The following is a 137,826-nucleotide window of genomic DNA, read 5'->3' on the forward strand; positions in this document are numbered from 1 at the left end:
CACGCCGGGCCGCCTGCCGCGGCATGCCTTCTCCAGGCCGGATACCAACCTGGAGAGATCGGGTGTTTGAAGAAGAGCTGCCCCGACACGATATCAAAGTCGTCCCAGAAGGGGAGGCACCCGCAGACCATTTCGTACAGCAGCACGCCCAGGGACCAGATGGTCGCCGAACGGCCCTGGTAGCAGCCGAGGGCGATCCACTCGGGCGGGCTGTACGCGCGTGTTCCTAGGGGAGAAAGGCGGCGCTGTCCAGGCGCAGGCCGCTGCCTTGCAGAGCCTGGCGCCAGCCTCCTGGCTGAGGGCAGGGGCTGCGCCGCCAGCCCCGACCTCCCCCTGGGGCCACCCCACGTCCCCCAAGCGACTGGCCAAAGCCAAGAAACCCTTCTGCAAGGCAAAGAAGGCCAGCGGAGCAGCCCACCCCCTTGCGGGCCGGGCCAGCCGAGGGGCTGGGGCCCGGCTTTTGCAGCGTGCCCCCCCCCCTCCGCCCCGTCGGCAGGGCCGGCAGCCGGCTCCTGGGGCACAGCATCTGCCCCGTGCCAAAGACCCAGGAGGGAATGGGGCCGTGCGGTGCCCGGCACCGGGAGCGGGGCTCGGGCTGCGGGCTCACCGGCAAATCGTGTGAAGGCCCGCTCCTGGAGGAAGGTGCCGCAACCGAAGTCGATGAGCTTCAGGTCGCCGCTCTCTGGGTCCACGAGGAGGTTCTCCGGCTTGATGTCGCGGTGCAGGACGCCGCAGGCGGTGCAGTGCCGCACGGCCTCCAGCACCTGGCGGAAAAGCCAGCGCGCCATCTCCTCGCACAGGAACTCCTGCTCCCGCAGGAACTGCAGGAGATCCTGCGATGGCTCCGGACGCTCCATCACCAGCAGGAAGCTGTGAGGCAGCTCAAACCAGTCGAGGAGCTGGATGATGCAGCAGCAGCCAGAGCCCACCTTCTCCATCAGCACGATCTCCATTGGAACAAGCCTGCCGTCGGGCTGTGAGGAGGAGACAATGTCTCCAGCAGGCCGGATGCTGCCCTGCACAGGGCTGCGCTGACCCTGCCTGGGATGCCCCAGTGCCCCCCACCCCGGGCAGCCTCCCTGGTGCTTGGCTTCCTGCTGAGCCCCAGGGGATGCTGGGGAGGTGCCCGCTGGCCGGCCCCACCACCGGTCTCTGGCACGCCCAGGCCCACCGTGCCCCGGACCGCACGCTGAGCCCACGCCTGCTCCCCCGCGCCATCCCCCGCCTGCCTGTGTCGGGGCCCCGGGCTCATCCCTGCCCACCCCGCCCCGTCCCACTGGCCCCGCTCACGCACCAGCACATCCCACTGCAGGACGCTCTCCCGGGCCACGTGTTTGATGGCCACCTGCAAAGCATCGAGAGAGGGGGCCTGAGCTCAAGCCCTGGCCCTCCCCAGCTCTGCCCCTGCTCCCACGCCCGGCCGTCACGGCCACTCACCCGGCTGCCATCCGAGAGGCAGATGCCCGAGAAAACGGTGCCGAAGCCGCCGCTCCCCAGCGGCGGGCCCAGCTGGTACAGATCCTGCAGCCGCTTCTTTTGGCCTGCGTCCAAGAGAGAGCCGTCAGCCTTGCGCCCAGGGCCCCCCACAAACACCCGCGAGTCAGGCGGGCCGGCACCACCGCGGGTCACCTCGCTCTCACCTGCTTCATGCTGCGCACCGGGCAGTGGCACGGCTGGGGCAGAGCAGTGCGCAGAGGCGGCTGCAGGAGCCGCCGTGCAGCGGGGCAGGCTGGCACCGTCGCGGTCCCCGGCGGCGTGGGCGGCACTCTGCTGCCCAGGGCGGCTGGGGCTACAGCCCGAGGCTTTGCACAGGGCCGTCCCAGGAGCAGCTGCAAAGCAGACAAGGGTTTTTGAAGCCTCTGAAGCCTTTGGCATCAGGGGCCGTGGCCTGGCCGGGGGATGCCCCTCAAGAGCCACGCGGGAGCCTCAGACAGCTCCCAGGCAAATCTCACCTGCTCTTAGAGAGGCCTTGGTGGTGGTCGAGGGCTGTCCTGGGGAAGCTTCCTGGAGATGGAGGAACCCCCTTGGTGTGTCGAGGGTCGTCTCCACCACCAGGCTCGGGCTGTTGCCGGCTGCCCCGACCGGCACAGCGTCCCGGCTGCTGTGGGCCGGCAACTCTTGCCTCCAGGAGGCTTGCTGCTCGGCCAGCTGCTCCTGGGAAGGCTCCCCTGGCTCGGACTGGGCTCCCATCAGGACTGCTGGGCTTTCCCTGGCCACGTCAGCGGTCAGGGTTGGGCCCGTGTTGCTGGTGCCCGTCAGTCCAAGGGAGCTTGGAGACCTGTCCACTGGCTCTGCACCTTCCGCAGGCTGACAGGTCTCCCTGAGCCTCTGCGAGGGATGGAGGCTGTCAGAGAGAGCAGAGGCTCCTGGCTGGGAGATGGAGGGTCTCTGACAGCCTGAGGTCCCTGCGTGCGTGGAGGGTGTCCGCTGGTGTGCCACCCTTGCAGGGCTGGAGGCTCTGCCAGGGATGGAGAGAAGCCTCTGGAAGGGATGGAGGCTTCCTGAGGAGCCGAAGGAGCCACAGCAGGGCAGGTGGCCTCGCTTCACCAGCTCCGCCAGCTCCTTCCACAATGCCTGCCACATCCCAGAGTAGAGCGGCGCACGGGTCCCCCTGCGACCCCAGAGCTGCCGCATGAGAACCTGCAGCTCCTGGGCCACTGCCACCAAGGGGCCGCAGCTGCAGGGGCTGCCCGGGGGGCTCGCGGGAGCACATGGCCGCTTGCGGGGGGTCGGCCGAGGCCTGCGCGACCCGGGAGCCGCAGGGGCTCCCAGCTTCCTCCGTGAGCCTCTGGGCCGGACCCCGGGGCGCTTGCTCCTCTTTGCTGTCCGGGACCGAGGCCTACGTGGTTGCCAGTGGGCAACGGCCCAGCAGGCAGCCACAGCGGCCAGCAGCAGGACAAGTGCAATCATCAGCACGTCACCGTCACCCATGGCTCCGGCACGTCCCATCGCGACTGCACTGGCAGCTGCGGGGGCCGGCCCCTCTTATATAGCGCCGGCGCGGTGATGTCACAGTGCTGGGGCCAGGACATCACAGCCCTGCCTCACGCCCCCTTTGTGCCGTCACAGCCCCGCCCACCGCAGGGATCAGCAGAACCGGCTCATGGCTGAAGATGCACGTGGTGGCCGGAGAAAGGCGGCGAGTAAGAAGCCTGCAAGTAAGAAGGGCAGCTCAGCCCGTTGCAAGGAGTCCCTCCCTGGAGCAAGCGGCACATCAGGAGGAGTGCTGGTGCCAGCAGCGTCAAGGCCACGGCTCGCAGGACGCTGCAGCATCCCCAAGTGGAAACACCCGCCGCTCTGTGCCTGAGCACATCCTCCAGAGACAGAGGGAGCTGAAGTTCCTCTTTCTCTGGGCAGCTCTCCTGCGCTGGCTGTCGAGGCCACAAAGAGTTTCTTCTTAGCAGCTCACTGACTTCTGCAGTGCCTCTGCTCTAAATAAACCAGCATTTGCCAAGGGGCGCACATGGCGCCCCCACCGCTGTGGTTTTGACTGCGATAAGGTTTCTTTCTTCCCACGAGCTGGCACGTGTTGCGCGTGTCGGATGGGAATGCTGTGGATCAGACAGGGGTGGTTTGCTTTCTGCTGAGCAGGGCTTGCCCTCTTCAAGGACTTTGCAGTGTCCCTCGCTACAATGCAATGGTTTCCAGCGGGAAGGCGATGCTTAGGAGAGGCCGCCTGGAACAGAGGCCGGCCAGTGTTCAAGGAATCAAGGAGGTGTTTACTAAAAGGCCTTCAAAGGATCCACCTTGGGCACTACAAGGGTGCGGCCGTGGCTCTACCCTAGATGGACGCAAGATGGACGACCGGTCACAGGTTTTCTCACTCTCATGAATTTGGGTCCGTTTTCAGTATTGGGGTGAATTGTCCAATTTCAGCTTTAGGTTCTGAAGTTCCTTCCTGCCACATTGCTTTCTTCAGTTGGCCCTTGTTTACGCTTTTGGGCCTGAAGCTGCAACGACGTCCTTGCTTGTCAGGCTGGAAAAGGACTGAATGTTTTGTCTAACCAAACTGTGAAGAGAACTTCATCCGAAGTTCAGAGTTACACACGAAGGCACTAAAGAGTGAGCAGCGCAGATGGAGCCCAGCACCTTGAAAACCATTTTCCCCGGGGGAACTTGCAGCCTGAAGTCTGCTCTCCTGGTGCCCCGCGCTGAGGTTTGGCTGGCCCTTTTCCTCCGGTCAGAGGGGTGAAGCTCGATGCTTCGGTTGTCGCTGTGGCCGGGACGGCCGCCGAAGCCCACTTGGCCCAGGGCACGTGGGGCTCAGGCGGCGGCCTGGCTCTAGGGGGGGCTGAGCTGGTGAGTGCTGGGCTCTGGGGGGCCGCCCCCTTCCTGTCAGGAGGCTCCCCGGGGAGGAGGAGGAGGAAGGGTCTGCCACGAGGCCCCTGGCCCCTGGCATTTGCCTGCTGGCCATTGGAGGGAAAGAAAGAGGAAGAGTTCAGCAGGGCCCAAGGGGAATTGACGTTTGGGTGCTTCTGGTCCTTCTCCCAGCTTTGGGAGCAGAGCAAGGTGTGGGCCCCTGCCACCCGCTGGCCCTTGGGATGCACACAGAGCCCTGCCTTGTCTCACTTCGGGAGTCACCAAGCAGCCCCATGCCCTTGAAAGGAGAGCTGTTGTTTCAGTGTTGCCTTTCTTGGCCCCTTCAAGCCCCTCCTCCCATGTAGGAGGGCCTGTGCTGGAAGACACAAAGTTACTGTGCCGAAGGAAAGGCTGGAAAGCTTGAAGAAAGAAGGCTGAAGGGAGCACCGGGACTCCCCCTTTTCCCATGAGCTCCCTTCAGCTGAAGCTGCTGACAAGGACCAGACTGGACAGCCCGCAGTGGGTTGGTGGGTGTTTTATTGTTTGGCTCCTGCGTGGGACGTGGTCGCTGGGTGCTGCAGAGGCTCCGGCAAGGCATCAGAAACGCCCGCCCCGCACCCAAGGGTGCCTGAAGATCTGCTCCAGGTGCGGCCTGTCCGCGGGGTGCTTGGACAAACACCAGCGGATCAGATGTTTGCACTCTGGGGAGAGAAGCCAGAAAGCGCCGGTCAGCGGCAGAAGGGCCCTGCCCGGCTGCCCCCGGCACCCGCGGGACCCGACCCGCTCTGCCCCGTGCGGGAGAGCGGCACGGCGGGACAACGCCGCCTCCTTGGGCCACGCGTGCCGTGCCGACCCCGTCGGCACGGGCCGCCTCCTGCGGCCGGCCCTGCGGGGCGCGTGGACGTCGCGCCCAGCTGCGCGGGGGCCACGCCGGGCCGCCTGCCGCGGCATGCCTTCTCCAGGCCGGATACCAACCTGGAGAGATCGGGTGTTTGAAGAAGAGCTGCCCCGACACGATATCAAAGTCGTCCCAGAAGGGGAGGCACCCGCAGACCATTTCGTACAGCAGCACGCCCAGGGACCAGATGGTCGCCGAACGGCCCTGGTAGCAGCCGAGGGCGATCCACTCGGGCGGGCTGTACGCGCGTGTTCCTAGGGGAGAAAGGCGGCGCTGTCCAGGCGCAGGCCGCTGCCTTGCAGAGCCTGGCGCCAGCCTCCTGGCTGAGGGCAGGGGCTGCGCCGCCAGCCCCGACCTCCCCCTGGGGCCACCCCACGTCCCCCAAGCGACTGGCCAAAGCCAAGAAACCCTTCTGCAAGGCAAAGAAGGCCAGCGGAGCAGCCCACCCCCTTGCGGGCCGGGCCAGCCGAGGGGCTGGGGCCCGGCTTTTGCAGCGTGCCCCCCCCCCTCCGCCCCGTCGGCAGGGCCGGCAGCCGGCTCCTGGGGCACAGCATCTGCCCCGTGCCAAAGACCCAGGAGGGAATGGGGCCGTGCGGTGCCCGGCACCGGGAGCGGGGCTCGGGCTGCGGGCTCACCGGCAAATCGTGTGAAGGCCCGCTCCTGGAGGAAGGTGCCGCAACCGAAGTCGATGAGCTTCAGGTCGCCGCTCTCTGGGTCCACGAGGAGGTTCTCCGGCTTGATGTCGCGGTGCAGGACGCCGCAGGCGGTGCAGTGCCGCACGGCCTCCAGCACCTGGCGGAAAAGCCAGCGCGCCATCTCCTCGCACAGGAACTCCTGCTCCCGCAGGAACTGCAGGAGATCCTGCGATGGCTCCGGACGCTCCATCACCAGCAGGAAGCTGTGAGGCAGCTCAAACCAGTCGAGGAGCTGGATGATGCAGCAGCAGCCAGAGCCCACCTTCTCCATCAGCACGATCTCCATTGGAACAAGCCTGCCGTCGGGCTGTGAGGAGGAGACAATGTCTCCAGCAGGCCGGATGCTGCCCTGCACAGGGCTGCGCTGACCCTGCCTGGGATGCCCCAGTGCCCCCCACCCCGGGCAGCCTCCCTGGTGCTTGGCTTCCTGCCGAGCCCCAGGGGATGCTGGGGAGGTGCCCGCTGGCCGGCCCCACCACCGGTCTCTGGCACGCCCAGGCCCACCGTGCCCCGGACCGCACGCTGAGCCCACGCCTGCTCCCCCGCGCCATCCCCCGCCTGCCTGTGTCGGGGCCCCGGGCTCATCCCTGCCCACCCCGCCCCGTCCCACTGGCCCCGCTCACGCACCAGCACATCCCACTGCAGGACGCTCTCCCGGGCCACGTGTTTGATGGCCACCTGCAAAGCATCGAGAGAGGGGGCCTGAGCTCAAGCCCTGGCCCTCCCCAGCTCTGCCCCTGCTCCCACGCCCGGCCGTCACGGCCACTCACCCGGCTGCCATCCGAGAGGCAGATGCCCGAGAAAACGGTGCCGAAGCCGCCGCTCCCCAGCGGCGGGCCCAGCTGGTACAGATCCTGCAGCCGCTTCTTTTGGCCTGCGTCCAAGAGAGAGCCGTCAGCCTTGCGCCCAGGGCCCCCCACAAACACCCGCGAGTCAGGCGGGCCGGCACCACCGCGGGTCACCTCGCTCTCACCTGCTTCATGCTGCGCACCGGGCAGTGGCACGGCTGGGGCAGAGCAGTGCGCAGAGGCGGCTGCAGGAGCCGCCGTGCAGCGGGGCAGGCTGGCACCGTCGCGGTCCCCGGCGGCGTGGGCGGCACTCTGCTGCCCAGGGCGGCTGGGGCTACAGCCCGAGGCTTTGCACAGGGCCGTCCCAGGAGCAGCTGCAAAGCAGACAAGGGTTTTTGAAGCCTCTGAAGCCTTTGGCATCAGGGGCCGTGGCCTGGCCGGGGGATGCCCCTCAAGAGCCACGCGGGAGCCTCAGACAGCTCCCAGGCAAATCTCACCTGCTCTTAGAGAGGCCTTGGTGGTGGTCGAGGGCTGTCCTGGGGAAGCTTCCTGGAGATGGAGGAACCCCCTTGGTGTGTCGAGGGTCGTCTCCACCACCAGGCTCGGGCTGTTGCCGGCTGCCCCGACCGGCACAGCGTCCCGGCTGCTGTGGGCCGGCAACTCTTGCCTCCAGGAGGCTTGCTGCTCGGCCAGCTGCTCCTGGGAAGGCTCCCCTGGCTCGGACTGGGCTCCCATCAGGACTGCTGGGCTTTCCCTGGCCACGTCAGCGGTCAGGGTTGGGCCCGTGTTGCTGGTGCCCGTCAGTCCAAGGGAGCTTGGAGACCTGTCCACTGGCTCTGCACCTTCCGCAGGCTGACAGGTCTCCCTGAGCCTCTGCGAGGGATGGAGGCTGTCAGAGAGAGCAGAGGCTCCTGGCTGGGAGATGGAGGGTCTCTGACAGCCTGAGGTCCCTGCGTGCGTGGAGGGTGTCCGCTGGTGTGCCACCCTTGCAGGGCTGGAGGCTCTGCCAGGGATGGAGAGAAGCCTCTGGAAGGGATGGAGGCTTCCTGAGGAGCCGAAGGAGCCACAGCAGGGCAGGTGGCCTCGCTTCACCAGCTCCGCCAGCTCCTTCCACAATGCCTGCCACATCCCAGAGTAGAGCGGCGCACGGGTCCCCCTGCGACCCCAGAGCTGCCGCATGAGAACCTGCAGCTCCTGGGCCACTGCCACCAAGGGGCCGCAGCTGCAGGGGCTGCCCGGGGGGCTCGCGGGAGCACATGGCCGCTTGCGGGGGGTCGGCCGAGGCCTGCGCGACCCGGGAGCCGCAGGGGCTCCCAGCTTCCTCCGTGAGCCTCTGGGCCGGACCCCGGGGCGCTTGCTCCTCTTTGCTGTCCGGGACCGAGGCCTACGTGGTTGCCAGTGGGCAACGGCCCAGCAGGCAGCCACAGCGGCCAGCAGCAGGACAAGTGCAATCATCAGCACGTCACCGTCACCCATGGCTCCGGCACGTCCCATCGCGACTGCACTGGCAGCTGCGGGGGCCGGCCCCTCTTATATAGCGCCGGCGCGGTGATGTCACAGTGCTGGGGCCAGGACATCACAGCCCTGCCTCACGCCCCCTTTGTGCCGTCACAGCCCCGCCCACCGCAGGGATCAGCAGAACCGGCTCATGGCTGAAGATGCACGTGGTGGCCGGAGAAAGGCGGCGAGTAAGAAGCCTGCAAGTAAGAAGGGCAGCTCAGCCCGTTGCAAGGAGTCCCTCCCTGGAGCAAGCGGCACATCAGGAGGAGTGCTGGTGCCAGCAGCGTCAAGGCCACGGCTCGCAGGACGCTGCAGCATCCCCAAGTGGAAACACCCGCCGCTCTGTGCCTGAGCACATCCTCCAGAGACAGAGGGAGCTGAAGTTCCTCTTTCTCTGGGCAGCTCTCCTGCGCTGGCTGTCGAGGCCACAAAGAGTTTCTTCTTAGCAGCTCACTGACTTCTGCAGTGCCTCTGCTCTAAATAAACCAGCATTTGCCAAGGGGCGCACATGGCGCCCCCACCGCTGTGGTTTTGACTGCGATAAGGTTTCTTTCTTCCCACGAGCTGGCACGTGTTGCGCGTGTCGGATGGGAATGCTGTGGATCAGACAGGGGTGGTTTGCTTTCTGCTGAGCAGGGCTTGCCCTCTTCAAGGACTTTGCAGTGTCCCTCGCTACAATGCAATGGTTTCCAGCGGGAAGGCGATGCTTAGGAGAGGCCGCCTGGAACAGAGGCCGGCCAGTGTTCAAGGAATCAAGGAGGTGTTTACTAAAAGGCCTTCAAAGGATCCACCTTGGGCACTACAAGGGTGCGGCCGTGGCTCTACCCTAGATGGACGCAAGATGGACGACCGGTCACAGGTTTTCTCACTCTCATGAATTTGGGTCCGTTTTCAGTATTGGGGTGAATTGTCCAATTTCAGCTTTAGGTTCTGAAGTTCCTTCCTGCCACATTGCTTTCTTCAGTTGGCCCTTGTTTACGCTTTTGGGCCTGAAGCTGCAACGACGTCCTTGCTTGTCAGGCTGGAAAAGGACTGAATGTTTTGTCTAACCAAACTGTGAAGAGAACTTCATCCGAAGTTCAGAGTTACACACGAAGGCACTAAAGAGTGAGCAGCGCAGATGGAGCCCAGCACCTTGAAAACCATTTTCCCCGGGGGAACTTGCAGCCTGAAGTCTGCTCTCCTGGTGCCCCGCGCTGAGGTTTGGCTGGCCCTTTTCCTCCGGTCAGAGGGGTGAAGCTCGATGCTTCGGTTGTCGCTGTGGCCGGGACGGCCGCCGAAGCCCACTTGGCCCAGGGCACGTGGGGCTCAGGCGGCGGCCTGGCTCTAGGGGGGGCTGAGCTGGTGAGTGCTGGGCTCTGGGGGGCCGCCCCCTTCCTGTCAGGAGGCTCCCCGGGGAGGAGGAGGAGGAAGGGTCTGCCACGAGGCCCCTGGCCCCTGGCATTTGCCTGCTGGCCATTGGAGGGAAAGAAAGAGGAAGAGTTCAGCAGGGCCCAAGGGGAATTGACGTTTGGGTGCTTCTGGTCCTTCTCCCAGCTTTGGGAGCAGAGCAAGGTGTGGGCCCCTGCCACCCGCTGGCCCTTGGGATGCACACAGAGCCCTGCCTTGTCTCACTTCGGGAGTCACCAAGCAGCCCCATGCCCTTGAAAGGAGAGCTGTTGTTTCAGTGTTGCCTTTCTTGGCCCCTTCAAGCCCCTCCTCCCATGTAGGAGGGCCTGTGCTGGAAGACACAAAGTTACTGTGCCGAAGGAAAGGCTGGAAAGCTTGAAGAAAGAAGGCTGAAGGGAGCACCGGGACTCCCCCTTTTCCCATGAGCTCCCTTCAGCTGAAGCTGCTGACAAGGACCAGACTGGACAGCCCGCAGTGGGTTGGTGGGTGTTTTATTGTTTGGCTCCTGCGTGGGACGTGGTCGCTGGGTGCTGCAGAGGCTCCGGCAAGGCATCAGAAACGCCCGCCCCGCACCCAAGGGTGCCTGAAGATCTGCTCCAGGTGCGGCCTGTCCGCGGGGTGCTTGGACAAACACCAGCGGATCAGATGTTTGCACTCTGGGGAGAGAAGCCAGAAAGCGCCGGTCAGCGGCAGAAGGGCCCTGCCCGGCTGCCCCCGGCACCCGCGGGACCCGACCCGCTCTGCCCCGTGCGGGAGAGCGGCACGGCGGGACAACGCCGCCTCCTTGGGCCACGCGTGCCGTGCCGACCCCGTCGGCACGGGCCGCCTCCTGCGGCCGGCCCTGCGGGGCGCGTGGACGTCGCGCCCAGCTGCGCGGGGGCCACGCCGGGCCGCCTGCCGCGGCATGCCTTCTCCAGGCCGGATACCAACCTGGAGAGATCGGGTGTTTGAAGAAGAGCTGCCCCGACACGATATCAAAGTCGTCCCAGAAGGGGAGGCACCCGCAGACCATTTCGTACAGCAGCACGCCCAGGGACCAGATGGTCGCCGAACGGCCCTGGTAGCAGCCGAGGGCGATCCACTCGGGCGGGCTGTACGCGCGTGTTCCTAGGGGAGAAAGGCGGCGCTGTCCAGGCGCAGGCCGCTGCCTTGCAGAGCCTGGCGCCAGCCTCCTGGCTGAGGGCAGGGGCTGCGCCGCCAGCCCCGACCTCCCCCTGGGGCCACCCCACGTCCCCCAAGCGACTGGCCAAAGCCAAGAAACCCTTCTGCAAGGCAAAGAAGGCCAGCGGAGCAGCCCACCCCCTTGCGGGCCGGGCCAGCCGAGGGGCTGGGGCCCGGCTTTTGCAGCGTGCCCCCCCCCCTCCGCCCCGTCGGCAGGGCCGGCAGCCGGCTCCTGGGGCACAGCATCTGCCCCGTGCCAAAGACCCAGGAGGGAATGGGGCCGTGCGGTGCCCGGCACCGGGAGCGGGGCTCGGGCTGCGGGCTCACCGGCAAATCGTGTGAAGGCCCGCTCCTGGAGGAAGGTGCCGCAACCGAAGTCGATGAGCTTCAGGTCGCCGCTCTCTGGGTCCACGAGGAGGTTCTCCGGCTTGATGTCGCGGTGCAGGACGCCGCAGGCGGTGCAGTGCCGCACGGCCTCCAGCACCTGGCGGAAAAGCCAGCGCGCCATCTCCTCGCACAGGAACTCCTGCTCCCGCAGGAACTGCAGGAGATCCTGCGATGGCTCCGGACGCTCCATCACCAGCAGGAAGCTGTGAGGCAGCTCAAACCAGTCGAGGAGCTGGATGATGCAGCAGCAGCCAGAGCCCACCTTCTCCATCAGCACGATCTCCATTGGAACAAGCCTGCCGTCGGGCTGTGAGGAGGAGACAATGTCTCCAGCAGGCCGGATGCTGCCCTGCACAGGGCTGCGCTGACCCTGCCTGGGATGCCCCAGTGCCCCCCACCCCGGGCAGCCTCCCTGGTGCTTGGCTTCCTGCCGAGCCCCAGGGGATGCTGGGGAGGTGCCCGCTGGCCGGCCCCACCACCGGTCTCTGGCACGCCCAGGCCCACCGTGCCCCGGACCGCACGCTGAGCCCACGCCTGCTCCCCCGCGCCATCCCCCGCCTGCCTGTGTCGGGGCCCCGGGCTCATCCCTGCCCACCCCGCCCCGTCCCACTGGCCCCGCTCACGCACCAGCACATCCCACTGCAGGACGCTCTCCCGGGCCACGTGTTTGATGGCCACCTGCAAAGCATCGAGAGAGGGGGCCTGAGCTCAAGCCCTGGCCCTCCCCAGCTCTGCCCCTGCTCCCACGCCCGGCCGTCACGGCCACTCACCCGGCTGCCATCCGAGAGGCAGATGCCCGAGAAAACGGTGCCGAAGCCGCCGCTCCCCAGCGGCGGGCCCAGCTGGTACAGATCCTGCAGCCGCTTCTTTTGGCCTGCGTCCAAGAGAGAGCCGTCAGCCTTGCGCCCAGGGCCCCCCACAAACACCCGCGAGTCAGGCGGGCCGGCACCACCGCGGGTCACCTCGCTCTCACCTGCTTCATGCTGCGCACCGGGCAGTGGCACGGCTGGGGCAGAGCAGTGCGCAGAGGCGGCTGCAGGAGCCGCCGTGCAGCGGGGCAGGCTGGCACCGTCGCGGTCCCCGGCGGCGTGGGCGGCACTCTGCTGCCCAGGGCGGCTGGGGCTACAGCCCGAGGCTTTGCACAGGGCCGTCCCAGGAGCAGCTGCAAAGCAGACAAGGGTTTTTGAAGCCTCTGAAGCCTTTGGCATCAGGGGCCGTGGCCTGGCCGGGGGATGCCCCTCAAGAGCCACGCGGGAGCCTCAGACAGCTCCCAGGCAAATCTCACCTGCTCTTAGAGAGGCCTTGGTGGTGGTCGAGGGCTGTCCTGGGGAAGCTTCCTGGAGATGGAGGAACCCCCTTGGTGTGTCGAGGGTCGTCTCCACCACCAGGCTCGGGCTGTTGCCGGCTGCCCCGACCGGCACAGCGTCCCGGCTGCTGTGGGCCGGCAACTCTTGCCTCCAGGAGGCTTGCTGCTCGGCCAGCTGCTCCTGGGAAGGCTCCCCTGGCTCGGACTGGGCTCCCATCAGGACTGCTGGGCTTTCCCTGGCCACGTCAGCGGTCAGGGTTGGGCCCGTGTTGCTGATGCCCGTCAGTCCAAGGGAGCTTGGAGACCTGTCCACTGGCTCTGCACCTTCCGCAGGCTGACAGGTCTCCCTGAGCCTCTGCGAGGGATGGAGGCTGTCAGAGAGAGCAGAGGCTCCTGGCTGGGAGATGGAGGGTCTCTGACAGCCTGAGGTCCCTGCGTGCGTGGAGGGTGTCCGCTGGTGTGCCACCCTTGCAGGGCTGGAGGCTCTGCCAGGGATGGAGAGAAGCCTCTGGAAGGGATGGAGGCTTCCTGAGGAGCCGAAGGAGCCACAGCAGGGCAGGTGGCCTCGCTTCACCAGCTCCGCCAGCTCCTTCCACAATGCCTGCCACATCCCAGAGTAGAGCGGCGCACGGGTCCCCCTGCGACCCCAGAGCTGCCGCATGAGAACCTGCAGCTCCTGGGCCACTGCCACCAAGGGGCCGCAGCTGCAGGGGCTGCCCGGGGGGCTCGCGGGAGCACATGGCCGCTTGCGGGGGGTCGGCCGAGGCCTGCGCGACCCGGGAGCCGCAGGGGCTCCCAGCTTCCTCCGTGAGCCTCTGGGCCGGACCCCGGGGCGCTTGCTCCTCTTTGCTGTCCGGGACCGAGGCCTACGTGGTTGCCAGTGGGCAACGGCCCAGCAGGCAGCCACAGCGGCCAGCAGCAGGACAAGTGCAATCATCAGCACGTCACCGTCACCCATGGCTCCGGCACGTCCCATCGCGACTGCACTGGCAGCTGCGGGGGCCGGCCCCTCTTATATAGCGCCGGCGCGGTGATGTCACAGTGCTGGGGCCAGGACATCACAGCCCTGCCTCACGCCCCCTTTGTGCCGTCACAGCCCCGCCCACCGCAGGGATCAGCAGAACCGGCTCATGGCTGAAGATGCACGTGGTGGCCGGAGAAAGGCGGCGAGTAAGAAGCCTGCAAGTAAGAAGGGCAGCTCAGCCCGTTGCAAGGAGTCCCTCCCTGGAGCAAGCGGCACATCAGGAGGAGTGCTGGTGCCAGCAGCGTCAAGGCCACGGCTCGCAGGACGCTGCAGCATCCCCAAGTGGAAACACCCGCCGCTCTGTGCCTGAGCACATCCTCCAGAGACAGAGGGAGCTGAAGTTCCTCTTTCTCTGGGCAGCTCTCCTGCGCTGGCTGTCGAGGCCACAAAGAGTTTCTTCTTAGCAGCTCACTGACTTCTGCAGTGCCTCTGCTCTAAATAAACCAGCATTTGCCAAGGGGCGCACATGGCGCCCCCACCGCTGTGGTTTTGACTGCGATAAGGTTTCTTTCTTCCCACGAGCTGGCACGTGTTGCGCGTGTCGGATGGGAATGCTGTGGATCAGACAGGGGTGGTTTGCTTTCTGCTGAGCAGGGCTTGCCCTCTTCAAGGACTTTGCAGTGTCCCTCGCTACAATGCAATGGTTTCCAGCGGGAAGGCGATGCTTAGGAGAGGCCGCCTGGAACAGAGGCCGGCCAGTGTTCAAGGAATCAAGGAGGTGTTTACTAAAAGGCCTTCAAAGGATCCACCTTGGGCACTACAAGGGTGCGGCCGTGGCTCTACCCTAGATGGACGCAAGATGGACGACCGGTCACAGGTTTTCTCACTCTCATGAATTTGGGTCCGTTTTCAGTATTGGGGTGAATTGTCCAATTTCAGCTTTAGGTTCTGAAGTTCCTTCCTGCCACATTGCTTTCTTCAGTTGGCCCTTGTTTACGCTTTTGGGCCTGAAGCTGCAACGACGTCCTTGCTTGTCAGGCTGGAAAAGGACTGAATGTTTTGTCTAACCAAACTGTGAAGAGAACTTCATCCGAAGTTCAGAGTTACACACGAAGGCACTAAAGAGTGAGCAGCGCAGATGGAGCCCAGCACCTTGAAAACCATTTTCCCCGGGGGAACTTGCAGCCTGAAGTCTGCTCTCCTGGTGCCCCGCGCTGAGGTTTGGCTGGCCCTTTTCCTCCGGTCAGAGGGGTGAAGCTCGATGCTTCGGTTGTCGCTGTGGCCGGGACGGCCGCCGAAGCCCACTTGGCCCAGGGCACGTGGGGCTCAGGCGGCGGCCTGGCTCTAGGGGGGGCTGAGCTGGTGAGTGCTGGGCTCTGGGGGGCCGCCCCCTTCCTGTCAGGAGGCTCCCCGGGGAGGAGGAGGAGGAAGGGTCTGCCACGAGGCCCCTGGCCCCTGGCATTTGCCTGCTGGCCATTGGAGGGAAAGAAAGAGGAAGAGTTCAGCAGGGCCCAAGGGGAATTGACGTTTGGGTGCTTCTGGTCCTTCTCCCAGCTTTGGGAGCAGAGCAAGGTGTGGGCCCCTGCCACCCGCTGGCCCTTGGGATGCACACAGAGCCCTGCCTTGTCTCACTTCGGGAGTCACCAAGCAGCCCCATGCCCTTGAAAGGAGAGCTGTTGTTTCAGTGTTGCCTTTCTTGGCCCCTTCAAGCCCCTCCTCCCATGTAGGAGGGCCTGTGCTGGAAGACACAAAGTTACTGTGCCGAAGGAAAGGCTGGAAAGCTTGAAGAAAGAAGGCTGAAGGGAGCACCGGGACTCCCCCTTTTCCCATGAGCTCCCTTCAGCTGAAGCTGCTGACAAGGACCAGACTGGACAGCCCGCAGTGGGTTGGTGGGTGTTTTATTGTTTGGCTCCTGCGTGGGACGTGGTCGCTGGGTGCTGCAGAGGCTCCGGCAAGGCATCAGAAACGCCCGCCCCGCACCCAAGGGTGCCTGAAGATCTGCTCCAGGTGCGGCCTGTCCGCGGGGTGCTTGGACAAACACCAGCGGATCAGATGTTTGCACTCTGGGGAGAGAAGCCAGAAAGCGCCGGTCAGCGGCAGAAGGGCCCTGCCCGGCTGCCCCCGGCACCCGCGGGACCCGACCCGCTCTGCCCCGTGCGGGAGAGCGGCACGGCGGGACAACGCCGCCTCCTTGGGCCACGCGTGCCGCGCCGACCCCGTCGGCACGGGCCGCCTCCTGCGGCCGGCCCTGCGGGGCGCGTGGACGTCGCGCCCAGCTGCGCGAGGGCCACGCTGGGCCGCCTGCCGCGGCCTGCCTTCTCCAGGCCGGATACCAACCTGGAGAGATCGGGTGTTTGAAGAAGAGCTGCCCCGACACGATATCAAAGTCGTCCCAGAAGGGGAGGCACCCGCAGACCATTTCGTACAGCAGCACGCCCAGGGACCAGATGGTCGCCGAACGGCCCTGGTAGCAGCCGAGGGCGATCCACTCGGGCGGGCTGTACGCTCGTGTTCCTAGGGGAGAAAGGCGGCGCTGTCCAGGCGCAGGCCGCTGCCTTGCAGAGCCTGGCGCCAGCCTCCTGACTGAGGGCAGGGGCTGCGCCGCCAGCCCCGACCTCCCCCTGGGGCCACCCCACGTCCCCCAAGCGACTGGCCAAAGCCAAGAAACCCTTCTGCAAGGCAAAGAAGGCCAGCGGAGCAGCCCACCCCCTTGCGGGCCGGGCCAGCCGAGGGGCTGGGGCCCGGCTTTTGCAGCGTGCCCCACCCCCCCCCGCCCCGTCGGCAGGGCCGGCAGCCGGCTCCTGGGGCACTGCATCTGCCCCGTGCCAAAGACCCAGGAGGGAATGGGGCCGTGCGGTGCCCGGCACCGGGAGCGGGGCTCGGGCTGCGGGCTCACCGGCAAATCGTGTGAAGGCCCGCTCCTGGAGGAAGGTGCCGCAACCGAAGTCGATGAGCTTCAGGTCGCCGCTCTCTGGGTCCACGAGGAGGTTCTCCGGCTTGATGTCGCGGTGCAGGACGCCGCAGGCGGTGCAGTGCCGCACGGCCTCCAGCACCTGGCAGAAAAGCCAGCGCGCCATCTCCTCGCACAGGAACTCCTGCTCCCGCAGGAACTGCAGGAGATCCTGCGATGGCTCCGGACGCTCCATCACCAGCAGGAAGCTGTGAGGCAGCTCAAACCAGTCGAGGAGCTGGATGATGCAGCAGCAGCCAGAGCCCACCTTCTCCATCAGCACGATCTCCATTGGAACAAGCCTGCCGTCGGGCTGTGAGGAGGAGACAATGTCTCCAGCAGGCCGGATGCTGCCCTGCACAGGGCTGCGCTGACCCTGCCTGGGATGCCCCAGGGCCCCCCACCCCGGGCAGCCTCCCTGGTGCTTGGGCTTCCTGCCGAGCCCCAGGGGATGCTGGGGAGGTGCCCGCTGGCCGGCCCCACCACCGGTCTCTGGCACGCCCAGGCCCACCGTGCCCCGGACCGCACGCTGAGCCCACGCCCGCTCCCCCGCGCCATCCCCCGCCTGCCTGTGTCGGGGCTCCGGGCTCCCCCCTGCCCACCCCGCCCCGTCCCACTGGCCCCGCTCACGCACCAGCACATCCCACTGCAGGACGCTCTCCCGGGCCACGTGTTTGATGGCCACCTGCAAAGCATCGAGAGAGGGGGCCTGAGCTCAAGCCCTGGCCCTCCCCAGCTCTGCCCCTGCTCCCACGCCCGGCCGTCACGGCCACTCACCCGGCTGCCATCCGAGAGGCAGATGCCCGAGAAAACGGTGCCGAAGCCGCCGCTCCCCAGCGGCGGGCCCAGCTGGTACAGATCCTGCAGCCGCTTCTTTTGGCCTGCGTCCAAGAGAGAGCCGTCAGCCTTGCGCCCAGGGCCCCCCACAAACACCCGCGAGTCAGGCGGGCCGGCACCACCGCGGGCCACCTCGCTCTCACCTGCTTCATGCTGCGCACCGGGCAGTGGCACGGCTGGGGCAGAGCAGTGCGCAGAGGCGGCTGCAGGAGCCGCCGTGCAGCGGGGCAGGCTGGCACCGTCGCGGTCCCCGGCGGCGTGGGCGGCACTCTGCTGCCCAGGGCGGCTGGGGCTACAGCCCGAGGCTTTGCACAGGGCCGTCCCAGGAGCAGCTGCAAAGCAGACAAGGGTTTTTGAAGCCTCTGAAGCCTTTGGCATCAGGGGCCGTGGCCTGGCCGGGGGATGCCCCTCAAGAGCCACGCGGGAGCCTCAGACAGCTCCCAGGCAAATCTCACCTGCTCTTAGAGAGGCCTTGGTGGTGGTCGAGGGCTGTCCTGGGGCAGCTTCCTGGAGATGGAGGAACCCCCTTGGTGTGTCGAGGGTCGTCTCCACCACCAGGCTCGGGCTGTTGCCGGCTGCCCCGACCGGCACAGCGTCCCGGCTGCTGTGGGCCGGCAACTCTTGCCTCCAGGACGCTTGCTGCTCGGCCACCTGCTCCTGGGAAGGCTCCCCTGGCTCGGACTGGGCTCCCATCAGGACTCCTGGGCTTTCCCTGGCCACGTCAGCGGTCAGGGTTGGGCCCGTGTTGCTGATGCCCGTCAGTCCAAGGGAGCTTGGAGACCTGTCCACTGGCTCTGCACCTTCCGCAGGCTGACAGGTCTCCCTGAGCCTCTGCGAGGGATGGAGGCTGTCAGAGAGAGCAGAGGCTCCTGGCTGGGAGATGGAGGGTCTCTGACAGCCTGAGGTCCCTGCGTGCGTGGAGGGTGTCCGCTGGTGTGCCACCCTTGCAGGGCTGGAGGCTCTGCCAGGGATGGAGAGAAGCCTCTGGAAGGGATGGAGGCTTCCTGAGGAGCCGAAGGAGCCACAGCAGGGCAGGTGGCCTCGCTTCACCAGCTCCGCCAGCTCCTTCCACAATGCCTGCCACATCCCAGAGTAGAGCGGCGCACGGGTCCCCCTGCGACCCCAGAGCTGCCGCATGAGAACCTGCAGCTCCTGGGCCACTGCCACCAAGGGGCCGCAGCTGCAGGGGCTGCCCGGGGGGCTCGCGGGAGCACATGGCCGCTTGCGGGGGGTCGGCCGAGGCCTGCGGGACCCGGGAGCCGCAGGGGCTCCCAGCTTCCTCCGTGAGCCTCTGGGCCGGACCCCGGGGCGCTTGCTCCTCTTTGCTGTCCGGGACCGAGGCCTACGTGGTTGCCAGTGGGCAACGGCCCAGCAGGCAGCCACAGCGGCCAGCAGCAGGACAAGTGCAATCATCAGCACGTCACCGTCACCCATGGCTCCGGCACGTCCCATCGCGACTGCACTGGCAGCTGCGGGGGCCGGCCCCTCTTATATAGCGCCGGCGCGGTGATGTCACAGTGCTGGGGCCAGGACATCACAGCCCTGCCTCACACCCCCTTTGTGCCGTCACAGCCCCGCCCACCGCAGGGATCAGCAGAACCGGCTCATGGCTGAAGATGCACGTGGTGGCCGGAGAAAGGCGGCGAGTAAGAAGCCTGCAAGTAAGAAGGGCAGCTCAGCCCGTTGCAAGGAGTCCCTCCCTGGAGCAAGCGGCACATCAGGAGGAGTGCTGGTGCCAGCAGCGTCAAGGCCACGGCTCGCAGGACGCTGCAGCATCCCCAAGTGGAAACACCCGCCGCTCTGTGCCTGAGCACATCCTCCAGAGACAGAGGGAGCTGAAGTTCCTCTTTCTCTGGGCAGCTCTCCTGCGCTGGCTGTCGAGGCCACAAAGAGTTTCTTCTTAGCAGCTCACTGACTTCTGCAGTGCCTCTGCTCTAAATAAACCAGCATTTGCCAAGGGGCGCACATGGCGCCCCCACCGCTGTGGTTTTGACTGCGATAAGGTTTCTTTCTTCCCACGAGCTGGCACGTGTTGCGCGTGTCGGATGGGAATGCTGTGGATCAGACAGGGGTGGTTTGCTTTCTGCTGAGCAGGGCTTGCCCTCTTCAAGGACTTTGCAGTGTCCCTCGCTACAATGCAATGGTTTCCAGCGGGAAGGCGATGCTTAGGAGAGGCCGCCTGGAACAGAGGCCGGCCAGTGTTCAAGGAATCAAGGAGGTGTTTACTAAAAGGCCTTCAAAGGATCCACCTTGGGCACTACAAGGGTGCGGCCGTGGCTCTACCCTAGATGGACGCAAGATGGACGACCGGTCACAGGTTTTCTCACTCTCATGAATTTGGGTCCGTTTTCAGTATTGGGGTGAATTGTCCAATTTCAGCTTTAGGTTCTGAAGTTCCTTCCTGCCACATTGCTTTCTTCAGTTGGCCCTTGTTTACGCTTTTGGGCCTGAAGCTGCAACGACGTCCTTGCTTGTCAGGCTGGAAAAGGACTGAATGTTTTGTCTAACCAAACTGTGAAGAGAACTTCATCCGAAGTTCAGAGTTACACACGAAGGCACTAAAGAGTGAGCAGCGCAGATGGAGCCCAGCACCTTGAAAACCATTTTCCCCGGGGGAACTTGCAGCCTGAAGTCTGCTCTCCTGGTGCCCCGCGCTGAGGTTTGGCTGGCCCTTTTCCTCCGGTCAGAGGGGTGAAGCTCGATGCTTCGGTTGTCGCTGTGGCCGGGACGGCCGCCGAAGCCCACTTGGCCCAGGGCACGTGGGGCTCAGGCGGCGGCCTGGCTCTAGGGGGGGCTGAGCTGGTGAGTGCTGGGCTCTGGGGGGCCGCCCCCTTCCTGTCAGGAGGCTCCCCGGGGAGGAGGAGGAGGAAGGGTCTGCCACGAGGCCCCTGGCCCCTGGCATTTGCCTGCTGGCCATTGGAGGGAAAGAAAGAGGAAGAGTTCAGCAGGGCCCAAGGGGAATTGACGTTTGGGTGCTTCTGGTCCTTCTCCCAGCTTTGGGAGCAGAGCAAGGTGTGGGCCCCTGCCACCCGCTGGCCCTTGGGATGCACACAGAGCCCTGCCTTGTCTCACTTCGGGAGTCACCAAGCAGCCCCATGCCCTTGAAAGGAGAGCTGTTGTTTCAGTGTTGCCTTTCTTGGCCCCTTCAAGCCCCTCCTCCCATGTAGGAGGGCCTGTGCTGGAAGACACAAAGTTACTGTGCCGAAGGAAAGGCTGGAAAGCTTGAAGAAAGAAGGCTGAAGGGAGCACCGGGACTCCCCCTTTTCCCATGAGCTCCCTTCAGCTGAAGCTGCTGACAAGGACCAGACTGGACAGCCCGCAGTGGGTTGGTGGGTGTTTTATTGTTTGGCTCCTGCGTGGGACGTGGTCGCTGGGTGCTGCAGAGGCTCCGGCAAGGCATCAGAAACGCCCGCCCCGCACCCAAGGGTGCCTGAAGATCTGCTCCAGGTGCGGCCTGTCCGCGGGGTGCTTGGACAAACACCAGCGGATCAGATGTTTGCACTCTGGGGAGAGAAGCCAGAAAGCGCCGGTCAGCGGCAGAAGGGCCCTGCCCGGCTGCCCCCGGCACCCGCGGGACCCGACCCGCTCTGCCCCGTGCGGGAGAGCGGCACGGCGGGACAACGCCGCCTCCTTGGGCCACGCGTGCCGCGCCGACCCCGTCGGCACGGGCCGCCTCCTGCGGCCGGCCCTGCGGGGCGCGTGGACGTCGCGCCCAGCTGCGCGAGGGCCACGCTGGGCCGCCTGCCGCGGCCTGCCTTCTCCAGGCCGGATACCAACCTGGAGAGATCGGGTGTTTGAAGAAGAGCTGCCCCGACACGATATCAAAGTCGTCCCAGAAGGGGAGGCACCCGCAGACCATTTCGTACAGCAGCACGCCCAGGGACCAGATGGTCGCCGAACGGCCCTGGTAGCAGCCGAGGGCGATCCACTCGGGCGGGCTGTACGCTCGTGTTCCTAGGGGAGAAAGGCGGCGCTGTCCAGGCGCAGGCCGCTGCCTTGCAGAGCCTGGCGCCAGCCTCCTGACTGAGGGCAGGGGCTGTGCCGCCAGCCCCGACCTCCCCCTGGGGCCACCCCACGTCCCCCAAGCGACTGGCCAAAGCCAAGAAACCCTTCTGCAAGGCAAAGAAGGCCAGCGGAGCAGCCCACCCCCTTGCGGGCCAGGCCAGCCGAGGGGCTGGGGCCTGGCTTTTGCAGCGTGCCCCCCCCCCCCCCCCCGCCCCGTCGGCAGGGCCGGCAGCCGGCTCCTGGGGCACAGCATCTGCCCCGTGCCAAAGACCCAGGAGGGAATGGGGCCGTGCGGTGCCCGGCACCGGGAGCGGGGCTCGGGCTGCGGGCTCACCGGCAAATCGTGTGAAGGCCCGCTCCTGGAGGAAGGTGCCGCAACCGAAGTCGATGAGCTTCAGGTCGCCGCTCTCTGGGTCCACGAGGAGGTTCTCCGGCTTGATGTCGCGGTGCAGGACGCCGCAGGCGGTGCAGTGCCGCACGGCCTCCAGCACCTGGCAGAAAAGCCAGCGCGCCATCTCCTCGCACAGGAACTCCTGCTCCCGCAGGAACTGCAGGAGATCCTGCGATGGCTCCGGACGCTCCATCACCAGCAGGAAGCTGTGAGGCAGCTCAAACCAGTCGAGGAGCTGGATGATGCAGCAGCAGCCAGAGCCCACCTTCTCCATCAGCACGATCTCCATTGGAACAAGCCTGCCGTCGGGCTGTGAGGAGGAGACAATGTCTCCAGCAGGCCGGATGCTGCCCTGCACAGGGCTGCGCTGACCCTGCCTGGGATGCCCCAGGGCCCCCCACCCCGGGCAGCCTCCCTGGTGCTTGGGCTTCCTGCCGAGCCCCAGGGGATGCTGGGGAGGTGCCCGCTGGCCGGCCCCACCACCGGTCTCTGGCACGCCCAGGCCCACCGTGCCCCGGACCGCACGCTGAGCCCACGCCCGCTCCCCCGCGCCATCCCCCGCCTGCCTGTGTCGGGGCTCCGGGCTCCCCCCTGCCCACCCCGCCCCGTCCCACTGGCCCCGCTCACGCACCAGCACATCCCACTGCAGGACGCTCTCCCGGGCCACGTGTTTGATGGCCACCTGCAAAGCATCGAGAGAGGGGGCCTGAGCTCAAGCCCTGGCCCTCCCCAGCTCTGCCCCTGCTCCCACGCCCGGCCGTCACGGCCACTCACCTGGCTGCCATCCGAGAGGCAGATGCCCGAGAAAACGGTGCCGAAGCCGCCGCTCCCCAGCGGCGGGCCCAGCTGGTACAGATCCTGCAGCCGCTTCTTTTGGCCTGCGTCCAAGAGAGAGCCGTCAGCCTTGCGCCCAGGGCCCCCCACAAACACCCGCGAGTCAGGCGGGCCGGCACCACCGCGGGCCACCTCGCTCTCACCTGCTTCATGCTGCGCACCGGGCAGTGGCACGGCTGGGGCAGAGCAGTGCGCAGAGGCGGCTGCAGGAGCCGCCGTGCAGCGGGGCAGGCTGGCACCGTCGCGGTCCCCGGCGGCGTGGGCGGCACTCTGCTGCCCAGGGCGGCTGGGGCTACAGCCCGAGGCTTTGCACAGGGCCGTCCCAGGAGCAGCTGCAAAGCAGACAAGGGTTTTTGAAGCCTCTGAAGCCTTTGGCATCAGGGGCCGTGGCCTGGCCGGGGGATGCCCCTCAAGAGCCACGCGGGAGCCTCAGACAGCTCCCAGGCAAATCTCACCTGCTCTTAGAGAGGCCTTGGTGGTGGTCGAGGGCTGTCCTGGGGCAGCTTCCTGGAGATGGAGGAACCCCCTTGGTGTGTCGAGGGTCGTCTCCACCACCAGGCTCGGGCTGTTGCCGGCTGCCCCGACCGGCACAGCGTCCCGGCTGCTGTGGGCCGGCAACTCTTGCCTCCAGGAGGCTTGCTGCTCGGCCAGCTGCTCCTGGGAAGGCTCCCCTGGCTCGGACTGGGCTCCCATCAGGACTGCTGGGCTTTCCCTGGCCACGTCAGCGGTCAGGGTTGGGCCCGTGTTGCTGGTGCCCGTCAGTCCAAGGGAGCTTGGAGACCTGTCCACTGGCTCTGCACCTTCCGCAGGCTGACAGGTCTCCCTGAGCCTCTGCGAGGGATGGAGGCTGTCAGAGAGAGCAGAGGCTCCTGGCTGGGAGATGGAGGGTCTCTGACAGCCTGAGGTCCCTGCGTGCGTGGAGGGTGTCCGCTGGTGTGCCACCCTTGCAGGGCTGGAGGCTCTGCCAGGGATGGAGAGAAGCCTCTGGAAGGGATGGAGGCTTCCTGAGGAGCCGAAGGAGCCACAGCAGGGCAGGTGGCCTCGCTTCACCAGCTCCGCCAGCTCCTTCCACAATGCCTGCCACATCCCAGAGTAGAGCGGCGCACGGGTCCCCCTGCGACCCCAGAGCTGCCGCATGAGAACCTGCAGCTCCTGGGCCACTGCCACCAAGGGGCCGCAGCTGCAGGGGCTGCCCGGGGGGCTCGCGGGAGCACATGGCCGCTTGCGGGGGGTCGGCCGAGGCCTGCGGGACCCGGGAGCCGCAGGGGCTCCCAGCTTCCTCCGTGAGCCTCTGGGCCGGACCCCGGGGCGCTTGCTCCTCTTTGCTGTCCGGGACCGAGGCCTACGTGGTTGCCAGTGGGCAACGGCCCAGCAGGCAGCCACAGCGGCCAGCAGCAGGACAAGTGCAATCATCAGCACGTCACCGTCACCCATGGCTCCGGCACGTCCCATCGCGACTGCACTGGCAGCTGCGGGGGCCGGCCCCTCTTATATAGCGCCGGCGCGGTGATGTCACAGTGCTGGGGCCAGGACATCACAGCCCTGCCTCACACCCCCTTTGTGCCGTCACAGCCCCGCCCGCCGCAGGGATCAGCAGAACCGGCTCATGGCTGAAGATGCACGTGGTGGCCGGAGAAAGGCGGCGAGTAAGAAGCCTGCAAGTAAGAAGGGCAGCTCAGCCCGTTGCAAGGAGTCCCTCCCTGGAGCAAGCGGCACATCAGGAGGAGTGCTGGTGCCAGCAGCGTCAAGGCCACGGCTCGCAGGACGCTGCAGCATCCCCAAGTGGAAACACCCGCCGCTCTGTGCCTGAGCACATCCTCCAGAGACAGAGGGAGCTGAAGTTCCTCTTTCTCTGGGCAGCTCTCCTGCGCTGGCTGTCGAGGCCACAAAGAGTTTCTTCTTAGCAGCTCACTGACTTCTGCAGTGCCTCTGCTCTAAATAAACCAGCATTTGCCAAGGGGCGCACATGGCGCCCCCACCGCTGTGGTTTTGACTGCGATAAGGTTTCTTTCTTCCCACGAGCTGGCACGTGTTGCGCGTGTCGGATGGGAATGCTGTGGATCAGACAGGGGTGGTTTGCTTTCTGCTGAGCAGGGCTTGCCCTCTTCAAGGACTTTGCAGTGTCCCTCGCTACAATGCAATGGTTTCCAGCGGGAAGGCGATGCTTAGGAGAGGCCGCCTGGAACAGAGGCCGGCCAGTGTTCAAGGAATCAAGGAGGTGTTTACTAAAAGGCCTTCAAAGGATCCACCTAGGGCACTACAAGGGTGCGGCCGTGGCTCTACCCTAGATGGACGCAAGATGGACGACCGGTCACAGGTTTTCTCACTCTCATGAATTTGGGTCCGTTTTCAGTATTGGGGTGAATTGTCCAATTTCAGCTTTAGGTTCTGAAGTTCCTTCCTGCCACATTGCTTTCTTCAGTTGGCCCTTGTTTACGCTTTTGGGCCTGAAGCTGCAACGACGTCCTTGCTTGTCAGGCTGGAAAAGGACTGAATGTTTTGTCTAACCAAACTGTGAAGAGAACTTCATCCGAAGTTCAGAGTTACACACGAAGGCACTAAAGAGTGAGCAGCGCAGATGGAGCCCAGCACCTTGAAAACCATTTTCCCCGGGGGAACTTGCAGCCTGAAGTCTGCTCTCCTGGTGCCCCGCGCTGAGGTTTGGCTGGCCCTTTTCCTCCGGTCAGAGGGGTGAAGCTCGATGCTTCGGTTGTCGCTGTGGCCGGGACGGCCGCCGAAGCCCACTTGGCCCAGGGCACGTGGGGCTCAGGCGGCGGCCTGGCTCTAGGGGGGGCTGAGCTGGTGAGTGCTGGGCTCTGGGGGGCCGCCCCCTTCCTGTCAGGAGGCTCCCCGGGGAGGAGGAGGAAGGGTCTGCCACGAGGCCCCTGGCCCCTGGCATTTGCCTGCTGGCCATTGGAGGGAAAGAAAGAGGAAGAGTTCAGCAGGGCCCAAGGGGAATTGACGTTTGGGTGCTTCTGGTCCTTCTCCCAGCTTTGGGAGCAGAGCAAGGTGTGGGCCCCTGCCACCCGCTGGCCCTTGGGATGCACACAGAGCCCTGCCTTGTCTCACTTCGGGAGTCACCAAGCAGCCCCATGCCCTTGAAAGGAGAGCTGTTGTTTCAGTGTTGCCTTTCTTGGCCCCTTCAAGCCCCTCCTCCCATGTAGGAGGGCCTGTGCTGGAAGACACAAAGTTACTGTGCCGAAGGAAAGGCTGGAAAGCTTGAAGAAAGAAGGCTGAAGGGAGCACCGGGACTCCCCCTTTTCCCATGAGCTCCCTTCAGCTGAAGCTGCTGACAAGGACCAGACTGGACAGCCCGCAGTGGGTTGGTGGGTGTTTTATTGTTTGGCTCCTGCGTGGGACGTGGTCGCTGGGTGCTGCAGAGGCTCCGGCAAGGCATCAGAAACGCCCGCCCCGCACCCAAGGGTGCCTGAAGATCTGCTCCAGGTGCGGCCTGTCCGCGGGGTGCTTGGACAAACACCAGCGGATCAGATGTTTGCACTCTGGGGAGAGAAGCCAGAAAGCGCCGGTCAGCGGCAGAAGGGCCCTGCCCGGCTGCCCCCGGCACCCGCGGGACCCGACCCGCTCTGCCCCGTGCGGGAGAGCGGCACGGCGGGACAACGCCGCCTCCTTGGGCCACGCGTGCCGCGCCGACCCCGTCGGCACGGGCCGCCTCCTGCGGCCGGCCCTGCGGGGCGCGTGGACGTCGCGCCCAGCTGCGCGAGGGCCACGCTGGGCCGCCTGCCGCGGCCTGCCTTCTCCAGGCCGGATACCAACCTGGAGAGATCGGGTGTTTGAAGAAGAGCTGCCCCGACACGATATCAAAGTCGTCCCAGAAGGGGAGGCACCCGCAGACCATTTCGTACAGCAGCACGCCCAGGGACCAGATGGTCGCCGAACGGCCCTGGTAGCAGCCGAGGGCGATCCACTCGGGCGGGCTGTACGCTCGTGTTCCTAGGGGAGAAAGGCGGCGCTGTCCAGGCGCAGGCCGCTGCCTTGCAGAGCCTGGCGCCAGCCTCCTGACTGAGGGCAGGGGCTGTGCCGCCAGCCCCGACCTCCCCCTGGGGCCACCCCACGTCCCCCAAGCGACTGGCCAAAGCCAAGAAACCCTTCTGCAAGGCAAAGAAGGCCAGCGGAGCAGCCCACCCCCTTGCGGGCCAGGCCAGCCGAGGGGCTGGGGCCTGGCTTTTGCAGCGTGCCCCCCCCCCCCCCCCCGCCCCGTCGGCAGGGCCGGCAGCCGGCTCCTGGGGCACAGCATCTGCCCCGTGCCAAAGACCCAGGAGGGAATGGGGCCGTGCGGTGCCCGGCACCGGGAGCGGGGCTCGGGCTGAGGGCTCACCGGCAAATCGTGTGAAGGCCCGCTCCTGGAGGAAGGTGCCGCAACCGAAGTCGATGAGCTTCAGGTCGCCACTCTCTGGGTCCACGAGGAGGTTCTCCGGCTTGATGTCGCGGTGCAGGACGCCGCAGGCGGTGCAGTGCCGCACGGCCTCCAGCACCTGGCAGAAAAGCCAGCGCGCCATCTCCTCGCACAGGAACTCCTGCTCCCGCAGGAACTGCAGGAGATCCTGCGATGGCTCCGGACGCTCCATCACCAGCAGGAAGCTGTGAGGCAGCTCAAACCAGTCGAGGAGCTGGATGATGCAGCAGCAGCCAGAGCCCACCTTCTCCATCAGCACGATCTCCATTGGAACAAGCCTGCCGTCGGGCTGTGAGGAGGAGACAATGTCTCCAGCAGGCCGGATGCTGCCCTGCACAGGGCTGCGCTGACCCTGCCTGGGATGCCCCAGGGCCCCCCACCCCGGGCAGCCTCCCTGGTGCTTGGGCTTCCTGCCGAGCCCCAGGGGATGCTGGGGAGGTGCCCGCTGGCCGGCCCCACCACCGGTCTCTGGCACGCCCAGGCCCACCGTGCCCCGGACCGCACGCTGAGCCCACGCCCGCTCCCCCGCGCCATCCCCCGCCTGCCTGTGTCGGGGCTCCGGGCTCCCCCCTGCCCACCCCGCCCCGTCCCACTGGCCCCGCTCACGCACCAACACATCCCACTGCAGGACGCTCTCCCGGGCCACGTGTTTGATGGCCACCTGCAAAGCATCGAGAGAGGGGGCCTGAGCTCAAGCCCTGGCCCTCCCCAGCTCTGCCCCTGCTCCCACGCCCGGCCGTCACGGCCACTCACCTGGCTGCCATCCGAGAGGCAGATGCCCGAGAAAACGGTGCCGAAGCCGCCGCTCCCCAGCGGCGGGCCCAGCTGGTAGAGATCCTGCAGCCGCTTCTTTTGGCCTGCGTCCAAGAGAGAGCCGTCAGCCTTGCGCCCAGGGCCCCCCACAAACACCCGCGAGTCAGGCGGGCCGGCACCACCGCGGGCCACCTCGCTCTCACCTGCTTCATGCTGCGCACCGGGCAGTGGCACGGCTGGGGCAGAGCAGTGCGCAGAGGCGGCTGCAGGAGCCGCCGTGCAGCGGGGCAGGCCAGCACCGTCGCGGTCCCCGGCGGCGTGGGCGGCACTCTGCTGCCCAGGGCGGCTGGGGCTACAGCCCGAGGCTTTGCACAGGGCCGTCCCAGGAGCAGCTGCAAAGCAGACAAGGGTTTTTGAAGCCTCTGAAGCCTTTGGCATCAGGGGCCGTGGCCTGGCCGGGGGATGCCCCTCAAGAGCCACGCGGGAGCCTCAGACAGCTCCCAGGCAAATCTCACCTGCTCTTAGAGAGGCCTTGGTGGTGGTCGAGGGCTGTCCTGGGGCAGCTTCCTGGAGATGGAGGAACCCCCTTGGTGTGTCGAGGGTCGTCTCCACCACCAGGCTCGGGCTGTTGCCGGCTGCCCCGACCGGCACAGCGTCCCGGCTGCTGTGGGCCGGCAACTCTTGCCTCCAGGACGCTTGCTGCTCGGCCACCTGCTCCTGGGAAGGCTCCCCTGGCTCGGACTGGGCTCCCATCAGGACTGCTGGGCTTTCCCTGGCCACGTCAGCGGTCAGGGTTGGGCCCGTGTTGCTGATGCCCGTCAGTCCAAGGGAGCTTGGAGACCTGTCCACTGGCTCTGCACCTTCCGCAGGCTGACAGGTCTCCCTGAGCCTCTGCGAGGGATGGAGGCTGTCAGAGAGAGCAGAGGCTCCTGGCTGGGAGATGGAGGGTCTCTGACAGCCTGAGGTCCCTGCGTGCGTGGAGGGTGTCCGCTGGTGTGCCACCCTTGCAGGGCTGGAGGCTCTGCCAGGGATGGAGAGAAGCCTCTGGAAGGGATGGAGGCTTCCTGAGGAGCCGAAGGAGCCACAGCAGGGCAGGTGGCCTCGCTTCACCAGCTCCGCCAGCTCCTTCCACAATGCCTGCCACATCCCAGAGTAGAGCGGCGCACGGGTCCCCCTGCGACCCCAGAGCTGCCGCATGAGAACCTGCAGCTCCTGGGCCACTGCCACCAAGGGGCCGCAGCTGCAGGGGCTGCCCGGGGGGCTCGCGGGAGCACATGGCCGCTTGCGGGGGGTCGGCCGAGGCCTGCGCGACCCGGGAGCCGCAGGGGCTCCTAGCTTCCTCCGTGAGCCTCTGGGCCGGACCCCGGGGCGCTTGCTCCTCTTTGCTGTCCGGGACCGAGGCCTACGTGGTTGCCAGTGGGCAACGGCCCAGCAGGCAGCCACAGCGGCCAGCAGCAGGACAAGTGCAATCATCAGCACGTCACCGTCACCCATGGCTCCGGCACGTCCCATCGCGACTGCACTGGCAGCTGCGGGGGCCGGCCCCTCTTATATAGCGCCGGCGTGGTGATGTCACAGTGCTGGGGCCAGGACATCACAGCCCTGCCTCACGCCCCCTTTGTGCCGTCACAGCCCCGCCCGCCGCAGGGATCAGCAGAACCGGCTCATGGCTGAAGATGCACGTGGTGGCCGGAGAAAGGCGGCGAGTAAGAAGCCTGCAAGTAAGAAGGGCAGCTCAGCCCGTTGCAAGGAGTCCCTCCCTGGAGCAAGCGGCACATCAGGAGGAGTGCTGGTGCCAGCAGCGTCAAGGCCACGGCTCGCAGGACGCTGCAGCATCCCCAACTGGAAACACCCGCCGCTCTGTGCCTGAGCACATCCTCCAGAGACAGAGGGAGCTGAAGTTCCTCTTTCTCTGGGCAGCTCTCCTGCGCTGGCTGTCGAGGCCACAAAGAGTTTCTTCTTAGCAGCTCACTGACTTCTGCAGTGCCTCTGCTCTAAATAAACCAGCATTTGCCAAGGGGCGCACATGGCGCCCCCACCGCTGTGGTTTTGACTGCGATAAGGTTTCTTTCTTCCCACGAGCTGGCACGTGTTGCGCGTGTCGGATGGGAATGCTGTGGATCAGACAGGGGTGGTTTGCTTTCTGCTGAGCAGGGCTTGCCCTCTTCAAGGACTTTGCAGTGTCCCTCGCTACAATGCAATGGTTTCCAGCGGGAAGGCGATGCTTAGGAGAGGCCGTCTGGAACTGAGGCCGGCCAGTGTTCAAGGAATCAAGGAGGTGTTTACTAAAAGGCCTTCAAAGGATCCACCTAGGGCACTACAAGGGTGCGGCCGTGGCTCTACCCTAGATGGACGCAAGATGGACGACCGGTCACAGGTTTTCTCACTCTCATGAATTTGGGTCCGTTTTCAGTATTGGGGTGAATTGTCCAATTTCAGCTTTAGGTTCTGAAGTTCCTTCCTGCCACATTGCTTTCTTCAGTTGGCCCTTGTTTACGCTTTTGGGCCTGAAGCTGCAACGACGTCCTTGCTTGTCAGGCTGGAAAAGGACTGAATGTTTTGTCTAACCAAACTGTGAAGAGAACTTCATCCGAAGTTCAGAGTTACACACGAAGGCACTAAAGAGTGAGCAGCGCAGATGGAGCCCAGCACCTTGAAAACCATTTTCCCCGGGGGAACTTGCAGCCTGAAGTCTGCTCTCCTGGTGCCCCGCGCTGAGGTTTGGCTGGCCCTTTTCCTCCGGTCAGAGGGGTGAAGCTCGATGCTTCGGTTGTCGCTGTGGCCGGGACGGCCGCCGAAGCCCACTTGGCCCAGGGCACGTGGGGCTCAGGCGGCGGCCTGGCTCTAGGGGGGGCTGAGCTGGTGAGTGCTGGGCTCTGGGGGGCCGCCCCCTTCCTGTCAGGAGGCTCCCCGGGGAGGAGGAGGAGGAAGGGTCTGCCACGAGGCCCCTGGCCCCTGGCATTTGCCTGCTGGCCATTGGAGGGAAAGAAAGAGGAAGAGTTCAGCAGGGCCCAAGGGGAATTGACGTTTGGGTGCTTCTGGTCCTTCTCCCAGCTTTGGGAGCAGAGCAAGGTGTGGGCCCCTGCCACCCGCTGGCCCTTGGGATGCACACAGAGCCCTGCCTTGTCTCACTTCGGGAGTCACCAAGCAGCCCCATGCCCTTGAAAGGAGAGCTGTTGTTTCAGTGTTGCCTTTCTTGGCCCCTTCAAGCCCCTCCTCCCATGTAGGAGGGCCTGTGCTGGAAGACACAAAGTTACTGTGCCGAAGGAAAGGCTGGAAAGCTTGAAGAAAGAAGGCTGAAGGGAGCACCGGGACTCCCCCTTTTCCCATGAGCTCCCTTCAGCTGAAGCTGCTGACAAGGACCAGACTGGACAGCCCGCAGTGGGTTGGTGGGTGTTTTATTGTTTGGCTCCTGCGTGGGACGTGGTCGCTGGGTGCTGCAGAGGCTCCGGCAAGGCATCAGAAACGCCCGCCCCGCACCCAAGGGTGCCTGAAGATCTGCTCCAGGTGCGGCCTGTCCGCGGGGTGCTTGGACAAACACCAGCGGATCAGATGTTTGCACTCTGGGGAGAGAAGCCAGAAAGCGCCGGTCAGCGGCAGAAGGGCCCTGCCCGGCTGCCCCCGGCACCCGCGGGACCCGACCCGCTCTGCCCCGTGCGGGAGAGCGGCACGGCGGGACAACGCCACCTCCTTGGGCCACGCGTGCCGCGCCGACCCCGTCGGCACGGGCCGCCTCCTGCAGCCGGCCCTGCGGGGCGCGTGGACGTCGCGCCCAGCTGCGCGAGGGCCACGCTGGGCCGCCTGCCGCGGCCTGCCTTTTCGAGGCCGGATACCAACCTGGAGAGATCGGGTGTTTGAAGAAGAGCTGCCCCGACACGATATCAAAGTCGTCCCAGAAGGGGAGGCACCCGCAGACCATTTCGTACAGCAGCACGCCCAGGGACCAGATGGTCGCCGAACGGCCCTGGTAGCAGCCGAGGGCGATCCACTCGGGCGGGCTGTACGCTCGTGTTCCTAGGGGAGAAAGGCGGCGCTGTCCAGGCGCAGGCCGCTGCCTTGCAGAGCCTGGCGCCAGCCTCCTGACTGAGGGCAGGGGCTGTGCCGCCAGCCCCGACCTCCCCCTGGGGCCACCCCACGTCCCCCAAGCGACTGGCCAAAGCCAAGAAACCCTTCTGCAAGGCAAAGAAGGCCAGCGGAGCAGCCCACCCCCTTGCGGGCCGGGCCAGCCGAGGGGCTGGGGCCTGGCTTTTGCAGCGTGCCCCCCCCCCCCCCCGCCCCGTCGGCAGGGCCGGCAGCCGGCTCCTGGGGCACAGCATCTGCCCCGTGCCAAAGACCCAGGAGGGAATGGGGCCGTGCGGTGCCCGGCACCGGGAGCGGGGCTCGGGCTGCGGGCTCACCGGCAAATCGTGTGAAAGCCCGCTCCTGGAGGAAGGTGCCGCAACCGAAGTCGATGAGCTTCAGGTCGCCGCTCTCTGGGTCCACGAGGAGGTTCTCCGGCTTGATGTCGCGGTGCAGGACGCCGCAGGCGGTGCAGTGCCGCACGGCCTCCAGCACCTGGCAGAAAAGCCAGCGCGCCATCTCCTCGCACAGGAACTCCTGCTCCCGCAGGAACTGCAGGAGATCCTGCGATGGCTCCGGACGCTCCATCACCAGCAGGAAGCTGTGAGGCAGCTCAAACCAGTCGAGGAGCTGGATGATGCAGCAGCAGCCAGAGCCCACCTTCTCCATCAGCACGATCTCCATTGGAACAAGCCTGCCGTCGGGCTGTGAGGAGGAGACAATGTCTCCAGCAGGCCGGATGCTGCCCTGCACAGGGCTGCGCTGACCCTGCCTGGGATGCCCCAGGGCCCCCCACCCCGGGCAGCCTCCCTGGTGCTTGGGCTTCCTGCCGAGCCCCAGGGGATGCTGGGGAGGTGCCCGCTGGCCGGCCCCACCACCGGTCTCTGGCACGCCCAGGCCCACCGTGCCCCGGACCGCACGCTGAGCCCACGCCCGCTCCCCCGCGCCATCCCCCGCCTGCCTGTGTCGGGGCTCCGGGCTCCCCCCTGCCCACCCCGCCCCGTCCCACTGGCCCCGCTCACGCACCAACACATCCCACTGCAGGACGCTCTCCCGGGCCACGTGTTTGATGGCCACCTGCAAAGCATCGAGAGAGGGGGCCTGAGCTCAAGCCCTGGCCCTCCCCAGCTCTGCCCCTGCTCCCACGCCCGGCCGTCACGGCCACTCACCCGGCTGCCATCCGAGAGGCAGATGCCCGAGAAAACGGTGCCGAAGCCGCCGCTCCCCAGCGGCGGGCCCAGCTGGTAGAGATCCTGCAGCCGCTTCTTTTGGCCTGCGTCCAAGAGAGAGCCGTCAGCCTTGCGCCCAGGGCCCCCCACAAACACCCGCGAGTCAGGCGGGCCGGCACCACCGCGGGCCACCTCGCTCTCACCTGCTTCATGCTGCGCACCGGGCAGTGGCACGGCTGGGGCAGAGCAGTGCGCAGAGGCGGCTGCAGGAGCCGCCGTGCAGCGGGGCAGGCTGGCACCGTCGCGGTCCCCGGCGGCGTGGGCGGCACTCTGCTGCCCAGGGCGGCTGGGGCTACAGCCCGAGGCTTTGCACAGGGCCGTCCCAGGAGCAGCTGCAAAGCAGACAAGGGTTTTTGAAGCCTCTGAAGCCTTTGGCATCAGGGGCCGTGGCCTGGCCGGGGGATGCCCCTCAAGAGCCACGCGGGAGCCTCAGACAGCTCCCAGGCAAATCTCACCTGCTCTTAGAGAGGCCTTGGTGGTGGTCGAGGGCTGTCCTGGGGCAGCTTCCTGGAGATGGAGGAACCCCCTTGGTGTGTCGAGGGTCGTCTCCACCACCAGGCTCGGGCTGTTGCCGGCTGCCCCGACCGGCACAGCGTCCCGGCTGCTGTGGGCCGGCAACTCTTGCCTCCAGGACGCTTGCTGCTCGGCCAGCTGCTCCTGGGAAGGCTCCCCTGGCTCGGACTGGGCTCCCATCAGGACTCCTGGGCTTTCCCTGGCCACGTCAGCGGTCAGGGTTGGGCCCGTGTTGCTGATGCCCGTCAGTCCAAGGGAGCTTGGAGACCTGTCCACTGGCTCTGCACCTTCCGCAGGCTGACAGGTCTCCCTGAGCCTCTGCGAGGGATGGAGGCTGTCAGAGAGAGCAGAGGCTCCTGGCTGGGAGATGGAGGGTCTCTGACAGCCTGAGGTCCCTGCGTGCGTGGAGGGTGTCCGCTGGTGTGCCACCCTTGCAGGGCTGGAGGCTCTGCCAGGGATGGAGAGAAGCCTCTGGAAGGGATGGAGGCTTCCTGAGGAGCCGAAGGAGCCACAGCAGGGCAGGTGGCCTCGCTTCACCAGCTCCGCCAGCTCCTTCCACAATGCCTGCCACATCCCAGAGTAGAGCGGCGCACGGGTCCCCCTGCGACCCCAGAGCTGCCGCATGAGAACCTGCAGCTCCTGGGCCACTGCCACCAAGGGGCCGCAGCTGCAGGGGCTGCCCGGGGGGCTCGCGGGAGCACATGGCCGCTTGCGGGGGGTCGGCCGAGGCCTGCGGGACCCGGGAGCCGCAGGGGCTCCCAGCTTCCTCCGTGAGCCTCTGGGCCGGATCCCGGGGCGCTTGCTCCTCTTTGCTGTCCGGGACCGAGGCCTACGTGGTTGCCAGTGGGCAACAGCCCAGCAGGCAGCCACAGCGGCCAGCAGCAGGACAAGTGCAATCATCAGCACGTCACCGTCACCCATGGCTCCGGCACGTCCCATCGCGACTGCACTGGCAGCTGCGGGGGCCGGCCCCTCTTATATAGCGCCGGCGTGGTGATGTCACAGTGCTGGGGCCAGGACATCACAGCCCTGCCTCACGCCCCCTTTGTGCCGTCACAGCCCCGCCCACCGCAGGGATCAGCAGAACCGGCTCATGGCTGAAGATGCACGTGGTGGCCGGAGAAAGGCGGCGAGTAAGAAGCCTGCAAGTAAGAAGGGCAGCTCAGCCCGTTGCAAGGAGTCCCTCCCTGGAGCAAGCGGCACATCAGGAGGAGTGCTGGTGCCAGCAGCGTCAAGGCCACGGCTCGCAGGACGCTGCAGCATCCCCAAGTGGAAACACCCGCCGCTCTGTGCCTGAGCACATCCTCCAGAGACAGAGGGAGCTGAAGTTCCTCTTTCTCTGGGCAGCTCTCCTGCGCTGGCTGTCGAGGCCACAAAGAGTTTCTTCTTAGCAGCTCACTGACTTCTGCAGTGCCTCTGCTCTAAATAAACCAGCATTTGCCAAGGGGCGCACATGGCGCCCCCACCGCTGTGGTTTTGACTGCGATAAGGTTTCTTTCTTCCCACGAGCTGGCACGTGTTGCGCGTGTCGGATGGGAATGCTGTGGATCAGACAGGGGTGGTTTGCTTTCTGCTGAGCAGGGCTTGCCCTCTTCAAGGACTTTGCAGTGTCCCTCGCTACAATGCAATGGTTTCCAGCGGGAAGGCGATGCTTAGGAGAGGCCGCCTGGAACAGAGGCCGGCCAGTGTTCAAGGAATCAAGGAGGTGTTTACTAAAAGGCCTTCAAAGGATCCACCTAGGGCACTACAAGGGTGCGGCCGTGGCTCTACCCTAGATGGACGCAAGATGGACGACCGGTCACAGGTTTTCTCACTCTCATGAATTTGGGTCCGTTTTCAGTATTGGGGTGAATTGTCCAATTTCAGCTTTAGGTTCTGAAGTTCCTTCCTGCCACATTGCTTTCTTCAGTTGGCCCTTGTTTACGCTTTTGGGCCTGAAGCTGCAACGACGTCCTTGCTTGTCAGGCTGGAAAAGGACTGAATGTTTTGTCTAACCAAACTGTGAAGAGAACTTCATCCGAAGTTCAGAGTTACACACGAAGGCAATAAAGAGTGAGCAGCGCAGATGGAGCCCAGCACCTTGAAAACCATTTTCCCCGGGGGAACTTGCAGCCTGAAGTCTGCTCTCCTGGTGCCCCGCGCTGAGGTTTGGCTGGCCCTTTTCCTCCGGTCAGAGGGGTGAAGCTCGATGCTTCGGTTGTCGCTGTGGCCGGGACGGCCGCCGAAGCCCACTTGGCCCAGGGCACGTGGGGCTCAGGCGGCGGCCTGGCTCTAGGGGGGGCTGAGCTGGTGAGTGCTGGGCTCTGGGGGGCCGCCCCCTTCCTGTCAGGAGGCTCCCCGGGGAGGAGGAGGAAGGGTCTGCCACGAGGCCCCTGGCCCCTGGCATTTGCCTGCTGGCCATTGGAGGGAAAGAAAGAGGAAGAGTTCAGCAGGGCCCAAGGGGAATTGACGTTTGGGTGCTTCTGGTCCTTCTCCCAGCTTTGGGAGCAGAGCAAGGTGTGGGCCCCTGCCACCCGCTGGCCCTTGGGATGCACACAGAGCCCTGCCTTGTCTCACTTCGGGAGTCACCAAGCAGCCCCATGCCCTTGAAAGGAGAGCTGTTGTTTCAGTGTTGCCTTTCTTGGCCCCTTCAAGCCCCTCCTCCCATGTAGGAGGGCCTGTGCTGGAAGACACAAAGTTACTGTGCCGAAGGAAAGGCTGGAAAGCTTGAAGAAAGAAGGCTGAAGGGAGCACCGGGACTCCCCCTTTTCCCATGAGCTCCCTTCAGCTGAAGCTGCTGACAAGGACCAGACTGGACAGCCCGCAGTGGGTTGGTGGGTGTTTTATTGTTTGGCTCCTGCGTGGGACGTGGTCGCTGGGTGCTGCAGAGGCTCCGGCAAGGCATCAGAAACGCCCGCCCCGCACCCAAGGGTGCCTGAAGATCTGCTCCAGGTGCGGCCTGTCCGCGGGGTGCTTGGACAAACACCAGCGGATCAGATGTTTGCACTCTGGGGAGAGAAGCCAGAAAGCGCCGGTCAGCGGCAGAAGGGCCCTGCCCGGCTGCCCCCGGCACCCGCGGGACCCGACCCGCTCTGCCCCGTGCGGGAGAGCGGCACGGCGGGACAACGCCACCTCCTTGGGCCACGCGTGCCGCGCCGACCCCGTCGGCACGGGCCGCCTCCTGCAGCCGGCCCTGCGGGGCGCGTGGACGTCGCGCCCAGCTGCGCGAGGGCCACGCTGGGCCGCCTGCCGCGGCCTGCCTTTTCGAGGCCGGATACCAACCTGGAGAGATCGGGTGTTTGAAGAAGAGCTGCCCCGACACGATATCAAAGTCGTCCCAGAAGGGGAGGCACCCGCAGACCATTTCGTACAGCAGCACGCCCAGGGACCAGATGGTCGCCGAACGGCCCTGGTAGCAGCCGAGGGCGATCCACTCGGGCGGGCTGTACGCTCGTGTTCCTAGGGGAGAAAGGCGGCGCTGTCCAGGCGCAGGCCGCTGCCTTGCAGAGCCTGGCGCCAGCCTCCTGACTGAGGGCAGGGGCTGTGCCGCCAGCCCCGACCTCCCCCTGGGGCCACCCCACGTCCCCCAAGCGACTGGCCAAAGCCAAGAAACCCTTCTGCAAGGCAAAGAAGGCCAGCGGAGCAGCACACCCCCTTGCGGGCCGGGCCAGCCGAGGGGCTGGGGCCTGGCTTTTGCAGCGTGCCCCCCCCCCCCCCCGCCCCGTCGGCAGGGCCGGCAGCCGGCTCCTGGGGCACAGCATCTGCCCCGTGCCAAAGACCCAGGAGGGAATGGGGCCGTGCGGTGCCCGGCACCGGGAGCGGGGCTCGGGCTGCGGGCTCACCGGCAAATCGTGTGAAGGCCCGCTCCTGGAGGAAGGTGCCGCAACCGAAGTCGATGAGCTTCAGGTCGCCGCTCTCTGGGTCCACGAGGAGGTTCTCCGGCTTGATGTCGCGGTGCAGGACGCCGCAGGCGGTGCAGTGCCGCACGGCCTCCAGCACCTGGCAGAAAAGCCAGCGCGCCATCTCCTCGCACAGGAACTCCTGCTCCCGCAGGAACTGCAGGAGATCCTGCGATGGCTCCGGACGCTCCATCACCAGCAGGAAGCTGTGAGGCAGCTCAAACCAGTCGAGGAGCTGGATGATGCAGCAGCAGCCAGAGCCCACCTTCTCCATCAGCACGATCTCCATTGGAACAAGCCTGCCGTCGGGCTGTGAGGAGGAGACAATGTCTCCAGCAGGCCGGATGCTGCCCTGCACAGGGCTGCGCTGACCCTGCCTGGGATGCCCCAGGGCCCCCCACCCCGGGCAGCCTCCCTGGTGCTTGGGCTTCCTGCCGAGCCCCAGGGCATGCTGGGGAGGTGCCCGCTGGCCGGCCCCACCACCGGTCTCTGGCACGCCCAGGCCCACCGTGCCCCGGACCGCACGCTGAGCCCACGCCCGCTCCCCCGCGCCATCCCCCGCCTGCCTGTGTCGGGGCTCCGGGCTCCCCCCTGCCCACCCCGCCCCGTCCCACTGGCCCCGCTCACGCACCAACACATCCCACTGCAGGACGCTCTCCCGGGCCACGTGTTTGATGGCCACCTGCAAAGCATCGAGAGAGGGGGCCTGAGCTCAAGCCCTGGCCCTCCCCAGCTCTGCCCCTGCTCCCACGCCCGGCCGTCACGGCCACTCACCCGGCTGCCATCCGAGAGGCAGATGCCCGAGAAAACGGTGCCGAAGCCGCCGCTCCCCAGCGGCGGGCCCAGCTGGTAGAGATCCTGCAGCCGCTTCTTTTGGCCTGCGTCCAAGAGAGAGCCGTCAGCCTTGCGCCCAGGGCCCCCCACAAACACCCGCGAGTCAGGCGGGCCGGCACCACCGCGGGCCACCTCGCTCTCACCTGCTTCATGCTGCGCACCGGGCAGTGGCACGGCTGGGGCAGAGCAGTGCGCAGAGGCGGCTGCAGGAGCCGCCGTGCAGCGGGGCAGGCCGGCACCGTCGCGGTCCCCGGCGGCGTGGGCGGCACTCTGCTGCCCAGGGCGGCTGGGGCTACAGCCCGAGGCTTTGCACAGGGCCGTCCCAGGAGCAGCTGCAAAGCAGACAAGGGTTTTTGAAGCCTCTGAAGCCTTTGGCATCAGGGGCCGTGGCCTGGCCGGGGGATGCCCCTCAAGAGCCACGCGGGAGCCTCAGACAGCTCCCAGGCAAATCTCACCTGCTCTTAGAGAGGCCTTGGTGGTGGTCGAGGGCTGTCCTGGGGCAGCTTCCTGGAGATGGAGGAACCCCCTTGGTGTGTCGAGGGTCGTCTCCACCACCAGGCTCGGGCTGTTGCCGGCTGCCCCGACCGGCACAGCGTCCCGGCTGCTGTGGGCCGGCAACTCTTGCCTCCAGGACGCTTGCTGCTCGGCCAGCTGCTCCTGGGAAGGCTCCCCTGGCTCGGACTGGGCTCCCATCAGGACTCCTGGGCTTTCCCTGGCCACGTCAGCGGTCAGGGTTGGGCCCGTGTTGCTGATGCCCGTCAGTCCAAGGGAGCTTGGAGACCTGTCCACTGGCTCTGCACCTTCCGCAGGCTGACAGGTCTCCCTGAGCCTCTGCGAGGGATGGAGGCTGTCAGAGAGAGCAGAGGCTCCTGGCTGGGAGATGGAGGGTCTCTGACAGCCTGAGGTCCCTGCGTGCGTGGAGGGTGTCCGCTGGTGTGCCACCCTTGCAGGGCTGGAGGCTCTGCCAGGGATGGAGAGAAGCCTCTGGAAGGGATGGAGGCTTCCTGAGGAGCCGAAGGAGCCACAGCAGGGCAGGTGGCCTCGCTTCACCAGCTCCGCCAGCTCCTTCCACAATGCCTGCCACATCCCAGAGTAGAGCGGCGCACGGGTCCCCCTGCGACCCCAGAGCTGCCGCATGAGAACCTGCAGCTCCTGGGCCACTGCCACCAAGGGGCCGCAGCTGCAGGGGCTGCCCGGGGGGCTCGCGGGAGCACATGGCCGCTTGCGGGGGGTCGGCCGAGGCCTGCGCGACCCGGGAGCCGCAGGGGCTCCCAGCTTCCTCCGTGAGCCTCTGGGCCGGACCCCGGGGCGCTTGCTCCTCTTTGCTGTCCGGGACCGAGGCCTACGTGGTTGCCAGTGGGCAACGGCCCAGCAGGCAGCCACAGCGGCCAGCAGCAGGACAAGTGCAATCATCAGCACGTCACCGTCACCCATGGCTCCGGCACGTCCCATCGCGACTGCACTGGCAGCTGCGGGGGCCGGCCCCTCTTATATAGCGCCGGCGCGGTGATGTCACAGTGCTGGGGCCAGGACATCACAGCCCTGCCTCACGCCCCCTTTGTGCCGTCACAGCCCCGCCCGCCGCAGGGATCAGCAGAACCGGCTCATGGCTGAAGATGCACGTGGTGGCCGGAGAAAGGCGGCGAGTAAGAAGCCTGCAAGTAAGAAGGGCAGCTCAGCCCGTTGCAAGGAGTCCCTCCCTGGAGCAAGCGGCACATCAGGAGGAGTGCTGGTGCCAGCAGCGTCAAGGCCACGGCTCGCAGGACGCTGCAGCATCCCCAAGTGGAAACACCCGCCGCTCTGTGCCTGAGCACATCCTCCAGAGACAGAGGGAGCTGAAGTTCCTCTTTCTCTGGGCAGCTCTCCTGCGCTGGCTGTCGAGGCCACAAAGAGTTTCTTCTTAGCAGCTCACTGACTTCTGCAGTGCCTCTGCTCTAAATAAACCAGCATTTGCCAAGGGGCGCACATGGCGCCCCCACCGCTGTGGTTTTGACTGCGATAAGGTTTCTTTCTTCCCACGAGCTGGCACGTGTTGCGCGTGTCGGATGGGAATGCTGTGGATCAGACAGGGGTGGTTTGCTTTCTGCTGAGCAGGGCTTGCCCTCTTCAAGGACTTTGCAGTGTCCCTCGCTACAATGCAATGGTTTCCAGCGGGAAGGCGATGCTTAGGAGAGGCCGCCTGGAACAGAGGCCGGCCAGTGTTCAAGGAATCAAGGAGGTGTTTACTAAAAGGCCTTCAAAGGATCCACCTAGGGCACTACAAGGGTGCGGCCGTGGCTCTACCCTAGATGGACGCAAGATGGACGACCGGTCACAGGTTTTCTCACTCTCATGAATTTGGGTCCGTTTTCAGTATTGGGGTGAATTGTCCAATTTCAGCTTTAGGTTCTGAAGTTCCTTCCTGCCACATTGCTTTCTTCAGTTGGCCCTTGTTTACGCTTTTGGGCCTGAAGCTGCAACGACGTCCTTGCTTGTCAGGCTGGAAAAGGACTGAATGTTTTGTCTAACCAAACTGTGAAGAGAACTTCATCCGAAGTTCAGAGTTACACACGAAGGCACTAAAGAGTGAGCAGCGCAGATGGAGCCCAGCACCTTGAAAACCATTTTCCCCGGGGGAACTTGCAGCCTGAAGTCTGCTCTCCTGGTGCCCCGCGCTGAGGTTTGGCTGGCCCTTTTCCTCCGGTCAGAGGGGTGAAGCTCGATGCTTCGGTTGTCGCTGTGGCCGGGACGGCCGCCGAAGCCCACTTGGCCCAGGGCACGTGGGGCTCAGGCGGCGGCCTGGCTCTAGGGGGGGCTGAGCTGGTGAGTGCTGGGCTCTGGGGGGCCGCCCCCTTCCTGTCAGGAGGCTCCCCGGGGAGGAGGAGGAGGAAGGGTCTGCCACGAGGCCCCTGGCCCCTGGCATTTGCCTGCTGGCCATTGGAGGGAAAGAAAGAGGAAGAGTTCAGCAGGGCCCAAGGGGAATTGACGTTTGGGTGCTTCTGGTCCTTCTCCCAGCTTTGGGAGCAGAGCAAGGTGTGGGCCCCTGCCACCCGCTGGCCCTTGGGATGCACACAGAGCCCTGCCTTGTCTCACTTCGGGAGTCACCAAGCAGCCCCATGCCCTTGAAAGGAGAGCTGTTGTTTCAGTGTTGCCTTTCTTGGCCCCTTCAAGCCCCTCCTCCCATGTAGGAGGGCCTGTGCTGGAAGACACAAAGTTACTGTGCCGAAGGAAAGGCTGGAAAGCTTGAAGAAAGAAGGCTGAAGGGAGCACCGGGACTCCCCCTTTTCCCATGAGCTCCCTTCAGCTGAAGCTGCTGACAAGGACCAGACTGGACAGCCCGCAGTGGGTTGGTGGGTGTTTTATTGTTTGGCTCCTGCGTGGGACGTGGTCGCTGGGTGCTGCAGAGGCTCCGGCAAGGCATCAGAAACGCCCGCCCCGCACCCAAGGGTGCCTGAAGATCTGCTCCAGGTGCGGCCTGTCCGCGGGGTGCTTGGACAAACACCAGCGGATCAGATGTTTGCACTCTGGGGAGAGAAGCCAGAAAGCGCCGGTCAGCGGCAGAAGGGCCCTGCCCGGCTGCCCCCGGCACCCGCGGGACCCGACCCGCTCTGCCCCGTGCGGGAGAGCGGCACGGCGGGACAACGCCGCCTCCTTGGGCCACGCGTGCCGCGCCGACCCCGTCGGCACGGCAGGACAACGCCGCCTCCTTGGGCCACGCGTGCCGCGCCGACCCCGTCGGCACGGGCCGCCTCCTGCGGCCGGCCCTGCGGGGCGCGTGGACGTCGCGCCCAGCTGCACGAGGGCTATGCCGGGAAGCCTGCCGCGGCCTGCCTTCTCGAGGCCGGATACCAACCTGGAGAGATCGGGTGTTTGAAGAAGAGCTGCCCCGACACGATATCAAAGTCGTCCCAGAAGGGGAGGCACCCGCAGACCATTTCGTACAGCAGCACGCCCAGGGACCAGATGGTCGCCGAACGGCCCTGGTAGCAGCCGAGGGCGATCCACTCGGGCGGGCTGTACGCTCGTGTTCCTAGGGGAGAAAGGCGGCGCTGTCCAGGCGCAGGCCGCTGCCTTGCAGAGCCTGGCGCCAGCGTCCTGGCTGAGGGCAGGGGCTGTGCCGCCAGCCCCCACCTCCCCCTGGGGCCACCCCACGTCCCCCAAGCGACTGGCCAAAGCCAAGAAACCCTTCTGCAAGGCAAAGAAGGCCAGCGGAGCAGCCCACCCCCTTGCGGGCCGGGCCAGCCGAGGGGCTGGGGCCCGGCTTTTGCAGTGTGCCCCCCCCCCTCCGCCCCGTCGGCAGGGCCGGCAGCCGGCTCCTGGGGCACAGCATCTGCCCCGTGCAGAAGACCCAGGAGGGAATGGGGCCGTGCGGTGCCCGGCACCGGGAGCGGGGCTCGGGCTGCGGGCTCACCGGCAAATCGTGTGAAGGCCCGCTCCTGGAGGAAGGTGCCGCAACCGAAGTCGATGAGCTTCAGGTCGCCGCTCTCTGGGTCCACGAGGAGGTTCTCCGGCTTGATGTCGCGGTGCAGGACGCCGCAGGCGGTGCAGTGCCGCACGGCCTCCAGCACCTGGCAGAAAAGCCAGCGCGCCATCTCCTCGCACAGGAACTCCTGCTCCCGCAGGAACTGCAGGAGATCCTGCGATGGCTCCGGACGCTCCATCACCAGCAGGAAGCTGTGAGGCAGCTCAAACCAGTCGAGGAGCTGGATGATGCAGCAGCAGCCAGAGCCCACCTTCTCCATCAGCACGATCTCCATTGGAACAAGCCTGCCGTCGGGCTGTGAGGAGGAGACAATGTCTCCAGCAGGCCGGATGCTGCCCTGCACAGGGCTGCGCTGACCCTGCCTGGGATGCCCCAGTGCCCCCCACCCCGGGCAGCCTCCCTGGTGCTTGGGCTTCCTGCCGAGCCCCAGGGCATGCTGGGGAGGTGCCCGCTGGCCGGCCCCACCACCGGTCTCTGGCACGCCCAGGCCCACCGTGCCCCGGACCGCACGCTGAGCCCACGCCCGCTCCCCCGCGCCATCCCCCGCCTGCCTGTGTCGGGGCTCCGGGCTCCCCCCTGGCAACCCCGCCCCGTCCCACTGGCCCCGCTCACGCACCAGCACATCCCACTGCAGGACGCTCTCCCGGGCCACGTGTTTGATGGCCACCTGCAAAGCATCGAGAGAGGGGGCCTGAGCTCAAGCCCTGGCCCTCCCCAGCTCTGCCCCTGCTCCCACGCCCGGCCGTCACGGCCACTCACCTGGCTGCCATCCGAGAGGCAGATGCCCGAGAAAACGGTGCCGAAGCCGCCGCTCCCCAGTGGCGGGCCCAGCTGGTAGAGATCCTGCAGCCGCTTCTTTTGGCCTGCATCCAAGAGAGAGCCGTCAGCCTTGCGCCCAGGGCCCCCCACAAACACCCGCGAGTCAGGCGGGCCGGCACCACCGCGGGCCACCTCGCTCTCACCTGCTTCATGCTGCGCACCGGGCAGTGGCACGGCTGGGGCAGAGCAGTGCGCAGAGGCGGCTGCAGGAGCCGCCGTGCAGCGGGGCAGGCCGGCACCGTCGCGGTCCCCGGCGGCGTGGGCGGCACTCTGCTGCCCAGGGCGGCTGGGGCTACAGCCCGAGGCTTTGCACAGGGCCGTCCCAGGAGCAGCTGCAAAGCAGACAAGGGTTTTTGAAGCCTCTGAAGCCTTTGGCATCAGGGGCCGTGGCCTGGCCGGGGGATGCCCCTCAAGAGCCACGCGGGAGCCTCAGACAGCTCCCAGGCAAATCTCACCTGCTCTTAGAGAGGCCTTGGTGGTGGTCGAGGGCTGTCCTGGGGCAGCTTCCTGGAGATGGAGGAACCCCCTTGGTGTGTCGAGGGTCGTCTCCACCACCAGGCTCGGGCTGTTGCCGGCTGCCCCGACCGGCACAGCGTCCCGGCTGCTGTGGGCCGGCAACTCTTGCCTCCAGGATGCTTGCTGCTCGGCCAGCTGCTCCTGGGAAGGCTCCCCTGGCTCGGACTGGGCTCCCATCAGGACTGCTGGGCTTTCCCTGGCCACGTCAGCGGTCAGGGTTGGGCCCGTGTTGCTGATGCCCGTCAGTCCAAGGGAGCTTGGAGACCTGTCCACTGGCTCTGCACCTTCCGCAGGCTGACAGGTCTCACTGAGCCTCTGCGAGGGATGGAGGCTGTCAGAGAGAGCAGAGGCTCCTGGCTGGGAGATGGAGGGTCTCTGACAGCCTGAGGTCCCTGCGTGCGTGGAGGGTGTCCGCTGGTGTGCCACCCTTGCAGGGCTGGAGGCTCTGCCAGGGATGGAGAGAAGCCTCTGGAAGGGATGGAGGCTTCCTGAGGAGCCGAAGGAGCCACAGCAGGGCAGGTGGCCTCGCTTCACCAGCTCCGCCAGCTCCTTCCACAATGCCTGCCACATCCCAGAGTAGAGCGGCGCACGGGTCCCCCTGCGACCCCAGAGCTGCCGCATGAGAACCTGCAGCTCCTGGGCCACTGCCACCAAGGGGCCGCAGCTGCAGGGGCTGCCCGGGGGGCTCGCGGGAGCACATGGCCGCTTGCGGGGGGTCGGCCGAGGCCTGCGCGACCCGGGAGCCGCAGGGGCTCCCAGCTTCCTCCGTGAGCCTCTGGGCCGGACCCCGGGGCGCTTGCTCCTCTTTGCTGTCCGGGACCGAGGCCTACGTGGTTGCCAGTGGGCAACGGCCCAGCAGGCAGCCACAGCGGCCAGCAGCAGGACAAGTGCAATCATCAGCACGTCACCGTCACCCATGGCTCCGGCACGTCCCATCGCGACTGCACTGGCAGCTGCGGGGGCCGGCCCCTCTTATATAGCGCCGGCGTGGTGATGTCACAGTGCTGGGGCCAGGACATCACAGCCCTGCCTCACGCCCCCTTTGTGCCGTCACAGCCCCGCCCGCCGCAGGGATCAGCAGAACCGGCTCATGGCTGAAGATGCACGTGGTGGCCGGAGAAAGGCGGCGAGTAAGAAGCCTGCAAGTAAGAAGGGCAGCTCAGCCCGTTGCAAGGAGTCCCTCCCTGGAGCAAGCGGCACATCAGGAGGAGTGCTGGTGCCAGCAGCGTCAAGGCCACGGCTCGCAGGACGCTGCAGCATCCCCAACTGGAAACACCCGCCGCTCTGTGCCTGAGCACATCCTCCAGAGACAGAGGGAGCTGAAGTTCCTCTTTCTCTGGGCAGCTCTCCTGCGCTGGCTGTCGAGGCCACAAAGAGTTTCTTCTTAGCAGCTCACTGACTTCTGCAGTGCCTCTGCTCTAAATAAACCAGCATTTGCCAAGGGGCGCACATGGCGCCCCCACCGCTGTGGTTTTGACTGCGATAAGGTTTCTTTCTTCCCACGAGCTGGCACGTGTTGCGCGTGTCGGATGGGAATGCTGTGGATCAGACAGGGGTGGTTTGCTTTCTGCTGAGCAGGGCTTGCCCTCTTCAAGGACTTTGCAGTGTCCCTCGCTACAATGCAATGGTTTCCAGCGGGAAGGCGATGCTTAGGAGAGGCCGCCTGGAACAGAGGCCGGCCAGTGTTCAAGGAATCAAGGAGGTGTTTACTAAAAGGCCTTCAAAGGATCCACCTTGGGCACTACAAGGGTGCGGCCGTGGCTCTACCCTAGATGGACGCAAGATGGACGACCGGTCACAGGTTTTCTCACTCTCATGAATTTGGGTCCGTTTTCAGTATTGGGGTGAATTGTCCAATTTCAGCTTTAGGTTCTGAAGTTCCTTCCTGCCACATTGCTTTCTTCAGTTGGCCCTTGTTTACGCTTTTGGGCCTGAAGCTGCAACGACGTCCTTGCTTGTCAGGCTGGAAAAGGACTGAATGTTTTGTCTAACCAAACTGTGAAGAGAACTTCATCCGAAGTTCAGAGTTACACACGAAGGCAATAAAGAGTGAGCAGCGCAGATGGAGCCCAGCACCTTGAAAACCATTTTCCCCGGGGGAACTTGCAGCCTGAAGTCTGCTCTCCTGGTGCCCCGCGCTGAGGTTTGGCTGGCCCTTTTCCTCCGGTCAGAGGGGTGAAGCTCGATGCTTCGGTTGTCGCTGTGGCCGGGACGGCCGCCGAAGCCCACTTGGCCCAGGGCACGTGGGGCTCAGGCGGCGGCCTGGCTCTAGGGGGGGCTGAGCTGGTGAGTGCTGGGCTCTGGGGGGCCGCCCCCTTCCTGTCAGGAGGCTCCCCGGGGAGGAGGAGGAAGGGTCTGCCACGAGGCCCCTGGCCCCTGGCATTTGCCTGCTGGCCATTGGAGGGAAAGAAAGAGGAAGAGTTCAGCAGGGCCCAAGGGGAATTGACGTTTGGGTGCTTCTGGTCCTTCTCCCAGCTTTGGGAGCAGAGCAAGGTGTGGGCCCCTGCCACCCGCTGGCCCTTGGGATGCACACAGAGCCCTGCCTTGTCTCACTTCGGGAGTCACCAAGCAGCCCCATGCCCTTGAAAGGAGAGCTGTTGTTTCAGTGTTGCCTTTCTTGGCCCCTCAAGCCCCTCCTCCCATGTAGGAGGGCCTGTGCTGGAAGACACAAAGTTACTGTGCCGAAGGAAAGGCTGGAAAGCTTGAAGAAAGAAGGCTGAAGGGAGCACCGGGACTCCCCCTTTTCCCATGAGCTCCCTTCAGCTGAAGCTGCTGACAAGGACCAGACTGGACAGCCCGCAGTGGGTTGGTGGGTGTTTTATTGTTTGGCTCCTGCGTGGGACGTGGTCGCTGGGTGCTGCAGAGGCTCCGGCAAGGCATCAGAAACGCCCGCCCCGCACCCAAGGGTGCCTGAAGATCTGCTCCAGGTGCGGCCTGTCCGCGGGGTGCTTGGACAAACACCAGCGGATCAGATGTTTGCACTCTGGGGAGAGAAGCCAGAAAGCGCCGGTCAGCGGCAGAAGGGCCCTGCCCGGCTGCCCCCGGCACCCGCGGGATCCGACACGCTCTGCCCCGTGCAGGAGAGCGGCACGGCGGGACAACGCCGCCTCCTTGGGCCACGCGTGCCGTGCCGACCCCGTCGGCACGGGCCGCCTCCTGTGGCCGGCCCTGCGGGGCGCGTGGACGTCGCGCCCAGCTGCGCGAGGGCCACGCCGGGCCGCCTGCCGCGGCCTGCCTTCTCCAGGCCGGATACCAACCTGGAGAGATCGGGTGTTTGAAGAAGAGCTGCCCCGACATGATATCAAAGTCGTCCCAGAAGGGGAGGCACCCGCAGACCATTTCGTACAGCAGCACGCCCAGGGACCAGATGGTCGCCGAACGGCCCTGGTAGCAGCCGAGGGCGATCCACTCGGGCGGGCTGTACGCGCGTGTTCCTAGGGGAGAAAGGCGGCGCTGTCCAGGCGCAGGCTGCTGCCTTGCAGAGCCTGGCGCCAGCCTCCTGACTGAGGGCAGGGGCTGCGCCGCCAGCCCCAACCTCCCCCTGGGGCCACCCCACGTCCCCCAAGCGACTGGCCAAAGCCAAGAAACCCTTCTGCAAGGCAAAGAAGGCCAGCGGAGCAGCCCACCCCCTTGCGGGCCGGGCCAGCCGAGGGGCTGGGGCCCGGCTTTTGCAGCGTGCCCCCCCCCCCTCCGCCCCGTCGGCAGGGCCGGCAGCCGGCTCCTGGGGCACAGCATCTGCCCCGTGCCAAAGACCCAGGAGGGAAAGGGGCCATGCGGTGCCCGGAACCGGGAGCGGGGCTCGGGCTGCGGGCTCACCGGCAAATCGTGTGAAGGCCCGCTCCTGGAGGAAGGTGCCGCAACCGAAGTCGATGAGCTTCAGGTCGCCGCTCTCTGGGTCCACGAGGAGGTTCTCCGGCTTGATGTCGCGGTGCAGGACGCCGCAGGCGGTGCAGTGCCGCACGGCCTCCAGCACCTGGCGGAAAAGCCAGCGCGCCATCTCCTCGCACAGGAACTCCTGCTCCCGCAGGAACTGCAGGAGATCCTGCGATGGCTCCGGACGCTCCATCACCAGCAGGAAGCTGTCAGGCAGCTCAAACCAGTCGAGGAGCTGGATGATGCAGCAGCAGCCAGAGCCCACCTTCTCCATCAGCACGATCTCCCTTGGCACAAGCCTGCCGTCGGGCTGTGAGGAGGAGACAATGTCTCCAGCAGGCCGGATGCTGCCCTGCACAGGGCTGCGCTGACCCTGCCTGGGATGCCCCAGTGCCCCCCACCCCGGGCAGCCTCCCTGGTGCATGGGCTTCCTGCGGAGCCCCAGGGCATGCTGGGGAGGTGCCCGCTGGCCGGCCCCACCACCGGTCTCTGGCACGCCCAGGCCCACCGTGCCCCGGACCGCACGCTGAGCCCACGCCCGCTCCCCCGCGCCATCCCCCGCCTGCCTGTGTCGGGGCTCCGGGCTCCCCCCTGCCCACCCCGCCCCGTCCCACTGGCCCCGCTCACGCACCAGCACATCCCACTGCAGGACGCTCTCCCGGGCCACGTGTTTGATGGCCACCTGCAAAGCATCGAGAGAGGGGGCCTGAGCTCAAGCCCTGGCCCTCCCCAGCTCTGCCCCTGCTCCCACGCCCGGCCGTCACGGCCACTCACCCGGCTGCCATCCGAGAGGCAGATGCCCGAGAAAACGGTGCCGAAGCCGCCGCTCCCCAGCGGCGGGCCCAGCTGGTAGAGATCCTGCAGCCGCTTCTTTTGGCCTGCGTCCAAGAGAGAGCCGTCAGCCTTGCGCCCAGGGCCCCCCACAAACACCCGCGAGTCAGGCGGGCCGGCACCACCGCGGGCCACCTCGCTCTCACCTGCTTCATGCTGCGCACCGGGCAGTGGCACGGCTGGGGCAGAGCAGTGCGCAGAGGCGGCTGCAGGAGCCGCCGTGCAGCGGGGCAGGCCGGCACCGTCGCGGTCCCCGGCGGCGTGGGCGGCACTCTGCTGCCCAGGGCGGCTGGGGCTACAGCCCGAGGCTTTGCACAGGGCCGTCCCAGGAGCAGCTGCAAAGCAGACAAGGGTTTTTGAAGCCTCTGAAGCCTTTGGCATCAGGGGCCGTGGCCTGGCCGGGGGATGCCCCTCAAGAGCCACGCGGGAGCCTCAGACAGCTCCCAGGCAAATCTCACCTGCTCTTAGAGAGGCCTTGGTGGTGGTCGAGGGCTGTCCTGGGGCAGCTTCCTGGAGATGGAGGAACCCCCTTGGTGTGTCGAGGGTCGTCTCCACCACCAGGCTCGGGCTGTTGCCGGCTGCCCCGACCGGCACAGCGTCCCGGCTGCTGTGGGCCGGCAACTCTTGCCTCCAGGACGCTTGCTGCTCGGCCAGCTGCTCCTGGGAAGGCTCCCCTGGCTCGGACTGGGCTCCCATCAGGACTGCTGGGCTTTCCCTGGCCACGTCAGCGGTCAGGGTTGGGCCCGTGTTGCTGATGCCCGTCAGTCCAAGGGAGCTTGGAGACCTGTCCACTGGCTCTGCACCTTCCGCAGGCTGACAGGTCTCCCTGAGCCTCTGCGAGGGATGGAGGCTGTCAGAGAGAGCAGAGGCTCCTGGCTGGGAGATGGAGGGTCTCTGACAGCCTGAGGTCCCTGCGTGCGTGGAGGGTGTCCGCTGGTGTGCCACCCTTGCAGGGCTGGAGGCTCTGCCAGGGATGGAGAGAAGCCTCTGGAAGGGATGGAGGCTTCCTGAGGAGCCGAAGGAGCCACAGCAGGGCAGGTGGCCTCGCTTCACCAGCTCCGCCAGCTCCTTCCACAATGCCTGCCACATCCCAGAGTAGAGCGGCGCACGGGTCCCCCTGCGACCCCAGAGCTGCCGCATGAGAACCTGCAGCTCCTGGGCCACTGCCACCAAGGGGCCGCAGCTGCAGGGGCTGCCCGGGGGGCTCGCGGGAGCACATGGCCGCTTGCGGGGGGTCGGCCGAGGCCTGCGCGACCCGGGAGCCGCAGGGGCTCCCAGCTTCCTCCGTGAGCCTCTGGGCCGGACCCCGGGGCGCTTGCTCCTCTTTGCTGTCCGGGACCGAGGCCTACGTGGTTGCCAGTGGGCAACGGCCCAGCAGGCAGCCACAGCGGCCAGCAGCAGGACAAGTGCAATCATCAGCACGTCACCGTCACCCATGGCTCCGGCACGTCCCATCGCGACTGCACTGGCAGCTGCGGGGGCCGGCCCCTCTTATATAGCGCCGGCGCGGTGATGTCACTGTGCTGGGGCCAGGACATCACAGCCCTGCCTCACGCCCCCTTTGTGCCGTCACAGCCCCGCCCGCCGCAGGGATCAGCAGAACCGGCTCATGGCTGAAGATGCACGTGGTGGCCGGAGAAAGGCGGCGAGTAAGAAGCCTGCAAGTAAGAAGGGCAGCTCAGCCCGTTGCAAGGAGTCCCTCCCTGGAGCAAGCGGCACATCAGGAGGAGTGCTGGTGCCAGCAGCGTCAAGGCCACGGCTCGCAGGACGCTGCAGCATCCCCAAGTGGAAACACCCGCCGCTCTGTGCCTGAGCACATCCTCCAGAGACAGAGGGAGCTGAAGTTCCTCTTTCTCTGGGCAGCTCTCCTGCGCTGGCTGTCGAGGCCACAAAGAGTTTCTTCTTAGCAGCTCACTGACTTCTGCAGTGCCTCTGCTCTAAATAAACCAGCATTTGCCAAGGGGCGCACATGGCGCCCCCACCGCTGTGGTTTTGACTGCGATAAGGTTTCTTTCTTCCCACGAGCTGGCACGTGTTGCGCGTGTCGGATGGGAATGCTGTGGATCAGACAGGGGTGGTTTGCTTTCTGCTGAGCAGGGCTTGCCCTCTTCAAGGACTTTGCAGTGTCCCTCGCTACAATGCAATGGTTTCCAGCGGGAAGGCGATGCTTAGGAGAGGCCGCCTGGAACAGAGGCCGGCCAGTGTTCAAGGAATCAAGGAGGTGTTTACTAAAAGGCCTTCAAAGGATCCACCTTGGGCACTACAAGGGTGCGGCCGTGGCTCTACCCTAGATGGACGCAAGATGGACGACCGGTCACAGGTTTTCTCACTCTCATGAATTTGGGTCCGTTTTCAGTATTGGGGTGAATTGTCCAATTTCAGCTTTAGGTTCTGAAGTTCCTTCCTGCCACATTGCTTTCTTCAGTTGGCCCTTGTTTACGCTTTTGGGCCTGAAGCTGCAACGACGTCCTTGCTTGTCAGGCTGGAAAAGGACTGAATGTTTTGTCTAACCAAACTGTGAAGAGAACTTCATCCGAAGTTCAGAGTTACACACGAAGGCACTAAAGAGTGAGCAGCGCAGATGGAGCCCAGCACCTTGAAAACCATTTTCCCCGGGGGAACTTGCAGCCTGAAGTCTGCTCTCCTGGTGCCCCGCGCTGAGGTTTGGCTGGCCCTTTTCCTCCGGTCAGAGGGGTGAAGCTCGATGCTTCGGTTGTCGCTGTGGCCGGGACGGCCGCCGAAGCCCACTTGGCCCAGGGCACGTGGGGCTCAGGCGGCGGCCTGGCTCTAGGGGGGGCTGAGCTGGTGAGTGCTGGGCTCTGGGGGGCCGCCCCCTTCCTGTCAGGAGGCTCCCCGGGGAGGAGGAGGAGGAAGGGTCTGCCACGAGGCCCCTGGCCCCTGGCATTTGCCTGCTGGCCATTGGAGGGAAAGAAAGAGGAAGAGTTCAGCAGGGCCCAAGGGGAATTGACGTTTGGGTGCTTCTGGTCCTTCTCCCAGCTTTGGGAGCAGAGCAAGGTGTGGGCCCCTGCCACCCGCTGGCCCTTGGGATGCACACAGAGCCCTGCCTTGTCTCACTTCGGGAGTCACCAAGCAGCCCCATGCCCTTGAAAGGAGAGCTGTTGTTTCAGTGTTGCCTTTCTTGGCCCCTTCAAGCCCCTCCTCCCATGTAGGAGGGCCTGTGCTGGAAGACACAAAGTTACTGTGCCGAAGGAAAGGCTGGAAAGCTTGAAGAAAGAAGGCTGAAGGGAGCACCGGGACTCCCCCTTTTCCCATGAGCTCCCTTCAGCTGAAGCTGCTGACAAGGACCAGACTGGACAGCCCGCAGTGGGTTGGTGGGTGTTTTATTGTTTGGCTCCTGCGTGGGACGTGGTCGCTGGGTGCTGCAGAGGCTCCGGCAAGGCATCAGAAACGCCCGCCCCGCACCCAAGGGTGCCTGAAGATCTGCTCCAGGTGCGGCCTGTCCGCGGGGTGCTTGGACAAACACCAGCGGATCAGATGTTTGCACTCTGGGGAGAGAAGCCAGAAAGCGCCGGTCAGCGGCAGAAGGGCCCTGCCCGGCTGCCCCCGGCACCCGCGGGACCCGACCCGCTCTGCCCCGTGCGGGAGAGCGGCACGGCGGGACAACGCCGCCTCCTTGGGCCACGCGTGCCGCGCCAACCCCGTCGGCACGGCAGGACAACGCCGCCTCCTTGGGCCACGCGTGCCGCGCCGACCCCGTCGGCACGGGCCGCCTCCTGCGGCCGGCCCTGCGGGGCGCGTGGACGTCGCGCCCAGCTGCACGAGGGCTATGCCGGGAAGCCTGCCGCGGCCTGCCTTCTCGAGGCCGGATACCAACCTGGAGAGATCGGGTGTTTGAAGAAGAGCTGCCCCGACACGATATCAAAGTCGTCCCAGAAGGGGAGGCACCCGCAGACCATTTCGTACAGCAGCACGCCCAGGGACCAGATGGTCGCCGAACGGCCCTGGTAGCAGCCGAGGGCGATCCACTCGGGCGGGCTGTACGCTCGTGTTCCTAGGGGAGAAAGGCGGCGCTGTCCAGGCGCAGGCCGCTGCCTTGCAGAGCCTGGCGCCAGCGTCCAGGCTGAGGGCAGGGGCTGTGCCGCCAGCCCCCACCTCCCCCTGGGGCCACCCCACGTCCCCCAAGCGACTGGCCAAAGCCAAGAAACCCTTCTGCAAGGCAAAGAAGGCCAGCGGAGCAGCCCACCCCCTTGCGGGCCGGGCCAGCCGAGGGGCTGGGGCCCGGCTTTTGCAGTGTGCCCCCCCCCCTCCGCCCCGTCGGCAGGGCCGGCAGCCGGCTCCTGGGGCACAGCATCTGCCCCGTGCCAAAGACCCAGGAGGGAATGGGGCCGTGCGGTGCCCGGCACCGGGAGCGGGGCTCGGGCTGCGGGCTCACCGGCAAATCGTGTGAAGGCCCGCTCCTGGAGGAAGGTGCCGCAACCGAAGTCGATGAGCTTCAGGTCGCCGCTCTCTGGGTCCACGAGGAGGTTCTCCGGCTTGATGTCGCGGTGCAGGACGCCGCAGGCGGTGCAGTGCCGCACGGCCTCCAGCACCTGGCGGAAAAGCCAGCGCGCCATCTCCTCGCACAGGAACTCCTGCTCCCGCAGGAACTGCAGGAGATCCTGCGATGGCTCCGGACGCTCCATCACCAGCAGGAAGCTGTGAGGCAGCTCAAACCAGTCGAGGAGCTGGATGATGCAGCAGCAGCCAGAGCCCACCTTCTCCATCAGCACGATCTCCATTGGAACAAGCCTGCCGTCGGGCTGTGAGGAGGAGACAATGTCTCCAGCAGGCCGGATGCTGCCCTGCACAGGGCTGCGCTGACCCTGCCTGGGATGCCCCAGTGCCCCCCACCCCGGGCAGCCTCCCTGGTGCTTGGGCTTCCTGCCGAGCCCCAGGGCATGCTGGGGAGGTGCCCGCTGGCCGGCCCCACCACCGGTCTCTGGCACGCCCAGGCCCACCGTGCCCCGGACCGCACGCTGAGCCCACGCCCGCTCCCCCGCGCCATCCCCCGCCTGCCTGTGTCGGGGCTCCGGGCTCCCCCCTGCCCACCCCGCCCCGTCCCACTGGCCCCGCTCACGCACCAGCACATCCCACTGCAGGACGCTCTCCCGGGCCACGTGTTTGATGGCCACCTGCAAAGCATCGAGAGAGGGGGCCTGAGCTCAAGCCCTGGCCCTCCCCAGCTCTGCCCCTGCTCCCACGCCCGGCCGTCACGGCCACTCACCCGGCTGCCATCCGAGAGGCAGATGCCCGAGAAAACGGTGCCGAAGCCGCCGCTCCCCAGCGGCGGGCCCAGCTGGTAGAGATCCTGCAGCCGCTTCTTTTGGCCTGCGTCCAAGAGAGAGCCGTCAGCCTTGCGCCCAGGGCCCCCCACAAACACCCGCGAGTCAGGCGGGCCGGCACCACCGCGGGCCACCTCGCTCTCACCTGCTTCATGCTGCGCACCGGGCAGTGGCACGGCTGGGGCAGAGCAGTGCGCAGAGGCGGCTGCAGGAGCCGCCGTGCAGCGGGGCAGGCCGGCACCGTCGCGGTCCCCGGCGGCGTGGGCGGCACTCTGCTGCCCAGGGCGGCTGGGGCTACAGCCCGAGGCTTTGCACAGGGCCGTCCCAGGAGCAGCTGCAAAGCAGACAAGGGTTTTTGAAGCCTCTGAAGCCTTTGGCATCAGGGGCCGTGGCCTGGCCGGGGGATGCCCCTCAAGAGCCACGCGGGAGCCTCAGACAGCTCCCAGGCAAATCTCACCTGCTCTTAGAGAGGCCTTGGTGGTGGTCGAGGGCTGTCCTGGGGCAGCTTCCTGGAGATGGAGGAACCCCCTTGGTGTGTCGAGGGTCGTCTCCACCACCAGGCTCGGGCTGTTGCCGGCTGCCCCGACCGGCACAGCGTCCCGGCTGCTGTGGGCCGGCAACTCTTGCCTCCAGGACGCTTGCTGCTCGGCCAGCTGCTCCTGGGAAGGCTCCCCTGGCTCGGACTGGGCTCCCATCAGGACTCCTGGGCTTTCCCTGGCCACGTCAGCGGTCAGGGTTGGGCCCGTGTTGCTGATGCCCGTCAGTCCAAGGGAGCTTGGAGACCTGTCCACTGGCTCTGCACCTTCCGCAGGCTGACAGGTCTCCCTGAGCCTCTGCGAGGGATGGAGGCTGTCAGAGAGAGCAGAGGCTCCTGGCTGGGAGATGGAGGGTCTCTGACAGCCTGAGGTCCCTGCGTGCGTGGAGGGTGTCCGCTGGTGTGCCACCCTTGCAGGGCTGGAGGCTCTGCCAGGGATGGAGAGAAGCCTCTGGAAGGGATGGAGGCTTCCTGAGGAGCCGAAGGAGCCACAGCAGGGCAGGTGGCCTCGCTTCACCAGCTCCGCCAGCTCCTTCCACAATGCCTGCCACATCCCAGAGTAGAGCGGCGCACGGGTCCCCCTGCGACCCCAGAGCTGCCGCATGAGAACCTGCAGCTCCTGGGCCACTGCCACCAAGGGGCCGCAGCTGCAGGGGCTGCCCGGGGGGCTCGCGGGAGCACATGGCCGCTTGCGGGGGGTCGGCCGAGGCCTGCGGGACCCGGGAGCCGCAGGGGCTCCCAGCTTCCTCCGTGAGCCTCTGGGCCGGACCCCGGGGCGCTTGCTCCTCTTTGCTGTCCGGGACCGAGGCCTACGTGGTTGCCAGTGGGCAACGGCCCAGCAGGCAGCCACAGCGGCCAGCAGCAGGACAAGTGCAATCATCAGCACGTCACCGTCACCCATGGCTCCGGCACGTCCCATCGCGACTGCACTGGCAGCTGCGGGGGCCGGCCCCTCTTATATAGCGCCGGCGCGGTGATGTCACAGTGCTGGGGCCAGGACATCACAGCCCTGCCTCACGCCCCCTTTGTGCCGTCACAGCCCCGCCCGCCGCAGGGATCAGCAGAACCGGCTCATGGCTGAAGATGCACGTGGTGGCCGGAGAAAGGCGGCGAGTAAGAAGCCTGCAAGTAAGAAGGGCAGCTCAGCCCGTTGCAAGGAGTCCCTCCCTGGAGCAAGCGGCACATCAGGAGGAGTGCTGGTGCCAGCAGCGTCAAGGCCACGGCTCGCAGGACGCTGCAGCATCCCCAACTGGAAACACCCGCCGCTCTGTGCCTGAGCACATCCTCCAGAGACAGAGGGAGCTGAAGTTCCTCTTTCTCTGGGCAGCTCTCCTGCGCTGGCTGTCGAGGCCACAAAGAGTTTCTTCTTAGCAGCTCACTGACTTCTGCAGTGCCTCTGCTCTAAATAAACCAGCATTTGCCAAGGGGCGCACATGGCGCCCCCACCGCTGTGGTTTTGACTGCGATAAGGTTTCTTTCTTCCCACGAGCTGGCACGTGTTGCGCGTGTCAGATGGGAATGCTGTGGATCAGACAGGGGTGGTTTGCTTTCTGCTGAGCAGGGCTTGCCCTCTTCAAGGACTTTGCAGTGTCCCTCGCTACAATGCAATGGTTTCCAGCGGGAAGGCGATGCTTAGGAGAGGCCGCCTGGAACAGAGGCCGGCCAGTGTTCAAGGAATCAAGGAGGTGTTTACTAAAAGGCCTTCAAAGGATCCACCTAGGGCACTACAAGGGTGCGGCCGTGGCTCTACCCTAGATGGACGCAAGATGGACGACCGGTCACAGGTTTTCTCACTCTCATGAATTTGGGTCCGTTTTCAGTATTGGGGTGAATTGTCCAATTTCAGCTTTAGGTTCTGAAGTTCCTTCCTGCCACATTGCTTTCTTCAGTTGGCCCTTGTTTACGCTTTTGGGCCTGAAGCTGCAACGACGTCCTTGCTTGTCAGGCTGGAAAAGGACTGAATGTTTTGTCTAACCAAACTGTGAAGAGAACTTCATCCGAAGTTCAGAGTTACACACGAAGGCACTAAAGAGTGAGCAGCGCAGATGGAGCCCAGCACCTTGAAAACCATTTTCCCCGGGGGAACTTGCAGCCTGAAGTCTGCTCTCCTGGTGCCCCGCGCTGAGGTTTGGCTGGCCCTTTTCCTCCGGTCAGAGGGGTGAAGCTCGATGCTTCGGTTGTCGCTGTGGCCGGGACGGCCGCCGAAGCCCACTTGGCCCAGGGCACGTGGGGCTCAGGCGGCGGCCTGGCTCTAGGGGGGGCTGAGCTGGTGAGTGCTGGGCTCTGGGGGGCCGCCCCCTTCCTGTCAGGAGGCTCCCCGGGGAGGAGGAGGAAGGGTCTGCCACGAGGCCCCTGGCCCCTGGCATTTGCCTGCTGGCCATTGGAGGGAAAGAAAGAGGAAGAGTTCAGCAGGGCCCAAGGGGAATTGACGTTTGGGTGCTTCTGGTCCTTCTCCCAGCTTTGGGAGCAGAGCAAGGTGTGGGCCCCTGCCACCCGCTGGCCCTTGGGATGCACACAGAGCCCTGCCTTGTCTCACTTCGGGAGTCACCAAGCAGCCCCATGCCCTTGAAAGGAGAGCTGTTGTTTCAGTGTTGCCTTTCTTGGCCCCTCAAGCCCCTCCTCCCATGTAGGAGGGCCTGTGCTGGAAGACACAAAGTTACTGTGCCGAAGGAAAGGCTGGAAAGCTTGAAGAAAGAAGGCTGAAGGGAGCACCGGGACTCCCCCTTTTCCCATGAGCTCCCTTCAGCTGAAGCTGCTGACAAGGACCAGACTGGACAGCCCGCAGTGGGTTGGTGGGTGTTTTATTGTTTGGCTCCTGCGTGGGACGTGGTCGCTGGGTGCTGCAGAGGCTCCGGCAAGGCATCAGAAACGCCCGCCCCGCACCCAAGGGTGCCTGAAGATCTGCTCCAGGTGCGGCCTGTCCGCGGGGTGCTTGGACAAACACCAGCGGATCAGATGTTTGCACTCTGGGGAGAGAAGCCAGAAAGCGCCGGTCAGCGGCAGAAGGGCCCTGCCCGGCTGCCCCCGGCACCCGCGGGATCCGACACGCTCTGCCCCGTGCAGGAGAGCGGCACGGCGGGACAACGCCGCCTCCTTGGGCCACGCGTGCCGTGCCGACCCCGTCGGCACGGGCCGCCTCCTGTGGCCGGCCCTGCGGGGCGCGTGGACGTCGCGCCCAGCTGCGCGAGGGCCACGCCGGGCCGCCTGCCGCGGCCTGCCTTCTCGAGGCCGGATACCAACCTGGAGAGATCGGGTGTTTGAAGAAGAGCTGCCCCGACATGATATCAAAGTCGTCCCAGAAGGGGAGGCACCCGCAGACCATTTCGTACAGCAGCACGCCCAGGGACCAGATGGTCGCCGAACGGCCCTGGTAGCAGCCGAGGGCGATCCACTCGGGCGGGCTGTACGCGCGTGTTCCTAGGGGAGAAAGGCGGCGCTGTCCAGGCGCAGGCTGCTGCCTTGCAGAGCCTGGCGCCAGCCTCCTGACTGAGGGCAGGGGCTGCGCCGCCGGCCCCGACCTCCCCCTGGGGCCACCCCACGTCCCCCAAGCGACTGGCCAAAGCCAAGAAACCCTTCTGCAAGGCAAAGAAGGCCAGCGGAGCAGCCCACCCCCTTGCGGGCCGGGCCAGCCGAGGGGCTGGGGCCCGGCTTTTGCAGCGTGCCCCCCCCCCCTCCGCCCCGTCGGCAGGGCCGGCAGCCGACTCCTGGGGCACAGCATCTGCCCCGTGCCAAAGACCCAGGAGGGAAAGGGGCCGTGCGGTGCCCGGAACCGGGAGCGGGGCTCGGGCTGCGGGCTCACCGGCAAATCGTGTGAAGGCCCGCTCTTGGAGGAAGGTGCCGCAACCGAAGTCGATGAGCTTCAGGTCGCCGCTCTCTGGGTCCACGAGGAGGTTCTCCGGCTTGATGTCGCGGTGCAGGACGCCGCAGGCGGTGCAGTGCCGCACGGCCTCCAGCACCTGGCGGAAAAGCCAGCGCGCCATCTCCTCGCACAGGAACTCCTGCTCCCGCAGGAACTGCAGGAGATCCTGCGATGGCTCCGGACGCTCCATCACCAGCAGGAAGCTGTCAGGCAGCTCAAACCAGTCGAGGAGCTGGATGATGCAGCAGCAGCCAGAGCCCACCTTCTCCATCAGCACGATCTCCCTTGGCACAAGCCTGCCGTCGGGCTGTGAGGAGGAGACAATGTCTCCAGCAGGCCGGATGCTGCCCTGCACAGGGCTGCGCTGACCCTGCCTGGGATGCCCCAGTGCCCCCCACCCCGGGCAGCCTCCCTGGTGCATGGGCTTCCTGCGGAGCCCCAGGGCATGCTGGGGAGGTGCCCGCTGGCCGGCCCCACCACCGGTCTCTGGCACGCCCAGGCCCACCGTGCCCCGGACCGCACGCTGAGCCCACGCCCGCTCCCCCGCGCCATCCCCCGCCTGCCTGTGTCGGGGCTCCGGGCTCCCCCCTGCCCACCCCGCCCCGTCCCACTGGCCCCGCTCACGCACCAGCACATCCCACTGCAGGACGCTCTCCCGGGCCATGTGTTTGATGGCCACCTGCAAAGCATCGAGAGAGGGGGCCTGAGCTCAAGCCCTGGCCCTCCCCAGCTCTGCCCCTGCTCCCACGCCCGGCCGTCACGGCCAGTCACCCGGCTGCCATCCGAGAGGCAGATGCCCGAGAAAACGGTGCCGAAGCCGCCGCTCCCCAGCGGCGGGCCCAGCTGGTAGAGATCCTGCAGCCGCTTCTTTTGGCCTGCGTCCAAGAGAGAGCCGTCAGCCTTGCGCCCAGGGCCCCCCACAAACACCCGCGAGTCAGGCGGGCCGGCACCACCGCGGGCCACCTCGCTCTCACCTGCTTCATGCTGCGCACCGGGCAGTGGCACGGCTGGGGCAGAGCAGTGCGCAGAGGCGGCTGCAGGAGCTGCCGTGCAGCGGGGCAGGCCGGCACCGTCGCGGTCCCCGGCGGCGTGGGCGGCACTCTGCTGCCCAGGGCGGCTGGGGCTACAGCCCGAGGCTTTGCACAGGGCCGTCCCAGGAGCAGCTGCAAAGCAGACAAGGGTTTTTGAAGCCTCTGAAGCCTTTGGCATCAGGGGCCGTGGCCTGGCCGGGGGATGCCCCTCAAGAGCCACGCGGGAGCCTCAGACAGCTCCCAGGCAAATCTCACCTGCTCTTAGAGAGGCCTTGGTGGTGGTCGAGGGCTGTCCTGGGGCAGCTTCCTGGAGATGGAGGAACCCCCTTGGTGTGTCGAGGGTCGTCTCCACCACCAGGCTCGGGCTGTTGCCGGCTGCCCCGACCGGCACAGCGTCCCGGCTGCTGTGGGCCGGCAACTCTTGCCTCCAGGACGCTTGCTGCTCGGCCAGCTGCTCCTGGGAAGGCTCCCCTGGCTCGGACTGGGCTCCCATCAGGACTGCTGGGCTTTCCCTGGCCACGTCAGCGGTCAGGGTTGGGCCCGTGTTGCTGATGCCCGTCAGTCCAAGGGAGCTTGGAGACCTGTCCACTGGCTCTGCACCTTCCGCAGGCTGACAGGTCTCCCTGAGCCTCTGCGAGGGATGGAGGCTGTCAGAGAGAGCAGAGGCTCCTGGCTGGGAGATGGAGGGTCTCTGACAGCCTGAGGTCCCTGCGTGCGTGGAGGGTGTCCGCTGGTGTGCCACCCTTGCAGGGCTGGAGGCTCTGCCAGGGATGGAGAGAAGCCTCTGGAAGGGATGGAGGCTTCCTGAGGAGCCGAAGGAGCCACAGCAGGGCAGGTGGCCTCGCTTCACCAGCTCCGCCAGCTCCTTCCACAATGCCTGCCACATCCCAGAGTAGAGCGGCGCACGGGTCCCCCTGCGACCCCAGAGCTGCCACATGAGAACCTGCAGCTCCTGGGCCACTGCCACCAAGGGGCCGCAGCTGCAGGGGCTGCCCGGGGGGCTCGCGGGAGCACATGGCCGCTTGCGGGGGGTCGGCCGAGGCCTGCGCGACCCGGGAGCCGCAGGGGCTCCCAGCTTCCTCCGTGAGCCTCTGGGCCGGACCCCGGGGCGCTTGCTCCTCTTTGCTGTCCGGGACCGAGGCCTACGTGGTTGCCAGTGGGCAACGGCCCAGCAGGCAGCCACAGCGGCCAGCAGCAGGACAAGTGCAATCATCAGCACGTCACCGTCACCCATGGCTCCGGCACGTCCCATCGCGACTGCACTGGCAGCTGCGGGGGCCGGCCCCTCTTATATAGCGCCGGCGCGGTGATGTCACAGTGCTGGGGCCAGGACATCACAGCCCTGCCTCACGCCCCCTTTGTGCCGTCACAGCCCCGCCCGCCGCAGGGATCAGCAGAACCGGCTCATGGCTGAAGATGCACGTGGTGGCCGGAGAAAGGCGGCGAGTAAGAAGCCTGCAAGTAAGAAGGGCAGCTCAGCCCGTTGCAAGGAGTCCCTCCCTGGAGCAAGCGGCACATCAGGAGGAGTGCTGGTGCCAGCAGCGTCAAGGCCACGGCTCGCAGGACGCTGCAGCATCCCCAACTGGAAACACCCGCCGCTCTGTGCCTGAGCACATCCTCCAGAGACAGAGGGAGCTGAAGTTCCTCTTTCTCTGGGCAGCTCTCCTGCGCTGGCTGTCGAGGCCACAAAGAGTTTCTTCTTAGCAGCTCACTGACTTCTGCAGTGCCTCTGCTCTAAATAAACCAGCATTTGCCAAGGGGCGCACATGGCGCCCCCACCGCTGTGGTTTTGACTGCGATAAGGTTTCTTTCTTCCCACGAGCTGGCACGTGTTGCGCGTGTCGGATGGGAATGCTGTGGATCAGACAGGGGTGGTTTGCTTTCTGCTGAGCAGGGCTTGCCCTCTTCAAGGACTTTGCAGTGTCCCTCGCTACAATGCAATGGTTTCCAGCGGGAAGGCGATGCTTAGGAGAGGCCGCCTGGAATAGAGGCCGGCCAGTGTTCAAGGAATCAAGGAGGTGTTTACTAAAAGGCCTTCAAAGGATCCACCTTGGGCACTACAAGGGTGCGGCCGTGGCTCTACCCTAGATGGACGCAAGATGGACGACCGGTCACAGGTTTTCTCACTCTCATGAATTTGGGTCCGTTTTCAGTATTGGGGTGAATTGTCCAATTTCAGCTTTAGGTTCTGAAGTTCCTTCCTGCCACATTGCTTTCTTCAGTTGGCCCTTGTTTACGCTTTTGGGCCTGAAGCTGCAACGACGTCCTTGCTTGTCAGGCTGGAAAAGGACTGAATGTTTTGTCTAACCAAACTGTGAAGAGAACTTCATCCGAAGTTCAGAGTTACACACGAAGGCACTAAAGAGTGAGCAGCGCAGATGGAGCCCAGCACCTTGAAAACCATTTTCCCCGGGGGAACTTGCAGCCTGAAGTCTGCTCTCCTGGTGCCCCGCGCTGAGGTTTGGCTGGCCCTTTTCCTCCGGTCAGAGGGGTGAAGCTCGATGCTTCGGTTGTCGCTGTGGCCGGGACGGCCGCCGAAGCCCACTTGGCCCAGGGCACGTGGGGCTCAGGCGGCGGCCTGGCTCTAGGGGGGGCTGAGCTGGTGAGTGCTGGGCTCTGGGGGGCCGCCCCCTTCCTGTCAGGAGGCTCCCCGGGGAGGAGGAGGAGGAAGGGTCTGCCACGAGGCCCCTGGCCCCTGGCATTTGCCTGCTGGCCATTGGAGGGAAAGAAAGAGGAAGAGTTCAGCAGGGCCCAAGGGGAATTGACGTTTGGGTGCTTCTGGTCCTTCTCCCAGCTTTGGGAGCAGAGCAAGGTGTGGGCCCCTGCCACCCGCTGGCCCTTGGGATGCACACAGAGCCCTGCCTTGTCTCACTTCGGGAGTCACCAAGCAGCCCCATGCCCTTGAAAGGAGAGCTGTTGTTTCAGTGTTGCCTTTCTTGGCCCCTTCAAGCCCCTCCTCCCATGTAGGAGGGCCTGTGCTGGAAGACACAAAGTTACTGTGCCGAAGGAAAGGCTGGAAAGCTTGAAGAAAGAAGGCTGAAGGGAGCACCGGGACTCCCCCTTTTCCCATGAGCTCCCTTCAGCTGAAGCTGCTGACAAGGACCAGACTGGACAGCCCGCAGTGGGTTGGTGGGTGTTTTATTGTTTGGCTCCTGCGTGGGACGTGGTCGCTGGGTGCTGCAGAGGCTCCGGCAAGGCATCAGAAACGCCCGCCCCGCACCCAAGGGTGCCTGAAGATCTGCTCCAGGTGCGGCCTGTCCGCGGGGTGCTTGGACAAACACCAGCGGATCAGATGTTTGCACTCTGGGGAGAGAAGCCAGAAAGCGCCGGTCAGCGGCAGAAGGGCCCTGCCCGGCTGCCCCCGGCACCCGCGGGACCCGACCCGCTCTGCCCCGTGCGGGAGAGCGGCACGGCGGGACAACGCCGCCTCCTTGGGCCACGCGTGCCGCGCCGACCCCGTCGGCACGGGCCGCCTCCTGCGGCCGGCCCTGCGGGGCGCGTGGACGTCGCGCCCAGCTGCGCGAGGGCCACGCTGGGCCGCCTGCCGCGGCCTGCCTTCTCGAGGCCGGATACCAACCTGGAGAGATCGGGTGTTTGAAGAAGAGCTGCCCCGACACGATATCAAAGTCGTCCCAGAAGGGGAGGCACCCGCAGACCATTTCGTACAGCAGCACGCCCAGGGACCAGATGGTCGCCGAACGGCCCTGGTAGCAGCCGAGGGCGATCCACTCGGGCGGGCTGTACGCTCGTGTTCCTAGGGGAGAAAGGCGGCGCTGTCCAGGCGCAGGCCGCTGCCTTGCAGAGCCTGGCGCCAGCCTCCTGACTGAGGGCAGGGGCTGCGCCGCCAGCCCCAACCTCCCCCTGGGGCCACCCCACGTCCCCCAAGCGACTGGCCAAAGCCAAGAAACCCTTCTGCAAGGCAAAGAAGGCCAGCGGAGCAGCCCACCCCCTTGCGGGCCGGGCCAGCCGAGGGGCTGGGGCCCGGCTTTTGCAGTGTGCCCCCCCCCCTCCGCCCCGTCGGCAGGGCCGGCAGCCGGCTCCTGGGGCACAGCATCTGCCCCGTGCCAAAGACCCAGGAGGGAATGGGGCCGTGCGGTGCCCGGCACCGGGAGCGGGGCTCGGGCTGCGGGCTCACCGGCAAATCGTGTGAAGGCCCGCTCCTGGAGGAAGGTGCCGCAACCGAAGTCGATGAGCTTCAGGTCGCCGCTCTCTGGGTCCACGAGGAGGTTCTCCGGCTTGATGTCGCGGTGCAGGACGCCGCAGGCGGTGCAGTGCCGCACGGCCTCCAGCACCTGGCGGAAAAGCCAGCGCGCCATCTCCTCGCACAGGAACTCCTGCTCCCGCAGGAACTGCAGGAGATCCTGCGATGGCTCCGGACGCTCCATCACCAGCAGGAAGCTGTGAGGCAGCTCAAACCAGTCGAGGAGCTGGATGATGCAGCAGCAGCCAGAGCCCACCTTCTCCATCAGCACGATCTCCATTGGAACAAGCCTGCCGTCGGGCTGTGAGGAGGAGACAATGTCTCCAGCAGGCCGGATGCTGCCCTGCACAGGGCTGCGCTGACCCTGCCTGGGATGCCCCAGTGCCCCCCACCCCGGGCAGCCTCCCTGGTGCTTGGGCTTCCTGCCGAGCCCCAGGGCATGCTGGGGAGGTGCCCGCTGGCCGGCCCCACCACCGGTCTCTGGCACGCCCAGGCCCACCGTGCCCCGGACCGCACGCTGAGCCCACGCCCGCTCCCCCGCGCCATCCCCCGCCTGCCTGTGTCGGGGCTCCGGGCTCCCCCCTGCCCACCCCGCCCCGTCCCACTGGCCCCGCTCACGCACCAGCACATCCCACTGCAGGACGCTCTCCCGGGCCACGTGTTTGATGGCCACCTGCAAAGCATCGAGAGAGGGGGCCTGAGCTCAAGCCCTGGCCCTCCCCAGCTCTGCCCCTGCTCCCACGCCCGGCCGTCACGGCCACTCACCCGGCTGCCATCCGAGAGGCAGATGCCCGAGAAAACGGTGCCGAAGCCGCCGCTCCCCAGCGGCGGGCCCAGCTGGTAGAGATCCTGCAGCCGCTTCTTTTGGCCTGCGTCCAAGAGAGAGCCGTCAGCCTTGCGCCCAGGGCCCCCCACAAACACCCGCGAGTCAGGCGGGCCGGCACCACCGCGGGCCACCTCGCTCTCACCTGCTTCATGCTGCGCACCGGGCAGTGGCACGGCTGGGGCAGAGCAGTGCGCAGAGGCGGCTGCAGGAGCCGCCGTGCAGCGGGGCAGGCCGGCACCGTCGCGGTCCCCGGCGGCGTGGGCGGCACTCTGCTGCCCAGGGCGGCTGGGGCTACAGCCCGAGGCTTTGCACAGGGCCGTCCCAGGAGCAGCTGCAAAGCAGACAAGGGTTTTTGAAGCCTCTGAAGCCTTTGGCATCAGGGGCCGTGGCCTGGCCGGGGGATGCCCCTCAAGAGCCACGCGGGAGCCTCAGACAGCTCCCAGGCAAATCTCACCTGCTCTTAGAGAGGCCTTGGTGGTGGTCGAGGGCTGTCCTGGGGCAGCTTCCTGGAGATGGAGGAACCCCCTTGGTGTGTCGAGGGTCGTCTCCACCACCAGGCTCGGGCTGTTGCCGGCTGCCCCGACCGGCACAGCGTCCCGGCTGCTGTGGGCCGGCAACTCTTGCCTCCAGGACGCTTGCTGCTCGGCCAGCTGCTCCTGGGAAGGCTCCCCTGGCTCGGACTGGGCTCCCATCAGGACTCCTGGGCTTTCCCTGGCCACGTCAGCGGTCAGGGTTGGGCCCGTGTTGCTGATGCCCGTCAGTCCAAGGGAGCTTGGAGACCTGTCCACTGGCTCTGCACCTTCCGCAGGCTGACAGGTCTCCCTGAGCCTCTGCGAGGGATGGAGGCTGTCAGAGAGAGCAGAGGCTCCTGGCTGGGAGATGGAGGGTCTCTGACAGCCTGAGGTCCCTGCGTGCGTGGAGGGTGTCCGCTGGTGTGCCACCCTTGCAGGGCTGGAGGCTCTGCCAGGGATGGAGAGAAGCCTCTGGAAGGGATGGAGGCTTCCTGAGGAGCCGAAGGAGCCACAGCAGGGCAGGTGGCCTCGCTTCACCAGCTCCGCCAGCTCCTTCCACAATGCCTGCCACATCCCAGAGTAGAGCGGCGCACGGGTCCCCCTGCGACCCCAGAGCTGCCGCATGAGAACCTGCAGCTCCTGGGCCACTGCCACCAAGGGGCCGCAGCTGCAGGGGCTGCCCGGGGGGCTCGCGGGAGCACATGGCCGCTTGCGGGGGGTCGGCCGAGGCCTGCGGGACCCGGGAGCCGCAGGGGCTCCCAGCTTCCTCCGTGAGCCTCTGGGCCGGACCCCGGGGCGCTTGCTCCTCTTTGCTGTCCGGGACCGAGGCCTACGTGGTTGCCAGTGGGCAACGGCCCAGCAGGCAGCCACAGCGGCCAGCAGCAGGACAAGTGCAATCATCAGCACGTCACCGTCACCCATGGCTCCGGCACGTCCCATCGCGACTGCACTGGCAGCTGCGGGGGCCGGCCCCTCTTATATAGCGCCGGCGCGGTGATGTCACAGTGCTGGGGCCAGGACATCACAGCCCTGCCTCACGCCCCCTTTGTGCCGTCACAGCCCCGCCCGCCGCAGGGATCAGCAGAACCGGCTCATGGCTGAAGATGCACGTGGTGGCCGGAGAAAGGCGGTGAGTAAGAAGCCTGCAAGTAAGAAGGGCAGCTCAGCCCGTTGCAAGGAGTCCCTCCCTGGAGCAAGCGGCACATCAGGAGGAGTGCTGGTGCCAGCAGCGTCAAGGCCACGGCTCGCAGGACGCTGCAGCATCCCCAACTGGAAACACCCGCCGCTCTGTGCCTGAGCACATCCTCCAGAGACAGAGGGAGCTGAAGTTCCTCTTTCTCTGGGCAGCTCTCCTGCGCTGGCTGTCGAGGCCACAAAGAGTTTCTTCTTAGCAGCTCACTGACTTCTGCAGTGCCTCTGCTCTAAATAAACCAGCATTTGCCAAGGGGCGCACATGGCGCCCCCACCGCTGTGGTTTTGACTGCGATAAGGTTTCTTTCTTCCCACGAGCTGGCACGTGTTGCGCGTGTCGGATGGGAATGCTGTGGATCAGACAGGGGTGGTTTGCTTTCTGCTGAGCAGGGCTTGCCCTCTTCAAGGACTTTGCAGTGTCCCTCGCTACAATGCAATGGTTTCCAGCGGGAAGGCGATGCTTAGGAGAGGCCGCCTGGAACAGAGGCCGGCCAGTGTTCAAGGAATCAAGGAGGTGTTTACTAAAAGGCCTTCAAAGGATCCACCTTGGGCACTACAAGGGTGCGGCCGTGGCTCTACCCTAGATGGACGCAAGATGGACGACCGGTCACAGGTTTTCTCACTCTCATGAATTTGGGTCCGTTTTCAGTATTGGGGTGAATTGTCCAATTTCAGCTTTAGGTTCTGAAGTTCCTTCCTGCCACATTGCTTTCTTCAGTTGGCCCTTGTTTACGCTTTTGGGCCTGAAGCTGCAACGACGTCCTTGCTTGTCAGGCTGGAAAAGGACTGAATGTTTTGTCTAACCAAACTGTGAAGAGAACTTCATCCGAAGTTCAGAGTTACACACGAAGGCAATAAAGAGTGAGCAGCGCAGATGGAGCCCAGCACCTTGAAAACCATTTTCCCCGGGGGAACTTGCAGCCTGAAGTCTGCTCTCCTGGTGCCCCGCGCTGAGGTTTGGCTGGCCCTTTTCCTCCGGTCAGAGGGGTGAAGCTCGATGCTTCGGTTGTCGCTGTGGCCGGGACGGCCGCCGAAGCCCACTTGGCCCAGGGCACGTGGGGCTCAGGCGGCGGCCTGGCTCTAGGGGGGGCTGAGCTGGTGAGTGCTGGGCTCTGGGGGGCCGCCCCCTTCCTGTCAGGAGGCTCCCCGGGGAGGAGGAGGAGGAAGGGTCTGCCACGAGGCCCCTGGCCCCTGGCATTTGCCTGCTGGCCATTGGAGGGAAAGAAAGAGGAAGAGTTCAGCAGGGCCCAAGGGGAATTGACGTTTGGGTGCTTCTGGTCCTTCTCCCAGCTTTGGGAGCAGAGCAAGGTGTGGGCCCCTGCCACCCGCTGGCCCTTGGGATGCACACAGAGCCCTGCCTTGTCTCACTTCGGGAGTCACCAAGCAGCCCCATGCCCTTGAAAGGAGAGCTGTTGTTTCAGTGTTGCCTTTCTTGGCCCCTTCAAGCCCCTCCTCCCATGTAGGAGGGCCTGTGCTGGAAGACACAAAGTTACTGTGCCGAAGGAAAGGCTGGAAAGCTTGAAGAAAGAAGGCTGAAGGGAGCACCGGGACTCCCCCTTTTCCCATGAGCTCCCTTCAGCTGAAGCTGCTGACAAGGACCAGACTGGACAGCCCGCAGTGGGTTGGTGGGTGTTTTATTGTTTGGCTCCTGCGTGGGACGTGGTCGCTGGGTGCTGCAGAGGCTCCGGCAAGGCATCAGAAACGCCCGCCCCGCACCCAAGGGTGCCTGAAGATCTGCTCCAGGTGCGGCCTGTCCGCGGGGTGCTTGGACAAACACCAGCGGATCAGATGTTTGCACTCTGGGGAGAGAAGCCAGAAAGCGCCGGTCAGCGGCAGAAGGGCCCTGCCCGGCTGCCCCCGGCACCCGCGGGACCCGACCCGCTCTGCCCCGTGCGGGAGAGCGGCACGGCGGGACAACGCCGCCTCCTTGGGCCACGCGTGCCGCGCCGACCCCGTCGGCACGGGCCGCCTCCTGCGGCCGGCCCTGCGGGGCGCGTGGACGTCGCGCCCAGCTGCGCGAGGGCCACGCTGGGCCGCCTGCCGCGGCCTGCCTTCTCGAGGCCGGATACCAACCTGGAGAGATCGGGTGTTTGAAGAAGAGCTGCCCCGACACGATATCAAAGTCGTCCCAGAAGGGGAGGCACCCGCAGACCATTTCGTACAGCAGCACGCCCAGGGACCAGATGGTCGCCGAACGGCCCTGGTAGCAGCCGAGGGCGATCCACTCGGGCGGGCTGTACGCTCGTGTTCCTAGGGGAGAAAGGCGGCGCTGTCCAGGCGCAGGCCGCTGCCTTGCAGAGCCTGGCGCCAGCGTCCTGGCTGAGGGCAGGGGCTGTGCCGCCAGCCCCCACCTCCCCCTGGGGCCACCCCACGTCCCCCAAGCGACTGGCCAAAGCCAAGAAACCCTTCTGCAAGGCAAAGAAGGCCAGCGGAGCAGCCCACCCCCTTGCGGGCCGGGCCAGCCGAGGGGCTGGGGCCCGGCTTTTGCAGTGTGCCCCCCCCCCTCCGCCCCGTCGGCAGGGCCGGCAGCCGGCTCCTGGGGCACAGCATCTGCCCCGTGCCAAAGACCCAGGAGGGAATGGGGCCGTGCGGTGCCCGGCACCGGGAGCGGGGCTCGGGCTGCGGGCTCACCGGCAAATCGTGTGAAGGCCCGCTCCTGGAGGAAGGTGCCGCAACCGAAGTCGATGAGCTTCAGGTCGCCGCTCTCTGGGTCCACGAGGAGGTTCTCCGGCTTGATGTCGCGGTGCAGGACGCCGCAGGCGGTGCAGTGCCGCACGGCCTCCAGCACCTGGCGGAAAAGCCAGCGCGCCATCTCCTCGCACAGGAACTCCTGCTCCCGCAGGAACTGCAGGAGATCCTGCGATGGCTCCGGACGCTCCATCACCAGCAGGAAGCTGTGAGGCAGCTCAAACCAGTCGAGGAGCTGGATGATGCAGCAGCAGCCAGAGCCCACCTTCTCCATCAGCACGATCTCCATTGGAACAAGCCTGCCGTCGGGCTGTGAGGAGGAGACAATGTCTCCAGCAGGCCGGATGCTGCCCTGCACAGGGCTGCGCTGACCCTGCCTGGGATGCCCCAGTGCCCCCCACCCCGGGCAGCCTCCCTGGTGCTTGGGCTTCCTGCCGAGCCCCAGGGCATGCTGGGGAGGTGCCCGCTGGCCGGCCCCACCACCGGTCTCTGGCACGCCCAGGCCCACCGTGCCCCGGACCGCACGCTGAGCCCACGCCCGCTCCCCCGCGCCATCCCCCGCCTGCCTGTGTCGGGGCTCCGGGCTCCCCCCTGCCCACCCCGCCCCGTCCCACTGGCCCCGCTCACGCACCAGCACATCCCACTGCAGGACGCTCTCCCGGGCCACGTGTTTGATGGCCACCTGCAAAGCATCGAGAGAGGGGGCCTGAGCTCAAGCCCTGGCCCTCCCCAGCTCTGCCCCTGCTCCCACGCCCGGCCGTCACGGCCACTCACCCGGCTGCCATCCGAGAGGCAGATGCCCGAGAAAACGGTGCCGAAGCCGCCGCTCCCCAGCGGCGGGCCCAGCTGGTACAGATCCTGCAGCCGCTTCTTTTGGCCTGCGTCCAAGAGAGAGCCGTCAGCCTTGCGCCCAGGGCCCCCCACAAACACCCGCGAGTCAGGCGGGCCGGCACCACCGCGGGCCACCTCGCTCTCACCTGCTTCATGCTGCGCACCGGGCAGTGGCACGGCTGGGGCAGAGCAGTGCGCAGAGGCGGCTGCAGGAGCCGCCGTGCAGCGGGGCAGGCCGGCACCGTCGCGGTCCCCGGCGGCGTGGGCGGCACTCTGCTGCCCAGGGCGGCTGGGGCTACAGCCCGAGGCTTTGCACAGGGCCGTCCCAGGAGCAGCTGCAAAGCAGACAAGGGTTTTTGAAGCCTCTGAAGCCTTTGGCATCAGGGGCCGTGGCCTGGCCGGGGGATGCCCCTCAAGAGCCACGCGGGAGCCTCAGACAGCTCCCAGGCAAATCTCACCTGCTCTTAGAGAGGCCTTGGTGGTGGTCGAGGGCTGTCCTGGGGCAGCTTCCTGGAGATGGAGGAACCCCCTTGGTGTGTCGAGGGTCGTCTCCACCACCAGGCTCGGGCTGTTGCCGGCTGCCCCGACCGGCACAGCGTCCCGGCTGCTGTGGGCCGGCAACTCTTGCCTCCAGGACGCTTGCTGCTCGGCCAGCTGCTCCTGGGAAGGCTCCCCTGGCTCGGACTGGGCTCCCATCAGGACTGCTGGGCTTTCCCTGGCCACGTCAGCGGTCAGGGTTGGGCCCGTGTTGCTGATGCCCGTCAGTCCAAGGGAGCTTGGAGACCTGTCCACTGGCTCTGCACCTTCCGCAGGCTGACAGGTCTCCCTGAGCCTCTGCGAGGGATGGAGGCTGTCAGAGAGAGCAGAGGCTCCTGGCTGGGAGATGGAGGGTCTCTGACAGCCTGAGGTCCCTGCGTGCGTGGAGGGTGTCCGCTGGTGTGCCACCCTTGCAGGGCTGGAGGCTCTGCCAGGGATGGAGAGAAGCCTCTGGAAGGGATGGAGGCTTCCTGAGGAGCCGAAGGAGCCACAGCAGGGCAGGTGGCCTCGCTTCACCAGCTCCGCCAGCTCCTTCCACAATGCCTGCCACATCCCAGAGTAGAGCGGCGCACGGGTCCCCCTGCGACCCCAGAGCTGCCGCATGAGAACCTGCAGCTCCTGGGCCACTGCCACCAAGGGGCCGCAGCTGCAGGGGCTGCCCGGGGGGCTCGCGGGAGCACATGGCCGCTTGCGGGGGGTCGGCCGAGGCCTGCGGGACCCGGGAGCCGCAGGGGCTCCCAGCTTCCTCCGTGAGCCTCTGGGCCGGACCCCGGGGCGCTTGCTCCTCTTTGCTGTCCGGGACCGAGGCCTACGTGGTTGCCAGTGGGCAACGGCCCAGCAGGCAGCCACAGCAGCCAGCAGCAGGACAAGTGCAATCATCAGCACGTCACCGTCACCCATGGCTCCGGCACGTCCCATCGCGACTGCACTGGCAGCTGCGGGGGCCGGCCCCTCTTATATAGCGCCGGCGCGGTGATGTCACAGTGCTGGGGCCAGGACATCACAGCCCTGCCTCACGCCCCCTTTGTGCCGTCACAGCCCCGCCCGCCGCAGGGATCAGCAGAACCGGCTCATGGCTGAAGATGCACGTGGTGGCCGGAGAAAGGCGGTGAGTAAGAAGCCTGCAAGTAAGAAGGGCAGCTCAGCCCGTTGCAAGGAGTCCCTCCCTGGAGCAAGCGGCACATCAGGAGGAGTGCTGGTGCCAGCAGCGTCAAGGCCACGGCTCGCAGGACGCTGCAGCATCCCCAACTGGAAACACCCGCCGCTCTGTGCCTGAGCACATCCTCCAGAGACAGAGGGAGCTGAAGTTCCTCTTTCTCTGGGCAGCTCTCCTGCGCTGGCTGTCGAGGCCACAAAGAGTTTCTTCTTAGCAGCTCACTGACTTCTGCAGTGCCTCTGCTCTAAATAAACCAGCATTTGCCAAGGGGCGCACATGGCGCCCCCACCGCTGTGGTTTTGACTGCGATAAGGTTTCTTTCTTCCCACGAGCTGGCACGTGTTGCGCGTGTCGGATGGGAATGCTGTGGATCAGACAGGGGTGGTTTGCTTTCTGCTGAGCAGGGCTTGCCCTCTTCAAGGACTTTGCAGTGTCCCTCGCTACAATGCAATGGTTTCCAGCGGGAAGGCGATGCTTAGGAGAGGCCGCCTGGAACAGAGGCCGGCCAGTGTTCAAGGAATCAAGGAGGTGTTTACTAAAAGGCCTTCAAAGGATCCACCTTGGGCACTACAAGGGTGCGGCCGTGGCTCTACCCTAGATGGACGCAAGATGGACGACCGGTCACAGGTTTTCTCACTCTCATGAATTTGGGTCCGTTTTCAGTATTGGGGTGAATTGTCCAATTTCAGCTTTAGGTTCTGAAGTTCCTTCCTGCCACATTGCTTTCTTCAGTTGGCCCTTGTTTACGCTTTTGGGCCTGAAGCTGCAACGACGTCCTTGCTTGTCAGGCTGGAAAAGGACTGAATGTTTTGTCTAACCAAACTGTGAAGAGAACTTCATCCGAAGTTCAGAGTTACACACGAAGGCAATAAAGAGTGAGCAGCGCAGATGGAGCCCAGCACCTTGAAAACCATTTTCCCCGGGGGAACTTGCAGCCTGAAGTCTGCTCTCCTGGTGCCCCGCGCTGAGGTTTGGCTGGCCCTTTTCCTCCGGTCAGAGGGGTGAAGCTCGATGCTTCGGTTGTCGCTGTGGCCGGGACGGCCGCCGAAGCCCACTTGGCCCAGGGCACGTGGGGCTCAGGCGGCGGCCTGGCTCTAGGGGGGGCTGAGCTGGTGAGTGCTGGGCTCTGGGGGGCCGCCCCCTTCCTGTCAGGAGGCTCCCCGGGGAGGAGGAGGAGGAAGGGTCTGCCACGAGGCCCCTGGCCCCTGGCATTTGCCTGCTGGCCATTGGAGGGAAAGAAAGAGGAAGAGTTCAGCAGGGCCCAACGGGAATTGACGTTTGGGTGCTTCTGGTCCTTCTCCCAGCTTTGGGAGCAGAGCAAGGTGTGGGCCCCTGCCACCCGCTGGCCCTTGGGATGCACACAGAGCCCTGCCTTGTCTCACTTCGGGAGTCACCAAGCAGCCCCATGCCCTTGAAAGGAGAGCTGTTGTTTCAGTGTTGCCTTTCTTGGCCCCTTCAAGCCCCTCCTCCCATGTAGGAGGGCCTGTGCTGGAAGACACAAAGTTACTGTGCCGAAGGAAAGGCTGGAAAGCTTGAAGAAAGAAGGCTGAAGGGAGCACCGGGACTCCCCCTTTTCCCATGAGCTCCCTTCAGCTGAAGCTGCTGACAAGGACCAGACTGGACAGCCCGCAGTGGGTTGGTGGGTGTTTTATTGTTTGGCTCCTGCGTGGGACGTGGTCGCTGGGTGCTGCAGAGGCTCCGGCAAGGCATCAGAAACGCCCGCCCCGCACCCAAGGGTGCCTGAAGATCTGCTCCAGGTGCGGCCTGTCCGCGGGGTGCTTGGACAAACACCAGCGGATCAGATGTTTGCACTCTGGGGAGAGAAGCCAGAAAGCGCCGGTCAGCGGCAGAAGGGCCCTGCCCGGCTGCCCCCGGCACCCGCGGGACCCGACCCGCTCTGCCCCGTGCGGGAGAGCGGCATGGCGGGACAACGCCGCCTCCTTGGGCCACGCGTGCCGCGCCGACCCCGTCGGCACGGGCCGCCTCCTGCGGCCGGCCCTGCGGGGCGCGTGGACGTCGCGCCCAGCTGCGCGAGGGCCACGCTGGGCCGCCTGCCGCGGCCTGCCTTCTCGAGGCCGGATACCAACCTGGAGAGATCGGGTGTTTGAAGAAGAGCTGCCCCGACACGATATCAAAGTCGTCCCAGAAGGGGAGGCACCCGCAGACCATTTCGTACAGCAGCACGCCCAGGGACCAGATGGTCGCCGAACGGCCCTGGTAGCAGCCGAGGGCGATCCACTCGGGCGGGCTGTACGCTCGTGTTCCTAGGGGAGAAAGGCGGCGCTGTCCAGGCGCAGGCCGCTGCCTTGCAGAGCCTGGCGCCAGCCTCCTGACTGAGGGCAGGGGCTGCGCCGCCAGCCCCAACCTCCCCCTGGGGCCACCCCACGTCCCCCAAGCGACTGGCCAAAGCCAAGAAACCCTTCTGCAAGGCAAAGAAGGCCAGCGGAGCAGCCCACCCCCTTGCGGGCCGGGCCAGCCGAGGGGCTGGGGCCCGGCTTTTGCAGTGTGCCCCCCCCCCTCCGCCCCGTCGGCAGGGCCGGCAGCCGGCTCCTGGGGCACAGCATCTGCCCCGTGCCAAAGACCCAGGAGGGAATGGGGCCGTGCGGTGCCCGGCACCGGGAGCGGGGCTCGGGCTGCGGGCTCACCGGCAAATCGTGTGAAGGCCCGCTCCTGGAGGAAGGTGCCGCAACCGAAGTCGATGAGCTTCAGGTCGCCGCTCTCTGGGTCCACGAGGAGGTTCTCCGGCTTGATGTCGCGGTGCAGGACGCCGCAGGCGGTGCAGTGCCGCACGGCCTCCAGCACCTGGCGGAAAAGCCAGCGCGCCATCTCCTCGCACAGGAACTCCTGCTCCCGCAGGAACTGCAGGAGATCCTGCGATGGCTCCGGACGCTCCATCACCAGCAGGAAGCTGTGAGGCAGCTCAAACCAGTCGAGGAGCTGGATGATGCAGCAGCAGCCAGAGCCCACCTTCTCCATCAGCACGATCTCCATTGGAACAAGCCTGCCGTCGGGCTGTGAGGAGGAGACAATGTCTCCAGCAGGCCGGATGCTGCCCTGCACAGGGCTGCGCTGACCCTGCCTGGGATGCCCCAGTGCCCCCCACCCCGGGCAGCCTCCCTGGTGCTTGGGCTTCCTGCCGAGCCCCAGGGCATGCTGGGGAGGTGCCCGCTGGCCGGCCCCACCACCGGTCTCTGGCACGCCCAGGCCCACCGTGCCCCGGACCGCACGCTGAGCCCACGCCCGCTCCCCCGCGCCATCCCCCGCCTGCCTGTGTCGGGGCTCCGGGCTCCCCCCTGCCCACCCCGCCCCGTCCCACTGGCCCCGCTCACGCACCAGCACATCCCACTGCAGGACGCTCTCCCGGGCCACGTGTTTGATGGCCACCTGCAAAGCATCGAGAGAGGGGGCCTGAGCTCAAGCCCTGGCCCTCCCCAGCTCTGCCCCTGCTCCCACGCCCGGCCGTCACGGCCACTCACCCGGCTGCCATCCGAGAGGCAGATGCCCGAGAAAACGGTGCCGAAGCCGCCGCTCCCCAGCGGCGGGCCCAGCTGGTAGAGATCCTGCAGCCGCTTCTTTTGGCCTGCGTCCAAGAGAGAGCCGTCAGCCTTGCGCCCAGGGCCCCCCACAAACACCCGCGAGTCAGGCGGGCCGGCACCACCGCGGGCCACCTCGCTCTCACCTGCTTCATGCTGCGCACCGGGCAGTGGCACGGCTGGGGCAGAGCAGTGCGCAGAGGCGGCTGCAGGAGCCGCCGTGCAGCGGGGCAGGCCGGCACCGTCGCGGTCCCCGGCGGCGTGGGCGGCACTCTGCTGCCCAGGGCGGCTGGGGCTACAGCCCGAGGCTTTGCACAGGGCCGTCCCAGGAGCAGCTGCAAAGCAGACAAGGGTTTTTGAAGCCTCTGAAGCCTTTGGCATCAGGGGCCGTGGCCTGGCCGGGGGATGCCCCTCAAGAGCCACGCGGGAGCCTCAGACAGCTCCCAGGCAAATCTCACCTGCTCTTAGAGAGGCCTTGGTGGTGGTCGAGGGCTGTCCTGGGGCAGCTTCCTGGAGATGGAGGAACCCCCTTGGTGTGTCGAGGGTCGTCTCCACCACCAGGCTCGGGCTGTTGCCGGCTGCCCCGACCGGCACAGCGTCCCGGCTGCTGTGGGCCGGCAACTCTTGCCTCCAGGACGCTTGCTGCTCGGCCAGCTGCTCCTGGGAAGGCTCCCCTGGCTCGGACTGGGCTCCCATCAGGACTCCTGGGCTTTCCCTGGCCACGTCAGCGGTCAGGGTTGGGCCCGTGTTGCTGATGCCCGTCAGTCCAAGGGAGCTTGGAGACCTGTCCACTGGCTCTGCACCTTCCGCAGGCTGACAGGTCTCCCTGAGCCTCTGCGAGGGATGGAGGCTGTCAGAGAGAGCAGAGGCTCCTGGCTGGGAGATGGAGGGTCTCTGACAGCCTGAGGTCCCTGCGTGCGTGGAGGGTGTCCGCTGGTGTGCCACCCTTGCAGGGCTGGAGGCTCTGCCAGGGATGGAGAGAAGCCTCTGGAAGGGATGGAGGCTTCCTGAGGAGCCGAAGGAGCCACAGCAGGGCAGGTGGCCTCGCTTCACCAGCTCCGCCAGCTCCTTCCACAATGCCTGCCACATCCCAGAGTAGAGCGGCGCACGGGTCCCCCTGCGACCCCAGAGCTGCCGCATGAGAACCTGCAGCTCCTGGGCCACTGCCACCAAGGGGCCGCAGCTGCAGGGGCTGCCCGGGGGGCTCGCGGGAGCACATGGCCGCTTGCGGGGGGTCGGCCGAGGCCTGCGGGACCCGGGAGCCGCAGGGGCTCCCAGCTTCCTCCGTGAGCCTCTGGGCCGGACCCCGGGGCGCTTGCTCCTCTTTGCTGTCCGGGACCGAGGCCTACGTGGTTGCCAGTGGGCAACGGCCCAGCAGGCAGCCACAGCGGCCAGCAGCAGGACAAGTGCAATCATCAGCACGTCACCGTCACCCATGGCTCCGGCACGTCCCATCGCGACTGCACTGGCAGCTGCGGGGGCCGGCCCCTCTTATATAGCGCCGGCGCGGTGATGTCACAGTGCTGGGGCCAGGACATCACAGCCCTGCCTCACGCCCCCTTTGTGCCGTCACAGCCCCGCCCGCCGCAGGGATCAGCAGAACCGGCTCATGGCTGAAGATGCACGTGGTGGCCGGAGAAAGGCGGTGAGTAAGAAGCCTGCAAGTAAGAAGGGCAGCTCAGCCCGTTGCAAGGAGTCCCTCCCTGGAGCAAGCGGCACATCAGGAGGAGTGCTGGTGCCAGCAGCGTCAAGGCCACGGCTCGCAGGACGCTGCAGCATCCCCAACTGGAAACACCCGCCGCTCTGTGCCTGAGCACATCCTCCAGAGACAGAGGGAGCTGAAGTTCCTCTTTCTCTGGGCAGCTCTCCTGCGCTGGCTGTCGAGGCCACAAAGAGTTTCTTCTTAGCAGCTCACTGACTTCTGCAGTGCCTCTGCTCTAAATAAACCAGCATTTGCCAAGGGGCGCACATGGCGCCCCCACCGCTGTGGTTTTGACTGCGATAAGGTTTCTTTCTTCCCACGAGCTGGCACGTGTTGCGCGTGTCGGATGGGAATGCTGTGGATCAGACAGGGGTGGTTTGCTTTCTGCTGAGCAGGGCTTGCCCTCTTCAAGGACTTTGCAGTGTCCCTCGCTACAATGCAATGGTTTCCAGCGGGAAGGCGATGCTTAGGAGAGGCCGCCTGGAACAGAGGCCGGCCAGTGTTCAAGGAATCAAGGAGGTGTTTACTAAAAGGCCTTCAAAGGATCCACCTTGGGCACTACAAGGGTGCGGCCGTGGCTCTACCCTAGATGGACGCAAGATGGACGACCGGTCACAGGTTTTCTCACTCTCATGAATTTGGGTCCGTTTTCAGTATTGGGGTGAATTGTCCAATTTCAGCTTTAGGTTCTGAAGTTCCTTCCTGCCACATTGCTTTCTTCAGTTGGCCCTTGTTTACGCTTTTGGGCCTGAAGCTGCAACGACGTCCTTGCTTGTCAGGCTGGAAAAGGACTGAATGTTTTGTCTAACCAAACTGTGAAGAGAACTTCATCCGAAGTTCAGAGTTACACACGAAGGCACTAAAGAGTGAGCAGCGCAGATGGAGCCCAGCACCTTGAAAACCATTTTCCCCGGGGGAACTTGCAGCCTGAAGTCTGCTCTCCTGGTGCCCCGCGCTGAGGTTTGGCTGGCCCTTTTCCTCCGGTCAGAGGGGTGAAGCTCGATGCTTCGGTTGTCGCTGTGGCCGGGACGGCCGCCGAAGCCCACTTGGCCCAGGGCACGTGGGGCTCAGGCGGCGGCCTGGCTCTAGGGGGGGCTGAGCTGGTGAGTGCTGGGCTCTGGGGGGCCGCCCCCTTCCTGTCAGGAGGCTCCCCGGGGAGGAGGAGGAGGAAGGGTCTGCCACGAGGCCCCTGGCCCCTGGCATTTGCCTGCTGGCCATTGGAGGGAAAGAAAGAGGAAGAGTTCAGCAGGGCCCAAGGGGAATTGACGTTTGGGTGCTTCTGGTCCTTCTCCCAGCTTTGGGAGCAGAGCAAGGTGTGGGCCCCTGCCACCCGCTGGCCCTTGGGATGCACACAGAGCCCTGCCTTGTCTCACTTCGGGAGTCACCAAGCAGCCCCATGCCCTTGAAAGGAGAGCTGTTGTTTCAGTGTTGCCTTTCTTGGCCCCTTCAAGCCCCTCCTCCCATGTAGGAGGGCCTGTGCTGGAAGACACAAAGTTACTGTGCCGAAGGAAAGGCTGGAAAGCTTGAAGAAAGAAGGCTGAAGGGAGCACCGGGACTCCCCCTTTTCCCATGAGCTCCCTTCAGCTGAAGCTGCTGACAAGGACCAGACTGGACAGCCCGCAGTGGGTTGGTGGGTGTTTTATTGTTTGGCTCCTGCGTGGGACGTGGTCGCTGGGTGCTGCAGAGGCTCCGGCAAGGCATCAGAAACACCCGCCCCGCACCCAAGGGTGCCTGAAGATCTGCTCCAGGTGCGGCCTGTCCGCGGGGTGCTTGGACAAACACCAGCGGATCAGATGTTTGCACTCTGGGGAGAGAAGCCAGAAAGCGCCGGTCAGCGGCAGAAGGGCCCTGCCCGGCTGCCCCCGGCACCCGCGGGACCCGACCCGCTCTGCCCCGTGCGGGAGAGCGGCACGGCGGGACAACGCCGCCTCCTTGGGCCACGCGTGCCGCGCCGACCCCGTCGGCACGGGCCGCCTCCTGCGGCCGGCCCTGCGGGGCGCGTGGACGTCGCGCCCAGCTGCGCGAGGGCCACGCTGGGCCGCCTGCCGCGGCCTGCCTTCTCGAGGCCGGATACCAACCTGGAGAGATCGGGTGTTTGAAGAAGAGCTGCCCCGACACGATATCAAAGTCGTCCCAGAAGGGGAGGCACCCGCAGACCATTTCGTACAGCAGCACGCCCAGGGACCAGATGGTCGCCGAACGGCCCTGGTAGCAGCCGAGGGCGATCCACTCGGGCGGGCTGTACGCTCGTGTTCCTAGGGGAGAAAGGCGGCGCTGTCCAGGCGCAGGCCGCTGCCTTGCAGAGCCTGGCGCCAGCCTCCTGACTGAGGGCAGGGGCTGCGCTGCCAGCCCCAACCTCCCCCTGGGGCCACCCCACGTCCCCCAAGCGACTGGCCAAAGCCAAGAAACCCTTCTGCAAGGCAAAGAAGGCCAGCGGAGCAGCCCACCCCCTTGCGGGCCGGGCCAGCCGAGGGGCTGGGGCCCGGCTTTTGCAGTGTGCCCCCCCCCCTCCGCCCCGTCGGCAGGGCCGGCAGCCGGCTCCTGGGGCACAGCATCTGCCCCGTGCCAAAGACCCAGGAGGGAATGGGGCCGTGCGGTGCCCGGCACCGGGAGCGGGGCTCGGGCTGCGGGCTCACCGGCAAATCGTGTGAAGGCCCGCTCCTGGAGGAAGGTGCCGCAACCGAAGTCGATGAGCTTCAGGTCGCCGCTCTCTGGGTCCACGAGGAGGTTCTCCGGCTTGATGTCGCGGTGCAGGACGCCGCAGGCGGTGCAGTGCCGCACGGCCTCCAGCACCTGGCGGAAAAGCCAGCGCGCCATCTCCTCGCACAGGAACTCCTGCTCCCGCAGGAACTGCAGGAGATCCTGCGATGGCTCCGGACGCTCCATCACCAGCAGGAAGCTGTGAGGCAGCTCAAACCAGTCGAGGAGCTGGATGATGCAGCAGCAGCCAGAGCCCACCTTCTCCATCAGCACGATCTCCATTGGAACAAGCCTGCCGTCGGGCTGTGAGGAGGAGACAATGTCTCCAGCAGGCCGGATGCTGCCCTGCACAGGGCTGCGCTGACCCTGCCTGGGATGCCCCAGGGCCCCCCACCCCGGGCAGCCTCCCTGGTGCTTGGGCTTCCTGCCGAGCCCCAGGGCATGCTGGGGAGGTGCCCGCTGGCCGGCCCCACCACCGGTCTCTGGCACGCCCAGGCCCACCGTGCCCCGGACCGCACGCTGAGCCCACGCCCGCTCCCCCGCGCCATCCCCCGCCTGCCTGTGTCGGGGCTCCGGGCTCCCCCCTGCCCACCCCGCCCCGTCCCACTGGCCCCGCTCACGCACCAGCACATCCCACTGCAGGACGCTCTCCCGGGCCACGTGTTTGATGGCCACCTGCAAAGCATCGAGAGAGGGGGCCTGAGCTCAAGCCCTGGCCCTCCCCAGCTCTGCCCCTGCTCCCACGCCCGGCCGTCACGGCCACTCACCCGGCTGCCATCCGAGAGGCAGATGCCCGAGAAAACGGTGCCGAAGCCGCCGCTCCCCAGCGGCGGGCCCAGCTGGTAGAGATCCTGCAGCCGCTTCTTTTGGCCTGCGTCCAAGAGAGAGCCGTCAGCCTTGCGCCCAGGGCCCCCCACAAACACCCGCGAGTCAGGCGGGCCGGCACCACCGCGGGCCACCTCGCTCTCACCTGCTTCATGCTGCGCACCGGGCAGTGGCACGGCTGGGGCAGAGCAGTGCGCAGAGGCGGCTGCAGGAGCCGCCGTGCAGCGGGGCAGGCCGGCACTGTCGCGGTCCCCGGCGGCGTGGGCGGCACTCTGCTGCCCAGGGCGGCTGGGGCTACAGCCCGAGGCTTTGCACAGGGCCGTCCCAGGAGCAGCTGCAAAGCAGACAAGGGTTTTTGAAGCCTCTGAAGCCTTTGGCATCAGGGGCCGTGGCCTGGCCGGGGGATGCCCCTCAAGAGCCACGCGGGAGCCTCAGACAGCTCCCAGGCAAATCTCACCTGCTCTTAGAGAGGCCTTGGTGGTGGTCGAGGGCTGTCCTGGGGCAGCTTCCTGGAGATGGAGGAACCCCCTTGGTGTGTCGAGGGTCGTCTCCACCACCAGGCTCGGGCTGTTGCCGGCTGCCCCGACCGGCACAGCGTCCCGGCTGCTGTGGGCCGGCAACTCTTGCCTCCAGGACGCTTGCTGCTCGGCCAGCTGCTCCTGGGAAGGCTCCCCTGGCTCGGACTGGGCTCCCATCAGGACTCCTGGGCTTTCCCTGGCCACGTCAGCGGTCAGGGTTGGGCCCGTGTTGCTGATGCCCGTCAGTCCAAGGGAGCTTGGAGACCTGTCCACTGGCTCTGCACCTTCCGCAGGCTGACAGGTCTCCCTGAGCCTCTGCGAGGGATGGAGGCTGTCAGAGAGAGCAGAGGCTCCTGGCTGGGAGATGGAGGGTCTCTGACAGCCTGAGGTCCCTGCGTGCGTGGAGGGTGTCCGCTGGTGTGCCACCCTTGCAGGGCTGGAGGCTCTGCCAGGGATGGAGAGAAGCCTCTGGAAGGGATGGAGGCTTCCTGAGGAGCCGAAGGAGCCACAGCAGGGCAGGTGGCCTCGCTTCACCAGCTCCGCCAGCTCCTTCCACAATGCCTGCCACATCCCAGAGTAGAGCGGCGCACGGGTCCCCCTGCGACCCCAGAGCTGCCGCATGAGAACCTGCAGCTCCTGGGCCACTGCCACCAAGGGGCCGCAGCTGCAGGGGCTGCCCGGGGGGCTCGCGGGAGCACATGGCCGCTTGCGGGGGGTCGGCCGAGGCCTGCGGGACCCGGGAGCCGCAGGGGCTCCCAGCTTCCTCCGTGAGCCTCTGGGCCGGACCCCGGGGCGCTTGCTCCTCTTTGCTGTCCGGGACCGAGGCCTACGTGGTTGCCAGTGGGCAACGGCCCAGCAGGCAGCCACAGCGGCCAGCAGCAGGACAAGTGCAATCATCAGCACGTCACCATCACCCATGGCTCCGGCACGTCCCATCACGACTGCACTGGCAGCTGCGGGGGCCGGCCCCTCTTATATAGCGCCGGCGCGGTGATGTCACAGTGCTGGGGCCAGGACATCACAGCCCTGCCTCACGCCCCCTTTGTGCCGTCACAGCCCCGCCCGCCGCAGGGATCAGCAGAACCGGCTCATGGCTGAAGATGCACGTGGTGGCCGGAGAAAGGCGGCGAGTAAGAAGCCTGCAAGTAAGAAGGGCAGCTCAGCCCGTTGCAAGGAGTCCCTCCCTGGAGCAAGCGGCACATCAGGAGGAGTGCTGGTGCCAGCAGCGTCAAGGCCACGGCTCGCAGGACGCTGCAGCATCCCCAACTGGAAACACCTGCCGCTCTGTGCCTGAGCACATCCTCCAGAGACAGAGGGAGCTGAAGTTCCTCTTTCTCTGGGCAGCTCTCCTGCGCTGGCTGTCGAGGCCACAAAGAGTTTCTTCTTAGCAGCTCACTGACTTCTGCAGTGCCTCTGCTCTAAATAAACCAGCATTTGCCAAGGGGTGCACATGGCGCCCCCACCGCTGTGGTTTTGACTGCGATAAGGTTTCTTTCTTCCCACGAGCTGGCACGTGTTGCGCGTGTCGGATGGGAATGCTGTGGATCAGACAGGGGTGGTTTGCTTTCTGCTGAGCAGGGCTTGCCCTCTTCAAGGACTTTGCAGTGTCCCTCGCTACAATGCAATGGTTTCCAGCGGGAAGGCGATGCTTAGGAGAGGCCGCCTGGAACAGAGGCCGGCCAGTGTTCAAGGAATCAAGGAGGTGTTTACTAAAAGGCCTTCAAAGGATCCACCTTGGGCACTACAAGGGTGCGGCCGTGGCTCTACCCTAGATGGACGCAAGATGGACGACCGGTCACAGGTTTTCTCACTCTCATGAATTTGGGTCCGTTTTCAGTATTGGGGTGAATTGTCCAATTTCAGCTTTAGGTTCTGAAGTTCCTTCCTGCCACATTGCTTTCTTCAGTTGGCCCTTGTTTACGCTTTTGGGCCTGAAGCTGCAACGACGTCCTTGCTTGTCAGGCTGGAAAAGGACTGAATGTTTTGTCTAACCAAACTGTGAAGAGAACTTCATCCGAAGTTCAGAGTTACACACGAAGGCACTAAAGAGTGAGCAGCGCAGATGGAGCCCAGCACCTTGAAAACCATTTTCCCCGGGGGAACTTGCAGCCTGAAGTCTGCTCTCCTGGTGCCCCGCGCTGAGGTTTGGCTGGCCCTTTTCCTCCGGTCAGAGGGGTGAAGCTCGATGCTTCGGTTGTCGCTGTGGCCGGGACGGCCGCCGAAGCCCACTTGGCCCAGGGCACGTGGGGCTCAGGCGGCGGCCTGGCTCTAGGGGGGGCTGAGCTGGTGAGTGCTGGGCTCTGGGGGGCCGCCCCCTTCCTGTCAGGAGGCTCCCCGGGGAGGAGGAGGAGGAAGGGTCTGCCACGAGGCCCCTGGCCCCTGGCATTTGCCTGCTGGCCATTGGAGGGAAAGAAAGAGGAAGAGTTCAGCAGGGCCCAAGGGGAATTGACGTTTGGGTGCTTCTGGTCCTTCTCCCAGCTTTGGGAGCAGAGCAAGGTGTGGGCCCCTGCCACCCGCTGGCCCTTGGGATGCACACAGAGCCCTGCCTTGTCTCACTTCGGGAGTCACCAAGCAGCCCCATGCCCTTGAAAGGAGAGCTGTTGTTTCAGTGTTGCCTTTCTTGGCCCCTTCAAGCCCCTCCTCCCATGTAGGAGGGCCTGTGCTGGAAGACACAAAGTTACTGTGCCGAAGGAAAGGCTGGAAAGCTTGAAGAAAGAAGGCTGAAGGGAGCACCGGGACTCCCCCTTTTCCCATGAGCTCCCTTCAGCTGAAGCTGCTGACAAGGACCAGACTGGACAGCCCGCAGTGGGTTGGTGGGTGTTTTATTGTTTGGCTCCTGCGTGGGACGTGGTCGCTGGGTGCTGCAGAGGCTCCGGCAAGGCATCAGAAACGCCCGCCCCGCACCCAAGGGTGCCTGAAGATCTGCTCCAGGTGCGGCCTGTCCGCGGGGTGCTTGGACAAACACCAGCGGATCAGATGTTTGCACTCTGGGGAGAGAAGCCAGAAAGCGCCGGTCAGCGGCAGAAGGGCCCTGCCCGGCTGCCCCCGGCACCCGCGGGACCCGACCCGCTCTGCCCCGTGCGGGAGAGCGGCACGGCGGGACAACGCCGCCTCCTTGGGCCACGCGTGCCGCGCCGACCCCGTCGGCACGGGCCGCCTCCTGCAGCCGGCCCTGCGGGGCGCGTGGACGTCGCGCCCAGCTGCGCGAGGGCCACGCTGGGCCGCCTGCCGCGGCCTGCCTTCTCGAGGCCGGATACCAACCTGGAGAGATCGGGTGTTTGAAGAAGAGCTGCCCCGACACGATATCAAAGTCGTCCCAGAAGGGGAGGCACCCGCAGACCATTTCGTACAGCAGCACGCCCAGGGACCAGATGGTCGCCGAACGGCCCTGGTAGCAGCCGAGGGCGATCCACTCGGGCGGGCTGTACGCTCGTGTTCCTAGGGGAGAAAGGCGGCGCTGTCCAGGCGCAGGCCGCTGCCTTGCAGAGCCTGGCGCCAGCCTCCTGACTGAGGGCAGGGGCTGCGCTGCCAGCCCCAACCTCCCCCTGGGGCCACCCCACGTCCCCCAAGCGACTGGCCAAAGCCAAGAAACCCTTCTGCAAGGCAAAGAAGGCCAGCGGAGCAGCCCACCCCCTTGCGGGCCGGGCCAGCCGAGGGGCTGGGGCCCGGCTTTTGCAGTGTGCCCCCCCCCCTCCGCCCCGTCGGCAGGGCCGGCAGCCGGCTCCTGGGGCACAGCATCTGCCCCGTGCCAAAGACCCAGGAGGGAATGGGGCCGTGCGGTGCCCGGCACCGGGAGCGGGGCTCGGGCTGCGGGCTCACCGGCAAATCGTGTGAAGGCCCGCTCCTGGAGGAAGGTGCCGCAACCGAAGTCGATGAGCTTCAGGTCGCCGCTCTCTGGGTCCACGAGGAGGTTCTCCGGCTTGATGTCGCGGTGCAGGACGCCGCAGGCGGTGCAGTGCCGCACGGCCTCCAGCACCTGGCGGAAAAGCCAGCGCGCCATCTCCTCGCACAGGAACTCCTGCTCCCGCAGGAACTGCAGGAGATCCTGCGATGGCTCCGGACGCTCCATCACCAGCAGGAAGCTGTGAGGCAGCTCAAACCAGTCGAGGAGCTGGATGATGCAGCAGCAGCCAGAGCCCACCTTCTCCATCAGCACGATCTCCATTGGAACAAGCCTGCCGTCGGGCTGTGAGGAGGAGACAATGTCTCCAGCAGGCCGGATGCTGCCCTGCACAGGGCTGCGCTGACCCTGCCTGGGATGCCCCAGGGCCCCCCACCCCGGGCAGCCTCCCTGGTGCTTGGGCTTCCTGCCGAGCCCCAGGGCATGCTGGGGAGGTGCCCGCTGGCCGGCCCCACCACCGGTCTCTGGCACGCCCAGGCCCACCGTGCCCCGGACCGCACGCTGAGCCCACGCCCGCTCCCCCGCGCCATCCCCCGCCTGCCTGTGTCGGGGCTCCGGGCTCCCCCCTGCCCACCCCGCCCCGTCCCACTGGCCCCGCTCACGCACCAGCACATCCCACTGCAGGACGCTCTCCCGGGCCACGTGTTTGATGGCCACCTGCAAAGCATCGAGAGAGGGGGCCTGAGCTCAAGCCCTGGCCCTCCCCAGCTCTGCCCCTGCTCCCACGCCCGGCCGTCACGGCCACTCACCCGGCTGCCATCCGAGAGGCAGATGCCCGAGAAAACGGTGCCGAAGCCGCCGCTCCCCAGCGGCGGGCCCAGCTGGTAGAGATCCTGCAGCCGCTTCTTTTGGCCTGCGTCCAAGAGAGAGCCGTCAGCCTTGCGCCCAGGGCCCCCCACAAACACCCGCGAGTCAGGCGGGCCGGCACCACCGCGGGCCACCTCGCTCTCACCTGCTTCATGCTGCGCACCGGGCAGTGGCACGGCTGGGGCAGAGCAGTGCGCAGAGGCGGCTGCAGGAGCCGCCGTGCAGCGGGGCAGGCCGGCACTGTCGCGGTCCCCGGCGGCGTGGGCGGCACTCTGCTGCCCAGGGCGGCTGGGGCTACAGCCCGAGGCTTTGCACAGGGCCGTCCCAGGAGCAGCTGCAAAGCAGACAAGGGTTTTTGAAGCCTCTGAAGCCTTTGGCATCAGGGGCCGTGGCCTGGCCGGGGGATGCCCCTCAAGAGCCACGCGGGAGCCTCAGACAGCTCCCAGGCAAATCTCACCTGCTCTTAGAGAGGCCTTGGTGGTGGTCGAGGGCTGTCCTGGGGCAGCTTCCTGGAGATGGAGGAACCCCCTTGGTGTGTCGAGGGTCGTCTCCACCACCAGGCTCGGGCTGTTGCCGGCTGCCCCGACCGGCACAGCGTCCCGGCTGCTGTGGGCCGGCAACTCTTGCCTCCAGGACGCTTGCTGCTCGGCCAGCTGCTCCTGGGAAGGCTCCCCTGGCTCGGACTGGGCTCCCATCAGGACTCCTGGGCTTTCCCTGGCCACGTCAGCGGTCAGGGTTGGGCCCGTGTTGCTGATGCCCGTCAGTCCAAGGGAGCTTGGAGACCTGTCCACTGGCTCTGCACCTTCCGCAGGCTGACAGGTCTCCCTGAGCCTCTGCGAGGGATGGAGGCTGTCAGAGAGAGCAGAGGCTCCTGGCTGGGAGATGGAGGGTCTCTGACAGCCTGAGGTCCCTGCGTGCGTGGAGGGTGTCCGCTGGTGTGCCACCCTTGCAGGGCTGGAGGCTCTGCCAGGGATGGAGAGAAGCCTCTGGAAGGGATGGAGGCTTCCTGAGGAGCCGAAGGAGCCACAGCAGGGCAGGTGGCCTCGCTTCACCAGCTCCGCCAGCTCCTTCCACAATGCCTGCCACATCCCAGAGTAGAGCGGCGCACGGGTCCCCCTGCGACCCCAGAGCTGCCGCATGAGAACCTGCAGCTCCTGGGCCACTGCCACCAAGGGGCCGCAGCTGCAGGGGCTGCCCGGGGGGCTCGCGGGAGCACATGGCCGCTTGCGGGGGGTCGGCCGAGGCCTGCGGGACCCGGGAGCCGCAGGGGCTCCCAGCTTCCTCCGTGAGCCTCTGGGCCGGACCCCGGGGCGCTTGCTCCTCTTTGCTGTCCGGGACCGAGGCCTACGTGGTTGCCAGTGGGCAACGGCCCAGCAGGCAGCCACAGCGGCCAGCAGCAGGACAAGTGCAATCATCAGCACGTCACCATCACCCATGGCTCCGGCACGTCCCATCACGACTGCACTGGCAGCTGCGGGGGCCGGCCCCTCTTATATAGCGCCGGCGCGGTGATGTCACAGTGCTGGGGCCAGGACATCACAGCCCTGCCTCACGCCCCCTTTGTGCCGTCACAGCCCCGCCCGCCGCAGGGATCAGCAGAACCGGCTCATGGCTGAAGATGCACGTGGTGGCCGGAGAAAGGCGGCGAGTAAGAAGCCTGCAAGTAAGAAGGGCAGCTCAGCCCGTTGCAAGGAGTCCCTCCCTGGAGCAAGCGGCACATCAGGAGGAGTGCTGGTGCCAGCAGCGTCAAGGCCACGGCTCGCAGGACGCTGCAGCATCCCCAACTGGAAACACCTGCCGCTCTGTGCCTGAGCACATCCTCCAGAGACAGAGGGAGCTGAAGTTCCTCTTTCTCTGGGCAGCTCTCCTGCGCTGGCTGTCGAGGCCACAAAGAGTTTCTTCTTAGCAGCTCACTGACTTCTGCAGTGCCTCTGCTCTAAATAAACCAGCATTTGCCAAGGGGTGCACATGGCGCCCCCACCGCTGTGGTTTTGACTGCGATAAGGTTTCTTTCTTCCCACGAGCTGGCACGTGTTGCGCGTGTCGGATGGGAATGCTGTGGATCAGACAGGGGTGGTTTGCTTTCTGCTGAGCAGGGCTTGCCCTCTTCAAGGACTTTGCAGTGTCCCTCGCTACAATGCAATGGTTTCCAGCGGGAAGGCGATGCTTAGGAGAGGCCGCCTGGAACAGAGGCCGGCCAGTGTTCAAGGAATCAAGGAGGTGTTTACTAAAAGGCCTTCAAAGGATCCACCTTGGGCACTACAAGGGTGCGGCCGTGGCTCTACCCTAGATGGACGCAAGATGGACGACCGGTCACAGGTTTTCTCACTCTCATGAATTTGGGTCCGTTTTCAGTATTGGGGTGAATTGTCCAATTTCAGCTTTAGGTTCTGAAGTTCCTTCCTGCCACATTGCTTTCTTCAGTTGGCCCTTGTTTACGCTTTTGGGCCTGAAGCTGCAACGACGTCCTTGCTTGTCAGGCTGGAAAAGGACTGAATGTTTTGTCTAACCAAACTGTGAAGAGAACTTCATCCGAAGTTCAGAGTTACACACGAAGGCACTAAAGAGTGAGCAGCGCAGATGGAGCCCAGCACCTTGAAAACCATTTTCCCCGGGGGAACTTGCAGCCTGAAGTCTGCTCTCCTGGTGCCCCGCGCTGAGGTTTGGCTGGCCCTTTTCCTCCGGTCAGAGGGGTGAAGCTCGATGCTTCGGTTGTCGCTGTGGCCGGGACGGCCGCCGAAGCCCACTTGGCCCAGGGCACGTGGGGCTCAGGCGGCGGCCTGGCTCTAGGGGGGGCTGAGCTGGTGAGTGCTGGGCTCTGGGGGGCCGCCCCCTTCCTGTCAGGAGGCTCCCCGGGGAGGAGGAGGAGGAAGGGTCTGCCACGAGGCCCCTGGCCCCTGGCATTTGCCTGCTGGCCATTGGAGGGAAAGAAAGAGGAAGAGTTCAGCAGGGCCCAAGGGGAATTGACGTTTGGGTGCTTCTGGTCCTTCTCCCAGCTTTGGGAGCAGAGCAAGGTGTGGGCCCCTGCCACCCGCTGGCCCTTGGGATGCACACAGAGCCCTGCCTTGTCTCACTTCGGGAGTCACCAAGCAGCCCCATGCCCTTGAAAGGAGAGCTGTTGTTTCAGTGTTGCCTTTCTTGGCCCCTTCAAGCCCCTCCTCCCATGTAGGAGGGCCTGTGCTGGAAGACACAAAGTTACTGTGCCGAAGGAAAGGCTGGAAAGCTTGAAGAAAGAAGGCTGAAGGGAGCACCGGGACTCCCCCTTTTCCCATGAGCTCCCTTCAGCTGAAGCTGCTGACAAGGACCAGACTGGACAGCCCGCAGTGGGTTGGTGGGTGTTTTATTGTTTGGCTCCTGCGTGGGACGTGGTCGCTGGGTGCTGCAGAGGCTCCGGCAAGGCATCAGAAACGCCCGCCCCGCACCCAAGGGTGCCTGAAGATCTGCTCCAGGTGCGGCCTGTCCGCGGGGTGCTTGGACAAACACCAGCGGATCAGATGTTTGCACTCTGGGGAGAGAAGCCAGAAAGCGCCGGTCAGCGGCAGAAGGGCCCTGCCCGGCTGCCCCCGGCACCCGCGGGACCCGACCCGCTCTGCCCCGTGCGGGAGAGCGGCACGGCGGGACAACGCCGCCTCCTTGGGCCACGCGTGCCGCGCCGACCCCGTCGGCACGGGCCGCCTCCTGCGGCCGGCCCTGCGGGGCGCGTGGACGTCGCGCCCAGCTGCGCGAGGGCCACGCTGGGCCGCCTGCCGCGGCCTGCCTTCTCGAGGCCGGATACCAACCTGGAGAGATCGGGTGTTTGAAGAAGAGCTGCCCCGACACGATATCAAAGTCGTCCCAGAAGGGGAGGCACCCGCAGACCATTTCGTACAGCAGCACGCCCAGGGACCAGATGGTCGCCGAACGGCCCTGGTAGCAGCCGAGGGCGATCCACTCGGGCGGGCTGTACGCTCGTGTTCCTAGGGGAGAAAGGCGGCGCTGTCCAGGCGCAGGCCGCTGCCTTGCAGAGCCTGGCGCCAGCCTCCTGACTGAGGGCAGGGGCTGCGCTGCCAGCCCCAACCTCCCCCTGGGGCCACCCCACGTCCCCCAAGCGACTGGCCAAAGCCAAGAAACCCTTCTGCAAGGCAAAGAAGGCCAGCGGAGCAGCCCACCCCCTTGCGGGCCGGGCCAGCCGAGGGGCTGGGGCCCGGCTTTTGCAGTGTGCCCCCCCCCCTCCGCCCCGTCGGCAGGGCCGGCAGCCGGCTCCTGGGGCACAGCATCTGCCCCGTGCCAAAGACCCAGGAGGGAATGGGGCCGTGCGGTGCCCGGCACCGGGAGCGGGGCTCGGGCTGCGGGCTCACCGGCAAATCGTGTGAAGGCCCGCTCCTGGAGGAAGGTGCCGCAACCGAAGTCGATGAGCTTCAGGTCGCCGCTCTCTGGGTCCACGAGGAGGTTCTCCGGCTTGATGTCGCGGTGCAGGACGCCGCAGGCGGTGCAGTGCCGCACGGCCTCCAGCACCTGGCGGAAAAGCCAGCGCGCCATCTCCTCGCACAGGAACTCCTGCTCCCGCAGGAACTGCAGGAGATCCTGCGATGGCTCCGGACGCTCCATCACCAGCAGGAAGCTGTGAGGCAGCTCAAACCAGTCGAGGAGCTGGATGATGCAGCAGCAGCCAGAGCCCACCTTCTCCATCAGCACGATCTCCATTGGAACAAGCCTGCCGTCGGGCTGTGAGGAGGAGACAATGTCTCCAGCAGGCCGGATGCTGCCCTGCACAGGGCTGCGCTGACCCTGCCTGGGATGCCCCAGGGCCCCCCACCCCGGGCAGCCTCCCTGGTGCTTGGGCTTCCTGCCGAGCCCCAGGGCATGCTGGGGAGGTGCCCGCTGGCCGGCCCCACCACCGGTCTCTGGCACGCCCAGGCCCACCGTGCCCCGGACCGCACGCTGAGCCCACGCCCGCTCCCCCGCGCCATCCCCCGCCTGCCTGTGTCGGGGCTCCGGGCTCCCCCCTGCCCACCCCGCCCCGTCCCACTGGCCCCGCTCACGCACCAGCACATCCCACTGCAGGACGCTCTCCCGGGCCACGTGTTTGATGGCCACCTGCAAAGCATCGAGAGAGGGGGCCTGAGCTCAAGCCCTGGCCCTCCCCAGCTCTGCCCCTGCTCCCACGCCCGGCCGTCACGGCCACTCACCCGGCTGCCATCCGAGAGGCAGATGCCCGAGAAAACGGTGCCGAAGCCGCCGCTCCCCAGCGGCGGGCCCAGCTGGTAGAGATCCTGCAGCCGCTTCTTTTGGCCTGCGTCCAAGAGAGAGCCGTCAGCCTTGCGCCCAGGGCCCCCCACAAACACCCGCGAGTCAGGCGGGCCGGCACCACCGCGGGCCACCTCGCTCTCACCTGCTTCATGCTGCGCACCGGGCAGTGGCACGGCTGGGGCAGAGCAGTGCGCAGAGGCGGCTGCAGGAGCCGCCGTGCAGCGGGGCAGGCCGGCACTGTCGCGGTCCCCGGCGGCGTGGGCGGCACTCTGCTGCCCAGGGCGGCTGGGGCTACAGCCCGAGGCTTTGCACAGGGCCGTCCCAGGAGCAGCTGCAAAGCAGACAAGGGTTTTTGAAGCCTCTGAAGCCTTTGGCATCAGGGGCCGTGGCCTGGCCGGGGGATGCCCCTCAAGAGCCACGCGGGAGCCTCAGACAGCTCCCAGGCAAATCTCACCTGCTCTTAGAGAGGCCTTGGTGGTGGTCGAGGGCTGTCCTGGGGCAGCTTCCTGGAGATGGAGGAACCCCCTTGGTGTGTCGAGGGTCGTCTCCACCACCAGGCTCGGGCTGTTGCCGGCTGCCCCGACCGGCACAGCGTCCCGGCTGCTGTGGGCCGGCAACTCTTGCCTCCAGGACGCTTGCTGCTCGGCCAGCTGCTCCTGGGAAGGCTCCCCTGGCTCGGACTGGGCTCCCATCAGGACTCCTGGGCTTTCCCTGGCCACGTCAGCGGTCAGGGTTGGGCCCGTGTTGCTGATGCCCGTCAGTCCAAGGGAGCTTGGAGACCTGTCCACTGGCTCTGCACCTTCCGCAGGCTGACAGGTCTCCCTGAGCCTCTGCGAGGGATGGAGGCTGTCAGAGAGAGCAGAGGCTCCTGGCTGGGAGATGGAGGGTCTCTGACAGCCTGAGGTCCCTGCGTGCGTGGAGGGTGTCCGCTGGTGTGCCACCCTTGCAGGGCTGGAGGCTCTGCCAGGGATGGAGAGAAGCCTCTGGAAGGGATGGAGGCTTCCTGAGGAGCCGAAGGAGCCACAGCAGGGCAGGTGGCCTCGCTTCACCAGCTCCGCCAGCTCCTTCCACAATGCCTGCCACATCCCAGAGTAGAGCGGCGCACGGGTCCCCCTGCGACCCCAGAGCTGCCGCATGAGAACCTGCAGCTCCTGGGCCACTGCCACCAAGGGGCCGCAGCTGCAGGGGCTGCCCGGGGGGCTCGCGGGAGCACATGGCCGCTTGCGGGGGGTCGGCCGAGGCCTGCGGGACCCGGGAGCCGCAGGGGCTCCCAGCTTCCTCCGTGAGCCTCTGGGCCGGACCCCGGGGCGCTTGCTCCTCTTTGCTGTCCGGGACCGAGGCCTACGTGGTTGCCAGTGGGCAACGGCCCAGCAGGCAGCCACAGCGGCCAGCAGCAGGACAAGTGCAATCATCAGCACGTCACCGTCACCCATGGCTCCGGCACGTCCCATCGCGACTGCACTGGCAGCTGCGGGGGCCGGCCCCTCTTATATAGCGCCGGCGCGGTGATGTCACAGTGCTGGGGCCAGGACATCACAGCCCTGCCTCACGCCCCCTTTGTGCCGTCACAGCCCCGCCCGCCGCAGGGATCAGCAGAACCGGCTCATGGCTGAAGATGCACGTGGTGGCCGGAGAAAGGCGGCGAGTAAGAAGCCTGCAAGTAAGAAGGGCAGCTCAGCCCGTTGCAAGGAGTCCCTCCCTGGAGCAAGCGGCACATCAGGAGGAGTGCTGGTGCCAGCAGCGTCAAGGCCACGGCTCGCAGGACGCTGCAGCATCCCCAACTGGAAACACCTGCCGCTCTGTGCCTGAGCACATCCTCCAGAGACAGAGGGAGCTGAAGTTCCTCTTTCTCTGGGCAGCTCTCCTGCGCTGGCTGTCGAGGCCACAAAGAGTTTCTTCTTAGCAGCTCACTGACTTCTGCAGTGCCTCTGCTCTAAATAAACCAGCATTTGCCAAGGGGTGCACATGGCGCCCCCACCGCTGTGGTTTTGACTGCGATAAGGTTTCTTTCTTCCCACGAGCTGGCACGTGTTGCGCGTGTCGGATGGGAATGCTGTGGATCAGACAGGGGTGGTTTGCTTTCTGCTGAGCAGGGCTTGCCCTCTTCAAGGACTTTGCAGTGTCCCTCGCTACAATGCAATGGTTTCCAGCGGGAAGGCGATGCTTAGGAGAGGCCGCCTGGAACAGAGGCCGGCCAGTGTTCAAGGAATCAAGGAGGTGTTTACTAAAAGGCCTTCAAAGGATCCACCTTGGGCACTACAAGGGTGCGGCCGTGGCTCTACCCTAGATGGACGCAAGATGGACGACCGGTCACAGGTTTTCTCACTCTCATGAATTTGGGTCCGTTTTCAGTATTGGGGTGAATTGTCCAATTTCAGCTTTAGGTTCTGAAGTTCCTTCCTGCCACATTGCTTTCTTCAGTTGGCCCTTGTTTACGCTTTTGGGCCTGAAGCTGCAACGACGTCCTTGCTTGTCAGGCTGGAAAAGGACTGAATGTTTTGTCTAACCAAACTGTGAAGAGAACTTCATCCGAAGTTCAGAGTTACACACGAAGGCACTAAAGAGTGAGCAGCGCAGATGGAGCCCAGCACCTTGAAAACCATTTTCCCCGGGGGAACTTGCAGCCTGAAGTCTGCTCTCCTGGTGCCCCGCGCTGAGGTTTGGCTGGCCCTTTTCCTCCGGTCAGAGGGGTGAAGCTCGATGCTTCGGTTGTCGCTGTGGCCGGGACGGCCGCCGAAGCCCACTTGGCCCAGGGCACGTGGGGCTCAGGCGGCGGCCTGGCTCTAGGGGGGGCTGAGCTGGTGAGTGCTGGGCTCTGGGGGGCCGCCCCCTTCCTGTCAGGAGGCTCCCCGGGGAGGAGGAGGAGGAAGGGTCTGCCACGAGGCCCCTGGCCCCTGGCATTTGCCTGCTGGCCATTGGAGGGAAAGAAAGAGGAAGAGTTCAGCAGGGCCCAAGGGGAATTGACGTTTGGGTGCTTCTGGTCCTTCTCCCAGCTTTGGGAGCAGAGCAAGGTGTGGGCCCCTGCCACCCGCTGGCCCTTGGGATGCACACAGAGCCCTGCCTTGTCTCACTTCGGGAGTCACCAAGCAGCCCCATGCCCTTGAAAGGAGAGCTGTTGTTTCAGTGTTGCCTTTCTTGGCCCCTTCAAGCCCCTCCTCCCATGTAGGAGGGCCTGTGCTGGAAGACACAAAGTTACTGTGCCGAAGGAAAGGCTGGAAAGCTTGAAGAAAGAAGGCTGAAGGGAGCACCGGGACTCCCCCTTTTCCCATGAGCTCCCTTCAGCTGAAGCTGCTGACAAGGACCAGACTGGACAGCCCGCAGTGGGTTGGTGGGTGTTTTATTGTTTGGCTCCTGCGTGGGACGTGGTCGCTGGGTGCTGCAGAGGCTCCGGCAAGGCATCAGAAACGCCCGCCCCGCACCCAAGGGTGCCTGAAGATCTGCTCCAGGTGCGGCCTGTCCGCGGGGTGCTTGGACAAACACCAGCGGATCAGATGTTTGCACTCTGGGGAGAGAAGCCAGAAAGCGCCGGTCAGCGGCAGAAGGGCCCTGCCCGGCTGCCCCCGGCACCCGCGGGACCCGACCCGCTCTGCCCCGTGCGGGAGAGCGGCACGGCGGGACAACGCCGCCTCCTTGGGCCACGCGTGCCGCGCCGACCCCGTCGGCACGGGCCGCCTCCTGCGGCCGGCCCTGCGGGGCGCGTGGACGTCGCGCCCAGCTGCGCGAGGGCCACGCCGGGCCGCCTGCCGCGGCCTGCCTTCTCCAGGCCGGATACCAACCTGGAGAGATCGGGTGTTTGAAGAAGAGCTGTCCCGACACGATATCAAAATCGTCCCAGAAGGGGAGGCACCCGCAGACCATTTCGTACAGCAGCACGCCCAGGGACCAGATGGTCGTCGAACAGCCCTGGTAGCAGCCGAGGGCGATCCACTCGGGCGGGCTGTACGCGCGTGTTCCTAGGGGAGAAAGGCGGCGCTGTCCAGGCGCAGGCCGCTGCCTTGCAGAGCCTGGCGCCGGCCTCCTGGCTGAGGGCAGGGGCTGCGCCGCCAGCCCCGACCTCCCCCTGGGGCCACCCCACGTCCCCCAAGCGACTGGCCAAAGCCAAGAAACCCTTCTGCAAGGCAAAGAAGGCCAGCGGAGCAGCCCACCCCCTTGCGGGCCGGGCCAGCCGAGGGGCTGGGGCCCGGCTTTTGCAGCGTGCCCCCCCCCCCTCCGCCCCGTCGGCAGGGCCGGCAGCCGGCTCCTGGGGCACAGCATCTGCCCCGTGCCAAAGACCCAGGAGGGAATGGGGCCGTGCGGTGCCCGGCACCGGGAGCGGGGCTCGGGCTGCGGGCTCACCGGCAAATCGTGTGAAGGCCCGCTCCTGGAGGAAGGTGCCGCAACCGAAGTCGATGAGCTTCAGGTCGCCGCTCTCTGGGTCCACGAGGAGGTTCTCCGGCTTGATGTCGCGGTGCAGGACGCCGCAGGCGGTGCAGTGCCGCACGGCCTCCAGCACCTGGCAGAAAAGCCAGCGCGCCATCTCCTCGCACAGGAACTCCTGCTCCCGCAGGAACTGCAGTGCTGCCCGATCCCAAAGAGTAAAACACAAATCAACAAAGTTGTTTTGTGAGGTGCTTTATTCAGGGCCCGGGGACCTGAGGACTAGCGTCCAAAGTCAAAGTCCCAACCCCTTAGTGGATCTTACACTGTTTTATACCCTTTTACAAATCTTGCTTCACCATGGCTACATGCTATGGTCCACATGCTTCACATCAAAGGCAGCAGTCATTTTCGAGATAACATTTCTAAAGGTTATAACTCTTGCACGCCTGCCTAAGTTAAGACAATAAGATACCTTTCTAACGGTTATAAATCCTACATGCTTGTCTAAACTAGAACTATAGATTAATCCCACACCTGTTTATTGTACTTCATCAGTAAATTCCCTACTGTTCCTATAAATAACCAGTTGGTCCTTCTTCGCCCCACAGGCCCTTAACTCATTATTCTGTAGTTCAGCACATTCCCTGGCTTAGTTCCCAGGGCCTACCTTACACTAGCTACAAACTGCAGCCTTAGCATTACTACCACTAACTATTAAATGTATATGTATATGCTAACAACTCCCCCCTTTTGAGCATCCTTCAATCTTCTGCAAGGATGCTCAACTTCTTCCCTCCATTCTTCATGTAACCGTCTCTAAGCACGAAGGAGGCGGTGTGTTCCCAGCCGGTTGTCCGTTCCTGGTCATAGCCTTCATTATTCTCCGGGTATGAATTCCTTCTCTGGTGATTACTCCTAGAAGACATCTGTAAACTCCATACACAACTCCAATTAATATCAACAATATTATTGCATATTGAACAATTGAGGATATCCAACCAGAGACCTGGATCCCTAGAGAGCTGAATATTGCTCCAATCCAGTTATATTCCGCATCTTTTGCTATTTCCCTAGTTTTAGATTCAATATTCTCCAATTGATCTATATCTTTTTCTACTTCCTTTGTCACATTTGGGATATGAATACAGCAATGATCTGTCTTCCCATGCAGATATCCACAAACTCCATGCTCTCTTAGTAACAGCATATCTAATGCCATCCGGTTTTGCAATGTCATCCGAGTGGTTGCCTGTAATTGTGAATTTAAATCTTTAAATCCCTTCTTGGTGGCTGCTGCTAATCTTTCGGTCTGTCCCAGGAGTCTATACAACATTTCCCTATTTCGATATGTGGAGATAGGTGCAAATAAAGATTCTAGTGCCCATCCGAATTTTACTCCCCCTGACGGTTCATGCCACTCATTTTCTTCAATAATTTCATCTCCTATGTCTCTCCTTTGCCTGGCCTGTATTTCTTGTTTATTAAGTTTAGATTGTTTCCAGAATGGACATAAGGTAGGAACTCCTAAAGTTATTTGAGTTACCATCCCATCGATCGGTATATGAGTGGTCCATTTCCCATGTCCCATTACCCAGACCAAGTTACCAGGGCTTCTGATAGTGGTAGTTTTGCAATCTACTTGTTTGTTACCGGCCATCTCTCCCCTAATTGTATGATTGTACCCTCTACATTCACATCCCCACTTGAGTAACACTCTTACTGGTACCAAACCTATTTCTGCTTCTGGAGTATCACAAGTAATAACTCGTGAACAATTCCATGTCTCTGTTGTCCCAGTTGATGTCCTCTGAGCTGTCTCTGTTGTTAACACTCTAGTATAAGTCTGGTTCTTATTTCCTATCCATTCAATGCACCAATTCACAGTTCCTAGGTAACTATATGTCTCTAATAAACTTGGTCCCCAAATTGCTCCCCAATCGTCTTCTAAAGACTGTGATTGCGTAATGTTTTGACATACTTCTTCATTTCTTGTGCGTTTTACCTGCATCCAAACCTTATTACAGGGTTCCCTTATTGGTCCTTCCACAATGCATTTGTTCATTTTACTAACCCACGCATAGTAGCCTGGCATTTGCTGGCAATCTTTTTCCAACATATTCCTAATTAATTGGCATCCTTCCTTCTTTTCTACATACTCCTTTGGTATCAATTTACAACTCCAAGTAAAATCCACAAATGCCCTGGGTAAAGTTTTTACTGGGATGATTCCCCACGGTATCGGCTCCCCGGCTGCCTGTGGCAAAGGTAAACAAGCTGTAATCGAGGAAACATTCTGCACTTTACCAAAGTCCCGAATTAATCCTACTATCAAATTTTCCTGTTCCTGACTGCGGGGAAATGTTACATCTATGGCTCGAGTTCTTCTGTGAGTTCCTCTGATGCTATTAAGATAAACTGCAGTTATTGCATGTCCCCGCCCACTATAGACCCCACGTTGGCCAGTGATTCCACCTCTCAAATGCGACCAAGCCCTGACGTTTCGTATTCCAAAGTCACCCATTTCTCCACATGAGACTATACACAAGTATCTACTTCCGAATTTCCCAATCTTCAGATCAGTAATATTTAACCATCCTCCTCCCACGGTTCCTTCGGACCACCAGCTAACTCCTTCGCTGATTTGATTCCACATTCCCTGAGAATTTTCCCTCCACCACTTAACTTGTATCCCATATTCACACTCGTTTTTCAATCGGAAAGTACAATTCATTCGCAAAGGAGGACTGTCCCACATGTCTACATAGGTTGAGGTTGGAATGACCTCAACATCCCCCTTCTTGGTACCATCCCCTAATAATGACATTACCCGTAATTTCAAGTTACCGTAGTCGAAACTATCTCTGATCCAGACTCCACATAAATACTTGTCTTCAGATCCCGAAGTTACATTTATCAATTGTAGGGTAGTGTTTCCCATTTGTGTTTTCATATCCCAAGTTGTGACAATACCTGTGTCTACCCAATCCATATCCTTTTTCCATCTTACATTGACTTCTTCGGATCCAGCTCCCTGGTCATTGGTGAATGAACAAGTCAGATTTACATTCATTCCTTCAACCGCCATAGTCACCGGCTCTAGAACAGTAATCACAACAGATTCATGAGTTAAAGTTACTTGACATGACATGATCAGTCCAATGATTAAGATGTAGGCCTTGGGTCGGTGGGTTTGGCTCGAATAACCATCTTGGTGGAAGACAGTGGCTGCACTTCCCAATGAGTAGGGACTTTCTTGATCCGGGTGTAGTGGATCCAGTTGTTGATGCCCTCGACTTTTGCCGCCGTGAAGGTTGTCATAATCACCTGACGTGGACCCTCCCATGATTCCTTCAAGGGGTCCGTGCTCCAGTTCTTTACATACACCCGGTCTCCTGGTTGGATGTCATGGACTGGATTTTCCAGCGGCAGAGGGCGGTTCCACTGCAAAGCACCTCTCAAAGCTGTAAGAGTCTTGTTAAGAGATAGAACATAGTTAAAGAGCATTTGGTCCCCAACCACGTGAGGATCACCTTTTAATGTTGTTGCATGATATGGTCTGCCATATAGCATTTCATATGGACTTACTCCTACCTTTTCCCTGGGTTTAATCCTGATTCTTAACAAAGCCAATGGTAATGCTTGCGGCCATTGAATCTTAGCTTCTTGACAGATTTTCTTAATCTGACCTTTCAATGTCTGATTCATTCTTTCTACCTGCCCACTTGATTGAGGTCTCCATGGGGTATGTAAATTCCATTTAACATCGAGCACTCGTGCTATGTTTTGTACTATTCCGGCCACAAAATGTGGTCCCCTATCTGATGAAATTCCCAGGGGTACTCCAAACCTAGGAATAATTTCCCTTAATAAGGTTTTGACCACCTCCTTAGCCTGGTTAGTTCTGCACGGAAAAGCCTCGGGCCATCCCGAAAAAGTACATACATATACCAGAAGGTATCTGTACCCTTGAGCCCTGGGCAACTCTGAAAAGTCAACTTGCCAATAATCGCCTGGCTCTGGTCCTACCTGTAATTTTCCTAATTGAATCTGCTTCCTCACTACAGGATTTTTCTTTATACAGACTGGGCACATTGCATTAACTCGTTTAGCTGAAGTCAACATCTGGTTAGAAATGATTTCTTTCTTTAAAAATTTAACCAATACCTCTGCCCCCCAGTGGCATTTGTTGTGTTCTGCTTCTAAAATTATTTTCATGATCTTGACAGGTACTAATACTTGCCCTATGTCGGTCACATACCACCCTAGCGCGTTCTTCTGGGCATTCACAAGTCTGGCCAGTCTTTCATCTTCTAAGGAGTAATTGGGCTTCTGCTCTAGGTGAGGAGTGACTGGGCTTACCTTTGTCGGAATCAATGCCAATTGTGTCCAAACCTCACGTGCCACTTTCCGAGCAGTAGCATCTGCTAGATTATTTCCTTGGAAAATTTTTCCTTCTTCCTTCTGATGTCCTCTCACATGCATTACTGCTACTGCAGCTGGTTTATGCACAGCATCCAAAAGAGATAGGATTTCGTTTCGATGTTTTATAGATGTCCCTTGAGAACTTAACAGTCCTCTTTCTTTCCATAATGCTCCATGGACATGCAGAACTCCAAATGCATATTTAGAGTCAGTCCATATATTTACCTTCTTTCCTTGACTCAAAACCAAGGCGCGAATCAAAGCCACAATCTCTGCTTTCTGCTCTGATGTTCCCGGGGTGAGGGCTTTAGCTTCCACGACCTGGAGAAGCGTTACCACCGCATAACCCGCATACCTGGTCCCATTCTCGACGAAACTGGATCCATCTGTAAACAGTTCCCAGTCCGGAGACTCCAATGGCACGTCTTTCAGGTCAGTGCGGCTAGCGAAGACTTGTTCAATGACTTCCACACAGTCGTGGGTCAATTCGCCTTCTTCCTGCTCACTGCGGAGAAATTCTGCTGGATTGATATGGTTAGTTACTTTTAGCTCAACATCATCTTGTTCCCTTAATATTGCTTGATATTGCAACATTCTGCTGGAGGACAACCAATGCCCCCCTTTTTGTTCCAGAACTGTTATCACCATGTGAGGCACAAACACTTCTATTTTCTTACCCAAAGTCAATTTTCTTGATTCCTGAATCAATAGTACAGTAGCTGCCACGGCTCGCAAACAGGACGGCCATCCAGAGCTGACTGCATCTAGTTGTTTCGAAAAATAGCCGACCGGACGCTTCCATGATCCCAACTTTTGCGTGAGTACTCCTAAAGCCAGTCTCTGTCTCTCATTTACATATAATTGGAAGTCCTTAGTTAAATCAGGTAGTCCCAATGCCGGGGCTTCTTTTAGTGCTTGCTTTAGCCCTTGGAACGCATTCTGCTGTGGCTTGTCCCACCGTAACTGTGTCTCTTTTAGTGCCTCATATAAGGGTTTGGCCAGGAGTCCGAAATTCGGTATCCACAGCCGGCACCATCCTACCATTCCTAGAAAGGATCTTAGTTCCTGATGATTTCGGGGAATAGGTATGGTGCAGATGGCTTCAATTCTATTTGCTCCTAATCGCCTTACTCCTTGTGTTATTTCACAGCCCAAATATAACACACTTGTCCGGATGAGTTGGGCCTTTTCTTTCGAGACCCGATATCCAGCCTGGCCTAGCATGTTCAATAAGCTTATAGTTAAATTTAGGCAAATGTCCCTTTCTTCTGTGGCCAGGAAAATGTCATCTACATATTGAAGTATTACATGAGAAAAGGGAGATTCTTTTACCTGTGTTGTTTTCCATTCCTCCAATTCCTTGGCTAACTGGTTCCCAAATATTGTGGGGGAATTCTTGAATCCTTGCGGAAGTCGTGTCCAAGTAAGCTGTTTCTTCCGGCCAGAGTCAGGGTCTTCCCACTCGAATGCAAAATATTTCCTACTTTCAAATGCCAGAGGGATGCAGAAGAAAGCGTCTTTTAAATCAATTACTGTAAACCATTGAAATCTTTCAGACACAGATGTTAACAAAGTATAGGGGTTTGCCACCACTGGGTGGATATCCTTGGTTATATTATTTATAGCTCTCAGATCCTGAACTAACCTATATTTACCATTGGGTTTTCGTACTGGAAAAATTGGGGTATTAAATTCTGACTCACATTCTTGCAAAATACCTTGGATTAAGAATTGAGCAATCATGGGGGCTACTCCTTTCCTAGCTTCTAACTTAATCGGATATTGTCTAATCCTTACCGGTTGGACTCCCTCCTTTAGCTCAACCACTACTGGTTGAGCTGCCTTAGACTTACCTGGAGTGCCGGTTTCCCAAACCCAAGGTACCACTGCCTGTTCAACCTCTTCAGGAATTGGGGTGGGCTCTACCTCCTTAATCACAAATAGTCTAGATATTTCTTTATCAGGAATTTCTAATTTCACTCGTCCTCCTTCAAATAATATTCTCACATTTAGAAGAGATAACAGATCTCTTCCAAACAGTGACTCTGGGCAATTAGGCATATACAGGAATTGATGATCAAATTCTTTTCCTCCGAATTTTATGTCTAACGGCTGCAAAAATGTCCTCTCTTCTACTTGCCCAGTTGCCCCTATTACTTGAATTTTTGCATCACTTAATAACCCTAATTTTGTATTCAAAACCGAATGTGTTGCTCCCGTATCAACTCTAAATTCTCGTTCTTGTCCCCCTACCTCCAATACTACCTTCAGATCCTGATCTAGTCAGCTCTGATTTTGATAGTTGCCTAACACAAATGCTTGAGCGACATCTACCGGCCCCGTGGTAGCTCCTGCGTTTCCCATAGGATTTACATTTCCCACACTACCCATTCCCCATTTGACTGGACATTCATTTTTCCAGTGACCTAACTGTCTGCAGAAGGCGCATTGATTAGAACCCAATTTTCCTTGCCCCCCGAAGGGATTTCCCAATCCTCCCATTGCTCCCCTTCCCAAATTCTGCTGAATTATGCCCCTTCTATTATTAATTCTTGATAAACTTGAAGTCTTTTCCAACCCCGACTGGTGTTAGGATCCCACCCGGGGTCCTCTCTCGGGACCAAGTCATTTAGAGTTCCATCCATCATTTGTACCCTCAACATTTCCCTGGCTCGTTCTGTCATTGCCCGTAACACCATCTCTTTCTCGGTTGAATCCATCAAGGTATCTAGTAACACCTGTAAATCATTCCAATCAGGATTTTGTGTTTTTATTATCATTTTTACCACTCGAGCAACCTTGTCCGGATCCTCCCGGTATGACCCTGCTGCTTGTTTCCAAATTATCAGATCCCCAGGTGAGAACGGGACTTTAATAAACACCTTCTCACCCTGAGGTCCCATAGCTTCCCTTAAAGGGGCTATCAGTTGGGGTTTTTCCCTATTTTTCCTCCCTTGTCTAGTTCTTTCTGCAATAGGGGTTCTCGGTATATTACGGGTATGACTGGGAGATGGCTCCCCAGGACAAGGTATTATCGATTCCTGGGAGCCCTTCCCCATTTCTGGGGTTTGTATTATTTCTCTTTCTTCTTTATCACTATCTTCCTCTTCCGAAGCTAATTCTGCAGGAGGGGCACTAGGAGCTACAAGCAAAGATAGGTCCTCTTCCTGGCTTGTCAGCTTTGTCAAACAACCATTACACCTATTCCTTTGCCTACAACCTTGACAATTTTGTTCCTCTACCTGTAATACCATAATACCACATTCTTTCTGCCATTCGGGTTTGCCTTTTAGGGTATAAAACAAATCCAAATAAGGAATCTCATCCCATTTTTCATTTTCCCGTAAAAACTGCATTAACGGGGATATCACACCAGGGTCAATAGACCCATTAAGGGGCCACCCCGAACTTCCAGTTTCATATTGTGGCCACCAATGATTACAATAATCAATCATCCTTTCCCTTTTTAACTCTTGATGGAACCCTTCTCTTTTCCAACGCCCCAACAAACATCCTAACGGAGTATTTTCCGGAACCTTTTCATTAGATTGAACCAAAGCTTTAAACGTTTTAAATGGCATCATAATAACACAATCACACAATACTATCTCACAAACACACTTCCAACAGTCACGGCTACAACAGATATTGATTATCAAATTATTAACCAATAAACCAACGGATACTGATTATCGAATTATTAACCAACAAACCAACAGACACTGATTATCAAATCATCAACCAACAAACTAACAGACACTGATTATCAAATTATCAACCAACAAACCAACAGACAGTGATTATCAAATTATTAACCAATAAACCAAATAACCAACCAAACTTGCCACTTCTCGACGCCGCGAGGGGCAAGTGCCGATCCTGCACAGCTTTCGCCGCGTCTAACGGTCGGCGCCTAGGCTTTACCAACCAGAGACGTCTTCTGCCCAACCCTGCGAGGATCGCCGCCTCGACTTATCAGGCAGGCACCTAAACCAAATAATAAAGCACCTTCGGGCTTACCTGTTACAGTTGTCCGTCAGGCGCGGGGTCGGGCGCGGGTCGATGACTCCCCAGGAATCACCTGGTGCCGGAGTGGAGTGGATCAGCTCGCGAACCGCCCCAGCCACCTCCGGAGTCCTGCCGCGGTCGCCAAAAACTGCTGCCCGATCCCAAAGAGTAAAACACAAATCAACAAAGTTGTTTTGTGAGGTGCTTTATTCAGGGCCCGGGGACCTGAGGACTAGCGTCCAAAGTCAAAGTCCCAACCCCTTAGTGAATCTTACACTGTTTTATACCCTTTTACAAATCTTGCTTCACCATGGCTACATGCTATGGTCCACATGCTTCACATCAAAGGCAGCAGTCATTTTCGAGATAACATTTCTAAAGGTTATAACTCTTGCACGCCTGCCTAAGTTAAGACAATAAGATACCTTTCTAACGGTTATAAATCCTACATGCTTGTCTAAACTAGAACTATAGATTAATCCCACACCTGTTTATTGTACTTCATCAGTAAATTCCCTACTGTTCCTATAAATAACCAGTTGGTCCTTCTTCGCCCCACAGGCCCTTAACTCATTATTCTGTAGTTCAGCACATTCCCTGGCTTAGTTCCCAGGGCCTACCTTACACTAGCTACAAACTGCAGCCTTAGCATTACTACCACTAACTATTAAATGTATATGTATATGCTAACAGCAGGAGATCCTGCGATGGCTCCGGACGCTCCATCACCAGCAGGAAGCTGTGAGGCAGCTCAAACCAGTCGAGGAGCTGGATGATGCAGCAGCAGCCAGAGCCCACCTTCTCCATCAGCACGATCTCCATTGGAACAAGCCTGCCGTCGGGCTGTGAGGAGGAGACAATGTCTCCAGCAGGCCGGATGCTGCCCTGCACAGGGCTGCGCTGACCCTGCCTGGGATGCCCCAGTGCCCCCCACCCCGGGCAGCCTCCCTGGTGCTTGGGCTTCCTGCCGAGCCCCAGGGCATGCTGGGGAGGTGCCCGCTGGCCGGCCCCACCACCGGTCTCTGGCACGCCCAGGCCCACCGTGCCCCGGACCGCACGCTGAGCCCACGCCCGCTCCCCCGCGCCATCCCCCGCCTGCCTGTGTCGGGGCTCCGGGCTCCCCCCTGCCCACCCCGCCCCGTCCCACTGGCCCCGCTCACGCACCAGCACATCCCACTGCAGGACGCTCTCCCGGGCCACGTGTTTGATGGCCACCTGCAAAGCATCGAGAGAGGGGGCCTGAGCTCAAGCCCTGGCCCTCCCCAGCTCTGCCCCTGCTCCCACGCCCGGCCGTCACGGCCACTCACCCGGCTGCCATCCGAGAGGCAGATGCCCGAGAAAACGGTGCCGAAGCCGCCGCTCCCCAGCGGCGGGCCCAGCTGGTAGAGATCCTGCAGCCGCTTCTTTTGGCCTGCGTCCAAGAGAGAGCCGTCAGCCTTGCGCCCAGGGCCCCCCACAAACACCCGCGAGTCAGGCGGGCCGGCACCACCGCGGGCCACCTCGCTCTCACCTGCTTCATGCTGCGCACTGGGCAGTGGCACGGCTGGGGCAGAGCAGTGCGCAGAGGCGGCTGCAGGAGCCGCCGTGCAGCGGGGCAGGCCGGCACCGTCGCGGTCCCCGGCGGCGTGGGCGGCACTCTGCTGCCCAGGGCGGCTGGGGCTACAGCCCGAGGCTTTGCACAGGGCCGTCCCAGGAGCAGCTGCAAAGCAGACAAGGGTTTTTGAAGCCTCTGAAGCCTTTGGCATCAGGGGCCGTGGCCTGGCCGGGGGATGCCCCTCAAGAGCCACGCGGGAGCCTCAGACAGCTCCCAGGCAAATCTCACCTGCTCTTAGAGAGGCCTTGGTGGTGGTCGAGGGCTGTCCTGGGGCAGCTTCCTGGAGATGGAGGAACCCCCTTGGTGTGTCGAGGGTCGTCTCCACCACCAGGCTCGGGCTGTTGCCGGCTGCCCCGACCGGCACAGCGTCCCGGCTGCTGTGGGCCGGCAACTCTTGCCTCCAGGACGCTTGCTGCTCGGCCAGCTGCTCCTGGGAAGGCTCCCCTGGCTCGGACTGGGCTCCCATCAGGACTGCTGGGCTTTCCCTGGCCACGTCAGCGGTCAGGGTTGGGCCCGTGTTGCTGATGCCCGTCAGTCCAAGGGAGCTTGGAGACCTGTCCACTGGCTCTGCACCTTCCGCAGGCTGACAGGTCTCACTGAGCCTCTGCGAGGGATGGAGGCTGTCAGAGAGAGCAGAGGCTCCTGGCTGGGAGATGGAGGGTCTCTGACAGCCTGAGGTCCCTGCGTGCGTGGAGGGTGTCCGCTGGTGTGCCACCCTTGCAGGGCTGGAGGCTCTGCCAGGGATGGAGAGAAGCCTCTGGAAGGGATGGAGGCTTCCTGAGGAGCCGAAGGAGCCACAGCAGGGCAGGTGGCCTAGCTTCACCAGCTCCGCCAGCTCCTTCCACAATGCCTGCCACATCCCAGAGTAGAGCGGCGCACGCGTCCCCCTGCGACCCCAGAGCTGCCGCATGAGAACCTGCAGCTCCTGGGCCACTGCCACCAAGGGGCCGCAGCTGCAGGGGCTGCCCGGGGGGCTCGCGGGAGCACATGGCCGCTTGCGGGGGGTCGGCCGAGGCCTGCGGGACCCGGGAGCCGCAGGGGCTCCCAGCTTCCTCCGTGAGCCTCTGGGCCGGACCCCGGGGCGCTTGCTCCTCTTTGCTGTCCGGGACCGAGGCCTACGTGGTTGCCAGTGGGCAACGGCCCAGCAGGCAGCCACAGCGGCCAGCAGCAGGACAAGTGCAATCATCAGCACGTCACCGTCACCCATGGCTCCGGCACGTCCCATCGCGACTGCACTGGCAGCTGCGGGGGCCGGCCCCTCTTATATAGCGCCGGCGCGGTGATGTCACAGTGCTGGGGCCAGGACATCACAGCCCTGCCTCACGCCCCCTTTGTGCCGTCACAGCCCCGCCCGCTGCAGGGATCAGCAGAACCGGCTCATGGCTGAAGATGCACGTGGTGGCCGGAGAAAGGCGGCGAGTAAGAAGCCTGCAAGTAAGAAGGGCAGCTCAGCCCGTTGCAAGGAGTCCCTCCCTGGAGCAAGCGGCACATCAGGAGGAGTGCTGGTGCCAGCAGCGTCAAGGCCACGGCTCGCAGGACGCTGCAGCATCCCCAAGTGGAAACACCCGCCGCTCTGTGCCTGAGCACATCCTCCAGAGACAGAGGGAGCTGAAGTTCCTCTTTCTCTGGGCAGCTCTCCTGCGCTGGCTGTCGAGGCCACAAAGAGTTTCTTCTTAGCAGCTCACTGACTTCTGCAGTGCCTCTGCTCTAAATAAACCAGCATTTGCCAAGGGGCGCACATGGCGCCCCCACCGCTGTGGTTTTGACTGCGATAAGGTTTCTTTCTTCCCACGAGCTGGCACGTGTTGCGCGTGTCGGATGGGAATGCTGTGGATCAGACAGGGGTGGTTTGCTTTCTGCTGAGCAGGGCTTGCCCTCTTCAAGGACTTTGCAGTGTCCCTCGCTACAATGCAATGGTTTCCAGCGGGAAGGCGATGCTTAGGAGAGGCCGTCTGGAACAGAGGCCGGGCAGTGTTCAAGGAATCAAGGAGGTGTTTACTAAAAGGCCTTCAAAGGATCCACCTTGGGCACTACAAGGGTGCGGCCGTGGCTCTACCCTAGATGGACGCAAGATGGACGACCGGTCACAGGTTTTCTCACTCTCATGAATTTGGGTCCGTTTTCAGTATTGGGGTGAATTGTCCAATTTCAGCTTTAGGTTCTGAAGTTCCTTCCTGCCACATTGCTTTCTTCAGTTGGCCCTTGTTTACGCTTTTGGGCCTGAAGCTGCAACGACGTCCTTGCTTGTCAGGCTGGAAAAGGACTGAATGTTTTGTCTAACCAAACTGTGAAGAGAACTTCATCCGAAGTTCAGAGTTACACACGAAGGCACTAAAGAGTGAGCAGCGCAGATGGAGCCCAGCACCTTGAAAACCATTTTCCCCGGGGGAACTTGCAGCCTGAAGTCTGCTCTCCTGGTGCCCCGCGCTGAGGTTTGGCTGGCCCTTTTCCTCCGGTCAGAGGGGTGAAGCTCGATGCTTCGGTTGTCGCTGTGGCCGGGACGGCCGCCGAAGCCCACTTGGCCCAGGGCACGTGGGGCTCAGGCGGCGGCCTGGCTCTAGGGGGGGCTGAGCTGGTGAGTGCTGGGCTCTGGGGGGCCGCCCCCTTCCTGTCAGGAGGCTCCCCGGGGAGGAGGAGGAAGGGTCTGCCACGAGGCCCCTGGCCCCTGGCATTTGCCTGCTGGCCATTGGAGGGAAAGAAAGAGGAAGAGTTCAGCAGGGCCCAACGGGAATTGACGTTTGGGTGCTTCTGGTCCTTCTCCCAGCTTTGGGAGCAGAGCAAGGTGTGGGCCCCTGCCACCCGCTGGCCCTTGGAATGCACACAGAGCCCTGCCTTGTCTCACTTCGGGAGTCACCAAGCAGCCCCATGCCCTTGAAAGGAGAGCTGTTGTTTCAGTGTTGCCTTTCTTGGCCCCTTCAAGCCCCTCCTCCCATGTAGGAGGGCCTGTGCTGGAAGACACAAAGTTACTGTGCCGAAGGAAAGGCTGGAAAGCTTGAAGAAAGAAGGCTGAAGGGAGCACCGGGACTCCCCCTTTTCCCATGAGCTCCCTTCAGCTGAAGCTGCTGACAAGGACCAGACTGGACAGCCCGCAGTGGGTTGGTGGGTGTTTTATTGTTTGGCTCCTGCGTGGGACGTGGTCGCTGGGTGCTGCAGAGGCTCCGGCAAGGCATCAGAAACGCCCGCCCCGCACCCAAGGGTGCCTGAAGATCTGCTCCAGGTGCGGCCTGTCCGCGGGGTGCTTGGACAAACACCAGCGGATCAGATGTTTGCACTCTGGGGAGAGAAGCCAGAAAGCGCCGGTCAGCGGCAGAAGGGCCCTGCCCGGCTGCCCCCGGCACCCGCGGGACCCGACCTGCTCTGCCCCGTGCGGGAGAGCGGCACGGCGGGACAACGCCGCCTCCTTGGGCCACGCGTGCCGTGCCGACCCCGTCGGCACGGGCCGCCTCCTGCGGCCGGCCCTGCGGGGCGCGTGGACGTTGCGCCCAGCTGCGCGAGGGCCACGCTGGGCCGCCTGCCGCGGCCTGCCTTTTCGAGGCCGGATACCAACCTGGAGAGATCGGGTGTTTGAAGAAGAGCTGCCCCGACACGATATCAAAGTCGTCCCAGAAGGGGAGGCACCCGCAGACCATTTCGTACAGCAGCACGCCCAGGGACCAGATGGTCGCCGAACGGCCCTGGTAGCAGCCGAGGGCGATCCACTCGGGCGGGCTGTACGCGCGTGTTCCTAGGAGAGAAAGGCGGCGCTGTCCAGGCGCAGGCCGCTGCCTTGCAGAGCCTGGCGCCAGCCTCCTGACTGTGGGCAGGGGCTAGGGGCTGTGCCGCCAGCCCCCACCTCCCCCTGGGGCCACCCCACGTCCCCCAAGCGACTGGCCAAAGCCAAGAAACCCTTCTGCAAGGCAAAGAAGGCCAGCGGAGCAGCCCACCCCCTTGCGGGCCGGGCCAGCTGAGGGGCTGGGGCCCGGCTTTTGCAGTGTGCCCCCCCCCCCCGCCCCGTCGGCAGGGCCGGCAGCCGGCTCCTGGGGCACAGCATCTGCCACGTGCCAAAGACCCAGGAGGGAATGGGGCCGTGCGGTGCCCGGCACCGGGAGCGGGGCTCGGGCTGCGGGCTCACCGGCAAATCGTGTGAAGGCCCGCTCCTGGAGGAAGGTGCTGCAACCGAAGTCGATGAGCTTCAGGTCGCCGCTCTCTGGGTCCACGAGGAGGTTCTCCGGCTTGATGTCGCGGTGCAGGACGCCGCAGGCGGTGCAGTGCCGCACGGCCTCCAGCACCTGGCGGAAAAGCCAGCGCGCCATCTCCTCGCACAGGAACTCCTGCTCCCGCAGGAACTGCAGGAGATCCTGCGATGGCTCCGGACGCTCCATCACCAGCAGGAAGCTGTGAGGCAGCTCAAACCAGTCGAGGAGCTGGATGATGCAGCAGCAGCCAGAGCCCACCTTCTCCATCAGCACGATCTCCATTGGAACAAGCCTGCCGTCGGGCTGTGAGGAGGAGACAATGTCTCCAGCAGGCCGGATGCTGCCCTGCACAGGGCTGCGCTGACCCTGCCTGGGATGCCCCAGTGCCCCCCACCCCGGGCAGCCTCCCTGGTGCTTGGGCTTCCTGCCGAGCCCCAGGGCATGCTGGGGAGGTGCCCGCTGGCCGGCCCCACCACCGGTCTCTGGCACGCCCAGGCCCACCGTGCCCCGGACCGCACGCTGAGCCCACGCCCGCTCCCCCGCGCCATCCCCCGCCTGCCTGTGTCGGGGCTCCGGGCTCCCCCCTGCCCACCCCGCCCCGTCCCACTGGCCCCGCTCACGCACCAGCACATCCCACTGCAGGACGCTCTCCCGGGCCACGTGTTTGATGGCCACCTGCAAAGCATCGAGAGAGGGGGCCTGAGCTCAAGCCCTGGCCCTCCCCAGCTCTGCCCCTGCTCCCACGCCCGGCCGTCACGGCCACTCACCCGGCTGCCATCCGAGAGGCAGATGCCCGAGAAAACGGTGCCGAAGCCGCCGCTCCCCAGTGGCGGGCCCAGCTGGTACAGATCCTGCAGCCGCTTCTTTTGGCCTGCGTCCAAGAGAGAGCCGTCAGCCTTGCGCCCAGGGCCCCCCACAAACACCCGCGAGTCAGGCGGGCCGGCACCACCGCGGGTCACCTCGCTCTCACCTGCTTCATGCTGCGCACCGGGCAGTGGCACGGCTGGGGCAGAGCAGTGCGCAGAGGCGGCTGCAGGAGCCGCCGTGCAGCAGGGCAGGCCGGCACCGTCGCGGTCCCCGGCGGCGTGGGCGGCACTCTGCCGCCCAGGGCGGCTGGGGCTACAGCCCGAGGCTTTGCACAGGGCCGTCCCAGGAGCAGCTGCAAAGCAGACAAGGGTTTTTGAAGCCTCTGAAGCCTTTGGCATCAGGGGCCGTGGCCTGGCCGGGGGATGCCCCTCAAGAGCCACGCGGGAGCCTCAGACAGCTCCCAGGCAAATCTCACCTGCTCTTAGAGAGGCCTTGGTGGTGGTCGAGGGCTGTCCTGGGGCAGCTTCCTGGAGATGGAGGAACCCCCTTGGTGTGTCGAGGGTCGTCTCCACCACCAGGCTCGGGCTGTTGCCGGCTGCCCCGACCGGCACAGCGTCCCGGCTGCTGTGGGCCGGCAACTCTTGCCTCCAGGACGCTTGCTGCTCGGCCAGCTGCTCCTGGGAAGGCTCCCCTGGCTCGGACTGGGCTCCCATCAGGACTGCTGGGCTTTCCCTGGCCACGTCAGCGGTCAGGGTTGGGCCCGTGTTGCTGATGCCCGTCAGTCCAAGGGAGCTTGGAGACCTGTCCACTGGCTCTGCACCTTCCGCAGGCTGACAGGTCTCCCTGAGCCTCTGCGAGGGATGGAGGCTGTCAGAGAGAGCAGAGGCTCCTGGCTGGGAGATGGAGGGTCTCTGACAGCCTGAGGTCCCTGCGTGCGTGGAGGGTGTCCGCTGGTGTGCCACCCTTGCAGGGCTGGAGGCTCTGCCAGGGATGGAGAGAAGCCTCTGGAAGGGATGGAGGCTTCCTGAGGAGCCGAAGGAGCCACAGCAGGGCAGGTGGCCTCGCTTCACCAGCTCCGCCAGCTCCTTCCACAATGCCTGCCACATCCCAGAGTAGAGCGGCGCACGGGTCCCCCTGCGACCCCAGAGCTGCCGCATGAGAACCTGCAGCTCCTGGGCCACTGCCACCAAGGGGCCGCAGCTGCAGGGGCTGCCCGGGGGGCTCGCGGGAGCACATGGCCGCTTGCGGGGGGTCGGCCGAGGCCTGCGGGACCCGGGAGCCGCAGGGGCTCCCAGCTTCCTCCGTGAGCCTCTGGGCCGGACCCCGGGGCGCTTGCTCCTCTTTGCTGTCCGGGACCGAGGCCTACGTGGTTGCCAGTGGGCAACGGCCCAGCAGGCAGCCACAGCGGCCAGCAGCAGGACAAGTGCAATCATCAGCACGTCACCGTCACCCATGGCTCCGGCACGTCCCATCGCGACTGCACTGGCAGCTGCGGGGGCCGGCCCCTCTTATATAGCGCCGGCGCGGTGATGTCACAGTGCTGGGGCCAGGACATCACAGCCCTGCCTCACGCCCCCTTTGTGCCGTCACAGCCCCGCCCGCTGCAGGGATCAGCAGAACCGGCTCATGGCTGAAGATGCACGTGGTGGCCGGAGAAAGGCGGCGAGTAAGAAGCCTGCAAGTAAGAAGGGCAGCTCAGCCCGTTGCAAGGAGTCCCTCCCTGGAGCAAGCGGCACATCAGGAGGAGTGCTGGTGCCAGCAGCGTCAAGGCCACGGCTCGCAGGACGCTGCAGCATCCCCAACTGGAAACACCCGCCGCTCTGTGCCTGAGCACATCCTCCAGAGACAGAGGGAGCTGAAGTTCCTCTTTCTCTGGGCAGCTCTCCTGCGCTGGCTGTCGAGGCCACAAAGAGTTTCTTCTTAGCAGCTCACTGACTTCTGCAGTGCCTCTGCTCTAAATAAACCAGCATTTGCCAAGGGGCGCACATGGCGCCCCCACCGCTGTGGTTTTGACTGCGATAAGGTTTCTTTCTTCCCACGAGCTGGCACGTGTTGCGCGTGTTGGATGGGAATGCTGTGGATCAGACAGGGGTGGTTTGCTTTCTGCTGAGCAGGGCTTGCCCTCTTCAAGGACTTTGCAGTGTCCCTCGCTACAATGCAATGGTTTCCAGCGGGAAGGCGATGCTTAGGAGAGGCCGTCTGGAACAGAGGCCGGCCAGTGTTCAAGGAATCAAGGAGGTGTTTACTAAAAGGCCTTCAAAGGATCCTCCTTGGGCACTACAAGGGTGCGGCCGTGGCTCTACCCTAGATGGACGCAAGATGGACGACCGGTCACAGGTTTTCTCACTCTCATGAATTTGGGTCCGTTTTCAGTATTGGGGTGAATTGTCCAATTTCAGCTTTAGGTTCTGAAGTTCCTTCCTGCCACATTGCTTTCTTCAGTTGGCCCTTGTTTACGCTTTTGGGCCTGAAGCTGCAACGACGTCCTTGCTTGTCAGGCTGGAAAAGGACTGAATGTTTTGTCTAACCAAACTGTGAAGAGAACTTCATCCGAAGTTCAGAGTTACACACGAAGGCACTAAAGAGTGAGCAGCGCAGATGGAGCCCAGCACCTTGAAAACCATTTTCCCCGGGGGAACTTGCAGCCTGAAGTCTGCTCTCCTGGTGCCCCGCGCTGAGGTTTGGCTGGCCCTTTTCCTCCGGTCAGAGGGGTGAAGCTCGATGCTTCGGTTGTCGCTGTGGCCGGGACGGCCGCCGAAGCCCACTTGGCCCAGGGCACGTGGGGCTCAGGCGGCGGCCTGGCTCTAGGGGGGGCTGAGCTGGTGAGTGCTGGGCTCTGGGGGGCCGCCCCCTTCCTGTCAGGAGGCTCCCCGGGGAGGAGGAGGAAGGGTCTGCCACGAGGCCCCTGGCCCCTGGCATTTGCCTGCTGGCCATTGGAGGGAAAGAAAGAGGAAGAGTTCAGCAGGGCCCAAGGGGAATTGACGTTTGGGTGCTTCTGGTCCTTCTCCCAGCTTTGGGAGCAGAGCAAGGTGTGGGCCCCTGCCACCCGCTGGCCCTTGGGATGCACACAGAGCCCTGCCTTGTCTCACTTCGGGAGTCACCAAGCAGCCCCATGCCCTTGAAAGGAGAGCTGTTGTTTCAGTGTTGCCTTTCTTGGCCCCTTCAAGCCCCTCCTCCCATGTAGGAGGGCCTGTGCTGGAAGACACAAAGTTACTGTGCCGAAGGAAAGGCTGGAAAGCTTGAAGAAAGAAGGCTGAAGGGAGCACCGGGACTCCCCCTTTTCCCATGAGCTCCCTTCAGCTGAAGCTGCTGACAAGGACCAGACTGGACAGCCCGCAGTGGGTTGGTGGGTGTTTTATTGTTTGGCTCCTGCGTGGGACGTGGTCGCTGGGTGCTGCAGAGGCTCCGGCAAGGCATCAGAAACGCCCGCCCCGCACCCAAGGGTGCCTGAAGATCTGCTCCAGGTGCGGCCTGTCCGCGGGGTGCTTGGACAAACACCAGCGGATCAGATGTTTGCACTCTGGGGAGAGAAGCCAGAAAGCGCCGGTCAGCGGCAGAAGGGCCCTGCCCGGCTGCCCCCGGCACCCGCGGGACCCGACCCGCTCTGCCCCGTGCGGGAGAGCGGCACGGCGGGACAACGCCGCCTCCTTGGGCCACGCGTGCCGCGCCGACCCCGTCGGCACGGGCCGCCTCCTGCGGCCGGCCCTGCGGGGCGCGTGGACGTTGCGCCCAGCTGCGCGAGGGCCACGCTGGGCCGCCTGCCGCGGCCTGCCTTTTCGAGGCCGGATACCAACCTGGAGAGATCGGGTGTTTGAAGAAGAGCTGCCCCGACACGATATCAAAGTCGTCCCAGAAGGGGAGGCACCCGCAGACCATTTCGTACAGCAGCACGCCCAGGGACCAGATGGTCGCCGAACGGCCCTGGTAGCAGCCGAGGGCGATCCACTCAGGCGGGCTGTACGCGCGTGTTCCTAGGAGAGAAAGGCGGCGCTGTCCAGGCGCAGGCCGCTGCCTTGCAGAGCCTGGCGCCAGCCTCCTGACTGAGGGCAGGGGCTGCGCCGCCAGCCCCGACCTCCCCCTGGGGCCACCCCACGTCCCCCAAGCGACTGGCCAAAGCCAAGAAACCCTTCTGCAAGGCAAAGAAGGCCAGCGGAGCAGCCCACCCCCTTGCGGGCCGGGCCAGCTGAGGGGCTGGGGCCCGGCTTTTGCAGTGTGCCCCCCCCCCCTCCGCCCCGTCGGCAGGGCCGGCAGCCGGCTCCTGGGGCACAGCATCTGCCACGTGCCAAAGACCCAGGAGGGAATGGGGCCGTGCGGTGCCCGGCACCGGGAGCGGGGCTCGGGCTGCGGGCTCACCGGCAAATCGTGTGAAGGCCCGCTCCTGGAGGAAGGTGCTGCAACCGAAGTCGATGAGCTTCAGGTCGCCGCTCTCTGGGTCCACGAGGAGGTTCTCCGGCTTGATGTCGCGGTGCAGGACGCCGCAGGCGGTGCAGTGCCGCACGGCCTCCAGCACCTGGCGGAAAAGCCAGCGCGCCATCTCCTCGCACAGGAACTCCTGCTCCCGCAGGAACTGCAGGAGATCCTGCGATGGCTCCGGACGCTCCATCACCAGCAGGAAGCTGTCAGGCAGCTCAAACCAGTCGAGGAGCTGGATGATGCAGCAGCAGCCAGAGCCCACCTTCTCCATCAGCACGATCTCCATTGGAACAAGCCTGCCGTCGGGCTGTGAGGAGGAGACAATGTCTCCAGCAGGCCGGATGCTGCCCTGCACAGGGCTGCGCTGACCCTGCCTGGGATGCCCCAGTGCCCCCCACCCCGGGCAGCCTCCCTGGTGCTTGGGCTTCCTGCCGAGCCCCAGGGGATGCTGGGGAGGTGCCCGCTGGCCGGCCCCACCACCGGTCTCTGGCACGCCCAGGCCCACCGTGCCCCGGACCGCACGCTGAGCCCACGCCCGCTCCCCCGCGCCATCCCCCGCCTGCCTGTGTCGGGGCTCCGGGCTCCCCCCTGCCCACCCCGCCCCGTCCCACTGGCCCCGCTCACGCACCAGCACATCCCACTGCAGGACGCTCTCCCGGGCCACGTGTTTGATGGCCACCTGCAAAGCATCGAGAGAGGGGGCCTGAGCTCAAGCCCTGGCCCTCCCCAGCTCTGCCCCTGCTCCCACGCCCGGCCGTCACGGCCACTCACCCGGCTGCCATCCGAGAGGCAGATGCCCGAGAAAACGGTGCCGAAGCCGCCGCTCCCCAGCGGCGGGCCCAGCTGGTAGAGATCCTGCAGCCGCTTCTTTTGGCCTGCGTCCAAGAGAGAGCCGTCAGCCTTGCGCCCAGGGCCCCCCACAAACACCCGTGAGTCAGGCGGGCCGGCACCACCGCGGGTCACCTCGCTCTCACCTGCTTCATGCTGCGCACCGGGCAGTGGCACGGCTGGGGCAGAGCAGTGCGCAGAGGCGGCTGCAGGAGCCGCCGTGCAGCGGGGCAGGCCGGCACCGTCGCGGTCCCCGGCGGCGTGGGCGGCACTCTGCTGCCCAGGGCGGCTGGGGCTACAGCCCGAGGCTTTGCACAGGGCCGTCCCAGGAGCAGCTGCAAAGCAGACAAGGGTTTTTGAAGCCTCTGAAGCCTTTGGCATCAGGGGCCGTGGCCTGGCCGGGGGATGCCCCTCAAGAGCCACGCGGGAGCCTCAGACAGCTCCCAGGCAAATCTCACCTGCTCTTAGAGAGGCCTTGGTGGTGGTCGAGGGCTGTCCTGGGGCAGCTTCCTGGAGATGGAGGAACCCCCTTGGTGTGTCGAGGGTCGTCTCCACCACCAGGCTCGGGCTGTTGCCGGCTGCCCCGACCGGCACAGCGTCCCGGCTGCTGTGGGCCGGCAACTCTTGCCTCCAGGACGCTTGCTGCTCGGCCAGCTGCTCCTGGGAAGGCTCCCCTGGCTCGGACTGGGCTCCCATCAGGACTGCTGGGCTTTCCCTGGCCACGTCAGCGGTCAGGGTTGGGCCCGTGTTGCTGATGCCCGTCAGTCCAAGGGAGCTTGGAGACCTGTCCACTGGCTCTGCACCTTCCGCAGGCTGACAGGTCTCCCTGAGCCTCTGCGAGGGATGGAGGCTGTCAGAGAGAGCAGAGGCTCCTGGCTGGGAGATGGAGGGTCTCTGACAGCCTGAGGTCCCTGCGTGCGTGGAGGGTGTCCGCTGGTGTGCCACCCTTGCAGGGCTGGAGGCTCTGCCAGGGATGGAGAGAAGCCTCTGGAAGGGATGGAGGCTTCCTGAGGAGCCGAAGGAGCCACAGCAGGGCAGGTGGCCTCGCTTCACCAGCTCCGCCAGCTCCTTCCACAATGCCTGCCACATCCCAGAGTAGAGCGGCGCACGGGTCCCCCTGCGACCCCAGAGCTGCCGCATGAGAACCTGCAGCTCCTGGGCCACTGCCACCAAGGGGCCGCAGCTGCAGGGGCTGCCCGGGGGGCTCGCGGGAGCACATGGCCGCTTGCGGGGGGTCGGCCGAGGCCTGCGGGACCCGGGAGCCGCAGGGGCTCCCAGCTTCCTCCGTGAGCCTCTGGGCCGGACCCCGGGGCGCTTGCTCCTCTTTGCTGTCCGGGACCGAGGCCTACGTGGTTGCCAGTGGGCAACGGCCCAGCAGGCAGCCACAGCGGCCAGCAGCAGGACAAGTGCAATCATCAGCACGTCACCGTCACCCATGGCTCCGGCACGTCCCATCGCGACTGCACTGGCAGCTGCGGGGGCCGGCCCCTCTTATATAGCGCCGGCGCGGTGATGTCACAGTGCTGGGGCCAGGACATCACAGCCCTGCCTCACGCCCCCTTTGTGCCGTCACAGCCCCACCCGCCGCAGGGATCAGCGGAACCGGCTCATGGCTGAAGATGCACGTGGTGGCCGGAGAAAGGCGGCGAGTAAGAAGCCTGCAAGTAAGAAGGGCAGCTCAGCCCGTTGCAAGGAGTCCCTCCCTGGAGCAAGCGGCACATCAGAAGGAGTGCTGGTGCCAGCAGCGTCAAGGCCACGGCTCGCAGGACGCTGCAGCATCCCCAAGTGGAAACACCCGCCGCTCTGTGCCTGAGCACATCCTCCAGAGACAGAGGGAGCTGAAGTTCCTCTTTCTCTGGGCAGCTCTCCTGCGCTGGCTGTCGAGGCCACAAAGAGTTTCTTCTTAGCAGCTCACTGACTTCTGCAGTGCCTCTGCTCTAAATAAACCAGCATTTGCCAAGGGGCGCACATGGCGCCCCCACCGCTGTGGTTTTGACTGCGATAAGGTTTCTTTCTTCCCACGAGCTGGCACGTGTTGCGCGTGTCGGATGGGAATGCTGTGGATCAGACAGGGGTGGTTTGCTTTCTGCTGAGCAGGGCTTGCCCTCTTCAAGGACTTTGCAGTGTCCCTCGCTACAATGCAATGGTTTCCAGCGGGAAGGCGATGCTTAGGAGAGGCCGCCTGGAACAGAGGCCGGCCAGTGTTCAAGGAATCAAGGAGGTGTTTACTAAAAGGCCTTCAAAGGATCCACCTTGGGCACTACAAGGGTGCGGCCGTGGCTCTACCCTAGATGGACGCAAGATGGACGACCGGTCACAGGTTTTCTCACTCTCATGAATTTGGGTCCGTTTTCAGTATTGGGGTGAATTGTCCAATTTCAGCTTTAGGTTCTGAAGTTCCTTCCTGCCACATTGCTTTCTTCAGTTGGCCCTTGTTTACGCTTTTGGGCCTGAAGCTGCAACGACGTCCTTGCTTGTCAGGCTGGAAAAGGACTGAATGTTTTGTCTAACCAAACTGTGAAGAGAACTTCATCCGAAGTTCAGAGTTACACACGAAGGCAATAAAGAGTGAGCAGCGCAGATGGAGCCCAGCACCTTGAAAACCATTTTCCCCGGGGGAACTTGCAGCCTGAAGTCTGCTCTCCTGGTGCCCCGCGCTGAGGTTTGGCTGGCCCTTTTCCTCCGGTCAGAGGGGTGAAGCTCGATGCTTCGGTTGTCGCTGTGGCCGGGACGGCCGCCGAAGCCCACTTGGCCCAGGGCACGTGGGGCTCAGGCGGCGGCCTGGCTCTAGGGGGGGCTGAGCTGGTGAGTGCTGGGCTCTGGGGGGCCGCCCCCTTCCTGTCAGGAGGCTCCCCGGGGAGGAGGAGGAAGGGTCTGCCACGAGGCCCCTGGCCCCTGGCATTTGCCTGCTGGCCATTGGAGGGAAAGAAAGAGGAAGAGTTCAGCAGGGCCCAAGGGGAATTGACGTTTGGGTGCTTCTGGTCCTTCTCCCAGCTTTGGGAGCAGAGCAAGGTGTGGGCCCCTGCCACCCGCTGGCCCTTGGGATGCACACAGAGCCCTGCCTTGTCTCGCTTCGGGAGTCACCAAGCAGCCCCATGCCCTTGAAAGGAGAGCTGTTGTTTCAGTGTTGCCTTTCTTGGCCCCTTCAAGCCCCTCCTCCCATGTAGGAGGGCCTGTGCTGGAAGACACAAAGTTACTGTGCCGAAGGAAAGGCTGGAAAGCTTGAAGAAAGAAGGCTGAAGGGAGCACCGGGACTCCCCCTTTTCCCATGAGCTCCCTTCAGCTGAAGCTGCTGACAAGGACCAGACTGGACAGCCCGCAGTGGGTTGGTGGGTGTTTTATTGTTTGGCTCCTGCGTGGGACGTGGTCGCTGGGTGCTGCAGAGGCTCCGGCAAGGCATCAGAAACGCCCGCCCCGCACCCAAGGGTGCCTGAAGATCTGCTCCAGGTGCGGCCTGTCCGCGGGGTGCTTGGACAAACACCAGCGGATCAGATGTTTGCACTCTGGGGAGAGAAGCCAGAAAGCGCCGGTCAGCGGCAGAAGGGCCCTGCCCGGCTGCCCCCGGCACCCGCGGGACCCGACCCGCTCTGCCCCGTGCGGGAGAGCGGCACGGCGGGACAACGCCGCCTCCTTGGGCCACGCGTGCCGCGCCGACCCCGTCGGCACGGGCCGCCTCCTGCGGCCGGCCCTGCGGGGCGCGTGGACGTCGCGCCCAGCTGCGCGAGGGCCACGCTGGGCCGCCTGCCGCGGCCTGCCTTTTCGAGGCCGGATACCAACCTGGAGAGATCGGGTGTTTGAAGAAGAGCTGCCCCGACACGATATCAAAGTCGTCCCAGAAGGGGAGGCACCCGCAGACCATTTCATACAGCAGCACGCCCAGGGACCAGATGGTCGCCGAACGGCCCTGGTAGCAGCCGAGGGCGATCCACTCGGGCGGGCTGTACGCTCGTGTTCCTAGGGGAGAAAGGCGGCGCTGTCCAGGCGCAGGCCGCTGCCTTGCTGAGCCTGGCGCCAGCCTCCTGACTGAGGGCAGGGGCTGCGCCGCCAGCCCCGACCTCCCCCTGGGGCCACCCCACGTCCCCCAAGCGACTGGCCAAAGCCAAGAAACCCTTCTGCAAGGCAAAGAAGGCCAGCGGAGCAGCCCACCCCCTTGCGGGCCGGGCCAGCCGAGGGGCTGGGGCCCGGCTTTTGCAGCGTGCCCCCCCCCCCCCCCCCGCCCCGTCGGCAGGGCCGGCAGCCGGCTCCTGGGGCACAGCATCTGCCCCGTGCCAAAGACCCAGGAGGGAATGGGGCCGTGCGGTGCCCGGAACCGGGAGCGGGGCTCGGGCTGCGGGCTCACCGGCAAATCGTGTGAAGGCCCGCTCCTGGAGGAAGGTGCCGCAACCGAAGTCGATGAGCTTCAGGTCGCCGCTCTCTGGGTCCACGAGGAGGTTCTCCGGCTTGATGTCGCGGTGCAGGACGCCGCAGGCGGTGCAGTGCCGCACGGCCTCCAGCACCTGGCGGAAAAGCCAGCGCGCCATCTCCTCGCACAGGAACTCCTGCTCCCGCAGGAACTGCAGGAGATCCTGCGATGGCTCCGGACGCTCCATCACCAGCAGGAAGCTGTGAGGCAGCTCAAACCAGTCGAGGAGCTGGATGATGCAGCAGCAGCCAGAGCCCACCTTCTCCATCAGCACGATCTCCATTGGAACAAGCCTGCCGTCGGGCTGTGAGGAGGAGACAATGTCTCCAGCAGGCCGGATGCTGCCCTGCACAGGGCTGCGCTGACCCTGCCTGGGATGCCCCAGGGCCCCCCACCCCGGGCAGCCTCCCTGGTGCTTGGGCTTCCTGCCGAGCCCCAGGGCATGCTGGGGAGGTGCCCGCTGCCCGGTCCCACCACCGGTCTCTGGCACGCCCAGGCCCACCGTGCCCCGGACCGCACGCTGAGCCCACGCCCGCTCCCCCGCGCCATCCCCCGCCTGCCTGTGTCGGGGCTCCGGGCTCCCCCCTGCCCACCCCGCCCCGTCCCACTGGCCCCGCTCACGCACCAGCACATCCCACTGCAGGACGCTCTCCCGGGCCACGTGTTTGATGGCCACCTGCAAAGCATCGAGAGAGGGGGCCTGAGCTCAAGCCCTGGCCCTCCCCAGCTCTGCCCCTGCTCCCACGCCCGGCCGTCACGGCCACTCACCCGGCTGCCATCCGAGAGGCAGATGCCCGAGAAAACGGTGCCGAAGCCGCCGCTCCCCAGTGGCGGGCCCAGCTGGTACAGATCCTGCAGCCGCTTCTTTTGGCCTGCGTCCAAGAGAGAGCCGTCAGCCTTGCGCCCAGGGCCCCCCACAAACACCCGCGAGTCAGGCGGGCCGGCACCACCGCGGGCCACCTCGCTCTCACCTGCTTCATGCTGCGCACCGGGCAGTGGCACGGCTGGGGCAGAACAGTGCGCAGAGGCGGCTGCAGGAGCCGCCGTGCAGCGGGGCAGGCCGGCACCGTCGCGGTCCCCGGCGGCGTGGGCGGCACTCTGCTGCCCAGGGCGGCTGGGGCTACAGCCCGAGGCTTTGCACAGGGCCGTCCCAGGAGCAGCTGCAAAGCAGACAAGGGTTTTTGAAGCTTCTGAAGCCTTTGGCATCAGGGGCCGTGGCCTGGCCGGGGGATGCCCCTCAAGAGCCACGCGGGAGCCTCAGACAGCTCCCAGGCAAATCTCACCTGCTCTTAGAGAGGCCTTGGTGGTGGTCGAGGGCTGTCCTGGGGCAGCTTCCTGGAGATGGAGGAACCCCCTTGGTGTGTCGAGGGTCGTCTCCACCACCAGGCTCGGGCTGTTGCCGGCTGCCCCGACCGGCACAGAGTCCCGGCTGCTGTGGGCCGGCAACTCTTGCCTCCAGGACGCTTGCTGCTCGGCCAGCTGCTCCTGGGAAGGCTCCCCTGGCTCGGACTGGGCTCCCATCAGGACTGCTGGGCTTTCCCTGGCCACGTCAGCGGTCAGGGTTGGGCCCGTGTTGCTGATGCCCGTCAGTCCAAGGGAGCTTGGAGACCTGTCCACTGGCTCTGCACCTTCCGCAGGCTGACAGGTCTCCCTGAGCCTCTGCGAGGGATGGAGGCTGTCAGAGAGAGCAGAGGCTCCTGGCTGGGAGATGGAGGGTCTCTGACAGCCTGAGGTCCCTGCGTGCGTGGAGGGTGTCCGCTGGTGTGCCACCCTTGCAGGGCTGGAGGCTCTGCCAGGGATGGAGAGAAGCCTCTGGAAGGGATGGAGGCTTCCTGAGGAGCCGAAGGAGCCACAGCAGGGCAGGTGGCCTCGCTTCACCAGCTCCGCCAGCTCCTTCCACAATGCCTGCCACATCCCAGAGTAGAGCGGCGCACGGGTCCCCCTGCGACCCCAGAGCTGCCGCATGAGAACCTGCAGCTCCTGGGCCACTGCCACCAAGGGGCCGCAGCTGCAGGGGCTGCCCGGGGGGCTCGCGGGAGCACATGGCCGCTTGCGGGGGGTTGGCCGAGGCCTGCGGGACCCGGGAGCCGCAGGGGCTCCCAGCTTCCTCCGTGAGCCTCTGGGCCGGACCCCGGGGCGCTTGCTCCTCTTTGCTGTCCGGGCCCAAGGCCTACGTGGTTGCCAGTGGGCAACGGCCCAGCAGGCAGCCACAGCGGCCAGCAGCAGGACAAGTGCAATCATCAGCACGTCACCGTCACCCATGGCTCCGGCACGTCCCATCGCGACTGCACTGGCAGCTGCGGGGGCCGGCCCCTCTTATATAGCGCCGGCGCGGTGATGTCACAGTGCTGGGGCCAGGACATCACAGCCCTGCCTCACGCCCCCTTTGTGCCGTCACAGCCCCACCCGCCGCAGGGATCAGCAGAACCGGCTCATGGCTGAAGATGCACGTGGTGGCCAGAGAAAGGCGGCGAGTAAGAAGCCTGCAAGTAAGAAGGGCAGCTCAGCCCGTTGCAAGGAGTCCCTCCCTGGAGCAAGCGGCACATCAGGAGGAGTGCTGGTGCCAGCAGCGTCAAGGCCACGGCTCGCAGGACGCTGCAGCATCCCCAAGTGGAAACACCCGCCGCTCTGTGCCTGAGCACATCCTCCAGAGACAGAGGGAGCTGAAGTTCCTCTTTCTCTGGGCAGCTCTCCTGCGCTGGCTGTCGAGGCCACAAAGAGTTTCTTCTTAGCAGCTCACTGACTTCTGCAGTGCCTCTGCTCTAAATAAACCAGCATTTGCCAAGGGGCGCACATGGCGCCCCCACCGCTGTGGTTTTGACTGCGATAAGGTTTCTTTCTTCCCACGAGCTGGCACGTGTTGCGCGTGTCGGATGGGAATGCTGTGGATCAGACAGGGGTGGTTTGCTTTCTGCTGAGCAGGGCTTGCCCTCTTCAAGGACTTTGCAGTGTCCCTCGCTACAATGCAATGGTTTCCAGCGGGAAGGCGATGCTTAGGAGAGGCCGCCTGGAACAGAGGCCGGCCAGTGTTCAAGGAATCAAGGAGGTGTTTACTAAAAGGCCTTCAAAGGATCCACCTTGGGCACTACAAGGGTGCGGCCGTGGCTCTACCCTAGATGGACGCAAGATGGACGACCGGTCACAGGTTTTCTCACTCTCATGAATTTGGGTCCGTTTTCAGTATTGGGGTGAATTGTCCAATTTCAGCCTTAGGTTCTGAAGTTCCTTCCTGCCACATTGCTTTCTTCAGTTGGCCCTTGTTTACGCTTTTGGGCCTGAAGCTGCAACGACGTCCTTGCTTGTCAGGCTGGAAAAGGACTGAATGTTTTGTCTAACCAAACTGTGAAGAGAACTTCATCCGAAGTTCAGAGTTACACACGAAGGCAATAAAGAGTGAGCAGCGCAGATGGAGCCCAGCACCTTGAAAACCATTTTCCCCGGGGGAACTTGCAGCCTGAAGTCTGCTCTCCTGGTGCCCCGCGCTGAGGTTTGGCTGGCCCTTTTCCTCCGGTCAGAGGGGTGAAGCTCGATGCTTCGGTTGTCGCTGTGGCCGGGACGGCCGCCGAAGCCCACTTGGCCCAGGGCACGTGGGGCTCAGGCGGCGGCCTGGCTCTAGGGGGGGCTGAGCTGGTGAGTGCTGGGCTCTGGGGGGCCGCCCCCTTCCTGTCAGGAGGCTCCCCGGGGAGGAGGAGGAAGGGTCTGCCACGAGGCCCCTGGCCCCTGGCATTTGCCTGCTGGCCATTGGAGGGAAAGAAAGAGGAAGAGTTCAGCAGGGCCCAAGGGGAATTGACGTTTGGGTGCTTCTGGTCCTTCTCCCAGCTTTGGGAGCAGAGCAAGGTGTGGGCCCCTGCCACCCGCTGGCCCTTGGGATGCACACAGAGCCCTGCCTTGTCTCACTTCGGGAGTCACCAAGCAGCCCCATGCCCTTGAAAGGAGAGCTGTTGTTTCAGTGTTGCCTTTCTTGGCCCCTTCAAGCCCCTCCTCCCATGTAGGAGGGCCTGTGCTGGAAGACACAAAGTTACTGTGCCGAAGGAAAGGCTGGAAAGCTTGAAGAAAGAAGGCTGAAGGGAGCACCGGGACTCCCCCTTTTCCCATGAGCTCCCTTCAGCTGAAGCTGCTGACAAGGACCAGACTGGACAGCCCGCAGTGGGTTGGTGGGTGTTTTATTGTTTGGCTCCTGCGTGGGACGTGGTCGCTGGGTGCTGCAGAGGCTCCGGCAAGGCATCAGAAACGCCCGCCCCGCACCCAAGGGTGCCTGAAGATCTGCTCCAGGTGCGGCCTGTCCGCGGGGTGCTTGGACAAACACCAGCGGATCAGATGTTTGCACTCTGGGGAGAGAAGCCAGAAAGCGCCGGTCAGCGGCAGAAGGGCCCTGCCCGGCTGCCCCCGGCACCCGCGGGACCCGACCCGCTCTGCCCCGTGCGGGAGAGCGGCACGGCGGGACAACGCCGCCTCCTTGGGCCACGCGTGCCGCGCCGACCCCGTCGGCACGGGCCGCCTCCTGCGGCCGGCCCTGCGGGGCGCGTGGACGTCGCGCCCAGCTGCGCGAGGGCCACGCCGGGCCGCCTGCCGCGGCCTGCCTTCTCCAGGCCGGATACCAACCTGGAGAGATCGGGTGTTTGAAGAAGAGCTGCCCCGACACGATATCAAAGTCGTCCCAGAAGGGGAGGCACCCGCAGACCATTTCGTACAGCAGCACGCCCAGGGACCAGATGGTCGCCGAACGGCCCTGGTAGCAGCCGAGGGCGATCCACTCGGGCGGGCTGTACGCTCGTGTTCCTAGGGGAGAAAGGCGGCGCTGTCCAGGCGCAGGCCGCTGCCTTGCAGAGCCTGGCGCCAGCCTCCTGGCTGAGGGCAGGGGCTGCGCCGCCAGCCCCGACCTCCCCCTGGGGCCACCCCACGTCCCCCAAGCGACTGGCCAAAGCCAAGAAACCCTTCTGCAAGGCAAAGAAGGCCAGCGGAGCAGCCCACCCCCTTGCGGGCCGGGCCAGCCGAGGGGCTGGGGCCCGGCTTTTGCAGCGTGCCCCCCCCCCCCCCCCCGCCCCGTCGGCAGGGCCGGCAGCCGGCTCCTGGGGCACAGCATCTGCCCCGTGCCAAAGACCCAGGAGGGAATGGGGCCGTGCGGTGCCCGGAACCGGGAGCGGGGCTCGGGCTGCGGGCTCACCGGCAAATCGTGTGAAGGCCCGCTGCTGGAGGAAGGTGCCGCAACCGAAGTCGATGAGCTTCAGGTCGCCGCTCTCTGGGTCCACGAGGAGGTTCTCCGGCTTGATGTCGCGGTGCAGGACGCCGCAGGCGGTGCAGTGCCGCACGGCCTCCAGCACCTGGCGGAAAAGCCAGCGCGCCATCTCCTCGCACAGGAACTCCTGCTCCCGCAGGAACTGCAGGAGATCCTGCGATGGCTCCGGACGCTCCATCACCAGCAGGAAGCTGTCAGGCAGCTCAAACCAGTCGAGGAGCTGGATGATGCAGCAGCAGCCAGAGCCCACCTTCTCCATCAGCACGATCTCCATTGGAACAAGCCTGCCGTCGGGCTGTGAGGAGGAGACAATGTCTCCAGCAGGCCGGATGCTGCCCTGCACAGGGCTGCGCTGACCCTGCCTGGGATGCCCCAGGGCCCCCCACCCCGGGCAGCCTCCCTGGTGCTTGGGCTTCCTGCCGAGCCCCAGGGCATGCTGGGGAGGTGCCCGCTGGCCGGCCCCACCACCGGTCTCTGGCACGCCCAGGCCCACCGTGCCCCGGACCGCACGCTGAGCCCACGCCCGCTCCCCCGCGCCATCCCCCGCCTGCCTGTGTCGGGGCTCCGGGCTCCCCCCTGGCAACCCCGCACCGTCCCACTGGCCCCGCTCACGCACCAGCACATCCCACTGCAGGACGCTCTCCCGGGCCACGTGTTTGATGGCCACCTGCAAAGCATCGAGAGAGGGGGCCTGAGCTCAAGCCCTGGCCCTCCCCAGCTCTGCCCCTGCTCCCACGCCCGGCCGTCACGGCCACTCACCCGGCTGCCATCCGAGAGGCAGATGCCCGAGAAAACGGTGCCGAAGCCGCCGCTCCCCAGCGGCGGGCCCAGCTGGTACAGATCCTGCAGCCGCTTCTTTTGGCCTGCGTCCAAGAGAGAGCCGTCAGCCTTGCGCCCAGGGCCCCCCACAAACACCCGCGAGTCAGGCGGGCCGGCACCACCGCGGGCCACCTCGCTCTCACCTGCTTCATGCTGCGCACCGGGCAGTGGCACGGCTGGGGCAGAGCAGTGCGCAGAGGCGGCTGCAGGAGCCGCCGTGCAGCGGGGCAGGCCGGCACCGTCGCGGTCCCCGGCGGCGTGGGCGGCACTCTGCTGCCCAGGGCGGCTGGGGCTACAGCCCGAGGCTTTGCACAGGGCCGTCCCAGGAGCAGCTGCAAAGCAGACAAGGGTTTTTGAAGCTTCTGAAGCCTTTGGCATCAGGGGCCGTGGCCTGGCCGGGGGATGCCCCTCAAGAGCCACGCGGGAGCCTCAGACAGCTCCCAGGCAAATCTCACCTGCTCTTAGAGAGGCCTTGGTGGTGGTCGAGGGCTGTCCTGGGGCAGCTTCCTGGAGATGGAGGAACCCCCTTGGTGTGTCGAGGGTCGTCTCCACCACCAGGCTCGGGCTGTTGCCGGCTGCCCCGACCGGCACAGCGTCCCGGCTGCTGTGGGCCGGCAACTCTTGCCTCCAGGACGCTTGCTGCTCGGCCAGCTGCTCCTGGGAAGGCTCCCCTGGCTCGGACTGGGCTCCCATCAGGACTGCTGGGCTTTCCCTGGCCACGTCAGCGGTCAGGGTTGGGCCCGTGTTGCTGATGCCCGTCAGTCCAAGGGAGCTTGGAGACCTGTCCACTGGCTCTGCACCTTCCGCAGGCTGACAGGTCTCCCTGAGCCTCTGCGAGGGATGGAGGCTGTCAGAGAGAGCAGAGGCTCCTGGCTGGGAGATGGAGGGTCTCTGACAGCCTGAGGTCCCTGCGTGCGTGGAGGGTGTCCGCTGGTGTGCCACCCTTGCAGGGCTGGAGGCTCTGCCAGGGATGGAGAGAAGCCTCTGGAAGGGATGGAGGCTTCCTGAGGAGCCGAAGGAGCCACAGCAGGGCAGGTGGCCTCGCTTCACCAGCTCCGCCAGCTCCTTCCACAATGCCTGCCACATCCCAGAGTAGAGCGGCGCACGGGTCCCCCTGCGACCCCAGAGCTGCCGCATGAGAACCTGCAGCTCCTGGGCCACTGCCACCAAGGGGCCGCAGCTGCAGGGGCTGCCCGGGGGGCTCGCGGGAGCACATGGCCGCTTGCGGGGGGTCGGCCGAGGCCTGCGGGACCCGGGAGCCGCAGGGGCTCCCAGCTTCCTCCGTGAGCCTCTGGGCCGGACCCCGGGGCGCTTGCTCCTCTTTGCTGTCCGGGACCGAGGCCTACGTGGTTGCCAGTGGGCAACGGCCCAGCAGGCAGCCACAGCGGCCAGCAGCAGGACAAGTGCAATCATCAGCACGTCACCGTCACCCATGGCTCCGGCACGTCCCATCGCGACTGCACTGGCAGCTGCGGGGGCCGGCCCCTCTTATATAGCGCCGGCGCGGTGATGTCACAGTGCTGGGGCCAGGACATCACAGCCCTGCCTCACGCCCCCTTTGTGCCGTCACAGCCCCACCCGCCGCAGGGATCAGCAGAACCGGCTCATGGCTGAAGATGCACGTGGTGGCCGGAGAAAGGCGGCGAGTAAGAAGCCTGCAAGTAAGAAGGGCAGCTCAGCCCGTTGCAAGGAGTCCCTCCCTGGAGCAAGCGGCACATCAGAAGGAGTGCTGGTGCCAGCAGCGTCAAGGCCACGGCTCGCAGGACGCTGCAGCATCCCCAAGTGGAAACACCCGCCGCTCTGTGCCTGAGCACATCCTCCAGAGACAGAGGGAGCTGAAGTTCCTCTTTCTCTGGGCAGCTCTCCTGCGCTGGCTGTCGAGGCCACAAAGAGTTTCTTCTTAGCAGCTCACTGACTTCTGCAGTGCCTCTGCTCTAAATAAACCAGCATTTGCCAAGGGGCGCACATGGCGCCCCCACCGCTGTGGTTTTGACTGCGATAAGGTTTCTTTCTTCCCACGAGCTGGCACGTGTTGCGCGTGTCGGATGGGAATGCTGTGGATCAGACAGGGGTGGTTTGCTTTCTGCTGAGCAGGGCTTGCCCTCTTCAAGGACTTTGCAGTGTCCCTCGCTACAATGCAATGGTTTCCAGCGGGAAGGCGATGCTTAGGAGAGGCCGCCTGGAACAGAGGCCGGCCAGTGTTCAAGGAATCAAGGAGGTGTTTACTAAAAGGCCTTCAAAGGATCCACCTTGGGCACTACAAGGGTGCGGCCGTGGCTCTACCCTAGATGGACGCAAGATGGACGACCGGTCACAGGTTTTCTCACTCTCATGAATTTGGGTCCGTTTTCAGTATTGGGGTGAATTGTCCAATTTCAGCCTTAGGTTCTGAAGTTCCTTCCTGCCACATTGCTTTCTTCAGTTGGCCCTTGTTTACGCTTTTGGGCCTGAAGCTGCAACGACGTCCTTGCTTGTCAGGCTGGAAAAGGACTGAATGTTTTGTCTAACCAAACTGTGAAGAGAACTTCATCCGAAGTTCAGAGTTACACACGAAGGCAATAAAGAGTGAGCAGCGCAGATGGAGCCCAGCACCTTGAAAACCATTTTCCCCGGGGGAACTTGCAGCCTGAAGTCTGCTCTCCTGGTGCCCCGCGCTGAGGTTTGGCTGGCCCTTTTCCTCCGGTCAGAGGGGTGAAGCTCGATGCTTCGGTTGTCGCTGTGGCCGGGACGGCCGCCGAAGCCCACTTGGCCCAGGGCACGTGGGGCTCAGGCGGCGGCCTGGCTCTAGGGGGGGCTGAGCTGGTGAGTGCTGGGCTCTGGGGGGCCGCCCCCTTCCTGTCAGGAGGCTCCCCGGGGAGGAGGAGGAAGGGTCTGCCACGAGGCCCCTGGCCCCTGGCATTTGCCTGCTGGCCATTGGAGGGAAAGAAAGAGGAAGAGTTCAGCAGGGCCCAAGGGGAATTGACGTTTGGGTGCTTCTGGTCCTTCTCCCAGCTTTGGGAGCAGAGCAAGGTGTGGGCCCCTGCCACCCGCTGGCCCTTGGGATGCACACAGAGCCCTGCCTTGTCTCACTTCGGGAGTCACCAAGCAGCCCCATGCCCTTGAAAGGAGAGCTGTTGTTTCAGTGTTGCCTTTCTTGGCCCCTTCAAGCCCCTCCTCCCATGTAGGAGGGCCTGTGCTGGAAGACACAAAGTTACTGTGCCGAAGGAAAGGCTGGAAAGCTTGAAGAAAGAAGGCTGAAGGGAGCACCGGGACTCCCCCTTTTCCCATGAGCTCCCTTCAGCTGAAGCTGCTGACAAGGACCAGACTGGACAGCCCGCAGTGGGTTGGTGGGTGTTTTATTGTTTGGCTCCTGCGTGGGACGTGGTCGCTGGGTGCTGCAGAGGCTCCGGCAAGGCATCAGAAACGCCCGCCCCGCACCCAAGGGTGCCTGAAGATCTGCTCCAGGTGCGGCCTGTCCGCGGGGTGCTTGGACAAACACCAGCGGATCAGATGTTTGCACTCTGGGGAGAGAAGCCAGAAAGCGCCGGTCAGCGGCAGAAGGGCCCTGCCCGGCTGCCCCCGGCACCCGCGGGACCCGACCCGCTCTGCCCCGTGCGGGAGAGCGGCACGGCGGGACAACGCCGCCTCCTTGGGCCACGCGTGCCGCGCCGACCCCGTCGGCACGGGCCGCCTCCTGCGGCCGGCCCTGCGGGGCGCGTGGACGTCGCGCCCAGCTGCGCGAGGGCCACGCCGGGCCGCCTGCCGCGGCCTGCCTTCTCCAGGCCGGATACCAACCTGGAGAGATCGGGTGTTTGAAGAAGAGCTGCCCCGACACGATATCAAAGTCGTCCCAGAAGGGGAGGCACCCGCAGACCATTTCGTACAGCAGCACGCCCAGGGACCAGATGGTCGCCGAACGGCCCTGGTAGCAGCCGAGGGCGATCCACTCGGGCGGGCTGTACGCTCGTGTTCCTAGGGGAGAAAGGCGGCGCTGTCCAGGCGCAGGCCGCTGCCTTGCAGAGCCTGGCGCCAGCCTCCTGGCTGAGGGCAGGGGCTGCGCCGCCAGCCCCGACCTCCCCCTGGGGCCACCCCACGTCCCCCAAGCGACTGGCCAAAGCCAAGAAACCCTTCTGCAAGGCAAAGAAGGCCAGCGGAGCAGCCCACCCCCTTGCGGGCCGGGCCAGCCGAGGGGCTGGGGCCCGGCTTTTGCAGCGTGCCCCCCCCCCCCCCCCGCCCCGTCGGCAGGGCCGGCAGCCGGCTCCTGGGGCACAGCATCTGCCCCGTGCCAAAGACCCAGGAGGGAATGGGGCCGTGCGGTGCCTGGCACCGGGAGCGGGGCTCGGGCTGCGGGCTCACCGGCAAATCGTGTGAAGGCCCGCTCCTGGAGGAAGGTGCCGCAACCGAAGTCGATGAGCTTCAGGTCGCCGCTCTCTGGGTCCACGAGGAGGTTCTCCGGCTTGATGTCGCGGTGCAGGACGCCGCAGGCGGTGCAGTGCCGCACGGCCTCCAGCACCTGGCGGAAAAGCCAGCGCGCCATCTCCTCGCACAGGAACTCCTGCTCCCGCAGGAACTGCAGGAGATCCTGCGATGGCTCCGGACGCTCCATCACCAGCAGGAAGCTGTGAGGCAGCTCAAACCAGTCGAGGAGCTGGATGATGCAGCAGCAGCCAGAGCCCACCTTCTCCATCAGCACGATCTCCATTGGAACAAGCCTGCCGTCGGGCTGTGAGGAGGAGACAATGTCTCCAGCAGGCCGGATGCTGCCCTGCACAGGGCTGCGCTGACCCTGCCTGGGATGCCCCAGGGCCCCCCACCCCGGGCAGCCTCCCTGGTGCTTGGGCTTCCTGCCGAGCCCCAGGGCATGCTGGGGAGGTGCCCGCTGCCCGGCCCCACCACCGGTCTCTGGCACGCCCAGGCCCACCGTGCCCCGGACCGCACGCTGAGCCCACGCCCGCTCCCCCGCGCCATCCCCCGCCTGCCTGTGTCGGGGCTCCGGGCTCCCCCCTGGCAACCCCGCACCGTCCCACTGGCCCCGCTCACGCACCAGCACATCCCACTGCAGGACGCTCTCCCGGGCCACGTGTTTGATGGCCACCTGCAAAGCATCGAGAGAGGGGGCCTGAGCTCAAGCCCTGGCCCTCCCCAGCTCTGCCCCTGCTCCCACGCCCGGCCGTCACGGCCACTCACCCGGCTGCCATCCGAGAGGCAGATGCCCGAGAAAACGGTGCCGAAGCCGCCGCTCCCCAGCGGCGGGCCCAGCTGGTAGAGATCCTGCAGCCGCTTCTTTTGGCCTGCGTCCAAGAGAGAGCCGTCAGCCTTGCGCCCAGGGCCCCCCACAAACACCCGCGAGTCAGGCGGGCCGGCACCACCGCGGGCCACCTCGCTCTCACCTGCTTCATGCTGCGCACTGGGCAGTGGCACGGCTGGGGCAGAGCAGTGCGCAGAGGCGGCTGCAGGAGCCGCCGTGCAGCGGGGCAGGCCGGCACCGTCGCGGTCCCCGGCGGCGTGGGCGGCACTCTGCTGCCCAGGGCGGCTGGGGCTACAGCCCGAGGCTTTGCACAGGGCCGTCCCAGGAGCAGCTGCAAAGCAGACAAGGGTTTTTGAAGCCTCTGAAGCCTTTGGCATCAGGGGCCGTGGCCTGGCCGGGGGATGCCCCTCAAGAGCCACGCGGGAGCCTCAGACAGCTCCCAGGCAAATCTCACCTGCTCTTAGAGAGGCCTTGGTGGTGGTCGAGGGCTGTCCTGGGGCAGCTTCCTGGAGATGGAGGAACCCCCTTGGTGTGTCGAGGGTCGTCTCCACCACCAGGCTCGGGCTGTTGCCGGCTGCCCCGACCGGCACAGCGTCCCGGCTGCTGTGGGCCGGCAACTCTTGCCTCCAGGACGCTTGCTGCTCGGCCAGCTGCTCCTGGGAAGGCTCCCCTGGCTCGGACTGGGCTCCCATCAGGACTGCTGGGCTTTCCCTGGCCACGTCAGCGGTCAGGGTTGGGCCCGTGTTGCTGATGCCCGTCAGTCCAAGGGAGCTTGGAGACCTGTCCACTGGCTCTGCACCTTCCGCAGGCTGACAGGTCTCCCTGAGCCTCTGCGAGGGATGGAGGCTGTCAGAGAGAGCAGAGGCTCCTGGCTGGGAGATGGAGGGTCTCTGACAGCCTGAGGTCCCTGCGTGCGTGGAGGGTGTCCGCTGGTGTGCCACCCTTGCAGGGCTGGAGGCTCTGCCAGGGATGGAGAGAAGCCTCTGGAAGGGATGGAGGCTTCCTGAGGAGCCGAAGGAGCCACAGCAGGGCAGGTGGCCTCGCTTCACCAGCTCCGCCAGCTCCTTCCACAATGCCTGCCACATCCCAGAGTAGAGCGGCGCACGGGTCCCCCTGCGACCCCAGAGCTGCCGCATGAGAACCTGCAGCTCCTGGGCCACTGCCACCAAGGGGCCGCAGCTGCAGGGGCTGCCCGGGGGGCTCGCGGGAGCACATGGCCGCTTGCGGGGGGTCGGCCGAGGCCTGCGCGACCCGGGAGCCGCAGGGGCTCCCAGCTTCCTCCGTGAGCCTCTGGGCCGGACCCCGGGGCGCTTGCTCCTCTTTGCTGTCCGGGACCGAGGCCTACGTGGTTGCCAGTGGGCAACGGCCCAGCAGGCAGCCACAGCGGCCAGCAGCAGGACAAGTGCAATCATCAGCACGTCACCGTCACCCATGGCTCCGGCACGTCCCATCGCGACTGCACTGGCAGCTGCGGGGGCCGGCCCCTCTTATATAGCGCCGGCGTGGTGATGTCACAGTGCTGGGGCCAGGACATCACAGCCCTGCCTCACGCCCCCTTTGTGCCGTCACAGCCCCGCCCGCCGCAGGGATCAGCAGAACCGGCTCATGGCTGAAGATGCACGTGGTGGCCGGAGAAAGGCGGCGAGTAAGAAGCCTGCAAGTAAGAAGGGCAGCTCAGCCCGTTGCAAGGAGTCCCTCCCTGGAGCAAGCGGCACATCAGGAGGAGTGCTGGTGCCAGCAGCGTCAAGGCCACGGCTCGCAGGACGCTGCAGCATCCCCAAGTGGAAACACCCGCCGCTCTGTGCCTGAGCACATCCTCCAGAGACAGAGGGAGCTGAAGTTCCTCTTTCTCTGGGCAGCTCTCCTGCGCTGGCTGTCGAGGCCACAAAGAGTTTCTTCTTAGCAGCTCACTGACTTCTGCAGTGCCTCTGCTCTAAATAAACCAGCATTTGCCAAGGGGCGCACATGGCGCCCCCACCGCTGTGGTTTTGACTGCGATAAGGTTTCTTTCTTCCCACGAGCTGGCACGTGTTGCGCGTGTCGGATGGGAATGCTGTGGATCAGACAGGGGTGGTTTGCTTTCTGCTGAGCAGGGCTTGCCCTCTTCAAGGACTTTGCAGTGTCCCTCGCTACAATGCAATGGTTTCCAGCGGGAAGGCGATGCTTAGGAGAGGCCGCCTGGAACAGAGGCCGGCCAGTGTTCAAGGAATCAAGGAGGTGTTTACTAAAAGGCCTTCAAAGGATCCACCTAGGGCACTACAAGGGTGCGGCCGTGGCTCTACCCTAGATGGACGCAAGATGGACGACCGGTCACAGGTTTTCTCACTCTCATGAATTTGGGTCCGTTTTCAGTATTGGGGTGAATTGTCCAATTTCAGCCTTAGGTTCTGAAGTTCCTTCCTGCCACATTGCTTTCTTCAGTTGGCCCTTGTTTACGCTTTTGGGCCTGAAGCTGCAACGACGTCCTTGCTTGTCAGGCTGGAAAAGGACTGAATGTTTTGTCTAACCAAACTGTGAAGAGAACTTCATCCGAAGTTCAGAGTTACACACGAAGGCAATAAAGAGTGAGCAGCGCAGATGGAGCCCAGCACCTTGAAAACCATTTTCCCCGGGGGAACTTGCAGCCTGAAGTCTGCTCTCCTGGTGCCCCGCGCTGAGGTTTGGCTGGCCCTTTTCCTCCGGTCAGAGGGGTGAAGCTCGATGCTTCGGTTGTCGCTGTGGCCGGGACGGCCGCCGAAGCCCACTTGGCCCAGGGCACGTGGGGCTCAGGCGGCGGCCTGGCTCTAGGGGGGGCTGAGCTGGTGAGTGCTGGGCTCTGGGGGGCCGCCCCCTTCCTGTCAGGAGGCTCCCCGGGGAGGAGGAGGAAGGGTCTGCCACGAGGCCCCTGGCCCCTGGCATTTGCCTGCTGGCCATTGGAGGGAAAGAAAGAGGAAGAGTTCAGCAGGGCCCAAGGGGAATTGACGTTTGGGTGCTTCTGGTCCTTCTCCCAGCTTTGGGAGCAGAGCAAGGTGTGGGCCCCTGCCACCCGCTGGCCCTTGGGATGCACACAGAGCCCTGCCTTGTCTCACTTCGGGAGTCACCAAGCAGCCCCATGCCCTTGAAAGGAGAGCTGTTGTTTCAGTGTTGCCTTTCTTGGCCCCTTCAAGCCCCTCCTCCCATGTAGGAGGGCCTGTGCTGGAAGACACAAAGTTACTGTGCCGAAGGAAAGGCTGGAAAGCTTGAAGAAAGAAGGCTGAAGGGAGCACCGGGACTCCCCCTTTTCCCATGAGCTCCCTTCAGCTGAAGCTGCTGACAAGGACCAGACTGGACAGCCCGCAGTGGGTTGGTGGGTGTTTTATTGTTTGGCTCCTGCGTGGGACGTGGTCGCTGGGTGCTGCAGAGGCTCCGGCAAGGCATCAGAAACGCCCGCCCCGCACCCAAGGGTGCCTGAAGATCTGCTCCAGGTGCGGCCTGTCCGCGGGGTGCTTGGACAAACACCAGCGGATCAGATGTTTGCACTCTGGGGAGAGAAGCCAGAAAGCGCCGGTCAGCGGCAGAAGGGCCCTGCCCGGCTGCCCCCGGCACCCGCGGGACCCGACCCGCTCTGCCCCGTGCGGGAGAGCGGCACGGCGGGACAACGCCGCCTCCTTGGGCCACGCGTGCCGCGCCGACCCCGTCGGCACGGGCCGCCTCCTGCGGCCGGCCCTGCGGGGCGCGTGGACGTCGCGCCCAGCTGCGCGAGGGCCACGCCGGGCCGCCTGCCGCGGCCTGCCTTCTCCAGGCCGGATACCAACCTGGAGAGATCGGGTGTTTGAAGAAGAGCTGCCCCGACACGATATCAAAGTCGTCCCAGAAGGGGAGGCACCCGCAGACCATTTCGTACAGCAGCACGCCCAGGGACCAGATGGTCGCCGAACGGCCCTGGTAGCAGCCGAGGGCGATCCACTCGGGCGGGCTGTACGCTCGTGTTCCTAGGGGAGAAAGGCGGCGCTGTCCAGGCGCAGGCCGCTGCCTTGCAGAGCCTGGCGCCAGCCTCCTGGCTGAGGGCAGGGGCTGCGCCGCCAGCCCCGACCTCCCCCTGGGGCCACCCCACGTCCCCCAAGCGACTGGCCAAAGCCAAGAAACCCTTCTGCAAGGCAAAGAAGGCCAGCGGAGCAGCCCACCCCCTTGCGGGCCGGGCCAGCCGAGGGGCTGGGGCCCGGCTTTTGCAGCGTGCCCCCCCCCCTCCGCCCCGTCGGCAAGGCCGGCAGCCGGCTCCTGGGGCACAGCATCTGCCCCGTGCCAAAGACCCAGGAGGGAATGGGGCCGTGCGGTGCCCGGCACCGGGAGCGGGGCTCGGGCTGCGGGCTCACCGGCAAATCGTGTGAAGGCCCGCTCCTGGAGGAAGGTGCCGCAACCGAAGTCGATGAGCTTCAGGTCGCCGCTCTCTGGGTCCACGAGGAGGTTCTCCGGCTTGATGTCGCGGTGCAGGACGCCGCAGGCGGTGCAGTGCCGCACGGCCTCCAGCACCTGGCGGAAAAGCCAGCGCGCCATCTCCTCGCACAGGAACTCCTGCTCCCGCAGGAACTGCAGGAGATCCTGCGATGGCTCCGGACGCTCCATCACCAGCAGGAAGCTGTGAGGCAGCTCAAACCAGTCGAGGAGCTGGATGATGCAGCAGCAGCCAGAGCCCACCTTCTCCATCAGCACGATCTCCATTGGAACAAGCCTGCCGTCGGGCTGTGAGGAGGAGACAATGTCTCCAGCAGGCCGGATGCTGCCCTGCACAGGGCTGCGCTGACCCTGCCTGGGATGCCCCAGGGCCCCCCACCCTGGGCAGCCTCCCTGGTGCTTGGGCTTCCTGCCGAGCCCCAGGGCATGCTGGGGAGGTGCCCGCTGCCCGGCCCCACCACCGGTCTCTGGCACGCCCAGGCCCACCGTGCCCCGGACCGCACGCTGAGCCCACGCCCGCTCCCCCGCGCCATCCCCCGCCTGCCTGTGTCGGGGCTCCGGGCTCCCCCCTGCCCACCCCGCCCCGTCCCACTGGCCCCGCTCACGCACCAGCACATCCCACTGCAGGACGCTCTCCCGGGCCACGTGTTTGATGGCCACCTGCAAAGCATCGAGAGAGGGGGCCTGAGCTCAAGCCCTGGCCCTCCCCAGCTCTGCCCCTGCTCCCACGCCCGGCCGTCACGGCCACTCACCCGGCTGCCATCCGAGAGGCAGATGCCCGAGAAAACGGTGCCGAAGCCGCCGCTCCCCAGCGGCGGGCCCAGCTGGTAGAGATCCTGCAGCCGCTTCTTTTGGCCTGCGTCCAAGAGAGAGCCGTCAGCCTTGCGCCCAGGGCCCCCCACAAACACCCGCGAGTCAGGCGGGCCGGCACCACCGCGGGCCACCTCGCTCTCACCTGCTTCATGCTGCGCACCGGGCAGTGGCACGGCTGGGGCAGAGCAGTGCGCAGAGGCGGCTGCAGGAGCCGCCGTGCAGCGGGGCAGGCCGGCACCGTCGCGGTCCCCGGCGGCGTGGGCGGCACTCTGCTGCCCAGGGCGGCTGGGGCTACAGCCCGAGGCTTTGCACAGGGCCGTCCCAGGAGCAGCTGCAAAGCAGACAAGGGTTTTTGAAGCCTCTGAAGCCTTTGGCATCAGGGGCCGTGGCCTGGCCGGGGGATGCCCCTCAAGAGCCACGCGGGAGCCTCAGACAGCTCCCAGGCAAATCTCACCTGCTCTTAGAGAGGCCTTGGTGGTGGTCGAGGGCTGTCCTGGGGCAGCTTCCTGGAGATGGAGGAACCCCCTTGGTGTGTCGAGGGTCGTCTCCACCACCAGGCTCGGGCTGTTGCCGGCTGCCCCGACCGGCACAGCGTCCCGGCTGCTGTGGGCCGGCAACTCTTGCCTCCAGGACGCTTGCTGCTCGGCCAGCTGCTCCTGGGAAGGCTCCCCTGGCTCGGACTGGGCTCCCATCAGGACTGCTGGGCTTTCCCTGGCCACGTCAGCGGTCAGGGTTGGGCCCGTGTTGCTGATGCCCGTCAGTCCAAGGGAGCTTGGAGACCTGTCCACTGGCTCTGCACCTTCCGCAGGCTGACAGGTCTCCCTGAGCCTCTGCGAGGGATGGAGGCTGTCAGAGAGAGCAGAGGCTCCTGGCTGGGAGATGGAGGGTCTCTGACAGCCTGAGGTCCCTGCGTGCGTGGAGGGTGTCCGCTGGTGTGCCACCCTTGCAGGGCTGGAGGCTCTGCCAGGGATGGAGAGAAGCCTCTGGAAGGGATGGAGGCTTCCTGAGGAGCCGAAGGAGCCACAGCAGGGCAGGTGGCCTCGCTTCACCAGCTCCGCCAGCTCCTTCCACAATGCCTGCCACATCCCAGAGTAGAGCGGCGCACGGGTCCCCCTGCGACCCCAGAGCTGCCGCATGAGAACCTGCAGCTCCTGGGCCACTGCCACCAAGGGGCCGCAGCTGCAGGGGCTGCCCGGGGGGCTCGCGGGAGCACATGGCCGCTTGCGGGGGGTCGGCCGAGGCCTGCGTGACCCGGGAGCCGCAGGGGCTCCCAGCTTCCTCCGTGAGCCTCTGGGCCGGACCCCGGGGCGCTTGCTCCTCTTTGCTGTCCGGGACCGAGGCCTACGTGGTTGCCAGTGGGCAACGGCCCAGCAGGCAGCCACAGCGGCCAGCAGCAGGACAAGTGCAATCATCAGCACGTCACCGTCACCCATGGCTCCGGCACGTCCCATCGCGACTGCACTGGCAGCTGCGGGGGCCGGCCCCTCTTATATAGCGCCGGCGCGGTGATGTCACAGTGCTGGGGCCAGGACATCACAGCCCTGCCTCACGCCCCCTTTGTGCCGTCACAGCCCCGCCCGCCGCAGGGATCAGCAGAACCGGCTCATGGCTGAAGATGCACGTGGTGGCCGGAGAAAGGCGGCGAGTAAGAAGCCTGCAAGTAAGAAGGGCAGCTCAGCCCGTTGCAAGGAGTCCCTCCCTGGAGCAAGCGGCACATCAGGAGGAGTGCTGGTGCCAGCAGCGTCAAGGCCACGGCTCGCAGGACGCTGCAGCATCCCCAAGTGGAAACACCCGCCGCTCTGTGCCTGAGCACATCCTCCAGAGACAGAGGGAGCTGAAGTTCCTCTTTCTCTGGGCAGCTCTC

This window comes from Cinclus cinclus, chromosome Z, assembly GCF_963662255.1.
Source record: "Cinclus cinclus chromosome Z, bCinCin1.1, whole genome shotgun sequence".
NCBI classification, from domain to species: domain Eukaryota; kingdom Metazoa; phylum Chordata; class Aves; order Passeriformes; family Cinclidae; genus Cinclus; species Cinclus cinclus.